The 141,594-nt window shown below is 51.8% G+C and overlaps 2 protein-coding genes and 1 non-coding gene across 3 annotated transcripts; 1 reads left to right on the top strand and 2 right to left on the bottom strand.

The window, feature by feature from the left end:
• Positions 1–31,672: 31,672 nt before the first annotated feature.
• On the bottom strand, positions 31,673–109,034 carry Syne3 (spectrin repeat containing nuclear envelope family member 3). The gene is made up of 20 exons (XM_042692781.1): positions 108,969–109,034; positions 103,365–103,422; positions 73,364–73,512; positions 70,240–70,412; positions 68,765–69,074; positions 61,081–61,242; positions 59,573–59,920; positions 57,815–57,948; positions 55,855–56,029; positions 54,723–54,905; positions 53,222–53,365; positions 49,379–49,513; positions 47,624–47,779; positions 47,327–47,499; positions 46,816–46,939; positions 45,924–46,085; positions 43,151–43,300; positions 42,253–42,291; positions 35,089–35,318; positions 31,673–32,903 (listed from the first exon to the last, which is right to left on the bottom strand). Exons 3-19 carry the CDS (start codon positions 73,505–73,507, stop codon positions 35,106–35,108), a joined length of 2,925 nt encoding a protein of 974 aa, XP_042548715.1. The 5' UTR covers positions 73,508–73,512; positions 103,365–103,422; positions 108,969–109,034; the 3' UTR covers positions 31,673–32,903; positions 35,089–35,105.
• An 18,820-nt stretch (positions 109,035–127,854) lies between these two features.
• Positions 127,855–128,130, bottom strand: LOC122118914. Its single transcript, XR_006149465.1, has one exon.
• A 1,450-nt stretch (positions 128,131–129,580) lies between these two features.
• Positions 129,581–135,719, top strand: Glrx5 (glutaredoxin 5). The gene is made up of 2 exons (XM_042692777.1): positions 129,581–129,946; positions 135,160–135,719. The coding sequence occupies exons 1-2, from the start codon at positions 129,655–129,657 to the stop codon at positions 135,333–135,335; spliced, it is 468 nt and encodes a 155-aa protein (XP_042548711.1). The 5' UTR covers positions 129,581–129,654; the 3' UTR covers positions 135,336–135,719.
• Positions 135,720–141,594: the final 5,875 nt, after the last annotated feature.

The raw sequence follows: 141,594 nt of genomic DNA, 5'->3' as shown, positions 1-141,594 counted from the left end.
AGGGTATATCAGGAAGCACAGCAATAGGGAGGGAGGGCTTCATCCGGGCGGGTGGCACTGGCTGGCGGGTACAGCGGGGGCTTGGTTAGAGCTGGGATGAAGAGGTCTAGTTGTCTGTAGCGAATGGGGTGGGAAGGCCTCGGAGGCAGCTGGAAAGGAACCTGGGAAGGCAGGGAGCCACAGGGCTTGCAGAGCTCAGAGCAGGAGCAGGGTGGAGGCTGGCCGAAGGGGCATTGCCCAGGTATCGATCAGAACTGGCAATCAGTAGGGGCTGCCATCAACTCCCCTTGCTTGAATAATGGGTATTTGCTCGTGTGCCAGGCCCTTTCAGTAGAAAGTGTTAGGTGCAGCTGTTTTGGTTCAGTGTTGGCCATAAGGGAAAGGTTGTACCTGCTGGGAGTGCCTGCCAGACCTCCCCTGGTGGATCACGGAGTTGGGCAGGAAACACAGGCCTTTGTCTGCTGCTGTTCCTCCTCCATAGCAGGACAGTGCAGGAGACCAGGGATTCCTAAGTGAGAAGTTCCTGTGCCCTGCAAGCCCCTCCCCTCCTGCCCGGCCCCCTTCACAGGTAGGGCACAGGGATAGTGCCGTCCTCTCCTCCAGGGCTGGTGAGCAGAGACCTCAGCGTGGGCTGCTGCGTCCTCTTGCTTCAGGGACGCAGTGGGCTGCTCAGACGGACTGCTTCTGCAGGCTGCCATTGTCATCGGCCTCCCTGCATGTGTCAGCTCAAGCCGGCCACAGGGGTCACTGTTCCCTGGCTGTCTGCAATGGCAGATTGCTCAAAAGATGTTCCTCCACTGGCAGGATGGGGGTCTCAGGGTTCTATGCTCTCTAGAATCCAGCAAAGGAAACCTTTCGGAACTCAGTCTGGCTGGGTGAGTGGAGGAAAGTTAAAACTGTCTGGGTGGGTGGAGGAAAGTTAAACCGTCCACAAAGGTCAGGGGCTGTCCTCCTGGTTTTCCAGGCAGAGGTCAGCTGGGTCCGGAGCCACCTGAAGGCCTTTCCACACAGGACATGCAAGGGGGCTCACGTCGTGACCAGGCATGGTGGCCAGCAGCCCAGAACACAGTGCAAGATGTCAGCAGTATTTCCCTCTGGCCTCAGCCTGTGGGGCTTTCCTCTAGCCTAGGGACGAGGTTCAGAGAGAGAGATCACCCCACTAGCAGCCTAAGGAACCAAGTGCACCCTGTGTGGCTGCTTCTGACCTCAATCCTGAAGTCTCAGAGTCTCACTGATGTCATATTCTGTTGATCAAGCAAGACATTAAAGCCAGCCTAGACTCAAGGAGTAGGGAGCAGGGTGGTAGAATTCGATTCTGCATCCTGATGGGGAGGTAGAGACAGCATGGTACAGAAGATCATGTGGGACTGGAAGGTCTGTGGTGGCTTTCTGTCCCACCAGGCTTTCCTTCTAGAACATTCCTTGTGCACCCCTCCACCCCGAGCATACCTCAAATAGGTAGCCCATGTTTGTTGTGTGATCCTGAGTCTCTCCCAGACATGACCCTGGAAATATCGGTCCCCATGAAGCGTTGTCAAGTGTCAGGTGAAACCTCATAGCTTCCAAGTTCCGGGTTCTCATTCCAGTTCCACCCTGAGCCTATGCTACGTGACCTTGGCATCTTGCTTTACCTTTCAGAGTCTCAGTTTCATGACTATTTAGTTGCACCTTCCCTGCTGGACTCCTGAGATGATTGTGGACAACCAACAGAACAATACAAATGAAGGAGCTTTGCAAACTGTGAAGGAGCCCAGGGAGCTGATGGGAAAGACAGCTCCATCTTTGGAGACCCGTGTGCACCAAACATTCTCTGTCGCATAATTCTCCCAACCTTGCTGGGAGGTAGGCAGCATTACAAGGGAGGTGACATGTTCCAACATGCTAAATTTCTTATTCAGGCTGCTTGTGGTAAGTTTCCAATCCAGTTGGACCCTAGTGTCTGAGTGGGCTTCCTTGAACCAAGCCTTTCCTGTTGCTATGGAAACAGAGAGCTCTTGTTGAGCTGAGGGGCGGGACTCTACAATTCTGACTTCCAGCGGTGCTCTCTGAAGGTTGAATGATTGAATGAATGATGAATCAGTGACCAGAGGGATGAATAAATGAATGAGCTGGCATTTTGCTCAAGGGCCTTCCAGACTACAAAAGCTTAATTGCAACTCTTACTCTTGCATTCTTTACCCCCTTCAGTTTACAGGTGGTTGCCTAGGTGAAATCCAAGTTTATTTCAGATTGCCAGGAGCTACACATCTGTTAGGGACTCTGCCTTGCTCCCAGGCCCCGCCCCCTCCTTCCCTCCCTTCCTCTCTCCTTCCCTCCTTCTCTCCCTCCCTGCCTGCCTCCCTCCCTCCCTCATCACAGGCTTCAGAGACCCTTTGGGCACCAGGCTTGCCCTGGGAATGCTGCAGCCCGCCATTTGTGTCATTCCAGTGTCCTTCCGCCTTGAACTGTGCTCAGCCTGCAGACACTGGTGAGTGAATAAACAAATGGAGGAGGGTTCTGCATGCACGATACTTCTGGAAAACACCCAAATCTTGTTCCAGTTCAGTGAAAAGCGAGCATCTGGCTTCAGCTGGGGTTCATTGGGCCCTGGGTCTAGGGTCAGCTCCGTCCAGGGCTCTGTTAAGGAATGCCAGGTTTTTGCCTGGGGGGGGGGGGAGGTGAGGGGGAGGGGTGACTATATAAGAAGTCTGAGCTCAGAGTGCTCAGGGTGCCTTTGTGGTGCAGGGGCAGGAAGGGGCTGGAAGCCTTTGTCTTTGCAGGTCCCCAGGACCCTGGCGCTGAGGCTGCAGCTGAGACAACCGAGTGTGCGCTGAGCACACTCCAACACTACGCACAACCTTGATCATAAGACCCTTAGCTGCACCAGACAATGCACAAAGTCTGGCAAGCCTGGAGCGGGGAGGGCACCCTGGAGGGGGAGGAGCGAGGGGAGGGCTCTGAGGCCTCTTTGTTCACCAGGGGGTGGTTGCTTAGCTGCCTACACAAGTATGCAAAGCCTCCCTGACCCCTGAGATGGAAAAAAACCTGTGGCCTCTGTCCACCAGAGGCAGAATCCAAGTTCAAGGCTGAGGATCTTGGGCCAGGGAGCAGAGCTGGGAGGGTCCTGGGGCCCAGGAGGGCAGCTGCAGGGTCCCATTCCTTACTAGAGGGTCCCTGGACCTTGAACTCTTTTTTTATTGGTCAGTCATGGGGCTTGAACTCTGGGCTTGGGTGCTGTCCCTGCGCTCTTCAACTCAAGGCTAGCGCTCTACCACTTGAGCCAGAGCATCACTTCCGGTTTTCTAGTGGTTTATTGGAGATAAGAGTCTCACAGACTTTCCTGCCTTGGCTGGCTTTGAACCTTGATCCTCAGATCTCAGCCTCCTGAGTAGCTAGGATTATAGGCTTGCCTCCTGAGTAGCTAGGATTATAGGCTTGAGCCACCGGCGCCCGGCTCCAACTCTTATTTGCAGATAAGGAAGTCCAGGCTCAGAGAGTCCAGAGTGCTTTTGTAAAGCTGGTGAACTGGGAACTCTCATAGCCCCTGTCATAGGGTGGCAGGTGACAAGCAGAGAAAGTCCTGGGGATTGTGGAAGGATACTTCTGCTTGTTTTGGAAAGTGAGTTTGCTTGGGTTTTTGTTGGGAACTCTGCAGGAGGCCACCAAGTAATTGAAAGAATGTGGGCCTTGGACCTTCTACACTTGCCTGCTCCAGTTCTAGCTCTGTTTACTTTGAGCAGTCTGTCTGACTTCTCTGTGCTCTCTGCTGGCAAATGTACCTACTTCACAAGTTCATGGAGAGAACAGCAGCACAGCCCACAACCACAGCCAGGCCCCAGCAGCAGGTCTCAATACTGATTTGGTCACAGTTATTGCCCATATCACACCAGGACCTATGTCAGCTTTGACACAGGTAAGCCTGGTGTCTCCCACTCTATAAAATGTCAGGAGGTCCAGGGCTGGGCCCAGAGTGAGCATCTCACCCCCAGCACCCTGGCCACCTGCGGCCAGGATAGTCCTGGTTGGGATGAGCTCTCTCCATTCCCCTCCTCCCCCATCCTGCCTTCCATATCAGTAAAATGGAGCTTACTTACACCTCACACACAGGAGTTCTGTAGAGCTTGACAAGGCCACACGGAGAAACCCCATGGCAGATGCTCTCAGGACCACAGCGGTACTGTACTGCTACAGCCACCCTAAGGGTATCCAAGGACACCCAACCTGCTGGCCAGGCCTGACCTGGGTGGTCTGCAAACAGCCAGACTCCCAGGACTATGTTTCAGAGCCCAGAGCAGTCTGGGAAGTGTCTGGGACAGCCACCCTTCAAGAATAGTATTTTCAGCCAGCCAGCATGGGGGATGAGAGAGCCCCCTACTGGAACGCTGGCCACTTCCAGGGGGCCTGACTACCTTGGCTTCACTTTGCTTGCCAGGGCCTGGTTGGCAGCTCCACTTGCCATTTGGACAGATCCTTCTGGCCTCTGGGCTGCCCTTAATGCGTGTCCCAGAGCTGGCCTCCTCCCTGGTGAATCCTTCTGAACAGCCGAGGAGCCACTCTGCCCATATCCTGCAAGACCTGCCTCTTCGGGTTCAGGCTGTCCATTCTTCCATCTCTCTAACCACCTTCACTCACATCTTCTCTAGAGAACAAAAGCAGAGGGAACCCTGCACAGATCTGCCGTGATTACTGGAGGCTGTTTGTGGAGACAGAGCCGTGGCCTCCACCACTGGTACCCGGTCCTCCTGGGACCTGTGGGAAGGGTCTGCATCTGCGCATGTGCTTCCCTCCCTTCTCCCTTCTTCACACTGCCAGCATCTTCTCTTCAGCCAGTTCTCACTGAGCTCTGCAGGGGGCAGACATGAGCATGGGCACCCAGCATGCAAACGAGGCTGGCGAAAGCAGGTGCAACAGGCCCAGCAGATGACTGCGTTTGCCCCCTGGAATTTGCACAGAGGGTGAGGACGTGGTTGGACTGCTTCTCTGCCCATGCTCATGCGGCTGGCCCCATGGGGAGTGGCCCTGAATCTCTCATGATGCTTCATAAAACAAGGGACTTGCTCTGGATGCTGGACTCACAAACCCAACTGTCTCCTGGGGCCTTTCCTCTTAGGGGAAACGCCCCCCTCCCTCCCATTCTTCTTCCAGGTAGCCATTGTAGGGTCCAGGTGACCATTCCCTGCTCTAAATTTTTCTTATAAAAATATTCCTGGGAGTCTGGTCCCAGGGCCTCACGCCTGTAATCCTAGCTACAGGAAGGCAGAGATTGTAGGGATCACAGTTCAAAGCCAGCTCAAGCCAAAAAACAGTGAGACACTCATCTCAACCAACAAGCTAGGAGTGGTGGTATGCACCTGTGAAGATAGGCTATGCCCCGAGACATGGGCAGGAAGATCACAAAAACTCAAAACCCACCAGGCACCAGGGGCTCACGCCTATCATCCTAGCTGCTCATGAGGTTGAGATCTGAGGATCGTGGTTCAAAGCCAACTCAGGGCAGGAAATTCCGTGAGACTCTTATCTCTAATTAGCCACCAAAAAACCAGAAGTGGTGCTGTGGCTCAGGTGGTAGAGCACTCGCCTTGAGCTGAAGAGCTCAGAGACAGCGCCCAGGCCCAGAGTTCAAGCCCCACAACTGACAAAAAAAAAAAAAAACCCTCAAAACCCTGCCTGAAAAATAAAGCAAAAGGGCTGATGTATGACACAAAGGAAGAGTGCCTGCCTAGCAAGTCTAAGTCTTTGAGTTCAAATCCCAGGACTGCCAAAAAGAAAAAGAAAAAAGAAAAAAAAAGCTCTTGGCTTGAAGATCTACTGGACCAACTACATCTAACCTAACCTCACTTCCAACACCTTTGGAACTTGTCCCAGAACTGGCTGTTTCCTGGCTGCTAGTTGGGACCCATTAAATAGAACATGTGAAGAGGCTAGGAATGTGGCTTAATGGTAGAGTGCTCGCCTAGCGTGCATGAAGCCTTGAGTTCGATTCCTCAGTACCACAGAAAAAGCTGGAAGTGGTGCTGTGGTTTAAGTGGTAGAGTGCTTGCCTTGAGCAAAAGAAGCTCAGGGACAGTGCCCAGGCCTTAAGCTCAAGCCCTAGGACTGGCCAAAAAAAAAACAGTCTCATGGCCCCTAAGTGTGCACACGCACAAGCATACAGCTGCTCCTTGTTATCTGAGGAGCATTGGGCCTAAGATACCCCCATACCAAACCCCATAATGTTCCAGTCCCTGGTTTAGGACCTGTGCCACCCCCTGCCCCATGCCCCATCTGTCATCTGTGGATAATGAGTACCACCTACCACCACATAAGGGTGACATAAATCACTCTTGATGGTAGACTGCATTGGTTAGGGAGGTCTGACAGGAAATCGTCTGGGCATGGTGAGGGCAGATGCTACCATTGTAGGCCTAATTACATTTTTTGGGAGGTTTTTGCCTGCAATGGATGAATCCATGGTTGTGTAAACCCACAGACACAAAGCCAACTGTATACATGCATACAGGCACATATACACATACACATACACCTGCTGTGTGCATACCCTTTCCCCATTCCATCCTCCCCCTCTGTGGCCAGGCACACTTGGGTCCCCAAGGCATCCTGGGAGTTGAGGGCCATGTCAGCTCCTTGAGGCTGTTCCTTTAGGAGGCTGCTGCTTCCTGGAGTTACAGCCCGGGCTGGGGCGGGGGCCCACGTCCCTCCTAGCCAGGGCCTCCCCTTCCCCACGGTGGCAACTCTGTGACTCTCTGGCCTGTGGGCGGCTGGCTGGTGGTGTTCTGGGGAGCAGGCCTCTTCCCGCCCTGCTCCCAGCTGCTCATTGCCCCATATACGGTGTGGCCAGGGCCTCCCCTGCAGGCTGGAGGTTAGGATAGTTTTATTGCTATTTCCATCAAGACGAGGGCCATGAGGGGTCCTTCGGGCCTCCCGGAGTCCCTTTATTGGAAGTGGCCTGCAGACACAGCAGGGGCGGCCATTTCCAGGGGAATCTGGTTTCTCTTGGTGCTCACACCCGGCCTCTTTGTGTTTGACTTGGCACCGCCTCGGCCTGGCCTGTTCTGATCCGCACCTCGTGTTAGGGCTTTTGTGGCCTGTCGGTGGACGAGGTGGCGCAGCGTGGCCATTTTCTTGCAGCCGCAGGGACACAAACAGAGCTTTGTGTCAGGCTGTGGCAGGTGGAAAGGAAAGAGTTCAGGCCCCTCTAGGACTCAGGGGGAAAGCTCTGGAGTTTGAAGACATTAAAATGCAAATAAAACCCCATTCCTCCTCATCTGTACCTCAGGAACCCAAGCTGGCCCACGAGAAGACTCCAGGCTGGGGCTCAATTACTGCTGGCTCCTAGGGGACCCAGAATAGGAAAGAGGCGGGTGGGATTAATTTTCTGCAAGGGGATTTAAAATTTTAAAACCCCAAACGGGGGTTAAATTCACGAGCTCTGAACGACAGATGGCCACAGCGCTGCTGGCAGAAGCGGGCATGCGCAGAGAGCTTACCTGTGTGAAGCTCTTCCCCCTCCCCCCCCCCCCATGCAGGGGAAGGTGCTCCTCCCCAAACTCAATGGGTTATGGCTGAGCAGCTTATTTTAAATGGAAGAGTCAGGGTCGTGCTGCCAGCTGGATTGTTTTTCCCAAATTCCTGTGTTGAAGTCCTGATCTGGTCCCTAGGCCTCTATATATGATTGTATTTGGATATAAAGCCTTCAAAGAAATAGGTAAAGCTGGGTGCTGGTGGCTCATACCTGTGACCCTAGCTACTCAGGAGGCTGAGATCTGAGGATCACAGTCTGAAGCTACTCTGAGCGGGAAAGCCTGTGAGACTCAGCACTGAGCACCAACCTTGAGCTTTTGGGACAGCACCCAGGCCCTAAATTCAAGTCACAGGGCAAAAGGAAAAAAAAATAATAAATTAAAAGAAGGCCATAGAGCCAGGTGCTGGTGGCTCACGCCTGTAATCCTAGCTACTCAGGAGGCTGAGATCTGAGGATCGCAGTTCAAAACCAGCCCGGGCAGGCAAGTCCATGAGACTCTTACCTTCAAGAAACTACTAGAAAACCAGAAGTGGCGCTGTGGCTCAAGTGGTAGAGCACTAGCCTTGAGCTGAAGAGCTGAGGGACAGTGCCCAGGCCCAGAGTTCAAGCCCCATGAACCAAAGAAACAAACAAACAAACAAACGAAAAGAAGGCCAATAGGATGAGCTCTGATGCTCTCTGTCTGTGTCCTTTAAGAGATGTGGACAAAGATACCCGCAGAAAAAGACCGGGTGAGATGCAGAGGGGATGCAAAGGGGACACAGGAGGGACACAGGGAGACAGTGACAAGACAATGCGGAGAAGAGAGGACTCAGGAAACACAGGGCAGCCTGGCCACCCCTGCCCCCTGCATTGCAGGCACCACAGCCTCTGCGGCTGTGCATAAAGGCAGCGTTGTTGTTGAAGAGACTCTGCGGCACTTCATCAGAGCAGCCTTGTAAACACAGCCAGCAAGGAAAGGCCAGGTGTCAGAAACGCATGATGCATTTGAGAGGCGACCCCCCCCCACCGTGTAGGGAGCACTGAGGGCTCATTCCACCATCCCTCCCAGCTGTCCTCTCCCCATCTCCCCATCTCCCCATCTCCTCCCTCTCCCCTCCCCTCCCTCTCTCCTCCCTCCCCCACTCCTCTCTTACCTCCCATCCTTTTCCCTTCCCTCTCCCTCTCCCCCTCCTAACTACCCTCTCTTCCCCTCCTCTTCCCCCTCCCTTCCCTTTCCCCTCTTCCTTCTCTCTCCATCCCCATTCTCTTCCCCTTCCTCCCCTTCCCTTCTTCCCTCCCTCTCCCCCTCTTTTCTCTCCCTTCCCTTCCCTTCCCCTCTCTAATCCTCTTCTCTCTCCCTCCCTCTCCCCTCCTTCCCCTCTTCTCCTCTCCTCCCCTCCTTCTTCCTCTGGAAGCTGAATCATCTCAAAGCTGACACTGACCTTGGGTGCAAATAGCTAATTTGTGAGGTGACCCCAGGAACCCACAAGAGGTTGAGCTGTGAGTGGATTGTGGCAGTAGGGACCCTCACCCTCCACATGTGAGTCTCTGCAGCACCCTTCAGGATTGCCTACCACGTGACAGGAAGATGGCGCTGCCTACAGCCACCCTGTGCATCTGTCACCCCTGGGTACTGACCCCAGGGCACCGCAGGAGAAGGTGGTAGGCGCAGGGACCCCAGAGGTGACTGGGAAGGGGTGGCTGAGGCCAGGGTGGCACTGGTGGCCTCTTCCGTTGGGGACACTTAGCCTCGAATGGCCATCAGTTAGTTCCCTTCAGTAAGACAGCTCGATGGACTAATGACCAGCCCGTGATCACACGAAGCTGTGGCGCCATACATTTGGTATTATTTAATTCTTCAGATGCTATCCCTCAGCATAGTTGTCAAGGCACCATTGCAGTCAATTGCCTCACAGCTAGACGTTTAATCTAATATTCTCTACCACCATAATAAGGTTCTGTGCTGTTATTTACTCACTCTTGAAAGACATATTAAAATTTATTACATAATTCACACCTATAAATAAATGACCATTAAACACAAGTATGCGAGAAGTATCATATTAAATAACTAAACTAGCAATACCCCATCCTAGTTCAAGACTAATTAGTTGCACATTTATTCTTGTCAAACTCCAAAACAAGAAATACAAAGCCAGCAGAAAATTCATGTATATATCATATAAACTAGCTTGCCAATTCAGTGATACTTATATCATTTACCCATTATTAATTAAGCATTCGTATGTGACATAAAGCATTTACATCACACTTTTCTGTAGATATCACTTATGTCATTTAAACTGTAATTAAATTGATACTAAAGTCACCCCACGAACCTCTAAAACATCACATTTTAACTTCAAAATAATTAAAACCATCTATGCTACAGTTTTCTTCCTCACATTTCACTCAACCCCTTTTATCTATTTTCTACAATGAACTTACAGAAACGTTGGCAATCTAGTTCACCTAATTCATAATCCTATTTTCTCCTGTAACAACTTAAATGCCAGTGGAGATGATTGCTTTTCTACTACGTATTCTTCATCCATATTAGTGAAGCTTATATACAAAGCAGAACACTTAATACCTAGAAGAATTTTATTCATTCCATAAACACAAAAGGTTTGGTCCTGGCTTTTCTGTCAGCAAATTTAGAAAAGCGAATATCCTTGGACCAGTTAAGTGCCCTTAAATCCTTAAAGAATACCCAGGCACCAGTGGCTCTTGTCTGTAATCCTAGACTCAGGAGGCTAAAATCTGAGGATTCCAGTTCGAAGTCAGACTACAAAGACAAATCCAAGAGACTTTTATCTCTACATAAGCAGCAAAAACCCAGAAGTGGAAATGTGGCTCACTAGCCTTGAGTGAAAAATTTAAGTGTTTGAGGCCCTGAGTTCAAGCCCCAACACTGGCACACTCACACAATTATTAAAGAATAAAAAGAGTGAAAATCAGTCTCACAACCACACCATACACCTCAGAGCCACACCACTGAGATACAGCAGTGATAAAAGTTAACCAAGTTTGATTAAGTTATTCTGACATAGAAGCTTGGTAAATTTTATGCCAACCAATTCAGTTATACAATTAATCTTAATTCATAAACAAACTACAGCATAAACAGTGTTAGAGATGAAGAATTCATCAAGCTATAAAAAGCTACAGATAAAATATGAATAAACCATAAAGGTAATTTTAATATTCTGATACACAAGAGCTAAGGCCCAGCCTGGGATTATACTCCTCTATGCTCAGCGGTCATCACAAACAATTCACAAACAAAATGATTCGCCAGAGTACTGCTATCCACAGCTCACAGCTCACTCAAGAATTTAGTCCAGCCAGGCACCAGTGGCTCACTCCTGTCATCCTAGCTACTCAGGAGGCTAAGATCTGATGATCCCAGCTTCAAGCCAGCCTGAACAGACAAATCCATGAAACTCCAAAAAGCTGAATGTAGGGGTGTGGCTCAAGTGATAGAGTGCCAGCCTTGAGCAGAAAACCAAGCAAGAACACTAAACCTTGAGTTCAGGCCCCATTATATCAGTATGAGTGCACATGCATGTGCACATATAACACACACACACACACACACACACACACACACACACACAAGATAAACTCAGAGAGCAACCTGTACCACAACCCCTTTGTTTACGAAAAACATCACTTCTAGCATAAGCAGTGTTTAGAGACACCTGCCCACTGCCATAAGTTTAAGTCCCGCTGATGCCAGGGCTGGCCAGCAGGTGCTGGGCCTCCGATCTCCTGGCTCCAAGCTCCTCCTTAGGGACCTGCTTTCCCTCCCTCCACGCTCAACCCTCTTGTCCGCACTGTCAGGGACAGAAAAACGAGTGCTTTTCCTCCTCTCATCACTCAACCAGCACTTCTGACATGAGACCTGTTCCTGCCTACCCTACCACCACCAAGCAAAGCATCCACACACTTACCAGCTGGTTGTCCACGACCCCAGTTCTGACACCTTGTACATAAGGTGAGCGCTCAGGCCCCAGACCACCCTGTTCCAGGTGCCAGGTCTTCCCTGTGCTCCTCACTGGCTAGAAGCTGGGGACTTCCTTCACAGGTCCCGTTCCCTAGAGTGGCTCCCGGAGCCCAGGCAACACTTAGCCAGGTATGGCACTAGCTGTGAGTCTCCAAGTGCAAGGAGAGGGCACAGGGATGCCTGGGCGGGGCTCCCAGGGGTCGCAGAGCAAGCACAGCTTCCCTCAGGAACCCACTGTGTTCAGTTAACTGAGGCTCCAATGCTGCCCTGGGGATTATGGAGGCGTATGCCGGCACAGGTGTTACTGGCTAAGTCATTGGCTGTGAATCCACCTCCAGCTCTTTACCTTTCCTCTGTGCTGGTGTTGGGGGGAAACTCACCTCGCCTGAGCTGGTCCAGAGCTGTCCAGGAGTTCAGCCACCAGCCAGCTCAGCATCCAAGTGACACAGCTTGACAAGGCCCAAAAGCCTCAGAGCTGTGTGCCTGGATCCATGGTAGAGACCAGACACAAATGTCCTACTACGGACCTTTACATCTGCTGCCAGTCACTTCTCTAGCACACCCCCCACCCCCACCCTCTCATGCTTGGACTTTGCTGTTTGGGAGAGTGCGGGGAGGGGGGGGGGGGGAAGGATGGCTCACTCTTCCCCTCCCCCAGGGGCTCTGCTTGGCCCCTGACATCTCCCTGGAGGCCATGAAGTTACCCTAAGACCCGTCTCTCACAAGGGGCCTTGAATTCTCAATTTGTGATTTTTTTTCCAATTTGTTTTAAACAATGAGGAAGCTCTATTTTTCTAGTATTTCTTTGCTTTTGTTTAAAGCATGTGAAGGGCTTTATTGAAGCATAGTTTACATTTCACATAATTTACTTATTTTAAGTTCATATTCATGATAATTTTTAATTTAGGTGTGTGTGTGTGTATGTGTGTGTGTGTGCCAGTACTGGGGCTTAAACTCAAGGTCTTGCCCACTCAGTAGGCTTTTTTTTTCCCCCTCAAGGTTGGTATTCTGCCCCTTGAGCCACAGTTCCAATTTTTTTAATTTTTAAATCAGGAAGTTGTTTTAATGTAAGGAAGTCCTCTTGGTCAAGTTTTCTTTGATGATTAGTACTTTCTGAATACTAAGACTTTTGTTGGGGGAAGAGGAGAGGAGTCAGTCCCAAGGCTTGAACTTAGGGCCTGAGCACTGTCCCTGAGTTCTCTGCTCTAGGCTAGTGCTCTACCACTTGAGATACAGCTCCACTTCCAGCTTTTTTGATGCGTAATTGGAATCTCTCAGACATTTTTGCCCAGGCTGGCTTCCAACTGCAATCCTTAGATCTCAGCTTCTTGAGTAGCTAGGATTATAGGTGTGAGCCACTAGTGCTGGGCCAAGACATTTGTTTTTCTATTTCAAGATCACAAAGATTTTTCTCTGTTTTCTTCTGTGATTCCCTAGTGTTGGCTCTTAGATGTAAGCTAAGTTTGCATGTGTGAGGTAGTGAATCTGGGTTTTCTCAAAAGACAGAGTTAGGATGTCTATAATAGGCATAAATCCTTCTCTAGTTCATAGTGGTGCTTCTAATTCAAATCAGTACTACAGTTGCATTTTTTTTCCTATGACTTCTGCATCTACTTTTTTCCATACTAGGCATCCTGATTTTCAAGGACATAAGAACATTAGGATTCAAATCTCCTATCATTAGTCATTAGGAAGACCTCATCTGATGTAGACAGTAGTATCATGATAGTATTAAGTCTACCATCTCCAATTATGATTACTGAAACTTATAAAAGTGGAGTAAGACAAGGTGAAAATAAATAGTGAGAGTGTCTGCCACACTGATTACAATGGCCATGGTGGGGTCTGAAGTGATGGCTTGACTCACTTATTAGGCAAATACTGGGTGAACATCTGCTCTGGGCCTGGCCTGTGCTAGCTCTTGTGAGCTGAGTGAACAAGACAGGCAGCTCTGGCTCTTAGAAATTCCAGGCCTCTTTCAGAGAACACATTGTGCATACCAGGAAAATAGTCCCAACTTTGCAAAGTGGCAGTATTTCCTGTTGGGGGGACAATGGCTCCAGCAGTGAGAAGTTCCACCTTGTTTGAAAGTAGCATTCTTCACAGGAGAATATTTGCATTTCTTGCTTTGACAATGCTCCCACACAGAGAGAAAACACAAACCAAACAAAATATGGTCTCCATGACTCGGGTTTCTGCTTTTCATTTTCTCCTTTGGGGCCCAAATCAGATTGACATTTCTAAGGAAGTTAATCGGTGGTGGAAATGGAGCTAGCTTTTAAAAGCCAGGAACCCTTCCGTTTGAAGCTCTTGTCTCTTGGCCTGTATCTTCTGTTTTTAAGCAGGTGGTACTGTGACTTCTAGGCTGAGCCAGTCACTGAGCCCCAGCCTTATCAGGAAATGCAATAAGGGGGCTGAAAGGTCACCTTTCTTGTTCCATAGAATGCTAAAACTTCACAAGGAAAACATTCATTATCTGATCACTCGTGGGCAGAATTAATAGCAGTCCAGAAAGAGGAGATGGTCTCTAAGTTCAGCAGCACCATTCCCCCCCTGCAACCAGGGAAGAAAATCTCTAAAAACAAGATTAGGCTGTCAGCTTGTGCTCTCTGCACGGTTTGTCTCCCAATCCATTTAATTCATCCGCATCTATCTGTTCATCACCTGGGTGCCAGGCACCATCTTTTGAAAGCAGCCTGCAAGCCTGGTGCTGGTAGCTGACATCTGTAATGAGGATGCTAAGATCTGAGGATCCTAGTTGAAAGCCAGCCCAGCTAGGAAAGTCCATGAGATTCTTATCTCCAATTAGCCACCAAAAAAATCCAGAAGTGGGACTGTAGCTTAAGTGGTACAACACCAACCTTGAATGAAAAAGGAAAGGATAGCATCTAGGACATGAGTTCAAGTCCTAGTACCAGCACACATACAAAGAGCAGCCTGCAAGGAAGGTCAATCAATACTTCTTGCTTACTCTCCCCATGGGCTGGCATGGAGTGCATCACCTAGTTTTCATAGCAAAGGGAATCATAGGTGAGGAGACTGAAATGAAGAGAACCTGGCCAGGGCAAATGTGAAGAAGCCAGATCTGTCTGAGTCTATGGCTCCTACCTAGAAAAGCCCTGTGGAGAATGAGCAGAAACGCCTCAAGCCTGAGCAGTGACCAGAACAGTATATGTGCACACATACTTGTGTGTATGCACATGCATGCATGTATCTCTATATACATAGTTCTGTATACCACTACACATGTTCTGGTATTTCCTTGCTGAGATAGTAAATAGCCTCTGGGACTTTGAAACTGGTCAGAAAGCAGTAAAGTCACCAGCAATGATGACTTTTTCTGACCCTTCTCTCCATAGACAAAAACAACCATGAGGACCCTCAAGAGCTCATTGAACATACCCTTCCCACAACCTTAGGCACAATCAAAGGGTTGACATGGGGCTGGAGGTAGACCAGTTGACCCAGTCTACTGAGTCTCGAGGTTTTCAATAATATGTGACCTAGTTGGAATCTACCCCCTCTATTTTCAGTCTATGTTCTCCTAACCCTCAGAACAACTAGAACCATCTGCCCAAAATTGGGTGATTCAGCCATTGAAGCCTAATGACGGAGTGTCTCTTGATTAAGCCAGGCAGACTGGATTCTGCTGCTTGCTGCCTACGTGCCCAGCTGGTCACAGGAAGGCATTTCCATAGCTCAGCTCCAGAGAACATGAACCCCAGTTGATCAATTCAGGCCAAGGACACGGGTTACAGGAGGGACAGCTGGGTCCAACGGGATCTGAAAGGGCACATGGCAGTCCTGCTTTACTTTCTGGGAATATTCCAGATAGAGGCTTCCAGGGTCTCTGGGTCACACAGTAGAGTTGGACATGGCAGATAAGCCAACTAACATTTCCAATAAACTAGCTAAAGGGAGCAGACAAATCGCAGCCTGGGTGGGGTGGGAGTCTAGGCAGGATGTGTAGAATGCAGGCTAGAGATCTTTTGTACTGGATGGTTAAACAGATCCAGTCTTTCTGGATAGACTCTACCCTGGAAGCCACTTCAGTGGCAGCCATCCTTTGGGCTGCTCTTGGGCCTGAGGTCATTCTTCCTTCAAGCTCTCCGAACTGCTGGGGTTACCCTATCCAGTGAGGACCGGATTATCCCAAGGTCTACCATCCTAGGTAGACTTTCTCACTGTGGATGATGAAACTTCAACACAAACTGGCTAAAGTGGGGGAAAACTGACTTGTCTGCCTGGAGACTCATGGATAGAGTGGACTTAAAGGCAGAAATAATGTCCAGACTGGTCACAGAAAGTCTTCCACCGCCACCAGAGAGCTATCGGGCTCTGATTGTTGTGGCCTCCCTCTGGCTAGCAGCAACACTAACCCCACAGCATGAAGGACAAGACAGGTTAGGGAGAGGAGATCTGATTTCAAGAAGATAGGAGAAGTAGCATTGCAGCTGAGTCTAAAAGGGTGGTTCAGAGTAGTAAGACAGAGAGGGGAAGGATGCTTCAGGCAACACAAAGAGCTAAAGCCAGCAAAGTGGTGCAGAGAGGCAGTCTGCCTGGCTGGGTGACAAGCCCTTGCCTTCACCTATTGGAACAAGAGGAGCTTGGCTTTGGTTGGGAACCTTAATGAAGGGTCTGTGTGGACTTAGCCTCCAGGTTCCCACTCTGGAGGAAATCCTCTTCTACAGCTACAGTCTCATGTATGGTTGGTGGCATCCAGAAGATGGTGGAAGTCCAAACACAGGACCAGCTAGTCGGGCACACCGCCCTCTGCTCCCAGATCTGAGCCAACTCATACCCCAGCCCAGAATCCAGAAAGCAGAGCCGAGAAGCCCTCTGTCTCCAGGAGGCGGCCTAGATCCATTCTAATCCACCCAATAAAAGGTTCCCAGTGTGTGTCCGGTTGCCATGGGCCTGCTTTCTGCATCAGGCACTCGGCCCATCTGAGCTGACAATTGAATAATATTTGTATTTTTAGGCATGGGCCACATAATCTTTTTTTTTCTTCTGCCAGGTCCGCCTCTGCCCTAGAGCACTAGGATCTGGACTCGTGTATGGCTTGGAAATGAACACTGTCGCCGGAAGCTGGGTGGGTGGTGTCCTGCCAGGCTGGACACTGTGTCCTGGAGTTAGAAGGCCTTGTGTCTCTGGGGGTCGCTTTTGTCTCTTGGCAGAGCGTGGTCACAGTGGTGGGTGTTGGCACAGGCCTGAGCACAGACATTGCCATGTGGAAACATTGGCACTGTGGCAGGGAGGGGGTACAGGCTGGGGGCAGGGGTGGCATGTGATTGGTGCCATGGGATGAGGGTGACAAGGAACAGGTGACCTTCCAGGCAAGTTTCCAGGATCAATCAGAGCCAGGGATGCTCACTGATATGTTACTGGTATGAAGTGGAGGCCCAATAGCCTAAGTGAAGGAGGGGTTCAGGAATATATGTTCATATTAGGGGCACATAGCTGATCAGGTAAGGATACGCTTGGACCCCAGGCTCAGAGCATAGGTCCTTAGCCTGGACACCTGGCATTCACACTGGTGGGTTCTCTTGTTCTGGAGGCAGAAGAACTCTGCAAGTTGGGCAACAGACTCGGTGCTGAGAGTGAAACATGAACCAGTTCACAGGTGATAGTTCTTTTTTTTTTTTTTGTCGGTCATGGGTCTTGAACTCTGGGCCTGGGCGCTGTCCCTCAGCTCAAAGCTAGCGCTCTACCACGTGAGCCACAGCACCACTTCCAGCTTTTTCTGCTTATGTGGTGCTGAGGAATCAAACCCAGGGCCTCATGCATGCAAGGCAAGCACTCTACCACTGAGCCACCTTCCCAGCCCCATGATCCAGTCCACAGAACAAACAGCATCTCCTGAGTTTGCCCCGTGGTATTTGTGTGGGATGTTGTGTGGCACCAAGTGGGGCAATTCTACTCCATGTCAACAAACGATGCACAGAAAGGATGCGGAAGAGGTGGGCGATAGTCCTCAAAAAATGACAGGAAGCCGGAAGATCTGGCTTAGAAATGGCAGATAGCAAGGCAGCCTCCATTTCTCCATTTGTATATTGGGAGTTTAATAACAACGTCTGCCTCAAAGAGTTTGGGGGAACTGAGATCATTTCTGAGCCTGACAGATGGTAAATACCATGTAAGAATGAGCTCACCACTGTTCACAATAGCTAGGATATGGAAACAACCCAGATGCCCCACCACAGATGAATGGATCCAAAAACTGTGGTATCTATACACATGGAATATTATGCAGCCATTAGAAATGACAAAATAATGGCATTTGCAGGGAAATGGATGGAGCTAGAAGGAATCATGTTGAGTGAGGTAAACCAAGAGCAAAGAGACAAACGGTACATGATCTCCCTGATAAGCGGATGCTAAATCCAAAATGTTAAGTGATACGACGAAACTAACAGGACTTAAGAAACAAAGAACTCCCACTCATCTGGCTGAACCACTACTAAATATCCCCATGCTGCTGATCACATGTATGGTGTATATGTGTACACCGTTATATGTTATAGACTGTGATAGACAATTTCCTCCAGGAAAGTTAGAATGAACTTGTGACTTTAAATGAGCATCATTATTCCACAATACTGTGAAAATCGGGAAATTATGTAATCACTTAATCACAATCAAAAAAAAAAAAAAGAACCTTGGGGAAGGTAGGGAGGGAAGGGATGGTAGGGGGAAAACAATGGAGGGGGTAACAATGCTCAATAGGAAGTGTACTCATTACCTTGCTCGTGTAACTGTAGCCCTCTGTATAGTATCTTTACAATAAAAAATAAACAAAATTGATTACGTGCTTAAATAAACAAAGAATCTATGTCACAATTACACACTGTATAAAAATGTTAATTCTCCTCAACAAAGATACACTCAGATGCCAAAAAAAAAAAAAAAGAATGAGCTCACGTAGCTAATATCACTCATGTACCTTGTGCAGTACTGGAGATGAAACCCAGGGGTGTGTGCATACAGACCAACACTCAGTAGACTGAGCACTGCCCCCAGCACCTGCTGTTTTTTGTTGTTTTTTACAACAAAAACAGGATGCAACCTACACACAACACATGGAGATTAGTGTGATACAGGATATTGTGTCGGTCCTGCCTTGAGCATGGATGGGAGAGATGTAGGAAGCAAGTTGTCAGTAAGGAAAAGAAGAGGCGAAAGCTTCTACAAACCTGCAGTTGGGGATCAGCAAATGTCACAGGAAAGTTTGATGCTATGGACAGATACTGGACATCTTTTCCTCTCTGGGAAGTCCTACCCCGGGAGAGGAGATACAAAAGCCTTCTCTCTGGGGAAGACAATAAGAAGCCAGCCTTGGAGGGGAACAGAAGCAGCTGGACCACATCAAAAAGGCAGGAGATTTGTGCACAGGTGTTGTGTTCCTTCGTATTGAATCTAGATAGATATAGAAGTCACTGTGGGAAATGAAATGGTTATGCTCCTATTTAATGGCCATTTCTATTTTATCGACCTGCCAACATTTCTAATCTCTACCTGGAGCAGCTCCAGACTCAAGTAGGCCCAGGATCACATCTCCAAAGTCAGGGCTAACATGCCAGGCTGAAGTAGAGCTGTGTAGAGCCAGCCCTGAGCCATAGGGGGCGCAGTATGACCACTGGCAGAGGAGGAAATGACCTCCCTCCCAGCTACAGGCCTGGGTTGCAAGTTCTGACTCTTCCTCAAGCTAGGAAACCTAATTTCTCTGAGCCTCATTTTCCTCATATGCAAAATTGGCACAAGGAGCTCTGCCTTGTTGGCAGTTGATATAATTATTATTCTAATTATGACAACAAAAATGGTACACAAGCGATTCCAAAATCCAGTGGCTTCAAACAGGAAGCATTAATTAAGGCTGATAAATATGTGGGTCAATAATTCAGATTTGGCTCAGCTAAGCAGTTCTTTTGGTCTTGGGTATAGTCACTCACAAGTTCAATGTCAGCTGAAAGTGGGGCAGGTGGGCTTCATAACCCTGACTAGTATAGGTGTATGCTTGTGGATGCCACGGAGGTGCCAGTATTTGTAGGCCTCCACTAATCCTAGTTTGTTTGGTTTTGTTGTTGTTGTTTTAAGCATTTACAATGTGCCAGAATGGATGGATGCAAAATGCTTTTTGTACGTTAGCTCACATGCTCAGTGAAGCTATTAGGTCATGGGTTAGTTTCTTACTGCTACTATAACAAACTACCACATATCTAGAAGCTTAGAAACAAGACAAATGTATGATCTTACAGTTCTAGGGAATCAGACATCTAAAAATGGAGCTAGGGTTAAGGTGTCAGCAGGACACTTCCCTTCTTGAAGTTCTATGAGACAATTTCTTGTCTTTTATAGCTTCTTGAGGCTATATACATCCCTTGGCCCATGGCTTCCTTGCAATAATGAAATTAAGTGAATTGATGGATGGAAGGATGGACAGATGGGTAGGTGGGTGGACGGATGGATGGATGGATGGATGGATGGATGGATGGATGGATGGATGGATGGAAAGGCTGGAAGAATAGGTTGTTGGCTGGCTGGCTGAAGGATGAATGGGTGGATGGATAGAATGATGCGTGGATGGTTAGCTGAATGGATAGATGGGTAGACAAGTACGTAGATGGATGAATAGATATGTAGATGGATGGGGACAGAGAGATGAATATATACATGGATGGATGGACAGATGGGCGGATGAATAAGTGGATAGACAGATGAATAAGTGGATGGTAAATAGGTGACTGGATGAATAAATGGATAGAAGGACATTTGAGTGTATGGTGAAGGATAGATGATGCATGAATAGATGGATGGATGAATAGATTGACAGGTGGATGGATAAGTGCGTGGATGTGTTGTTGGATGGATGAATGGGTGAGTGGTTGGATGGATGGATGGATGAATGGATGGATGGGTGGGTGGATGGATGAGTGTGTTGGTGAATGAATGGTGTATGTGGGGGGGGTGAATAAATGGATGGCTGGATGGGTAGATGAATAGATGGATGAATGGATGGATGAGTGTGTGTGTGTGTGTGTATGGATGGATGGGTGTAGGGGAGTGGATGGATGGATGAGTGGGTGGGTAGATGGATGGATGGGTAGGTGAGTGGATGGATGGATAGATGGATGGGAGTGTGGGTGGGTAGATAGGTGTGTGTGGATGAATGGATGAATGGGTGTATACATGGGTGGCCAGATAGATGGATGGATGGATGGATGGGTAGATAGGTGGGCACTGAGGAAGACTTTATCTTCTCTAGGTTCTCATTTCTATACCTGAGACTATTTCAAAGCATCTTCCTTCCCATCCCAATCTCTAAACCTGTCTTTTTTTTCCTACCTCCGTCAACATAAAAATGCTTCCCACTCAGCTTTGTGGGAGAGAGCCCGTCCTCTTTCCAAACCTCCCACAGAACTAGTCTGCTATAGTTATGAGAAAATAGGTATGCCGCTTAATCACCAGTGATGTCAGTCAGGGAATGTTAAACAAAGAGATTAGTTCTTCTTTTATGTGTTGGTACAATGGTGATCATGAAATATTTAACAGTACCCTAATAAGGAACAGATGGCAGAGACGGTGGTTTTCAGAGCCCCTGTCTCCCTGTCTCCTACTAACAAGCATAGTAGGAGGCCTTTTAGGACAATTTATGGGCTGGATGGCCACCAGAAGACTGTTGACCCAGGGGCTTCGGCCCAATAATGCATGCTGGACAGCCATTCAGCAGTCTTGGGTTCTCAAGGCTAGAGTTTTCCAACTCTGCTCCTGGAACTGTAAGAAAGGCCTTGTTGCTCCTGGGTACCAGGTGGTCTTGGACTGCAGTCAGAAGAAACAAAAAGTGAGCTTGGCTTGCTGTGGTGGAGAGGTCTTCTACCACTTGTGCCTTGTTCAGTATGACAGAAAACCTTTGACAGTTGTAAGAGCCACTTGCAAAGCAAGGAAGTGCCCCTCGGGTTGTGAATATTGCATTATCGCTTTCTTAAGCCTGCTTGGTATGCATTTCTATAAAAGGCTCCATCCTGGCCTGCCCCCTAATTCCAGGATAGTCGGAGTTTGACACATGTTAAAATGGAGCTTGTGAGAAGTGTAGTAGGTTTAGCCTCCAGGGCCTTTAGTCAGACTGGAACATGCATTCGGCAAAAACACAAGGATAAGAAGATGTTTCGTTCATTAAATTCACTCCTGAATGCCGTGCATAGCCGAGTCTGGTCTGCACGCCAGGGCTCGGCTGTGGTCATGCAAAGGCCACAGTTCCAAACCACCAGGCCTCAGGCTGCCTGCAAAATGCTCATGAGCTCCACAAGCCTCCCTTTCCAACCCAGAGATTAAAAAACAAAAAGGAACACAGTCCATTCCCTTTCACCAGCCATGAGGCATCCTTAAATTATGCACAATATCCCAAATGGAGAAAGAACCCCAATATAATCTTCAAGTTTCTGAAGAGCCAATTTAATCAGACTAAACCCCCAATGTGTTATTCAGACTTTGTGTTGTTTTAACAAAAATACTTACCGTTAAACAAAGAAAGGGGCCTGGGGCGGGGGGGTCACTTATTTTAGCTCACAGTTTGAGAGGCTCAGGTCTCACATGCTATCGCCATCTCATATTGAAAAATGCATTGAGCCCAAGTCTCCAGGGTTCCAACAGTTCCAATGTTGGTCAAAAGCCCAAGTTCAAAGTCTTCTCTGAGTTTTAAGCAACTCCTAGCCATGAGCCTTTGTGAAATTCCAAAACAAGTTACCTACATCCAACAGGCAATGGCACAGAGTACACATTCCCATCCACAAAAGAAATAGGGGAATGGCAAGGAAGGATCAGACTAAGACAACCAGCAGAGCGAATATGAAATCTTAATAGTACCATGAACAGTATCCAGGACACGTGGTAACATCATCTGAGTCCCAAAGGGCTGGGCAGTCCCATCCCTCCTTCCTACCATGTGCAGCCCACATGGCCTCTCCTGACTGGCTCCACTCATGGCCCATGGCTTTCCTTGGCAGATGCATTTCCAACATCCTGGAGTCTCTACAGCATCTTTGGTTTCACCCTCACAGCTCCAAGCATCAACCATTCAGGGGCTTTCTGCAGGTGTCCTCACTTGGCCTCACAAGGCCTCCTTTGGCCACCATGACCTCCAAGACTCTTTAAATTCTGCAAACCCTCAAAACAAGCATCTCATGGATCATGCCCAGATCAGATGCCAAAGTCTGCTGGCAGCTCAAGCACTGTCCAGGCTTCCTTGGACCATAGCTGCTGGGGGCTGGGGCAGCTGAACCCAGGAAATCACCTCCCAAAGACTTTCCACAAAGTCAAGTCTTGCAATGAGTGCAGAGTTTTGCCTCCTGGAACCGTGGTGAGTGGCACCTGGCCAATTCCTGAGCTGCCCTCAAGACATTTTTCCTGTGTCTCAGTGCAAAAGGCTTGGCTTTTTTTAATGGTACATTTAAACCCCTTTGTACAACTCCATATAGATCATAAAAATATAATTCAAAAAGTGATGCATTTACTCTAACAACTCCATATCTACAACTTTCAACTCACTCCTTTTCTGGCCAGACTTTGCATTTTTTTCAAACCCTTATGCTCTGATTTTTGGCCTGAATCGTCACTGTAAATCTAGCCCAAAGTGGCCAGTGATGCCCCTGCTACATACAGCCTTCATGTCAGACCGCCTCATAACTCCTCTGCCAGATTCTATTAGACTGTCATCTGAAATACAGCAAAAGCTCAAGGCTTAGACAAAATGTAGACAAATTCTTTGTCCAAGTGTAACCTGAATGCCCCCTAGTTCTGTTCCCAATAGAGCCCTTTTTCCCACCCAGAACTCCAGGAGTCTGGCCTTCACTGTCTTCATTCCCATTGGCATTCTGAGTTCCCACCAGAACTGCCCATTAAGCTCTGCTGATCCTAGACTTCATCTAGCCCACACTTCCAAACTCTTCCAGATTTCTCCTGAATACCAGATCCAAGAGTGTAAGCATCACTTAGTAGTGAGTCAGGACGATGACTCCCTCATGGGCTGTTGCCAGTTTTCTGTGTGAGTCTGATTTTGCATCTCTGTGACCAAATTACCTGACATAAAAAAACAAGAGTTATCTATTTTATCTCATGGTTTCCAAAGGTTCAGCCCAGCGTTGCTTCCTCCTAAGGGCTTAGGGAGAACATGGTGAGCTCATGGAAGACAGGAAGCAGAGACAGACCAGAAGAGGCCTAGGACAAGACATCCCAGGAGTGGGCCAAGTGATCGCTTTTCCCCGCTGCCAGCACACACACACAAAATTGTGCTATTCATATTATTTTTGACCTACTAGACACTATGTTGAAAATGAACTATACAACTTGAGGGTGGGGATGGGAGGGAAAAACTAGGAGAGAGCGAGGGAAGGAGTGACATTGTCCAAAAAGAAATGTACTCATTCCCTGACTTAGGTAAATAACTCCTCTGTATATCACCTTTATAATAAAAAATTGTAAATGTATTCTCTTCGACAATATTGAGTGTGAACTCAGATCTTATACATGCTACCACTTGAGTCATGTTCCCATTTTTGCTTCTGTAATTTTTTTTTCTTTTTTAAGGTTATCTTTAAATAGTTGTACAAAAGGATTCCAACTCAAAATGTCAATTTTTGAGTAGAATGCATCGTGATCACTCCCCTGTTTTTTTTTTTTTTTTGGTCCGGTTGTGGGGCCTGAACTCTGGGCCTGGGCGCTGTCCCTCAGCTCTTCAGCCCAAGGCTAGCACTCTACCACTTGAGCCACAGTGCCACTTCCAGGTTTTTTCTTTTTGCTTATGTGGTGCTGAGGAATCGAACCCAGGGCCTCATGCATGCAAGGCAAGCGCTCTACCACTGAGCCATCTTCCCAGCCCTCCCCTGTTTTTTGTTGGTGGTGGTCATGGAGCTTGAACTCAGGGACTGGATGCTATCTTTGAGCTTTTTCACTGAAGGATAGTGCTCTACCACTTTAAACCATTGTACCACTTCTGGCTTTCATATGGTTACTTGGAGGTAAGAATCTCACAGACTTTCATGCCCAGGTTAGCTTTGAGCTGCCATCTTTGGGTCTCAACCTCCTGATTAGCTAGGATTACAGGCATGAGCCATGGGCACCTGGCTTGATCACCCTTTTTTGACGGAAGAAACTTTGGACTCATGTTTATGTTTGGGTTGGCCTAGACCATGACCTTTCTATTTATGCTTCCTGGGTAGCTAAGATAATGGGTACATACAATTGCACTTAGCTTTTTATTTGTTGAGGTGGTGTCTCTCAAACTAGTTGCCTAAGCTATAGCTTTGAACCAAGACCCTACCCATCTCTGTATCCTGAGAAACTAGGATTATAGTATAAGCCACCACACTCAACCAAAATAATTGTATTTTAAAAAACTAAAATTTGTGTTTAGAATACTTCTAGAAAAGTTTCAAAACTAGCACAAAGTTCCCTTCACCATTTCCCCTGACACCTTGTACACCCACTGGACATTGGTTAAAACTGACACAATGTGGAATGCTGATGGCTCGTGCCTATAATCCTAGCTGGTCAGGAGGCTGAGACCTGAGGATCACAGTTCAAAGTCAGCTTGGGCAGGTAGGTCCTTGAGATGCTTATCTCTAATGAACCACCAGAAAACCAGAAGTAGAGCTATGGCTCAAAGTGTTACAACACTAGCCTGAAAGAGCTCAGAGACAGCACCCACGCCCTGAGATCAAGTCCCACAGCCAAGTAAAAATAACAAAAATACAAACAAAAAAACTAAGAGATTAGTTGGGCAATTTTAGCTGAGTAATTAGTTGGATAATTTTAGCTACTTAGGAGGCTGAGATCTGATCATTACAGTTCAAAAACCAGTCCAGGAAAGAAAGTCTGAAAGACTTTTGTCTCCCATTAATCACCAAAAAGTGGGAAGTGGAGCTGTGGCTCAAGTGGTAGGGCACCAGCCTTGAGTTCAAGCCCAAGTACTGGCACAAACACCACCAATAAAAAAATAAAGAAGGCAACACCAGCAGTTATGCAAATGAAACTCTAGACCTTGTCTTTGACTGAGTTTTTCTTCTTCTAATGCCCTTCTACTATTTCATGATACAAGCCAGGATGCCAAGCTTCATTTCACATTTTTTTTTAACTTTTTTTTTTTAGCTTTTTTTGGGGGTAGTTTTTTTTTTTTTTTATTGTGAAAATACTGTACAGAGGGGTTACAATTACATGGGCAAGATAATGAGTACATTTCTTATCAAGCATTGTAGCCTCCTCCTTTGTTTCTCCTTCCCATCCCTTCCCAGCCTCCCCCCGCCCCGTTCCCCCACCCAATCCTCCCCCCCAAAAAACTGTAAAGTTCGTTTTCGACATGATAATGTGTACTTCTCATTGTTGCAACGGGTCCACCTGTATCCTTATTTAAATGACTTGTTTTGCCCCTTCCCTTCCACAAATTATACCGACATCAAATACAGTGAAAGGCAGGGGTTATACTGTGGGGGAAGGACATACAACACAACTAAGAAATAATCTTATAAATGCGTTAGAAACAAATGCATGAAAGGAAAAAGAACATTTAAAAATTTTTTTAACTTTTGTCTTAGTTACCCTATCACCTCCTTCCAAGGAAATGAGCCTCAATTATTTGCACATGCTCAAAGCCAGGAAACACACACTTGCCATGTGAGACTGGCTGTGTCTTGGGACAATTTAGAGCAATTTCCCTCCTGGTCTGTTGGTGGCAGAGGAGCCCTGGCATTAGAAAAGGGAGGCAGGAGGCCAACAGGTTAGGGGGCGGGGGAAGAGGGGAAGACATGCCAGAGTGACTGGCAATAGCCTTCCAGCTGTGGAAGCCCCCAGCAAGCCAGGGCCACTGCTCTGGTGCCTAGGGGATGGAAGCAGACTGGGGAAAGCCACCCAAGGCCCAGAGGGAGCCAGGGCAGGTGAGACAGTGCCAGGCCAGGCCAAGGCCAGGTAGTGAGTAGCATTCTCCCTGAGGGGGATTCCATGAGCGGATGATGAATCTCCTCAGTTAAACATGTCACCATGGGGCTTGGAAGCCACAGATGAAAACCGGGGTAATGTAATTACTTCCAGGGGACTCCTGGTTGTGAAAAGAAATCACACTGTCATAAAAATGCATGAATCAGCCAGCCAGGAGTAGGAGCGAGCCCCGTGCAGATTTAGAAAGCGTGCGTGTGTTTAATGTTACTTTTACAGTAAGTTGGGAGCCTAAAAGGCAGTAAATTAAAATGAGAGAGCCGGAATCCAGCGGCCTGAGTGGAACACTTCTGACCCACACTTGGGTGTCTTTGTTGTAGGAGTACACACAAACCCTGGGTGTCACTAACGGAAGTGGCACGTGGCATATTGTTGTTATATGAGCTGAATCTGCTTAAAGGTGACCCGGGCTCACACCTAGATACTCAGAAAGCTGAGATCTGAGGTTTGCAGTTTGAAGCCAGCCTGGCCAGGAAAGTCCCTGAAACTCTTATCTCCCCTGAACTACCAAAAAATCAGAAGTGAAGCTGTGGCTCAAGTGGTGAAGTGTTAGCCTTGAGCAAAAAAGCTCAGAGAGAGCGCCCAAACCATGAGTTCAAGCCCCAGGACTGTCAACAGTAACAACAACAAAAACAGCACGTGTCAGAAGAGAACTTGGGAAGTTCTGCTGGTTTTTGCTATCTTGCCCAGAGTGGCACAGCGTCACCTATGAATGCCTCTGAGAACCTTCTTCCTCCCCTTGTCAGTCTGTTTGGAGCACTGTGGGCTGGAAAAGCAGATCCTGATCCCAAGAAATGATGGTTCAAGCACCATCATAGTCGGCTTTGATCTAGGGGTTGGCAGAAAGGCAGAGAAGAGGCTGCAAAGGCTACCTCACCTTGACAGTACCCAGACTTGTTTGCCCTTGAGTTCCCCCCCCCCCCGCAATGTGCAAGTGTGCATTTGGGAATTTTCAAAGTTCTCTTCCTCCCCCCCATGGGGACAGCGACTGGAATCATCTAGGGATGTTCTGAGGTCACCAGTGTTCACCCCGGCTCCATGAATTCTGCCTCTGCCCAAATGAAGACCCATGCCTGTCTGGAAATGAGAATGTAAAATTAAGTCAGCCATCACTCCAGGTGTGCTCTGTCTGTCTGTCTGTCTCTCTCTCTCCATAGCCTCTCCCCAGGTTTACAAAAAAAAAAAAAAAAAGAATTTCCAAGCTACACAGTATTTCATAGACCAAAATAGATTTTTATTTCAAACATAATTCAGATATGTCTTCATCGAATTATTTCTTAGAACACTGATACTTGCAACTTGAACAGGAGGAGAAAGAAGCCCTGGTGACTTGAACATACATTCGCTGAGAAGCCACGAGGGCCCAGTGCCCTTCCCCATGGCCGGGAGATGGGAGGCTCTCAGTTTCTTTTGCACTTGATATGAACTGAGATAACACACATGTGTTCCAAGACATTCATTTGGCTCCAATACTGCTTGCTTTCCCAGAAAGCTTAATTTATTGCAAATGCATGTTTTTAAAAAATTACAAATATGACAAGAGGGTATGGGGGGGTCCCTCTGTGCTGTTTACATAATTGAACATTTTCAACAATGGAATTCATTTATTTTGGACACCAAAACCCACTACTCAGCATTTATACACACGTGCATACAAATACACACACACACACACACACACATACACACATTCCACATCACCACCTGCTCCATCCTGAATAAACCACACTGCACCAGTTCTACAAATTGGTCCATTATCAGGTTAGTGTGGCCAGGTCTTAAGAAAACAGGGCAAACCTGCCCATGTAGACTGGTTCAGAGCAGTAATGTGGGAACTGGGCTAGTGCCTCTCGGGGGGGGGGGGGGGGGGTGGGAGGGGTGCTTCTGAGAGGCCCAGACTCCCAGGCCTGGCAGCTTTTGTCAAGAGAGAAGGCTGATGACAGTAATCAGTCCAGAAGGGGAGATTGGGGATGAGTGCTGTGGAAGGAGAGGGCTGGCCTTGGCCTTGACATGGAGAGGAAAGCATCCATTCTGGAAGCTTCTACTGCCTGAGGTAGGGGCACAGAGCTGAGTCCTCGTGCTAGTTACTTTTGCACAGCTAGGACCAAAAGATCTGAGGAAGGCACGGGGGAGAGATTGATTGGGGCTCTCACTTCCGGAGCATCAGTCCGTCACAGTGGGAGGACGTGGCAGAGTGGCTTACCTCATGGTGGCCAGGAAGCAGAGAAAAGAAAATAATAAAGGGCCAGGGCCAGATACGGCCCCAGTGATGTTCCCCACCACGGTGGCCTGCTTCCTCCAGTTGGAACCACCTGCTCCCTCTGTATCTCCCAAGTATAAATCTATTGACTCTTAAAATTCGTTAGGTCCGAGCCCCCAGGTTCTAAGCATCCTGGCAAGGGTCTCACCACCCCTCTCCCCCAAGAGGTGTGGAGTTCTAATCTCTAAGGTGTCGCTTGATCCAGGCAAATAGACACACTTTCCTCCATAACCAGGTCATCACTCTCCTGGGAGAGAAGGAACACCATTTCTAAGGCAGCCGGAAGAGTTTCCTCCATAGGATTAAGAGACCTTCCCTGTCACTAGAGAGTGTCAGCCAGGACCAGAAGTTGCTCCTACAAGACCTGTCAAGTACTGGAGCTCAGGGGAATCATCTGGGCCCAGATCTCCCACAGACCAGGCACAGGGGGTATTGCTGTTTTGAGCTGGGACTAGGAGTCCACACTGCCCAGCTGTGCTTCTTGGGGAGAGGTGGGGGAGGGGGCTGTATAGACCCTACATACAACTCACACATATCTTTCTCTGTCCTCCTCCTCCTCCTTCCTCCTCCTCCTCCTTTCTCCTCCTCCTCCTCTCCCTCCTCCTCCTCTCCCTCCTCCTCCATTTCTTCCTCTTTTCCTCCTCCACCTCCCTACTCTGTATCCTGCCTTTCTCCCAAGGAGCTGGGCCCGCTCAATGGGCAGTGAGAAGTAGGCTGCGCCTTCCCCTGGCCCAGTGAGCCCTGGCCTGTGCCTTCTCCAGGTGCAGACAATCATCAGCCCTACCTCTACCCCTTGGCACTTCCAGTTCCTGATGGTGGCAGTGTGAACTAGAGAGTTCCCTAGCAGGCATGGGCCTAGGAAGAAGCCGGGAGCCGTGATCAGGAAAGGCCTTCTCCCCAACAGGCTAATCAGGGGCCTACAGGGGAAAAACTATTGTGACTGGAGTGAAAAGTTCCCTACCATGCGAGAAAGAACATTGGGCCGGGAGCCTATCGTGCCTGGGTTCGACTCCCAAGCTGACCGCTTGCTTACCAGCTGCTTGCTTGTAGGCAGGCAGCTCTCCCTCTCTGTGTCTGGTGTCAGCATCTGAACACAAAGCCAGGACTCCCAGCACAGGTTAGGTGGCAGGCATACTGCAAGTCCTCAATACATGCTCTTACCTGTCTTTTCATCAGAGTGGGGAGAGGAGCTGTAGGCCTTTGTTCCTCACTTCATGGAGTTGCAGGAGGAGACTGGCCAGGTGTCCTTGTTGCTGAGCATGCCAGAAAGACAGCCAAGGATCCTTTGAGGAAACTGAGGCTCCTTTCTGCAACTTATCTTCTGTCTGGATGAATGGTTGGGTACCACTGTGTAAATAGCTTTGATGTTGCCATGACAACCAAAAAGGCAGGCAGGTGCTCTGTGTGTGTGTGTGTGTGTGTGTGTGTGTGTGTGTGCGCGCGCGCACGCGCACGTGATGAGTCTGGCTGAAAAATGTGCTTTTATACCAGAAGCTTTTGTTTTTAAATGTCTTTTTGAAAATAAATTCCAATGTGTATCTTATTTGGAAGACAGAAGATATTCCTCTTGTGAGCTGGAGTTGGAGAAATGCGGGCTGGTCTTAATCCTTTAGTTGTAGCCCTCTGTGGGAGGAGCTTGTGGGCTCCGTCTAGGGGGTGATAGAGGTTTCCTGCTTATCTCACCCAAGTACCAGACTAAGAAAAGGTGATTTCAATTGTTAATGTCCTAATTTTGACATAAAGTGAAAGAAAGAGAAAGACAGGAAGACAGAAAAGGAGGAAGGGAAGGAAGGAGGGAACAGGAAGAGAAAGAAAGGGAAGGGAAGGAAATAAAGAAAGGAAAGAAAAAAGAAAGGAAAAGGAAAAAAAGAGTCCAGAATTAAGAGTCTTCCTTGGGGACAAGAGTTGGAGAGCGGGAGGAGAAAGTCTCAGTGCTCAACTACTTGTGTCTGCCATGGCTGCAGTAGTCGAAGTAGTGGCCTACTTTTCTCCTCCTATGCTGGTCTGGACTGGGGAAAATCAGATTGGGGTGAGGAACAGGGGATCCCTGCTGGACCGAGTAAGTGAAGAGGCTCACTATCAGAGTGTGCCAGTGAGAAGATCTCTGAAAGCTGGCTTCAAGGGAAGGCACTGGTATCCCCAGAGAGGGGCCTTGGCCCAGTGCCTGCTAGGACAGCCTCTCTTGGGCCCTGAGCTACCTTGCTTTGTGGAATAACCAGAGGCAGGAGGTGAGAGGGGGCAACAGACAACCTTAATCTGCAGACAAACGGCTCACCAGAGTGTACACTACCATTCCAAGAAATCCTAGCTTGCCATTTCCAGATACAAGGTTTTCCCTTGGGTATGGACTAATACTGTCTGGGAATAGAAGTAACAATGAATGGGGTAGTGTACTGTAGCCCTCAGCCTTGGACTTCCTGCCACGCCTGTGCTCTGAGATCCAGCAAAGCCCAGGGATCCACCTCTACTCCCTGGCAGGCCCAGCCAATCTGCTTCCTCCTCCTGTTTTGCCAAGTCCTCTCCCTGAGCTGTCCAGTGTCCTGACCTCCTTTATCCATCTCCTCTCTCTACCTGGTAACCATGGGAACCTTCCAGATGTAGGGTACCACCCTCCTGCCTGCCCGGCCCTGCCCCACCATCTCTCCTGCCTCATCTCTGGGAGGGCACACAGCAAAGTCAAAGGCGATGGCCTATGTCTGGTTCAGTATCTTGTGAGGGACTGGGAGCTCCTTGAAGGCAGGACCTCAATCTTAGTTACCCATAATCTTCCAGCACAAAGCCTAGAATAGAGACCCAGAGCATTGCTGCTCAACAGAGGGGGAAAGAGGCAGAGGCACACAAATGGCTGGTGGATATATGTGTATATATATATATATACATGTATAGGTGTATAGATGTATATGGGTATAGATGTATATGGGTATAGATGTGTGTGTATATATATATATATATATATGTATGTATATATATTTTTTCCCTTCTCTAAAGACCACCACTGGTGACCTCTGCCTCTCCCTAGCCCAGAGCCACGAGCCACATTCCCAGGGTACCAATTGTGCCCTCCCTTCTCATGGACTTTCCTGACTGGGCTGGCTTCGAACCATGATTCTCAGACCTCAGCCTCCTGAGTAGCTAGGATTACAGGCGTGAGCCTCTAGCACCAAGCTGAAAATTGGGTTTGATCCGATATTGTCTCCATGCCTCTGTCTCCCTTTCTGTCTCTCTGTCTCTGTGTCTCATTCCCTCCACCTTTCTTAAATAGTGCTAGGTACACATAACACAAAACAGCACCATCATGACTTTTCAATGCAGGGTCAGTAGCACTGAGTTTGTCGCCATCTCTGGCCTCCGATGCCTTCTGTCCTATGTCCCTGTCTGCCCTCTCCAGCTGGGCCGTCTGGGGTATGAAGCAGGTCTACAGAGCCTCACCTTCCCATTAAGCCAGGAGAGGAAGAAGTGCCACCTCCTGTCCCCTCTCACTCCCACACACCCCTGCAACGCAGGCGTCTGCATCTTCACGCCCAAAGGAGCAGCAGAATTCTCCAGATCTAGAGGACTGATCGAGGGCCCAGCTTCCTGCCAGAAGGCTAAGGTGAACAGAGCCCCAGAGACAGAAGTGGATAACACTGCCCAGCTCCCACGTCCTCCACGCCCAGGAGGGTGTTGGTGTCCCAGAAATACCTCTGGCTTTTTAATATAACCCTGTAAACCCTGCTGAAGCTCTTGCCCAAGCTGGGCACACTGGAGATGCACAACTGTGCCACTCATGACCAGAGACCTCGGCCCCTCCACGGGGCGCCTACAGGGGTCTCCTGACCTCACTTGCTGCCTGCTCCACCCTCCGCCCATCCTTACCGCATCAGTACATGCTGGGGGCCGTCATGCTCTGGAGATAGGAAGGAAAGGACAAGGGAGGACCACAAGGGGGTAACCAATGGTTATCTGGTGGGGTCTCCATTCCCCCATTCTCTTGTTCACTACACACACACACACACACACACACACACACACACACACACACACACACACACACACACGTCAGGATACTCTAGGCACCCTCTCTCTCTAGAAGGGGGCGACACACAGGTTTCACGGCACACCCCGTCCGAGGGCTTCTGCGGCCTCTCCATGGCTCCTGCTGGAAGTGTTAGCGACACAGCAGCCGTCTGCTCCTACTCTCAGCAAAAGCGATTACGTTTTAAAAAACGCTTGCAAATGGCCTATCATATCCTATGATAACTATATTGACACAAAGTAATGAAAACACCAGTTCTCTTTAAAATAAAAAAAAGCTATGCAAACAAGCACGTTTTATGGCATCAGTAACAAAGTTTAAAAATATAGAGACGTTCTTACCAACTAGCCCAACTATTGCGATTCTCCCAACCTTCTGTACATGCGACCCCACGACTCAGGTGACACCAGGTGACATATAAACAGCTCTCCCCTCCCCCCTCCAGCACACACTTCCTTCTTTTTTCTCAGCACTGAGGGTGGAACCCAGGGCCTCACACAAATGCTCTGTCTCAGCCTGGCCTTTGCTCTGGGGAAGGGGCTGAGCAGGTCACAGGTTCGGATCTGGCCTAACAGCCTCTTGCTGTGTGCCTATGGGTGAGTCACACCCCTTCTCTGAGCCCCATATTTCTGACCGGTGATGCAGGAGAGTGGAAAAGGAACACCCAGGCCCAGCACTTAGCCTAAGGTCTCAGCCCTGGATCCTTCAGGAAAGTAGCCACGTAAGGTTGGGTTCCCAGCACCCAGAGAGAAGTGCTTTGCCCATCAGTGCCAGGAGCTCCCTGGCACGGCTCTTCTGAGCCATGATGCCAGCTCTTCCTCCTCACTGGGCCAAACATGAGAGCTGTTCCTTGGCCTCACCTGACTGTAGGATTGGAGGGGATTGGTGTGCGTTTGAGAGCCATGGCCTCACTGAGCAGGACCCTCTGAGGGCCCAAGGTTCCCTCTGTTTAAAGTGCCTCTGTCTCTAACACTACATTTCCAGATCTGATACAAGGCCTGAGGACCCAGTACCCCCAGGGCTCGACCCAAAGTTCAACAGACAAAAATCCATGGGCAAAGAGTGAGCATTAAGTATTTGCTTAAAAAAAAAAAAAAAAAAAGACTGTCGGTTTACAAAAAACACCATCCAGTTTTAAAGCTCTTAGGAGCTATCCCAGAATCCTTTGGAGAAGAAGAAACACTTCCCACCAGCTTAGAGGCCTGCCTAACCAGAAGTTACCAGCCCTATGGTCCCACGCAGGGTAGGTATGTATGGGCATGCTTGGCCAGTGGGCCTAAGGGCTGTACAGGAAGGCGGCCTTCCCTTAGACAGGCTCCACCCCCAGGCCCAGGCCTTCCCCTCTGTCTTGGCATCCATCCCTGGTCCCTGACCCGCAGATACCCCTCTCTGCCCTCAGTTCAAGTTCAACATGGATGGAGAAAAAAGCCACCAGCAGGCAAGGGGACACAGATCTCCCAGGGCTCTCCGGGGCCAATGCTGAGTTGGTTTCACCCTTTTGAGTGGAAATAAGAAATCATTCCTTTTTTGCAGGAACACATAGACCCAAATCTAACTACCTTCACTAGCCGGGGTGCGGAAGCTGCTTTTCTGCCAAGGGTCATCTGGATATTTATATCATCATCATTTGTGGCCCAGATAAAATTATCCACACAGGCCAGTGGACACAGAAAGCCCAGGCAAGTTCACGAGAAGCACTGGTGTCTGTCCATGATGGACCAAACCATTTCATAGGCCTTCCACGGCTGGTGGGCTGGGCGGGTCCAGCACTGTGTCGGCCTCTGGTGATGGTCACTTCGGCGTCTGCTCCTGGCATGAAATCTCTTGAGCTTTACAGAACTAGCCTGGCAGGTCTGCACTCACTGTTGGTAAACTGAGTCCCTGGGCTCTGTGTGCTTTGTAGGCTAACAACTCAGAAGACACCTTTCCCTAATATCTGGCTTTGCGCTAAGGTTTCTGGGTAAGAAGTTGCCAAAGAAGAAGTGGATTATGGTCCCTGGGTTCTGGCTGACTGCTGACACAGCACCATGACACCCCCTGGAGAGATACACAGTTGGGAAAATTCTCATCTACAAACAGACATCATACATGAAATGGAACAGGAGCCTCTGCATACAAAGCCGACGAGATCCTGAACACAGAGCCCAGCACACAGAATACATTTAGTATAGACAAAGACGATGAATGCTGTATAAAAAGTTAGTCTGCCCTGGGAACCTGCCGGAGACATCCACGCAGCCGTGGTGGATCTGTGCTCTCTAGCCGGTCCTGTTTCCAGTTTTCCCACCAGGGAGCCCCAAAAGGAGCCTGGGGCGCACTGGAGGCTGCAGAAGGTACCTCACCTGGGCACCCCAGTGGGCTAGGTGGGCGGGGGGCCGTCGTAGCGTAACATGAGCGCAAAGGAGCGGGCGAAGTTGTTGGCCAGGGCACAGCTGCGCCGCTCCTTCCCAGCTGGGAGCAGGAAGAGGAGCAGCAGCAAGAGCAGGAGCAAGAGCTGCAACGGGAGCGCCAGGCGGCACGCCTTCTGCAGGAGGGAGCAGGGGCCCCAACGCCGCCGCCGCCATCGCTGGGCCTGTGGGACCAACACAGGACAGGACGTGAGTGAGGCTGGGGGCTGCCAGGGGGAGGAGGGGCGGTCTGCACCTCCGTTTGCCTAGCTGTGAAATGAGTTTGCCAGAAGCTAACACCTCTGCAGCCCTCTCCAGCCATGCAAGGTGGGGGAGAGAGAAAATATATGGAAAGCAATGTTCTAGGCGTTCACATACAGTGAGACAGGAGGATGCTCTTAGGAGAGGAACGCCTATGTGCATCTGATTATACAAGATAGTATTTATCGAAATGAACTCCGGGAAATGGAAACAAGGGTTTTTCTTTTCTTTTTTGTCTTTATCTGTCTTTGGGAGGGTAAGGGGGGGGGGGGGAACACAGAAATAGGGGGACAAAGGCTAAACAAATTCGGCAGTGGTGCTAACTAGACACTGTTGAAAGTGAACTTGTGGATGGGGATGGGAGGGAAAAACTGGGAGAGAGAAGGGAGGGGTGACATTGTCCAAAAAGAAATGTACTCCTTACCTGACTTATGTACTGTAACCCCTTAGTACATCACCCTTATAGTAACAATCAATTTTTGTTAAGAAGGCACATTCTGCTGCTGATTACAGACAGTCCCCAAGTGATTTTTCAGCTTGACAATGGTATGAAAGCAACACCCATGCATAGAAAGCATCTTGCTGATTGTGTGATAGTTTTGATCTTTTCCTAGGCTAGAGACAGGTAGGGTAGGTGTCCCCTGCTCTCTGGAGATGCCGAGTAGCACCTAGTGAGCCCTAAGACCAGAAGGAAGATGAGTGGGCCAGCCCTGAGCTGGTGGGCGGGGCTGGGTGGGTGCATTGGCCCTGAGCTGGTGGGCGGGGCTGGGTGGGTGCATTGGCCCTGAGCTGGTGGGCGGGGCTGGGTGGGTGCATTCCAGGCTTATTCCACTCGCAGGATTTCCCTCCCCTGGTGGCTTGATCGGGACAAAAAGCCCATTCAACATGAAGGAGCTTCTGCGTGCAGATGCTTGCTGGCGGTCTGCAGGGTAGACACCAGGTTTAAACCCCAGATTCTCATAGGACGATGACGATGGCTCCATACAGACTTGTGATGTCATGAGACAGTGCCTGGAGTGTGGAAGGTCCCCAGGAGCAGGCCTCACCTTCCGTGTGCACCCATCCACTGCCACCACCGCCACCGGCCCTTTCTTCCCATCCTGTCTCCTGCTCCCCTTCCCCCTTCCTGCTCCTCCTCCCCTGTGCTTCCTCTTCATTGATGCCACCCCCCTTGACTGGAATGCCCACAACAGTGCCAAGGGGCCCTGCCTAAGTTCTGTGGGATCCTGTGGATTGTGGCTCCCAGAGTGTTGTGACCGCTAAGGAGCACAGGCCAAGAGCTGGTTGCTCGGGAAATAGAGGCCCTCTTGGCCAAGATATGGCATGGTGCGGGGCAGCGGGGCAGCTTTCGGAACTTGGCCAGGTAGGCTCCAAGCTGGATGCTAGCAAGGTGACCCCGCTGTGTTTCTAGAGGTGAAGGGCCTGAGCCTGCGTGCTGGTGCGGTGAGACTCGAAGGAAGGCAAATCAGTAGTTTGGGTCCTAGCACTCTATTTGTGCTACTAATTCTGTTATTAAAGATAGCCCTAGCCGGGAGCCAGTGGCTCACACCCATAATCCTAGCTACTTAAGAGGCTGAGATCTGAGGATCGTGATTCAAAACCAGCCAGGGTAGGAAAGTCCATGAGACTCTTATCTCCAATTAGCCATCAGAAAACTGAAGGTGGTGCTGTGGATCAAGCGGTAGAGTCCTCATCTTGAGCTGAAGAGCTGAGGTGTAGGGCCCAGGCCCAGAGTTCAAGCCCCACAACCAACAGAAAAAAAAAAAAAAAAGATAGCCCTAATACTGTTATTTTAGAAGTGTCTGCTGGCTCCCTGCAGAGCACACACAGCCACCAATGACAAGGCTAGCAAGGATAATGGTGGTGATGGTGGTGAGGGCGATGGGCGTGGGCGAAGGATGGTACAGGGTGCTGATGGTGATAGTGGAGATGGCACTGAGGGTCACATTGAGGATGCTGTGGTCATGGTGGTGGTGATTATGGTGGCAATGATGGTAACTGAGGATGGTGGTAGTAGTGATTATGGTGATGGCAATGATAACTGAGATAGTACTACAGTGAGGATGTTGGAGGTGATGGTGACAATATGGCAGTGATGATGGTGGTGGTAGCAATGGTGACAGCATGGTGATGGTGGTGGTGATATGGTGGTGGTGATGATGGTGATGATGATGGTGGTGGTGGTGGTGGTAATGATGTTATCATAGTAAGGGTGATGCCAAAGCCACAATACTGGGTAGAAAAGAAGAAGCCAAGATGACAGGCTGGGAAGGTGGCTTAGTGGTAGAGTGCTTGTTTAGCGGGCATGAAGTCCTGGGTTCGATTCCTCAGTACTACATAAACAAAGAAATGCAGAAGTGGCACTGTGGCTCAAGTGGTAGAGTGCTGGCCTTGAGCAAAAGAAGCTCAGGCACAGTGTCCAGGCCCTGAGCATAAGCCCCAGGATACGCAAAAATAAAAACAGATGACAGTTCTTCCTACTACAGTAGAAGTTCTTGATTGTTAAACACCAGGCTTATGAGTGTCCATTACAGCACCTGACACAGTAGGATGTCATAAATGTCATGGCTAGGAAGATCTTGCTATCTAGCCAGAAAGCTCGTGAAATGTGACATTAAACTATTTCCTCTAAGCTAAGACATGGACTGTAAGGAGCATCATTGTTTTATCAGCCAGGAGGGAAGTCACCACCATGGACTGGAGGTTTGATTGACACTCCCATGGAATGCTGGGGCAGCAGGCATAATCCATCCCATGGGGGCGGGCAGAGACAGTCAACATCTTCCCTCTGCTGAGCAGGGAGCAGGGTTCTCTTTCCTGAAAATTTGAGCTCCCTCAAATTTGCAATCTCAAAGGTACACTATCAGTGTGGTCCAAAGATAAAGAAAACCAAACATGGCCTACAAGCAGGTTTGATTTAAAGCAGCTCCAGGTGGGCAGGGTCAGGAAGTGATGACTGGGAGAAGGACTAGATCGGAATTGGATAACTAAACGCCCCAGATGAGAAAATGGGAAGATTTATGAGTCTTGAAACAATCAAGTGAAAGAAAGGCATCCGTGGCTCATGCCTGTAATCCTAGGAGGTTGAGATCTAGGACTGAGGTTCAAAGCCAGCCAGAGCAAGAAAATTCATGAGACTCTTATCTCTAATTAACTACCAAAAAGCCAGAAGTGGAGCTGTGGCTCAAGCGGTAGAGCACCAGCCTTGACCAAAAAAGTTCAGGGACAGTGAAGGCCCTGAGTTTAAACCTCAGGCTGGTGCGTGTGTGCGCGCGCGCGTGCGCAGGCGCACACACACACACAGTGAGCCAAATGCTGCTCTCTGTGGCTGACTACCTGCTGCCTGAATGTCAAGAGCCCACACTGGGCCATGCCCAGAACTCTGTGCCCATCCACCCTGCAGATGACGTTGGTTCAGCCAAGTTATTCCTCAAGCTAAAATAAAATCAATGTGTGTCTCAGGACAGCAGCAGCACCACATCCTGGACCAGTGCAGGGCTTGAGGTGACACACGGCAGCTCAAGGAGCACGTATGCCTTGTGTGTGTGTGTGTGTGCACGTGTGTGTGCACGTGTGCGTGCATGTGCCAGGGATGAGCATCCAGGAGCACTGTGCTGCAGGGACAGGGGCAGTTACAGATTTAATAAATCTTAATTACTCTGTTTATACAAACAAGCAGGCTGAAGCCATGGATGGAGCCGGAGCCTTCGCCAACTTAAGAGCCAGGAGAGTTAAAAAAAAGTATAGAAAACCAGCCATTCAGAAATAATTAGCTTAGGAGCAAGCTTTTTTTCTTTCCCTTGGACTAAAAATATGTGGAATGTTTTTTAAGTTGGCAAGATTACAGCCTTGGCAGACAGCACTTATTTTCGACCTGTCAAGCCTGTATGTGTATATATGCATGTATGTAGAGCTGTACGCACACATACACATACCCTAACTAGCAAAAAAAAATCCCAAAAAACAAAAACCCTCCAACCCCAACTCAAACAAGTGGCGCCCTGGTGCCATGAGGCACTGTTTGGAGGTAGTGGAACCTTAAGAGGTGGGGCCTGGGGAGAGGTTCTGAGGCCATTGGCAGCTTGCAGTTAAAGGGATAGTGGGACCCTAGTCTTTTCCTCTTCTTTCTGCCTCCTGGTTGTGAGGTGAGCAGTTTTGTTCTACCACACAACCCCTGCCATGACATGCTTCCTTATCACAGGCCCAAAACAAGGAGGCCAACTGGCCAGACTAGAACCACATCACCATGGGCCAAAATAAACCTTTTCTCTTTGTAAGTTGATTATCTCAAGTATTTTTATAATAGCAACAGAAATATAACAGCAAGACTAGCAAAAGATAACGTGAGAGCTAGTGGCTCACGACTGTAATCCTAGCTACTCAGGAAGCTGAGATGTGAGGATCGTGGTTCAAAGCCAGCCAAATCCAAGAGAGTCTTATCTCCAATTAACCAGCAAAAAAGCTGGAAGTGGAACAGTGGCTCAAGTGGTAGAGGACTAGCCTTGAGCAAAAAAGCTGAAAGATAGCACTTAGACCCCTAGTTCAAGCCTCAAGACTGGTACGCATGTGCGTTCTCTCTCTCTCTCTCTCTCACACACACACACACACACACACTACTATGAGGATCAAACCAAACTTTTTTTTTCATCAAGAGAAGCACAGTGATGGCTATAATCCCAGACACTCACGGCTGAAATAGGAGGATTGCAAGTGTGAGGCCAGGTTGAACTACACAGTGAGACCCTGTCAGAAGCAGGGAGAGAAAGGGAAGAGGGGGAAAGAAAAGAAAGGTGGGGGGAAGAGATGGGAGGGGAGGGGAGGAGACAGGATCTACCGAAGTGCCAGGCCTTCATGTACAACAAATGAGAGCCTACTGCGTGTCAATGGTTACAGAAGGAACTTTGCCTGCGATTCTCTTGGTGACTGTCACTCATTCATTGGAAGACAATGATTAAGTGACTTGCTAAAGGCCACACACACTAGTGGGAGAGGGGGGACTCAAATCCAGGTTGTCAAGCAATGGTTCGCAAAGTATATTCCCCAGCAGCATCAGTGTCACCTGGGAATTTGCTAGAAATGCAGATTCATGGCCCCTTCCAGGCCTACTAGATTAGATTTCCTAGTTCTGGGGCTGGGGTGTAGCTCAGCAACAGAGCCAAACAAACAACATGAACTCTCTAGAAACAGGCTCAGCAATCTGTCCTGTCCTGCAGCTCCTAATTTTCTTCCTCCTACAGGCTCAAAGCCAGCCAGCACGGAAGCCAAAGTTTCATACATAGCCCAGGAGAGCAGATTTTTGTGCCCCCTTAGATTCTTCTTGCTTATCCATCTCACAAAACTGTGCCCAACACCTACTGGCCATAGCTGAGGCAAATCTTGGGGTCCTGCAGGCCCTGCCCAGCCACTGTCCTTGGGAGCTTTCTGACCCAGAAGCCCACGCTGCAGTCCAGGAGCCCGGGCACCTCTTTCCACCCAGCCAGGAACATGGCCTTGCAGGATCAATTGCTCTCCTGTTCCCTGTCACGTTCCCAGAGCAGAAAACAGAGCTTGGCCCAAGCTCAGTGCTCCATCAGTACTGGCTTCTAGGTAGACTCGGGCATAGGAGCTGCACAAGGAGTTGAAAGCTAGAAGCAGTCTGGTCCTCTGGTCTTAGGGCAGCCATTTTCCACCAGGAGTCACCTGGCTGGGCCATGATGGATGCCTGCTCTTTCCTGCCACTCTCCCCCATTCCGCCAACAGGCTGTCATTATTCTAAACTTGGGAGGAACCGGCCTTCGGCTCTAGGTATCTCTCTACAGAGAACAGTTCATGCAGTCTTCAATGTTGAAACAGGAAGAAAGGCAAGATTGGCATTCCCATTTAACAGACGGGAAAACTGGGCCACAAAGGTTAAGCCACTTGCCCAAGGCCATACAGGGGGTTGGTGCTGGGTGCAGGGTACAGCCTTGGTCTGATAGCCCCGCCCAGTCCATGGCTTACCCACTCCCCCGCCCCCACAGGTGCCAGGCTTGAACTTAGCCAGCAGCCAGGGTGTCAGGGCCCCGTATGGGCCAATTCTTAGCAAGAAAACAAGTGTATTTCCCTTGGAAATGGCCACCTGGGGACATTTGGCAGGAGCTGGACACACTGCAGGCCTCAGGGAGGCCTCCTCCAAGACATTCCCTGGAAGGCTAAAATGTAAGCTTGGGTATCAGAGGCTAGATACCAGCTGAACAAGCCAGTTTCGCTTGCTGCTAAAGCCACTTGGGCATGGCCAGGTGGGTTGGTGAGATGCCATCACCCAGCAGAGCAGGGTAGCTGGTACACAAGAGGCAGCTCAGGTATCCCGTGCTGAGTGCCAAGAACCAGTACCCCTTCCTATCCTTCCGGCTGCTTCCTCTCTTGCTTCAACTACAAACAGCCCGTGCGTGTCTCTGTGGGCACAAGTGGAACCCCGTGCCAGACAGAACAAGGGGATTCCACCACCACCTTCTTAGAGTAGTGCGGAGCCCTGCACACCCCTCTGTCCTGAGGGTGACCCCATGGTCCATTGTCCCCAGAATGGCCCCGGCTCCTGGGACAGTTCCAGCTGACACCTGCTGTCATGGTTATTTATGGATAGCTTCCTTGTCCCTCCCCAGTGTGCCTGATTCTGATGAGGGCCTGGCACCTCTGAGCCTTCTGTACATCCCCACGGGTCGTTCCTGAGCCTGGCCTTTCCAGGACCCAACCCACTACAGCCCAGAACCACTTTGCCATCAACGCGTCTCAGATCTCACAGAACCTACTAGAAAACCCAGGTATCCTGTCCCCCAGGGTCACTGCAAGCTCCCCCTCAGCTCTGTGGAGCAGATGGCAGACATGTACGAACATACGTACCTTCTGGAATCCAGTCGGCTCCCCTGGAGAACTCTGCGTCTGTTATTGCAAGGAAGGAAAGAAGGGGGGAGGGAGGGGAGATGGAGGTGAGTGAAATTTAAATCCCAGCAGAACGTGTAATGGAATATTCATTTTGTCAAGGGAGCGATTCGTGAAAACTTCTGGTCATCTGCACAATGGAGCCAGCAGGAGATTCGATTTAATGAGCTTTTGAACATGCTTCGGGCCCAGGTGGGACTGTGTCTGGGAAGGCCTGGGCCAGGCGCTGGGGGACATGGCCGCCTGGCTTGGTCTGGGCTGACATCTAGTGGCTGACATCTTGGGACCAGATGCCTAGAGTCTGACCTGGGCCTGGGAAGAGAGGCGCCTCCTCCGGGCCTCTCCTGGGCTTCACCCTCATGGTCCACAGGGATGGACAACTAGCCTCTCTATAGATAGGTTAGAGCGCTGCATAAGAGCCACGGTTGGTTACTGGTGTCGCTGTGGCTATTTTGTGTAGGAGGCATGGAGGCTCAAGAGGAGAGAATCCTTAGTCAATGCCAGGCAGGGAGGCCAGTCGGGGAGGGGAGCTGGACCTCAGGCCCCACTCAAGCCCAGTGCAGCACCCCCTTGGAGACCACGTGCGGATTCTGTCAGAGGAAGCCCATGAACTGAACAGAGAAAGGCACCGAGAGCTTTCTGCATGGCAGCCAGCAAGTGAGGCCCAAGGCTCTGCCATGATTATTGTCTGGACGCTGGCCTCACAAGGCAGTAGGTGGCCAAGTGCATCATGGGAAGCAAAAACCTGTCTTCTTCCCCCCCCACCCACACCTCCAAGCTGTCACCTAGGTATACACAGGGCCCACGTGTGTCCCCAGCCCTGTCCTTCCTGGGGCCTGGCTGTCCCCTGAGCACCTACCAGGAGCTGGCCAGAGTCCTTGAGCTTGGACTTATACAGCATCCAGCGGTAGCGCAGATCTTCCAGCTCCTCTGAACGGTCCCCTGCTGGACCCAAGCGAAGAAGGTTCTCAAAGAGATGCTGACCTTCTGGGACTCGAACCTCCAGCTCCTGAGGGAGAAGGCAGAGTCAGACAGAGCTGCTTCTCGTGGCTTGTATAGATGGGCAATCAAGTGTCACTGCATGGAGAGGCGAGCAGAGAGCTGGCAGACAGAACCCATAAGGCAGTAACTTCACTTTATGCCATTTCAAGCCAAGGCCTGTAATCAGTTCTCTGGAATGTTCCAGAATGGCCTTAAGTGTGGTAGGTCAGTTAGAATGCTGACCAATGGGGTCCCATCCAACTCTGACATCATTAATAAAGTGACCACCATTGAATTATGTTTCCAAGGGCATTTTTGAGCCTGACAGACTTTTCTACTCAGGCAGAGTACTGTGGTCTCATAGCATGGCAACCTGAGTTTCTGGGACTACTACGGTATGATATTGGGGTAGTTCAAGGCTTTATAGGCAGGAGCATGGGTTGAAATGTTGTCTTTGGGCCTGCCCCCTCCATCCTTTAGCTGTATGATATGGGTAATTGGCTTAGCTTTTCAGAGCCTACTAGAATGCCAGCTGGAAAACAGGGAGCAGGGGAGCTAAAAGCTATTTCTGCTATAGTGGAGTTGGATACCAGGAAACAAAAGGAAGGAGCAAATCTGAGGCAGGAGAGGTGGGTGGGAAAGGGTCACGGAGGACAAAATATTACCAACAGATCCAGCCATCAAAGGGTTAACAAAGATCAGATGAACCCTCAAGAAGAGGAGGGGAACTGGAGGTGTGGCTCAGTGGTAAAGCACCGGTCTAACATGCATAAGGTACTGGGTTTGATCCCAGCACTGAATAAAGGAAAAAGCAAAAACTCAAGCAAGGATGAGAACCAGGAGGGAATGCCCTGTGTGTCTGGACTTCCGTTTGCCAGTCTGGCAGGTGAATAATTAAGAAATACTGCTTTTGGCAGCCTCACAACGTAAGGAGAGGAAGAGGGGGAGTGCCCTCTTCAGTGGAGACTTTTGTTCACTTCACCCTAAGAGTAAAGGTGTGAGCCTGAAGTGAACCCCAACTTGTGTGTACTTGCAGCCCAGCTCCAGCATCTCAGTGGTCCAGAGGAACTTGGACTCAGCACCCTCAGACTGATAAAGCCCCTACTTCTTAGCAATAATAAAAATAAATAAAAATGAAAAGCCCTCTGTGGAAAGATGACTCTAAATCTCAAATTAGCCATACACATAATTTGTCAAACACAATGCCGAGCACACAATCGAAGCTGCCACATCTAGACACAGGCTATCAAGAAGAAGCAAAAATATATAACCGACACACTGCGAAAATCCTGGGAGATGGGAAATTTCAAACCACACTGTAAAGCAGCCATATTTACTCTGTCTAAAGAATTAGAGCCGGGCGCCGATGGCTCATGCCTGTAATCCTAGCCACTCAGGAGGCTGAGATCTGAGGATCGGGGTTCAAAGCCAGCCCAGGCAGGAAAGACCCTTATCTCCAATAAACCACTCAGAAAACCAGAAGTGGCGCCATGGTTTAAGTGGTAGAGCACTAGCCTTGAGCTGAACAACTGAGGGACAGTGTCCAGGCCCAGAGTTCAAGTCCCACTACCGACAAAAAAAATAAAAATAAAAAATATAGGGGCTGGGAAGGTGGCTCAGTGGTAGAGCACTTGCCTTGCATGCCTGAGGCCCTGGGTTCGATTCCTCAGCACCACATAAGCAAAAAAAAAAAAAGCCAGAAGTGGCGCTGCGGCTCAAGTGGTAGAGAGCTAGCCTTGAGCTGAAGAGCTGAGGGACAGCGCCCAGGCCCAGAGTTCAGGCCCCACGATTGGACCCCCCAAAAAATAAATAAAAAATAAAAAAAATAATTATAAAGCAAGATGGGCACTGGTGGCTCATGTCTGTCATGCCAGCTGTACAGGAGGCTGAGGTCTGAGGATAGACAACATTTTGCCTTCAATTAACCAGCAAAAAACCTAGAAGTGAAGATATGGCTCAAGTGGTAGACTGAAAAAAGCTAAGCAAGACTGAAATCATGAGTTCAAGTCCCAGTACTAACACACACACACACACACACGCACGCACGCACGCACGCACGCACGCACGCACGCACTCTAATAGAGTTTTCTAAAAATACCCTGGACAAAAGATGTAGGAGTTTGAATCATTCTCCAGCAGGATAAATAAATAAATTTCAATCTCTACCACAGTACACTTTTATAAAACCAAAGAGTAGGCCAGGAGGTCCAGGGCCTGGTTAAAGAGTCATCTTAGATGACAAAACAGAGCTCTAAGCCCATCCTGAGCACTGTACTCAGTGTGTAACACTGATTAATCACCAAAAAGACCTGAGTGGAGCTGAGGCTTAAGTGATAGAGCACCAGCCTTGAGTGAAAAAGCTTAGGGACAGTGCCCAAGTCCTGAGCGCAAGCCTCAGTACTGGCGCATGCACACACACACACACACACACACACACACACACACACACACACACACACACACACACACACACACACACACACACACACACACACACACACACACACACACACACACACCAAAAAAATTTAAGATCTGCTATTTTCCACCAGCGAGAGTAGCTCACTGGTGTATCTGCTCCTGGGTGCTCACTGGTATGTCTGCTCCTTTGTTCAGAAGATTCCCCAGACCCCCACGGACAAGGAACCAACCTGCAGTTTTGTCTCTCTGGCCCTCACATCCTGGGCTGTGGTGGTTTTCATCGCGATAATTCGGATCAGCTTGGAATTTTCTGTCTGCAGCCACTGCTCGAAGTTCCCGAACAGCCTGGGGAAATCTTCACGGCCGCCCTCCCCTGCCTCCCGCAGGCCCACCTGAGGAAGTCACAGACCAGGGGGCAGAAGTGAGAAAGGCCCTCTGGGGATTCCACAGAGGGGCAGGTAAGGACTGGGTGCTGAAGGGTGGGGAGAGGCTGGCCAGTCCTGCGGGTTGGCAAGGTTGTAGACTACAGACATACTCCATGGGGAGACGAGGGAATGACTCGGAGCGTGAGTAATTGACATTCTCAGCCTGGCTTTTGAACTCCTGGGCTCAAGTGATCCTCCTGTCTTAGCTTCCCAAGGGCTGAGATTACAGACATATGCAATCACACCTGGCCTGACAGATTGTTTCTGAGCAACAAGCAATACAATTCTTTTCAGCATGGCTCAGGTTTTTCTTTCTTTCTTTTCTGGTCCTGGAGCTTGAACTCTGGGCCTAGAGGCTATAACCCAAGCTGCTTTTACGCTTCAGGATAGTGCTCTCCCACTTGAGCCACAGCTCCACTTCCAGCTTTTTCCCAGTAATTTTTTGGAGATAAGAGTCTCATGGGCTTTGCTGCCTGGGCTGGCTTTGACCAATGATCCTCAGATCTCAGCCTCCTGAGAAGCCAGTGTGACAGGCGTGAGCTGCCGGCACACAGCTTATGGCTCCATTTTGGGGTTTTTCTGTTTGATGCCATGTAGTAAATATTTTTCAGTGGGGGGGGGGGGTCTCTGAGTCCCCTCTGTGACACACAGCAAAAGCAGCCACCTCCTGCCCACCCCCGACACCCGCCAGACTCACCCCACGCCGCCGCCTGGGAATAGGATCCCCGGGGTTGACGAGGAAGCCAGACTTGGGGATGTTGTTGGTGAAAACCAGCTTCCTGTCCGAATCCACTGGGGTCATCCGCAGCTGCCATTTCCTCCTGAGGCCAGAAGACAGGGAGGGGGGATGGTCCATCAGGTGGAAGCTCTGGGGTCCCACGGTTCTGCTGCTGACCACAACCTGGAAGTCATCTCTGAGGGGTGGCAGGGCGCTGCAGGGCCCGTTCCCACCTTGTGCCCAACTTCCACCCACATCACCCCCTCACCCCAGGTCCACGCACAACCCCAGAGATGGAGAGAAGAAAACTGAGGCCCGAGCCAGACAGGATGAAGAGATAGAGCCCTGCTTCTCATGGCCTGATCAGAGTCGCCAACTGGGCCCAAGTGTGAAGACAATGACCTCCACCTGGCCCCCGGCGCCATGCCTGGTACACAGGCTGTCCAGCACCTGCTCTGCAGACAGCAGGAGGCGGGGGGGCACCTCTCACCTCAGCGCTGCCTCCTCCAGCTGCCTCAGGGCCTGCCAGGACTCCTCCAGCTCCCGGAGCTCCTCCCGGACCGCAGCCGCACCCTCTGGAGAAGATTTCTCCATCACCAGCTGGCCCATGGCCTCCATCAGCGGCAACTGGGCCTCCTTGCCCGGGAGCTCCGCCAGCAGCCTCTGAGGGACACAGGGACACAGACAGTGAGGCCCCAGGAGTAGAGAGGGCTCTGCCTCCACATGTGGGAGCATCGGCGGTAGAGGCTTGGGAGGAGGCCGGTAAGGCAATGAATAGCCAGCTCACCTCCACCTCTTGGGGCTCGGTCTCCCCGGAGCCTGCCTCTGCCCGGTATGACGCCAACATCTGTGTGACCACAGCGATCCACTGTCGTAGCTCCAGCAGCCGGTGGCTCCAGGTACAGTGCTCCCTCACGCTCTGCCCACACCTGTCCACCAGGTCCTGCGGCACAGCCCAGAGGGCCAGGGTGCCCTGAGTGTGGGTGGAGGCAGGGACCCGGGCACTGCCCAACCCCTGCAGGACTCTCAGGCTTCCCCCAACTCCTAACGCCATCAGGAACAGCACAGGGCTGGGCCTCCCCTCTGCCCAGGCCAACTCCGGTGAAAACCGTGCTTCTATGGGATGGATGGGGCGTGCCCAGCTCCCATCCACCCCGGGCACGCCAGCCCTTTGCAAACCACTGGGAAGCATCAGGTAAAATGGAATTGGGTATGGTGGTTCGTGCCTGTAATCCTAGCTACGCAAGAGGCTGAGGTCAAGAGGCTCATGGTTTAAGACCAGCTTGGGCAGAAAATGAGATCTTATTCAGAAATAAAAAAGAAGGCAAAAGGACTAGAGGTATGGCTCAACTGGGAAAGTGACTGCCGAGCCGAGCACAAGGCCCTGGAGTTGAGCCCAAGTACAGCCACATAAACACAGGAGTGCCTCCTGACCCAGCCATCCTGCTCCTGATATGGATAAGCACATTCCCCATGGCAGAATGTTCTAAAACAACAAGCGTCACATGCAAAGCCCACAACCGATGCCAGCTGGGTTTCAAATCTGAGGCTAGAGTTGCCCCTGAGGGTCAGGTGTGGTGCCAGGAGGGCATAAAGGACGCTGGTGTTACCCTGGATTTTATCTGACTGCTGTGACTACTTGGGCCCAGTTGGTGACAGATCCGTGTAAGTTTTAAAAATCTGAGTCAGGCACCAACTGGCTTGCTCCTGTAATTCTAGCTACTTCTGAGGCTGCAAATAGGAGGATCGCAGTTTGAGGGCTGCCCAGACAGGAGCAGTCACAAGACTTCTTAATCCCATGGCCGTGTGCCATGGAGAACACCTGTCATCCCAGCTATGGGAGCCGAGCTGAGGGCTGGCCTTGTCCATTCCAGGCCAATGAGCACAGAACCATCAGTGAGACTCCATCGCCACAGGAGGAGGCTGGAGGCGGTGCACGTGCCCCAGATCCCACTGAGGGCACGAGTGGGTGAGGGACCCCTGACTCACACCTGAGTTTTCTTCAGGAAAATGGACAGACCTAAGCCTCTGTCAGAGTCCCCGCGTGCCCAGCCTGGAGAAGCCCTGGGCTCCATTCACTCACTGCACGAACTGGAACGGACCCGGTGAGAACGCCAGCGAGTGCTCAGGTGGCCACTAGAGGGTGCTGCAGACAAGGCTCTGCAGAACCTGGCCTACTGCAGCCTGGCTGTCGTGACCCAGGCAACCTCAGCTCTCTGCCCAGGCAGTGGCCTGGGTTCCTATGCAGAATCATAGCTGCGGGCTAACTGCCACCTACCCGACCCCGGAGAACACAGCCTTGCCTGCCCCGTTCAGGCTGTGTCTCACCCATGGTGCCTAGAGCAGTCCCCAGTGCTGGGTAGTCATCTGCTATCCGAATGGAAAAGGGAAGGAAGGAGTAAGAAAGAGAGGAAGGAGGGAGTGGGGGAAGGAAGGAAGGAAGGAAAGAAGGAGGAAGGAGGGAAGGAACAGACAGGCCCCAGGCATGTAGGCTTCCAGGGCTCGGACCCAGTGGCTTCTGGGCCCTTGGCTGTCCCCCTACCTCCAGGGCCCTCTGCAGGGTGTGGTGATCGGAGCAAAGCTGGTCCAGCTGGTGCTGGTGGTTGGATTTCTCCTGAATGAGGGGCCTCACCGCCTCTATTTGGACTCCCAGCTCCATACTCTCTCCATGCAGTGCCTGCAGGGAGACGGGAAAAGGTCAGCTGTGCATCCTGCTTCTGCCTCAGGGAGAGACTGAGGGGCTCTGAGTGAGAGTCCAGGGAGAAGGGGGAGGGGCTCCAAGTGAGAGTCCAGGGAGAAGGGGGAGGGGCTCTGAGTGAGAGCCCAGGGAGAAGGGGGAGGGGCTCCAAGTGAGAGTCCAGGGAGAAGAGGGAGGGGCTCTGAGTGGGAGTCCAGGGAGAAGGGGGAGGGGCTCCGAGTGGGAGTCCAGGGAGAAGGGGGAGGGGCTCTGAGTGGGAGTCCAGGGAGAAGGGGGAGGGGCTCCGAGTGGGAGTCCAGGGAGAAGGGGGAGGGGCTCCGAGTGAGAGTCCAGGGAGAAGGGGGAGGGGCTCCGAGTGGGAGTCCAGGGAGAAGGGGGAGGGGCTCCGAGTGGGAGTCCAGGGAGAAGGGGGAGGGGCTCCGAGTGGGAGTCCAGGGAGAAGGGGGAGGGGCTCCGAGTGAGAGTCCAGGGAGAAGGGGGAGGGGCTCTGAGTGGGAGTCCAGGGAGAAGGGGGAGGGGCTCCGAGTGAGAGTCCAGGGAGAAGGGGGAGGGGCTCTGAGTGGGAGTCCAGGGAGAAGGGGGAGGGGCTCCGAGTGGGAGTCCAGGGAGAAGGGGGAGGGGCTCCGAGTGAGAGTCCAGGGAGAAGGGGGAGGGGCTCTGAGTGAGAGTCCAGGGAGAAGGGGGAGGGGCTCTGAGTGGGAGTCCAGGGAGAAGGGGGAGGGGCTCTGAGTGAGAGCCCAGGGAGAAGGGGGAGGGGCTCTGAGTGAGAGTCCAGGGAGAAGGGGGAGGGGCTCTGAGTGAGAGTCCAGGGAGAAGGGGGAGGGGCTCTGAGTGAGAGTCCAGGGAGAAGAGGGAGGGGCTCCGAGTGAGAGTCCAGGGAGAAGGGGGAGGGGCTCCGAGTGAGAGTCCAGGGAGAAGGGGGAGGGGCTCTGAGTGAGAGTCCAGGGAGAAGGGGGAGGGGCTCTGAGTGAGAGTCCAGGGAGAAGGGGGAGGGGCTCTGAGTGAGAGTCCAGGGAGAAGAGGGAGGGGCTCCGAGTGAGAGTCCAGGGAGAAGGGGGAGGGGCTCCGAGTGAGAGTCCAGGGAGAAGGGGGAGGGGCTCTGAGTGAGAGTCCAGGGAGAAGGGGGAGGGGCTCTGAGTGAGAGTCCAGGGAGAAGGGAGAGGGGCTCTGAGAGTCCAGGGAGAAGGGGGAGGGGCTCCGAGTGAGAGTCCAGGGAGAAGGGGGAGGGGCTCTGAGTGGGAGTCCAGGGAGAAGGGGGAGGGGCTCTGAGTGGGAGTCCAGGGAGAAGGGGGAGGGGCTCTGAGTGAGAGTCCAGGGAGAAGGAGGAGGGGCTCCGAGTGAGAGTCCAGGGAGAAGGGGGAGGGGCTCCGAGTGAGAGTCCAGGGAGAAGGGGGAGGGGCTCTGAGTGGGAGTCCAGGGAGAAGGGGGAGGGGCTCTGAGTGAGAGCCCAGGGAGAAGGGGGAGGGGCTCCGAGTGAGAGTCCAGGGAGAAGGAGGAGGGGCTCCGAGTGAGAGTCCAGGGAGAAGGGGGAGGGGCTCCGAGTGAGAGCCCAGGGAGAAGGGGGAGGGGCTCCGAGTGAGAGTCCAGGGAGAAGGGAGAGGGGCTCCGAGTGAGAGTCCAGGGAGAAGGGGGAGGGGCTCCGAGTGAGAGCCCAGGGAGAAGGGGGAGGGGCTCTGAGTGGGAGTCCAGGGAGAAGGGGGAGGGGCTCTGAGTGAGAGCCCAGGGAGAAGGGGGAGGGGCTCTGAGTGAGAGTCCAGGGAGAAGGGGGAGGGGCAGTGAGAGTCCAGGGAGAAGGGGGAGGGGCTCTGAGTGAGAGTCCAGGGAGAAGGGGGAGGGGCAGTGAGAGTCCAGGGAGAAGGGGGAGGGGCTCTGAGAGTCCAGGGAGAAGGGGGAGGGGCTCTGAGAGTCCAGGGAGAAGGGGGAGGGGCAGTGAGAGTCCAGGGAGAAGGGGGAGGGGCTCTGAGTGAGAGTCCAGGGAGAAGGGGGAGGGGCAGTGAGTGAGAGTCCAGGGAGAAGGGGGAGGGGCAGTGAGTGAGACTCCAGGGAGAAGGGGGAGGGGCTCCGAGTGGGAGTCCAGGGAGAAGAGGGAGGAGCTCAGAGTGGGAGTCCAGGGAGGGGGGGAGGAGGGGCTCCGAGTGGGAGTCCAGGGAGGGGGAGGGGCTTCCAGGATGGCAGCTCCCCACAGCAGCAGCTACACCATAGGCTATTCTGATAGGCCCCCTCTCAGAGCAGATAAAAATTTCAGACAAAAATATTCTGGAGGAGCCGGGCGCTGGTGGCTCACGCCTGTAATCCTAGGTACTCAGGAGGCTGAGATCTGAGGATCGCGGTTCAAAGCCAGCCCGGGCAGGAGAGACCGTGAGACTCTTATCTCCAATAAACCACCAGAAAACCGGAAGTGGCGCTGTGGCTCAAGTGGTAGAGCGCTCGCCTTGAGCTGAAGAGCTGAGGGACAGCGCCCAGGCCCAGAGTTCAAGCCCCACGACCGACAAAAAAAAAAAAAAAAAAATATTCTGGAGGCATCATGAAAACACAGTGTGGACGAGGCCAGACAGCGTCCGCAGCGCAGACATCAGAACCTCACACGCTGACTGACCCTCACTCCCAATGAAGACTCACCGCTCCTTTGGTAGCATGGTGAGTGAGTCCCAGAGGACACTCATTTTGTGTATGAGCCACAACGGAATTTTAAACGACAACCACCAAACTGGGTGCCAGTGGCTCACGCATTTAATCCTAGCTACTCAGGAGGCTGAGATCTGAGGATTGCAGTTTGAAGCCAGCCTTCACGGGCAAGAAAGCCCGTGAGATTCTCATCTCCAGTTAACCACCAACAAAAAGCCAGAAGTGGAGCTGTGGCTCAGGGACAGCACCCAGGCCCTGTGCTCAAGGACAGGACCCCTCCCCCCTCATACACATATACACACAAAAGACAACATGTACAACATGCATCACATACATCACATGCATTTGGAAAACCAGAAAGCACCTCATCCAGCCAACAGTGGTCAATGAGCAGCCAGTTTGCAGTATACATGGTTTATTCAATGGAAGGCTTCTAGACTCACTAGGAAGTTAGCAAGGAAAAAACAAAACAAAAATAGAGAATCGGGAGGCAGGGTTAAGTGGTAGAATGCCAGCTCAGCAATTACAAGGCCCTCCATTCAAATCCTAGTCCCAGAAGAAGAAAAACATTGCCAGGGGCGGGGGCTTATTCTTGTAAAACTAGCTACTCGGGAGGCTGAGAGATAGAGGATTGCAGTTTGAGGCCAGCCTAGGCAGAAAAGTCCACAAGACCCCCATCTCCCATTAACCAGCTAAAAAAATCAGGCTGGAAGTGTGGCTCAAGTAGTAGAGCTCCAGCTGAGCAAGCGGGTTGCCCTGAGTTTAAGCTCCAGTCATGGAAAGAAAGAAAAAATAAAACAAAAAAATAAATATCAATGTTGGACTTAGAACTCCAGAGTAAATAAAGGATCTGTTTCTCATTTTGCTCCATTCAATAGCCCTGTGGAGGCCAGGAAGCATCAGATAAATAAATAGACAAAAAGTCAGATCAAGTGAAATGGATCACTACCCTGGGCTCCAGCTGCCTGCTGCTCCCCAGTTCCCCTTGTGAGAAGGGAGGGCAGCTTCTGTGCAGAACCAAGCCTCCACATGGGGGTGACCGGGGCCCACAAACCCCCTCACCTGCAACCTTGAATGCTGGGCCTGTTTTCCGGGGATGTCCCTCTGGAGCCCTTTCTCCGCCTCCATCCTGACTTGCAGGTCCAAGAGCTTCCTCTGCAGGGGTTCAAAAGCAGCCCCAAAGTCTTTGTGCTGGACAAGCAAACTCTGCAGAGACAGAACCAGGCTGCTGCAAATTAAGTGCTTACCTCCTGGGTACCTATTCGTATGCGTAGACTTGCAATCCAGTTGCTCCCATGAGTACTGGCGTGGGAGTCTGTCCCTGGGGTCACAGCTGTCTCCCAGTGTCACACTTTGATCACACCATTTTAGAACAGGGGCTGGCAGCCTCCCCCCACCCCATCCTATTAGAGATCTCTTTGTACAAATAAAGTTTTATTAGAACAAAGACGCAGCCATTTGTCTCCACTGTGACAATTTGAATGACAGCTGAGCCAAGGGCCCTGCACACATAGATCCCCTCTGCTCTTGCTCTTCACAGTCTGTGGGTCCTTGTTTAAGATCGACATCGTGATGGGCCCTGGGAAATGCCTGCCCTGCTGTCTCTGCCACTGGCTTGTGTCTGTTCCATGGGGAGACCTCAGCTTCCCCTCTGTGTCCCCCTAATCCTCCAGTTCCTGAAACCCAGCCTAGCTCTGCCAATGAGGGTCAGAGCCCGGGGTGAGATCGCCGCCTTGGAGTCGAACAAACAGCAGTATGTGCAGCCTGAGTCTTAGCCCGCCATTTCTAGACCACAAGCCCCTCGTTTTAGTGCCTCTGAACCAAGACAAACCCTCCTCATGGGGTCCCTGGGGTCATATAGATCACAGGTATGAAGCTCTTGGCAAGTGCCTGACCTGCACCCAGCGCCCCAGAGATTGTAATCATTATGGTCACCATAGTCAGAGACCCAGCAGACATTCATCATACAGAAGAGGCTGCTCACAGAATTTCAAGCTATGTAGGCCAGTGCCAGCAGCTCACATCTGTAATCCCAGCTACTTAGAAGGCTAAGTTCTGAGGAACACAGTGCCAAGCCATCCCTGACAGAAAAGTACACAAGACTCTCATCTCCAGTGGACCAGCAAACATCCAGAAGTGGAACTGTGGATCGGGTGGGAGAGCACCAGCCTCAAATGGAAAAAGGGATCCTGCCAAGGCCCTGAGTTCAAGCCCCTGTACTGGCATCGAGAGAGAACAACAAAAAAAACAAAAACAAAAAAAGCTCTATCTTTGTTTTAGTGTGACAAGAGTGTCTCTCCAGTAACACCCATATTCCTACCATGTGGTTGCTTCATCTTCACAGTTACTTTTTCTCCAAGCTTTCCTGTCTCTGAGGAAGATAGTTCAGTTGGATTGTGGTTGGGAGCTGGCCAGGAAGCCAGTTCAAGGGAGACCAGAATCCTTTTACACATAAAGGGCCTGAGATTGCGGGAGACAAAGAATCACCCCCAGGGTCACAGTGGCAAGGGGTAGAGCTGGGATTAGAACACCCACAGGGCATCCTGAGGGTCCATCCACTCACCTGCAGCTTGCTCCTTCTCTGCAGAAGGCGGTTGTGCAGCAGGTCCCTGTCCCTCACGGCCCCCGCCACCTGCTCCAGCAGGGCCTGCGCTCTCTCCTGGCCAAAGACGCTATCCAGCAGGTCTGCCTTCAGCGGCAGTGCGGCCAGCTGCTCCTTCAGACGAGAACTTTCCACCAGGGCTGCCTAGGGAACCCAAGCCACCTGTGAGCCACCGAGCACACCTGCGCTGGCGCATAGGAGGCCCGGGGAACAGTAAACCCGAATGGAAGACACCTCCTCTGGGAAGACCCTGCACTGGTTCTTCTCTTCGCCCCGCCCCAATCCATCACCTTGGCCACACCCACGATGCAATTCTGCCTCCTACTTGTCTCATAAGTCCTCCCCCCATCCCACCTCCTCTGGCTGCCATTCCACACTCAGCTCCTGTGGGATACCGCAGGACTGCCTTCCCCACGGCGGACCACACCATGCTCGCAAGGTGGGCCTCCGAGGGGGATCTCCATCACTGACAGGGTCTCTGGGGCCCTGCTGGCACCCTCTGGGAGACACAGACTTCTACTGCTTTAAGCCACCTGTAAACGCCTTAGGGTTTCAGGGCAGCCTCAGAAAGGAAGGTGCCACGGCCGGGCACTGGCGGTTCACGCCTGTCATCCTAGCTACTCAGGAGGCTAAGATCTGAGGATCACAGTTCAAAGCCAGCCCAGGCAGGAAAGTCTGTAAGACTCTGATCTCTAATAAAAACCACCAGAAAACTGGAAGTGGCGCTGTGGCTCAAGTGGTAGAGTGCTCATCTTGGGCTGAGCAGCTGAGGGACAGCACCCAGGCCCAGAGTTCAAGCCCCTCAACCAACCAAAGAAAAGAAAAGAAAAAAGGAAGGTGCCAGGCGTGGCCTGCCATTAGGATTCATTCTGGATGATCTTTGAGATCTGTCGCAGAACTCAGAGGAAACGAGGTGTTTGCCCAGGCTGGCTCCTTCCGTTTGCCTGGGCAGACAGGCGCGGGAGGAGCCGGCCCTGAGGCCAACAGTCAGGGTGAAGGTACCGGCCTGGAAGAGAGGCTCACAGGCCACACGCCAGCCTGGCACCTCTCCAGACACATGAGTCAGCCGGCCTGGCCGGAGCAGGGTTCGTACCTCGATCTGGGGCAGGAAGGTGTGAATGGAGGGCAGGTCTGGCAGGCTGGCAGTGACGTCCAGGAGCCGCTGGGCCAGGGCCTCCCACAGCTGCAGATCGTGCAGGGGGCGCTGGAAACGCTGCCACAGCTCTGCCCCCGTGGCATTGCGGAGCCGGGTGCTCAGGGCCTTCATGCTGCAAGGATCAGAGAGGGGCAAATGGAGAGGAGAATGTGCGGTTGGGGACCAGCATGGGTTCCCCGGAGCCCAGTGTGCACTTCTCTTTCCTACTTTTTGGACTACAGGCAGTAACTGCAGTGATGGGTATGGTAGGTAGATGGCAGAGACCTCTGAGCACTGATATGAAAAAGCACTGGGCAAATGCAGCAGCAGTGCTCACTGGCCACTATGTTGAAAATGAACTGTATGGGCTGGGAAGGTGGCTCAGTGTATGGGCTGGGAAGGTGGCTCAGTGTAGGGGCTGGGAAGGTGGCTCAGTGGTAGAGTGCTCACATAGCATGCATGAAGCCCTGGATTCAATTCCTCAGTACCACACAAAGAGAAAAAGCTGGAGGTGGCGCTGTGGCTCAAGTGGTGGCCTTGAGCAAAAGAAGCTCAGGCATAGTGTCCATGTCCTGAGTTCAAGCCCCAGGACTGGCAAGAAAAAAAAAGCATTGGGCATGGCTCAGGTCTTTCTGAGGTCAGACCTGCAGACTCTTTATTAGTATTATCATTAATTATTTCGTGCTGGTATTGAGGATTGAACTTGGGACCTTCTGTTCTCACTTGGCTTTTTCACTCAAGGCTGGTGCTCTAACACATGAGCCATAGCTCTACTTCTGGCTTTTTAGTGGTTAATTAGAAATAAGAGTCTTTCAGATTTGTGTGCCCAGTGTAGCTTTGAACCATGATCCTCAGATCTCAGCCTTCTGAGTAGCTAGGATTACCAATGCAAGCTACTGGTGCCCAGCTTAAACTTATAATTTTTAAAAAGATGAGTAAGCCAGGCACTGGTGGCTCATCCCTGTAACCCTAGCTATTCAGGAGGCTGAGATCTAAGGATCTCGGTTCAACCCCAGACCAGGCAAGAACGTCCATGAGACTCTTATCTCCAATCACCCACCAGCAAAACCTGAAGTGGTACTGTGGCTCAAGTGGTAAAGCACCCATCTTGAGCTGAAGAGCTGAGGGACAGTGCTCAGGCCCAGAGTTCAAGCTCTACAACCCACAAAATAAATAAAAAGATGAGTAAACAACAGAAAGGTGGGTCTAATACCCAAAGCTACTCTGCCCCCTCGGGCCTTTGCCAATCTAGAATCTACAAGACAGAGCAAAGCTCTGCCCCCTCCATCTACCCCTCTGCTGCTTTGTGCTCAGGAACTCCAGCCCCTTACCCACCCTGCCTCAGCATCCCACAGGGGATGCAGGCCCTGTCCCAACTTTACAGATGTGGGCCTAGCACAGCTGTGAATGGAAGCCTCCATTATTCGGAAAGAACCCCGTAGCAGGCAGAGGTATGCGACACACCGAGGCTGCAGGCACCTGAAGCTGTGTTCAGGACACCCTGAATTCACACAGCAGGTACACATTCCCACGCGGGAAGCCTTTATCCTACAGTCTTTGCTGGGCAAGGAAGCTGGGCAACTGGGTCTGGGGGCCCAGGGGTCAGGTCAAGGCTGGGCTGGCATGCACACCAGCCACCCCCACAGATCCATGCACACAGGCTCTGATGGTTTGGTTTTGGTGTAGTCACTGGCAGAGAATGGCTTCTATCAGTGATCTCTCTCCCTTCCGGCCATCACACACTAAACCTCACGCTGAAGTGGCACGGGGAGACCCAACAGAAATGGAATGAGCTGCCTCGAAAGGAAATCACGCTCGACATGGCCTAGGACAACCTCAGTCAGCGAGCAGGGCCACCTCCTGGAGAGGGGCCAGCGGTGTGGGGCATGCCCCTACCCCGGCCTCGGCCCCCACGTACCTCTGATACTCCTGGATGGCAGCCACCACATGATCAGAGAAGGACTGCAGGTCAGGGAAGGCGAGCAGCTCCTTCAGCTGGACCTGTAGCCGGTCCACGCGAGGCTCCTCCAAGGCCAGCGCTGCCCTTGTGGCCTGTAGGACAGGACAGCACCATGGGAGGAGCATGGGCCAGGGAGCGTGGCCCACTAGTTTCTCCAAACTGGTTACCAAGGGCAGGAACCTGAGGCTCCACTATCGAGTTCAGTCCCTGTTCCCCACCTAGAGCGTGGCTTCCCTGCCTCCCTTAAGTCTTGAGCCACACCTCCACTTCCAGCTTTTTTGCTGGTCCACAGAGTCTCACAGAGTCTCACAGATTTGTCCGCCTGAGCTGACTTCAAACCACCAGCCTCAAGACTCAGCTTCCTGAGTAGCTAAGATGACAAGCATGAGCCACCGGTGCTGACTTGATCAGTGACTTTTAAGCAGAGGCTGAGTACTTGGGAGTCTGATCATGGGGGTTCAATGACCATTACCCCTTCTGTGCATATGAGGTGGGGGGGGGGGTCAAAGCTGTCCCATAGCAAGGGGAAGGGGCAGCAGGTCCTGGGTGGAAAGACGGTGCTGTAGGGTGACCTGGTTCACAAGGAGGCTGGATAAGAGACCACAGAGGGCTGGGAATGTGGCTGAGTGGTAGACTGCTTGCCTAGCATGCATGAAGCCCCGGGTTCGATTCCTCAGTACCATAAATAGAAAAGCTGGAAGTGGTGCTGTGGCTCAAGTGGTAGAGTGCTAGTCTTGAGCACAGAGAAGCTCAGGGACAGTGCCCAGGCCCAGAGTTCAAGCCCCAGGACTGGGGAGAGGGAGAGAGAGGAAGAGAGAGGGAGAAAGAAGGAGAGAGAGGGAGAGAGAAAGAGAGACCACAGAGTGAGCACTTACACGCACTCTCTCAACACAGATATTGTGCATAAAGGTGAAGATTCAAAGGAAGAGAGGAAATTCAAGAGTGGTGGAGAGGAAGGGAGATGGGATGATTTTTCTCTAAACCACTTCTTTCATGGAAATAACCAAAGGCGAGGAGTGGAGGAGGGGTGCTGATCCACGAGTCACCCCCTGAGTGTCCCCACAAACACCCACATGCTGGTCTCAGCAGTAGCGCTGTTGGGAGGTCCATGAACTTCTGTCCCCTTAGGGACGTCCCTGGCTCTCTGGGGGTGGGGGTGGGGCTGAAGGGGCCCCTAGGGCCTGAATGTCCCAGGGTTATTCTGCTTCCTGCCTCATGATAGGCCCAAGAAAATGCAAATCCCAGACCAGAGCCTCCAGGACCCTGAGCCAAAACCTTCACTCTTTGTAAGTGAATTGTCTATAGTATTTCATGGTATTTCATAGTATTTCTAGTATTTCATAGTAGGTCATGGTAGATGACCTACCATGAATGTAGGTCATCTCTGGAGTGGACAGGATGGGGTGTCCTCTGACTGGGTGTCTGGGTCCAGGCCTCCCCGGGGCCCCCCTCATCACAGGCATCCTTGGCTCAGCACCCCCACATGCATCTCTCTATGACGCGTTCCTTCTGGCCCAACATTCCAAATCCCTTCCAAGGAAGTCTACCCCTCATCTCGCCACCGGCCAGGGACGGGCTCTGAGGCCCTCGCCTGCAGTCCTGTGCTTCCTCTGGCCTTGCTCTTCTACCCGCCATGAACCTTGTCCCCTCATTGAAAAGTGTGGACAGGCCCCATCTTGACTGTTTCCCCCCGGGCAGGGGCCAACCGCTGCTTACCGAGCAGCGCCTCCAGTGAGCCACCAGCTGGTCCTCCGTGGCCCCGGGCACCACGGGCTCCAGGCCCTGCTGGCCCAGCCGCTCAAGGCTCTGCCTGAACTCCCGGAGCTCGGCTTCCAGCTGCCGGATGCGCTGCTGGCAGGCGCCCTGGGACCGCAGCAGGCCCTGGAGCCGCCCATCCTCCTCCTGCCAGAGCACCTGCAGCTTCTCCAGAACCATCCGCATCTCCTCCAGTTCAGCCGTGAGTCTCTCCGCACCCAGGGGAGAGGTGTTCCCAATGACAGCCGGCACCTGCTCCTCCAGCCTCGCCAGAGCCTCTTCACCCCTGGGGAAATCCTTGGCAATGTCCTGCGGGGGGCGAGAGGGAGTAGGAGGGGAGGGGACATGGGGGGGGGAGAAAAAGCAAATGTGAGCAGGGCACCTGTGGCTCACACCTGTAATCTTAGCTACTCAGGAGGCTGAGATCTGAGGATCATGGTTCAAAGCCAGCCTGAGCAGGAAAGTCTGTGAAACTCTTATCTCCAATAAACTACTCAGAAAAAGCTGGAAGTGGTACTGTGGCTCAAGCGGTAGAGCACTAGTCTTGAGCACAAAGAGGCTCAGGGACAGCACCCAGGCCCTGAGTTCAAGCCCCGGGACTGGCAAAAATAAATTAGTTAAATTAAAAGGAAAAAGCAAATGTGTGTTGCACATTCCGGATCCAGAAGGCAGGTATAGGACTGATTCCCAGATTCCTGAGCCCGGAAGCCTACCAGCTGCCCAAGGCAGGGCCACCGGCTGAGCCACACACGGGCTTCCTTTTCTCGTCAAGCCATTTGATTAAGTCAAGAAGCAAGTCTTCTGTTGTCTTCAGCATTTCCTAGCATTTCTTCTTTTTCTTCCTTTATATTTTTGTGCCAGTACTGAGGCTTAAACCCAGGGCCTCACACTCTTGCTTGGTTTTTTTGTTCAAGGCTGGCACTCAACCGCTTCAGCCCATACCTCTAACTTCCGGCTTTTTGATGGTTCATTGGAAAAAGAGTTTCGTAGACTTTTCTGCCTGGGCTAGCTTCTAAGCCTGGATCCTCAGATCTCAGCCTTCTGTGTAGCTATATTGCCAGTGTGAGCCACCAATCCCTGGCCTCCTGGCAGTTTAAAATTTTTCCTTTTAAACAAACAGGCTTAGAGCCATTGGCAGTCAACACTTAAATAGAAACTAGGGCTAGGCATCTCACACCTATAATCCTAGCTACTTATTAGGCCGAGGATTATGGTTCAAAGCCAGCCCAGGTAAAAAAGCCCATGAGACTCTCATCTCCAATGAGCCACCAAAAAAAGCCACAAGAGGAGCTGTGGCTCAAGTGGTAGAGTTCTAGTCTTGAGGACAAAAGCTCAGAGACAGCACCCTGGCCCTAAATTCAAGCCCCAGGACTGGCACAAAAACTGACTGACTGAAGGAAGGAACTTGAGCCTGGGCGCTGCAGGCTTCGGGCAGTGCTGGGGCTCTGGTTAGGACTAGAAGGACTAACCTGCAGGGCAGCCAGGCGGAGCTCTGTGGTCAGCTGGGAGTTCCGTCCCAGGCAGCTGTGAACCTTCTCCACCACTGCCTTCAGCCACAGCTGGAACTTGTCCACACTGGCCTGGTACTGCTCATGCTCCTGGGCAATGCTGGCCAGTAAGTCCACCCGCTCCTAAGGGCAAGAGACAACTGCCGTGAGCCTTCAGAGCCAGCGGTGCCAGCCTGCTACATCTGTGTGGATGGGGGGGGGGGGGGGGGGAACAGCCCACATTCAGTCCTGGCAGTAGAAACTGAGAGGTGTTCTTTAGTAGCACCATGTCAGGAGATGGGTTTGAAGGCCCAGATGCTGACCCTGGCATCTGCCTTCACTACAGCTGGCATTTTTTCTCGTGTCCAAGGAGTGGCACTCGAATGGGGTGTGAATACAACTACAATGACAACACTGCCCGGAGCACCGGCCTGCAGAGTCTTCACCATGGTAGATTTTCCACACACAACTCCTTGAATCTCCTGACCACCTATGGTAGCTTCCCATTAGGATCCCGGCTTAGCGACACCCAGCCTCCTAGAGGTGACGTGACTGGCCCAAGGCTGCTGGACCAGCACAGGCTGAAATGCAAGGCCAGGTGCACGGGTGCCTCTCGCTCCGTCCACAGCAGCGGCTGCAGGGTTAGCCACAATTGGCAGGCCATTCCATGAACATGGCGATGCTCCCTCCCTGCATAGTGAGAGTCTTCGCCATTCCCAACCAGTCCCACTGCAGGCCAAACCACCCAGGTTGGTGTCTCGAGGGTAGAGGGCATCTGAGGGAGAGACTGTCCCTGCTGTAAGCCTCACTCACTGTTCCTAGAGATTAATTCACAAACCACCCATGCCAGTGCTGCCTCCCTAGAGCCCTACAACTATGGCTCCCCCTGGCACCAAGCCCAAGCGAAAACCTTGAATCTTGGTGTTCAAAACCTTATAGGGTAGACCAGGAATGAGGCTTAGTGGTAGAGTGCTTGCCTAACATGCATGAAACCCTGGGTTCGATTCCTCAGTACCACATACACAGAAAAAGCCTGAAGTGGCGCTGTGACTCAAGTGGTAGAGTGCCAGCCTTGAGCAAAAATGCTCAGGAACAGTGAGTTCAAGCTAGCACTGGCATAAAAACAATCAAGTAACAGGGAGAGAAAAACTGGGAGAGAGCAAGGGAAAGGATGACATTGTTCCCTCTGAAAAAATGTAATCTTTATCTGACTTATGTTACTGTAACCCCTGTATACATCACCATTATAATAACAATAAAAATCTTTTTTTAAAAAAATCAAACAAAAAACAGGGTCAGGTGGCTCATACCTATAATCCCAGCTACTCCAGAGACTGAGATAACTGAAGTCAATGGCCAGTCTGGGCCCTATGAATCTGTTTCCCAGAAACTTTAAAGAAAAGTTGTTTTCGGCAGGTATTTTGCCACAGCAATGGAAGTTGAGTTCAGAGGGGGTTTGTGCTGAGGGAGGGGCCTCGGTGGACAAGTACTTCCACGTGGCTGATGTGGACTGCTACCTCACACTTACAATCCCACAGTCTTTGCCCTGAAGGACGCAGATCCCGGAACGCTGGCCGCACCCACAGGGCTGAGATTCACACAGCAAATGTGAGTCCCCGGCAAGAGTAGACACACAGTCACTGCTCAGGCTGGGGCTTTGCAGACCACGCCCCTAGAGGGCCACAGGGGGACGCTTGGCTCCTCCACGTTCAGATTCTGCAGCAGCAGTTTCCAGAGGGCGCTGTGTGCACCGCAGCTGGCACATTAGGCTCTGTGGACACTGCGCACAGGATGGCCCTGCTCCGTCACCCTTCCCTGGGGACTCTTGGACTTCATGTCACTTTGACATGAGACATGTATTATTCAGCTCTCAGTTTCTGTCCCCTGGCCCCCATTCAGACATGAACTTGACACATGAGCCCTAATGTACTTTTTACCAAGTTCAGAAAGCTGAGATCTGAGGATCAAGGCCCAAAGCCAGCCCAGAGACTCATCTCTTAACTAGCCAGCAAAAAGCCAGAAGCAGAGGAGTAGCTCAAGTGTTAGATCACCAGCTGTGAACAGAAAAACTCAAGCAAGAATGCAAGGCCCTGAGTTCAAACCTTAGTGCTGGCATGTACACACACATGTATATGCACATGCGCACACATATGCACATACTACATACACACATACACACACACACAAGTTCTCTGGAATATAAAGCAGACAGATAAATGATCTTAAAACTTTTCCTAGCTACTTATATATGCTGCCTCTCTTCAAAATCTATTAACAGTCAGGGCTAGGAAGATAGCTCAGTGGTAGAGTGCTTGCCTTGCATGCATGAGGCTCTGGGTTCAATTTCTCAGCACCACATAAGCAGAAAAAAGCCAGAAGTGGCGCTGTGGCTCAAGTGGTAGAGTGCTAGCTACCCAGGCCCAGAGTTCAGCTCCCACAGCTGGGGGAAAAAAAATCTAATAGTAACTCACTTAAACCTCTGCAGCAGCAACAGCAAGTGGGAGAGGAGCTCTCCACCTGACAAGTGGAAGCAAAGAATTAGACCAGGCCCTTCCAGGAAGTGCTCAGAAGTCTCTCTGCAGTACTGCTTGCAGCAGAAGAGGACCCCTGATCAGGGCAATGCCTTTGCATCTCTGCCCAGTGGTCCTCAAATCCATGTTCTAGCCCCTCCCATTCCTGCAGGTCCCCCCCACCCTTCGATCCTGAGGGTCAACCTCCAACAGAACCCTGGGAAACCATGCCCTGCCCCGCCCCACCCCTGGACGGGCTGTGTGGAGCTTGTTGGGTTAGGAGAGGCCTGCGGAGACTGTGTGTGCGTGTGAATGATGAGGTGCTGCCACCCAGGGCAGCAGAGAGTAAACAAACTGTCCGTGATCGGAAGCAGGCGCTTGTGAGGACTGGCGGCGGGCAGCCATCCACAAGAGATGTGTGCCAGGCACGGCCAACAGCGAGTGCCGTCCCAGGAGAGGGTGACAGCGCTGACGGATGGGAGAACGCCCCACCTGCTCATTAAACCAAACAATGAAGCCATCTGTAGTGGGAGCGCTTGTCAGAAATGTCACAACGCAAGCCATTAACAAGGGCAGCCTGGATTTATGTCCCTGCAAAGGATGCATCGACCATGGCGAGAAGCCAAACTCCCCTTCTCTCCGGGCTGGAGCCCAGGACGCTGCTGTTAGCCTGGCGCTTTAGAAAACAGAAGCCGTGGGTTAAATATTAACCAGCTAACAGGGCGCTGGAGGCTCACGCCTGTAATCCTAACTACTCAGGAGGCTGAGATCTGAGGATCTCAGTTCAAAGCCAGCCAGGACAGAAAGTCCTTGTGGCTTTTATCCCCAATAAACTACTCAGAAAAAGCTGGAAGTGGTGCTGTGGCTCAAGTGGTAGAGTAGTAGGCTGTGAGCACAAAGAAGCTCAGGGAAAGCACCCAGGTCCTGAGTTCAAGCCTCAGGATAGGGAAGGGAAGGGGAGGTAGGGGAGGGGAGGGGAGGGGAGGGGAGGGAAGGGGAGGGAGGGGAGGGAAGGGGAAAACTAGCAGACATTCCTGGTACCAGCCTACCTGGGATGCTGGCCTTCCCCTTGTGATGATTTGCATGGCCATACTGCTTACTTCTAGGCTAGGCCTGGAACCCTGGCCAAGAATCGTCCCTATCCCACCCTCTACCCCCACCCCGCCAGGGTTTAGGACAAAGGAATGGGGTAGGGTCCCATCCACACCAATGCCAGAAGCTTTTGCTAATTCACATGCTGGATGTATATGAAAACAGATTTTTCTAGATGGAACAGGGCCTGTTGGACATGACTGTTGGAAACAGACTTGCATGAGTTAAAGATGTCAGCAAATACAGTGTGCTGAATGAACCTCCCTGCCCGGGGCAAGGTCTGGACCCCAGCAAGATTCCCAGCTGCCCACTCCAGGAATGCTTGGTCGCTGGGGTAGCTCTGCCAGGCCAGAGTCTTTTGTGCAAGGAGAGGTCTTCACCCAGGGTGCAGGACAGGTGTCCAAGGGGAATCTGGGCCATAGACGATCTTTGGGGGGGCCACTGAACGGGAACCACTCCCCCTATTTCCTGATGCCTGAGAGGAAGCCAGTGCTTTTCCTCCTCCAGGGTCGAAAGGCTGGCCGTGCCCAAGAGGTTGTTGTCTGGGGCTAAGTCACACTGCACCCACGAGGCCCTGTAGAAGCCCCCATCTCTTGCCACATGGCACACAGTCCACCCTAGTCCAGAAGCTTCTCCACTTTCCCAAGGTCCCGGTGCATGCTGGGAATCTATCAGAGGCTCTGGCTCGGAAAAGCACACGCACACATCCTGTGAGAGACTTCAAAGTGGCTGAGGTCCCTCCGTCTCCCCCTCACCCCTGTGGCCAAAAACAGCCAAGTGGATTCACATCTAGATGCAGGATCTGGATCAACCCACGTGCAACAGCTCTCCATTTCCATGTGGTGGCCGGTAAGGCCGGGTGGAGACCACTTCTGGGTGTCAGGCAGTTCAGGCAAGCAATGATCACCAAAGAGTGCTTCATTATCATTTCACCCTGAAACCCTGAGCTCTGGACACCATAGAAATCACAAGAGCCAGCCTCTACCCCTCCACGCATGCCTCCTGACTGCCACCTTCCTCTGCTCCCTGCACCTGCTCCGGACTGTTAATTGGCACAGGCCCCTGTCTTCCATCAAGTCACCAGGGAGGGGCTGTGGGGCCTCTCCCAGGCCTGAGAGACAGGCCTAGAGAAACCTAGAGCTTCTGCAGCTGTGTGGGCTGGGACATCTCCTGCCTCGGGCCTGGGGTGGGGTGGGGCGGGGCAGATGGCTCCCATCCAGGGGTGAGCCTTCCTTCTTTTGATAAATAGTTCCGAGCACCTGCCGTATGTCAAACACAGACAAATGCAGTTTCTATTTATTCTCATGGCTACTGGAAGGAGAGAACTTCCTCTATGTTGGAAACGCACGCGCAGAACTCCTCCAGCCCCTGGAACCTGGCCATGGCAGGGTGGGACACCCCAAGGCCACACTGGGAGGAAGCAATGGAGCCTGGCTTTGAACCCAGTTCTTTCCTAATTCAGGACCAGAATCTTCTCCTGATGGATTCCTTTCTCTGTTGATTACACAACCGCTTTCCTGTAAGTTGCTGGGAACTAGGAATCCTCCAGTCTAGCCCAAGAGATAGGCCACCACAGGAAGGAAGGGAGAGCGGGTGGGTGCTGTTGGATTGCAACATGCTCACAGCCCATTAAACGTGCACTGTGCCAGCCTCCTGGGAGTTAGAAGCCGGGCTGGGCCACGGGGCTGCAGTGGGAATGGACTGACTTCCACCTTGCAGAGAGGCAGCGCCCTGGAGAGGCTGCCCTGGCCGCTGTCAGCCACAGTATCAAAAGGAAGCCTGGAGCCAGGCGCCAGTGGCTCACATCTGTAATCCTGGCTACTCAGGAGGCTGAGATCCGAGGATCGAGGTTCAAAGCCATTCTGGGCAGTCGAATCTGAGGGAGACTCTTAGCTCCAATTAACCAATAAAAAGCAGGAAGTGGCTCATGGTAAAGTGCTAGCCTTGAGTGAAAAAGCTCAAAAAGAACCTGAGGCCGAGTTCAACCCTGTACTGGCACAAAAACAAACAAACAAAACCAGTCACTTTCCAGCATGTATCACCAAAGGGCTGATACATAGCCTGGCCGGGGGGTTCAGGGTTCAAGCCTAAACAACTTGTTTTGATTCAGGAAACAAAGGAACAGCAATGAAGGCGACAAACATGAGCCCTGCTGAGGGCAGGGTACACGGTGGGCTCACAAAGTCCTCCAAGGAGACACAGCCACCATCAGACAGACCCTAGAGCGCCAGCTCCTCCACAGCTGGCAGAGACTCTAACACGTGTGCTTATAAAGACCGCGCATGCAGTCCGGATCCAGGAAGAATGCAAACATTAAGGCACAAAGACGTTACTTTAAAACAAAAGGGTAGGTCTAGGGATGTGGCCTAGTAGTAGAATGCTTGCCTAGCATGCATGAAGCCCCAAGTTCAATTCCTCAGTACCACAAACACAAAAAAGCCGAGTGGCACTGTGGCTCAAGTGGTAGAGCGGTCGCCTTGAGCAGAATAGCTCAGGGACAGCGCCCAGGTCCAGAGTTCAAGCCCCCTGACTGACAAATAAAGATAGATAGATAGATAAATAAATAAAAGGATAGGTACTCATAGGAAACAATCAAATATTGTTTCTACAAAAACAATAATTGAATCTACTAATTCAACAAACTGCTTCAGACTCGAGGCCAGGATGAGGTGAGGTATGAACACAGAGACTGTCAGAGGGCTGGGGCAGGGCCAAGTGAGGGCAGAGCAGGACAGGTTAGAGGGGCCAGAGGAGAGCCGAAGGAGAAGACCTGGGAAGTGAGGAGGAGGCAGGGAGAGCGACAGAAGGCGTTCGGGAGGGAAGCTGCTGGGTGAAAATGGACATCACAGTCCATGAGCGAGCAGTCAGCACATGTGCAGGAAGTGTGCTAAGCCCGTAGCAACCCTCCATGTGAACAGTAGGAGGCTGTGTGGATGCACAGGTGGGTGGACGGTTAGCAAATAGGTAGGGAGGTGATGGGTTACACAAATGGGTTAGACAGGAAATGGTGAGAGGTGGGTGGGTGACGCAGTACACAGACAGAATGGATGAGCAGATGGGTGGGTAAACAAGTGGGTAAGATGATGGGCAGGTAAATGGATGGGTGGGTAGGTGGTTAAGTGGCTGAATAGCTAAGTAAAAGATTGTTTTTGTGGGGAGGTAGATGAATAAGAAAACAGATGAGTAGAAAAGATAGATTCTCCTATAGAGGACTGAGTAGGCAAGTGGGTGAGGGGAATGTTGGACAGCAATGAGAAGGTAGGCTGATGGCTGGGAGGGTAGGTGGGAGGTGGAGAGTGAGTGGACAGGTAGATGGATGGTGGGGGGGGGGGTAGATGGATGGGTGATTGACAGGTAGATGAATGAATTTATGGGTAGCCAGTAGATAGAAGGGTAAGTGGACAGAGGGATGGCAGATAGGTAGATGGATGGATGGACGACTTAATGGACAGTAGATAATAAAGTAGGTGAGTGGTGAATGGGTGATAGGTAGATGGATGGATGATAAGTAGGTAGGTAGGTAGATGTGTGACAGGTACTAAGGATAGGTGGATGCATGGATGGATGGGTAGATGGATGGATGGATGGTAGGTAGGTAGATGTGTGACAGGTATTGATGGATGGATGGATGAATGGATGCATGGATGGATAGGTAGGTGGATGGATGGATGGGTGGATGCATGGGTAGGTAGATGGATAGATGGATGGGTGGATGGGTGGTGGATGGGTGAGTGGATGGATGCATGCATGCATGCATGGATGTAGGTAGGTAGATGTGTGACAGGGATGGATGAATGGATGCATGGATGGATGGATAGGTAGATGGATAGATGGATGGGTAGATGCATGGATGCATGGATGGATAGGTAGATGGATAGATGGGTGGACGGATGGGTGGTAGACAGATGACAAGTAGATCAGTGTGGTGGGTATGTAGGCAGTGAAGGGCTGAGTGGATGGGGTCACGATGGACAGCAGGCGGGGGTTTGGCGCCGGCACACGGTGGAGGGTTGGGCGAGGCAGGCAGCGGGTAGCTGGGTACAGACCCATCCTCCAGGCCTCACCTGGGCTCTGGCCTTCACGGCGTCGTAGTCGGCCTTCATCCTCTTCTGGGCCTCTCCGTCCACGCTGGGGTCCCCAATCCTGTTGAACAGTGAGGCCGCCTCCTCCAGCAGCCGGTCCAGCAGCACGGCCTGGTTGTCCACGTTGTGCAGCAGCACCTGGGCGTGGCTCAGCTGCCACTGCTTCTCCTTCAGGCCCAGCTGCAGCTCCGCCGGGGGCTCCAGCGTGACTGTCATCTTCTGGAACCAGTGGTAGAACTCATCTCGGGCCAGCAGGTACTCGCTCCAGTGCAGCCACACCCACTCGATGCGGCTGTGGGCGCGGGGACAAAGCCGTCAGGGAGTCAGCCCCGCCGCTGACCCACTCCAGAGCCAGGGGCTGTGTGACAGGGGCAGGATGGTGCTCTCTCTCTGTGACAAGTGCCACTGGGTTCTAGACCCTTCCTGAGCTCTACAGGATGAGACCCCCTGCATCCTGTGTGTAAGCTCCCAGGTGAGGCTGCTCCTCAGCTCACCCTATAATCCAGCAGCTCAGGCAGCCCCAAGCCACCAGGACCAAATTCTAGCCCTGAATCCCCACAGCCGGTGCACAGATTCCTCCAACCACTTCTGCCTAGTGTTAGAACTCTGTACTCAGTAGCCCCAGGCCCTTTGCACATGCTGCCTACAGAAGACCATCCCAGAACCATGCCTACTAATGCACAGAGCACAATGGTATCTGTGGGTTGGTTCGTGCCTGCCAGCTGAGGGCAGAAGATGGAGGGGGGAGCATAAACTCGCAGGATAACTGCCTTGTCGCTTGCCTCAGTTTCCCCATGTACAACATGGACATGGCTTTCTCTCTGACCAACATCAAGCCATCCTGTTTAGAATTTCAGGCAAAAGGGTCTACAGGACAATGAGCTCTGTGCAGCCTGTGCCCGTCCAGGCTCACTCCTGCTTTATGATGGAGAGGAAGCCATTGCTCCAGCTTCCTCAGCACCACCCGTACCACGCACAGCACGGTCCCTGCTGCCATTCCTCTAACGACCTTCAGGGAGCACTGGATTACCCTCCTGGACCAGAGGAAGCAACTGAGGCTCAGAGAGATCAAGCAGCTTCCCCATGGCTGCACAGCAAGTAGCAGAGCAGGAATCAACGCTGGGTGTGTCTGAGTCTCTATCTCTCCCACAGCCTGGCTCTTGGGTCCTGGCAGAGAGAGACCCTGGCTAAAGTGCTCACAGGGGAAACCTTCGTATGCCAAAGCTAGCCTGCCTTGGTGCTGGACCTATTAGGACTTGCTGGCCAGACGCAATGGCTGGAACACTGGAACCATATCTTATGAACATCAATGGTAATTAGAAAGAGTCAGGCTGGGCTCCAGTTCCTGGGGATCCTACGACTGGAGAGCTGTCCCTTGGGCTGAGGTCCCTTGGGAACAGGTTACCCGGCAGGCACTGCAGACACAGGCCTGGCACGGCTTCACGGGGCTGCCCTACCTGTGGCAGTGAGTCATATAGGTGACCGTCTCCTCCCACTGGGCCTTGATGTCCCTCAGCTGGGCCAGGATCTCGGGCTTCTGGTCCTCAAGGCAACATGCCAGGAGGGCTTCGGCCGCCTGCAGCACCAGGTCCACCTTCACGCGGCCCTCGGGCTCCATCCGGCAGATTTTCTGTGTGGACATGAAGGCCAGTTTCCCGAGGTTAGGCAACACCCAAGCAGACATGGCCTGGGGAGGACTAGCCAGGCCTTCTGGGGAGGGGGACCTGGATTCCCTCAGATTACAGCCTGCAGCCCCGCTTCCAGGCCAGGGGGGCAGCCTGCGGAGGGGAAGATGGAGGCCTGGGGGTCAGCCCCACGCAGCCCGGCCTGCCCTGAGAACACAGCCAACCTCCCTGCCAGATCAGACGTCTTCCATGCGCTTCTCATTCATGTCACCGCGGGATTAATACTACCTACCCCTCGGCGAAGGGAGAGAGGAAGGGTGGGCAAAGACAGTCAGAATACTCAACGTGCACATGTGCACCAGGAGACTTGAGGGGATGGGCGGGTGGGAGGCACCAGGGAGGGAGTAGCACTCGCGTCCAGATGCACTGTACTCTAAGCAGACTTGCTGAATTGAAACCTCTTTACACAACTACTCAAAGATAATTAAATTAAGCCAGGCGCCGGGGGCTCACACCTGTCATCCTAGCTACTCAGAAGGCTGAGCCCTGAGGATCATGGTTCAAAGCTAGCCCAAGCAGGAACATCTGTGAGACACTTCCTCCAATAAACCACTAGAAAACCCAAAGTGGCGCTGTGGCTCAAGTGGTAGAGCACTTGACTTGTGCTGAAGAGCTCAGAAACAGTGCCCAGGCCCAGAGTTCAAGCCCCACAACTGACAAAAAAAAAAAAGATAATTAGATGAAAATTAAACAAAGAAAGTGCATCAGTGGACTCAACTCTATGAGTGGATTTGTGCAAAGCTGTTCCCCCGGGGACAGATCCTGGGAGGCTTTGGGGGCCTGTGGTGGATGGCTAGCTCAGGGGACCTCAGAGCCTCACCCAATTCCCTGAGCCTCCAGGAGGCACCTGGCCAGGGCCCTGCCTCTCCTGTGGCTCCCGCTCCCCGCTCCCTTCTCTCGTGAACGTGTCCCCTAACACGCACCTGGCATCTCTCATCTCACCTGGGCTGGGCTCTGTGGAGGACCAAGCTGTCCACTTGACCTGGGGCAGGTGGGGCCCTCTAGCTGCCATTCGCTCTTATTTTAATTTTTAGTGCTGGTCCTGGGGCTTGAACTAGGGCCCAGGCAATGTCCCTTAGCTTTTCTGCTCAAAGCTAGCGCTCTACCACGTTGACCGACAGCGCCACTGCTGGTTTTCTAGTGATTAATTAGAGATAGGAGTCTCACAAACTCCCCTGCCCCGGCTGGCCTCGAACCCAGGCCCTCGGATCTCAGCCTCCTGAGTAGCTAGAATTACTGCTTTCCCACTCCTGGCCAGCAGCTCAGTTGCTCAGTGTCTGCAGTCAAACACAACTAAACAACTCCAGCGCCACTCCCTCGCCCTGCATGACCTTTGTGGCTTGAGAACTCCAGGTCAGTGGAAGGAGGTCGTGGTTCTGGTGACCGGGGGTCAGATGTCAGGAGGCGGCGGGGAGCACAGGCTGGCTGACACTGTGCCTCTGGCTGTCACTAACAGCCCACAGTGACCTTTCACTTACTCGCTTTGTACCCACTGAGCACTCGTGTGCCTGCACCTCCAGCTCAGCTGCCGGCGGTCACATTCCTCACGCTGACGCCGGGGCCTGGTTGTCTGTCTGACCTTTCTCTGCAGATAGGGTGGGAGGCTTCTGACGTGTCAGATGCTGCAACCCAACAGCTGTGACCCCAGGCAGATCAGTCAACCCCGCACCCCCCTTTCCTTCCCTGAGACAGCGGGACCACCCCCACTGTGTCAACCTCACCTCGTAATTTTTTTTCAAGTCATGTTGGAGCCGGGCGCTGGTGGCTCACACCCATAATCCCAGCTATTCAGGAAGCTGAGACCTGAGGATCTGAGACTCTTAGCTCCAATTGGCCACCAAAAAAGCCAGAAGTAGAGGTATGCTCAAGGCTAGAGCCCTAGCTTTGAGCAAAAAAAGCTCAAGCACAGCACCGGGGGCCTGAGTTCAAGCTCCAGAACAGGCACATGCATGCACACATGCACACATGCGTGCGCACACACACACACACACATCCTATTGAAACTAGTTGCCAGTGGCTCACACCTATAATCCTAGCTACTTAGGAGCCTGAGATCTGAAGAGCATGGTTTGAAGCCAGCTGAAGCAGAAAAGCCCCTGAGACTCTTCTCTCTAATTAACCAGCAAAAACCTGGAAGTAGTGTGGCTCAAGTGGTAGAGTACCAGCCTTGAGTAAAAAAGCCAAGCAAGAGTGAGCAGCCCAGTACTGTGCATGTGGGCACGTGTGTGTATGCACGCACACCCACACACCAGCTCCTAGTGCTAGGCGTTGAGTCAGAATCATGGAGTTTCTTACTGGATATGTAAAGCCAATGCTTCACATGCACACAGGAAAGCTGAGGTCCCGAGAGGGACGGAGCCTGAGGTCACCCCACACTCCAGCACTCAAGGAAATGATAGTTCAGGTCTCCGGCTCTATGGTCACCTCCCCCCCTTACCCTCTGGCCTTGGGCAGTCCACCTTCAACCAGGGGCACTATGCTGGCAGGCCAGGCTGGGGCGGGGGGGGGGGGGGCGGGTAGGGGAAGAAGGCACAGGATCCAGATCTGGGGATCCACCTCACTATGGGGTTCAGAGGACAGGCTCCAGTCCTTACCATCAAAGCACAGTATCCAATGGAATTTGCTAGAAATGAAGAGTCTCAGGCCCTGCCCCCAACACACCCAATCAGGTTGTGCACTTCAACAAAATCTCCAGGCATCTGTGCATCGTTCAGAGTTTGAAAAACGCATCTCTCCCTTAGCAGATGGAAAGCGTGGGGCTGAAGGGGCAGCGCCGGGGCCAGGGAGGCCGGGGCCAGGGAGGCCGGAGCCAGGGAGGCCGGGGCCAGGGAGGTCGGGGCCAGGGAGGCCGGGGCTGGGGACACAGGCCCCAGAGGGCCTCGGGACCTCCACTTACCTCTGTCTCCCGCAGCCGGGCCTCCAGCGCAGCGCGGGGCCCCTGGGTGTTGTCATTGATCTGCAGCCGCTCCTGGATGGCCTTCATCCACTCCTGGGCGTCCTCCATGCTCCTGCTGAAGCCCTCCTGGGGCTGCTGCGTCATGGCACCTGCGGGGGTGAGGATGGGCTCGCACGGTCAAGCAGAGAGGCTGCAGAGAGGCCCCAGGCAGCCCACAGCCCGCCCGGCCACCAACTCCCTCCCGCAGCTCCCAGTGGCACCTCTTGCTGTGGCGGGGTCAGAGAGTAAGCCTGCTGTGGGCTGCAGAGACACACACCGCCCCCCCAGCTAAGCTCTCAGGACCCCCAAGTTCCTCCAAAGTTACAGGCGGGGGCTGGCCAGACTAGTGTGCTTCTCACCCATCCCACACACATTGCCCTCCTGGCAGCGCATTGGTCAGTCTTGGGTGATGCTTGCTCTCCTGGCACAGGTCATCCCCCTCCCCCACCGCAGCCCTCCACCCCCACCCACTGGACTGCTAGGTCAGCCTTACCCTAGGCTGTGGAAGCAAAGGCTGACTTTTCTTGTGCAACTTGCTTAAAATCCCACCAATTCCAGGCTAAAACTCTTCTGTCCTCCAGTTCTAGCTGTCCGTTAATAGCAGCTATCACTTGCTCTGGATTAACGTTATTTATATCTGTAATTCATACAAAGGATTGTGTCTGGCTTATCTTCCAGTCTCCCAGGATGCCGTGCACAAAGTAAGCCCTGTGTCATTGAGTAAGGTAGCTCAGAATGGGCATAAGGTCTAGCACACTGAAAAACAAAGCCCCCCAGGCCATTATTTAAACTGACAAAACAACATATACGCCCCATACTGGGAATTGATTCTGTCATTGATGGCTTGTTGTTGAGAATACTATGCAGCCAACAAAAATGTAAGCCTCACATGAATTTGTAAAGACGACTATGGAGGATAGAATCCCAAAAAGTGAGACCCATCTACATATCCAGCAATCACAACTCTACTCCTAAAAAAAGCAAAATAAAACATCAACAAAAGACACGGCTCGCAGCAAAGGTCGGGGAGCCTCGCCATTAGAGGTCCATGTGAATGTTCTTCTTCTCTTAGGAAGTTATGAATTCTCCAGAAGGGACAGCCATTGCTATCCAGTTAAAAAATAAGCCAGGCACCAGTGGCTCATGCCTGTAATCCTAGCTATTCAGGAGGCTGAGATCTGAGGATCATGGTTCAAAGCCAGCCCAGGCAGGAAAGTCCATGAGACTTGTATGTCCAATAAACCACTAGAAAACCAGAAGTGGCGCTGTGGCTCAAATGGTAGAGCACTCGCCTTGAGCCGAAGAGCACAGGGATAGTGCCCAGGCCCAGAGTTCAAGCCCCACAACCAACAAAATAATAATAATAATCAAGTATTTTTTGAACATGGGTTAAGTTGCTAGTTGTCTTTTCTCAGCCTTTGCTTGGTTGCTCAAATAAGCTCTGGCTGGGAATCTGGGCCCTGCCCAGCAGTCCTGGTTGGATGAACTTTAAAGGAGAATTCTTTTGTTTTTGTGTTGTTTTGGCGGGTGGGGGGAGGGAAATACTATGGCTTGAATTTAGGGCCTGAGCACTGTCCCGGAGCTTTTACACTCAAGGCTAATGCTCTGCCACTTTGTATAGCTCCATTTCCTGCTTTTGGTGGAGAGGGGGTAGTTAGTTGGAAATAAGAGACTCAAAGACTTCCCTGCCCAGGCTGTCTTTGAACCACAATCCTTAGATTTCAGTCTCCTGAGTGGCTAGGATCATAGGCGTGAGCCACCAACAGCTGGCTGTCATTTTATTTAATTTTTTATTAGTACCTATTATTTATACAAGGGGTTTTCGTTGTGGTATTTTCACATACACATACAATGCACTCTGATCAAAGCCAACCTCCCCCCACCCCCCGCGACCCCTCTTTATTAAAGCAATTCTGGCAGGTTCCATTCTTCTATTTCCATAATGCATGAAACATAGCATTCTTTGCCTATGTTTGCCTCTTCCACCCTCTCTGTTCACCTTCTCTCCCTCCTGCTGGTACCAGCCCCCCTACAAATCCTGCCTTACATTCTTGTCATCCATTTTACCATTGTACAAAGGGTATATCACACACACACACACATTTACTTTAATCAAGTGGTGCCCCTTCAATTGCTCTCTTCTTCCCATCAAATAGTCCCACAATCGGAGTTATGTTTTATGTGGATAACTATATACAGATACATGTCTATGTGTATAGCTTTTAGGTCTGGAGTCCACCTGCAGACTCCTCTGGATATGCGCCCCTTGTGGCATGGTGGGGTCATAGCAAGATCTATTGAGTGAGTTGAAGAGCTCTGCATCCATTTCCATAGTGGCTGCACTCATTTACATGTCCGTCAACAGCTTGGGAGCATCTCTCCCCACCTCTATCCTCACCTGTATTTGCTCTTGGTTTTCTTGTCTTCTTCAAAGACAAGGAGAACTGGAGAGAGCCCAAAGAGTCCACCGGAGAGTGGACACACTGGACATACGCTAGGGTCCACACCCATTTTCCAGGGCCCAGCCTGTTTGTTTTCAGAGCTGTTTGGATTCTGAATGCCTCTTTTGGAAAGCAGGTTGGAAAGTTCAGGCAAGCGTTTACATTGGTCCTTTGTGTCTCTCAAATGTTGTCTTGTCTGGCTTCCAAAGGTTCTGGTGTATTGTTACAGAGAAGGAATGAAGAGACCAAAGGCATCCCTGGCATGTCAAGTAACAGGGCAGCAGGGAGAGGGGAGAGGTCATGGAGGCAGCGGGGAACTTGCTGGAACCCTCTCTCTGGCCATGCCCGCTCTGGACCTAAGGCCCAATGGGCTGAGAACCTGGCGTTACACTATGAAGCACAGGGGTGGCCGGGCCAGCTCACACTGAGCTCACGTTGGAGCTCACACTGGACTCATATCAAGCTCATGCTAGACTCACACTGAGCTCACACTGTACTAACAAGGTCACACTGGATTCACACTAAACACGCTGGACTCACACTGGGGCTGCAGGCAAAGCTCAGATCTGGCGTCTTTGCCAGAGCTGTCAAACCACTTTGCTTCAATTCAGTGCAGCACCCAGGAATTTAGCACAGTCCACCTAGGCCACAGTCAGCAGCCCCGCCCCTAAGTGGCCTTGAAGAGGCTAGATGGCAGATGAGCCCAAGCTGGGGGACGGAGGGCACATTTAACCTGTGCTGCGAATCCCTTCTCAGAAGAAAGGTTCAAGCCAGGGGCTGGGCTCACCCCTGTAATCCTAGCCACTCAGGAGGCTGAGATCTGAGGATCGCGGTTCAAAGCCAGCCCGGGCAGGAGAGACCATGAGACTCCTATCTCCAATAAACCACCAGAAAACTGGAAGTGGTGCTGTGGCTCAAGTGGTAGAGCGCTCGCCTTGAGCTGAAGAGCTGAGGGACAGCGCCCAGGCCCAGAGTTCAAGCCCCACGACCCACCAAAAAAAAGAAAAAAAGAAGAAGAACAAAGGCTTCAAGCCGGGGGCTGGGCTCACCCCTGTAATCCTAGCTACTCAGGAGGCTGAGAGCTGATGATTACAGCTCAAAGCCAGCCCAGGCAGAAACGTCTGTGAGACTCTTGTTTCCAATTAACTGTCAAAAAACTGAAAGTAGGGGTTGGGAAGGTGGCTCAGTGGTAGAGCGCTTGCCTTGCATGCACGAGGCCCTGATTTTGATTCCTCGGCACCACATACACAGAAAAAGCCAGCTGTGGCTCAAGTGGTAGAGCACTAGCCTTGAGCTGAAGAGCTGAGGGACAGTGCCCAGGCCCAGAGTTCAGACCTCATGACTGGAAAACACACACATACAACTGGAAGTAGCCAGGCACCAGTGGCTCATACCTGTAATCCTAGTTACTCAGAAGACTGAGATCTGAGGATTGCCGTGCAAAGCCAATCTGGGAAGAAAAGTTCTTGAGACTCTTTACCTAACAAGCTGAGGTGAAGCTGTGGCTTAAGCAGGTGAGTGCCAACCTTGAGTAAAAAGGTTAAAGAACAGAGCTCAGACCCTGAGTTCAAGCCCCGGAAGGAAGGGAAGGGAAGGGAAGGATGGAGGGGAAGGAGGGAAGGGAAGGGAGTGCAAGAGAAGGTGAAGGAAAGGAAAGGAAAGGAAAGGAAAGGAAAGGGGGGAGGGAAGGAAGAAAGAAGGAAGGAAGGAAGGAGGAAGGAAGGAAGGAAGGAGAGGGACGCAGGGACGGAGGGAGGGAGGAAGGGATGAGTGAAGGAAGGAGGAAGGACATGCACAAAAGGCCATCAACGCCTGGCCAGAGATCAGGAAGGCATTCTCCCCAGGGTCCTGTGAAAGCTATCCACCCTCGTAGAAGCCAGGGTTGGAGATGGGGGGCTCGGGGGTGGAGGCCCAGGTATTTGCCAGGTGAGTGTGGCAGAGCCAGGAGCCCCTGGCAGGAGCGCGGCCAGCCTGACTTCAGAGAGCAAAGCATCCCTCAGGGAATCTGGACAAGCTCCCGGCCCTCTTCCCATACCCAGTGGCCAGGGCAGCTGCTGATACACAGCCCCTCCAGCCTGGGCTCCCACAGTTCCCCCCACCCCCTCCATCACCCCGGGGTTCCCTCCCCCACAGCCCCTCCAGCCTGGGCTCCCACAGTCCCCCCCACCCCGCTCCCCCTCCACCACCCTGGGGTTCCCTCCCCCACAGCACCGCCAGCCCATCTGGATGGAGCCCCAGCACCCAGGCTGTCCCCACACTTCTCTGTGCGGGTTCACTACGGCACGTCATCCTGCCCTTCTTCAATATACAAGGGTGGACAGATGGCCCCCAGAACTGGGTAGATTGTCCTTACAGTCCAACAAGGACTTCCTAAAAGCCCACATAGGGCGGAGCTGGAGTCTGTTTTTACTCCAAGCAAACGCCCCACCCCCTCCGCCTCGGTTTCCCCATCTGCATGCCAGGGCTGTGGTCTGCCAGTCCCCCAAGGAAACCCATTGAGATTTCATCCCCAGCGTGAGGACGCTGCCAGGGGCTGGCTCTTTAAGAACTAATTAGGTCAGCAGAAGGCATTAGCGCTGCCTTTGTAGGACTCTAATTCTCAGGGGGAGTTAGCCCTGCTCCCCTGTGGCTGGGCTAGCTGGAGATGTGGTTGTTAAAGCTGGATGTACCCCATCTGGGTCTGCCCAGAGCCCAGTAAACCTCTATTCCTTATACATCAGCCTCTCTCAGGCCTGTTCTGTTAGAGTAACAATGTAGTAACAGGGAATGGACTGAGCGAGTCTGCCAGGGGCCTAGACATTGTGGTTGAGTAGGCACCATGTTCTCAGGGCCCCCATGGGGTCAGGCCCAGCCCTAAGCCAAGCCCAGTGATCAGCCTCTGCCTTTTGACTGTCAGGCTGATCCACATCAGCCTCTGCCTCTGCCTGGCAGGCTGGTTCACATCCAGGCTCCCTCCCTCTTGTCCACTGCCCCTACCCTGGCTTTAGTCAGCTTGGGGCATAGTTTCTACATCACCACCTGTCAACCCCTAAACCACCCAAGGCCCACGGGAGAAGGATCCAAGGGACATTCTTTTCTTTTTTTCAGTCGTGGAGCCTGAACTCTGGGCCTGGGCGCTGTCCCTGAGCTCTACCACTTGAGCCACAGTACCACTTCTAGCTTTTTCTGCTTATGTGGTGGTGAGGAATCGAACCCAGGGCCTCATGTATGCAAGACAAGCACTCTACCACTGAGCCACCTTCCCAGCCCCCCACAGGACATTCTTTATGGGCAGGAGGTTGACATTTTGGTTTTGGTGATGGTGGTAGCAGTGGTTTTGTGGTCATAGGGCTTTACACTCAAGGCTTGGGCATTGTCCCTGAGCTCTTTTGCTCAAGGTTAGTGCTCTATCACTTTGAGCTACAATGCCACTCTGGTTTTCTGCTGGCTAATTGGAGATAAAAGTCTCATGAACTTTCCTGCCCAGGCTGGCTTTGAACCATAATCCTCAGATCTCAGCCTCTTGAGTAAGCTAGGATGACAGACGTGAGCCCCCAGCCCCCAGCGAGGCTGACATTTTGTATAAAGGACAAGACAGTAAATACTGTAAACCTCTATGGAACAAGCCTTCTACCATGTTGGGACCCCATGGTTTAAGTTTGTCAGATGCAGAGGGACGGACCTCAAACTGGATTTGGCTTACAGCCAAATATAGTTTGCCAACTCCTGTCCCACACAGCCCAAGGCCTTGGCAGGGTACCACAGCTGCCACCAATACCACAGGCATATGCCTGGGACCAGCAAGGCAGGCCTTGAGGTTAGCTGTGTCACAGAACCTCTCTGAGTATATCTCCTCATCTGGAATAATTATTATGCATTAAGTAAGTAAATTTTAAAGGAATGCCGTTGAAGAATCAGTGGATTCCATTTACTTTAAGTAAACCAACTATGTTGCACTATCTTTTAAAAATCTCATTATATATATATATATATATTACATCTTAATTTAGGGTTCCTTTCAATAGTTTTCTAACGGTTAAGATTCTCATATGGGTTTCGGTTCTTGATATTTTCTTACTGTGCCTTCTATAGTTCAGTATGTTTTATAACAAAGGATATGTCATATAGTCAATCCACGTTCGTGTAGAAAGATTCGTGGCTAGATTATGTTATTTACTTTCTGCTATATTTAAGTATTTACTATTATAATAATGATTTTGTTGTACCTATAAAGAAAGAAAATAGCCAGGTGCTGCTGGTTTATGCAGGTAACCCTACTCAGGAGGCTAAGAACTAGAGAATCACAGTTTGAGGCCAGCGTAGGCAGTGAAGTCAGTGATACTCTCATCTCCAATTAACCAGCAAAATCCAGGGCTGGAGGTACTGTCAAGAGTGCCAACAAGGGGCTGGGAAGGTGGCTCAGTGGTAGAGCGCTTGCTTTGCATACTCAAGGCCCTGGGTTCGATTCCTCAGCACCATATAAGCAAAAAGAAAAAAGCCGGAAGTGGCGCTGTGGCTCAAGTGGTAGAGCGCTAGCCTTGAGCTGAAGAGCTGAGGGACAGTGCCCAGGCCCAGAGTTCAGGCCCCACGACCGGACCCAAAAAAAAAAAAAAGAGTGCCAACAAGGAGAAGGCAAGCCAAGTAAGCACATGGCCCTGAGTTCAAACCCGGTACCAGCAAGAAAAAGAGAAAGACAGACAGACAGAGAGCATCAGAGAGAGACAACAAGCCAAATAAGCACATGGCCTGAGTTCAAACCCTGGTACCAGCAAGGAAAAGAGAGAGAGACAGACAGACAGAGTCAGAGAGACAGAGAGGAAAGGAAACGAAATGAGAGGAAGAGAGAGAAAGAAAAAAGAAAGAAAGAACAGATAGAACAGAAAAGAAGAGAGAGAAGGGGAGAGAGGAAGGAAGGAAAGGGAAGGGAAGGGAGAAGGAAAAGGAAGAAAGAAACGAAGGAAGGCAGGAAGGGAGAAAAAAAAGAAAAAAGATGAAACAGAAACTCTAAATTTTTTAGGCATTTCTAAAAAAAAATGAAAATAAAAAGGAAGGAAGGAAAGAAGGAAGAAAGAGAGAAAAGGAAGGAAGGAAGGAAGGAAAGAGAGAAAGAAGGCAAGAGAAAGCAAGGAACTATGAATGTCTAGGAATTTCCAAACATAGCAAGAAAAAAAACTGCGGGCAGGGATAAAAATAAGCTGAGCGCAGGCTGCTCTGGGGCGGGGCGGTGGTGGCAGCAGGCGGTATGCTCTGGGCCAGTCTGAGCAGTCCAGCCTGGAAGAGCAGGGGGAGGCCCAGAGGACACTGACCTTTCTTACTCAGAGCAGACAGTTCTCAGGGCTCAGAGTTCCAGTGGTTACCAGAAGAGCATCAAGAAAAGTGCTTGTTTTTCTGAATGGCAGGAAAGCCAAGTGGAGCCAATGCCTGCAATCCTAGCTGCTCAGGAGGCTGAGATCTGAGAATGACAGTTCAAGGCCAGCAGTGGAGCAGACTAGAGTCTGCTGGTGAGAAGGTAAAACTTGGATGAAAAGCCATTGGCTGAGACGCTGAGACCACCTGTGGGCTCACCTCTGCAGCCTCCTGGAGATGCGCTGGGAGGGAAAGATCCAGGCCTGAGTCATCGCTTGGAAGAAGAAACAGAGCCACGGGAAAAGTCAGGGGGAATGGAGGAAGCTGAGATGTCATCCTAGCTACACAGGAGGCTGAGATCTGAGGATCACGGTTCAAAGCCAGACCAGTCAGGAACGTCTGTGAGACTCATTTCCAATAAACCATCAGAAAACAGGAAGTGGCACTGTGGCTCAAGTGGTAGAGTGCTCGCCTTGAGCTTAAGAGCTGAGGTACAGCGCCCAGGCCAGGAGTTCAAGCCCCAGGACCGACAAAAAAATATAAGGACTCAGGCTATAAGGACGCTAAGTGGCACAGGCAGAACTTGAACCCAGGACGATGCAAGTGCAAAGCCTTTGCTCTTGGACCTCACAGAGCCCTAGCTTGTCCACCCCCACCTAGACCTGAAAAAATATACCAAGTGCAGGGTAGGAAGGCCAGAGCAGCCCACCCGCTGCGGGTCACCTTCAGAAACACCCAGGGTCTAGAAAATTGACTCCAAGACATAAAGCCAGGCACTGGCTCAAGACTCCGGAACTGAAGACCACACGCTGAGCCCCTAGCTTTAAGGCAGCCCAATCTTCCTGTGCCCAATCACCCGGTGCTGTGCCAGCCCGCCTGCCCACTGACTCTGTCCGGAAGGTGTGGGAATCACGACTCAGGCAAAGCCCACCTCTGAGGTCAGAGCAGGTAGTCTCTGAGGATTCTCCTGGGTCACCCTGGCTGACCAGGGCCACACACCACAAGCGGAGCCAGTGTCCTGGCGGGGGCCTCCCCCAGGGCCATGATTCACCCTGCTTCTGTGACTCAGTCCAGTCTGATCACCCGAGGCTCCACCCTTCCCCCCTCTTCCTACCAGGCCTCCTAAATGTGGATGGAATTTCAGGAACTAAGTGCAGCTGGTGTTAATCTCAGAGCTTATTCCAAGTGCATTGTGGGAACATGTCTCATCCCCCCCCCCCACACACACACACACAATGCTGAAGTCACTGCCCAAAGCACCAACAGGATGTCCCCTCTCCTGTGGCATCCACAGAAGTGACTCTGAGAGCCAAGTGTCAGAGGAGGCTGAGGGGCCCTGCCCAGCACAGCCTGGCATGGGACCCAGTGCCCGCACCTCAATCTTACAACAGCCCTCCAAGGCAGCTGGGTTTGGAGGTAGCAACAATCACTGGGTTACCTGCCACCCTAGGGGTAAACACACAGAGACCTGGATGGGTTAAAGGGCTGCATGGAGCCTACACAGGCATTGGGGTACACCCACCCTGTGTCCACAGCTACATAGTGGCTTTATGTATCTGCATTACACATCTCTAGATCAACTATCCATGGACCACTTTGATCTCAGGTCCTCGTGTTTGCTGGGCCAGCTTATTCAATGGAAAATCTTCTCCCTGCGCCCCTCCTCCCCGCCTCCCGTTTAATTGGAAATAGCATCTTTAGAGCTTTTCTGCCCAGAATGGCTTCAAACTAAAATCTTCTGGATCTCAGCCTCCTGAGTAGATAAGATTACAAACGTAAGCCACTGGCATCCAGCTCCTGACATTTTTTTTTAAAGTGCATTTGGATTAAACACATACACACTTTTTCCTGGTCATCTAGCAGATTTTCACATAACATGTACATGCCTGTAATCCTAGCTATCAGGAGGCTGAGATCTGAAGATCCAGATGTGAAGCCAGCAGAACATACAAGGGAAAGACTCTTATCTCCAATAAACCCGTCAGAAACTTAAAGTGGAGGCATGGCTCAAGTGGTAGAGACTAGCCTGGAAAAAAATAAAAAAACTAAGCAAGAGCTCAAAGCTCTGAGTTCAAGCCCTAGTACTGGCACTAAATAAACACACAAATGCTGGGTATAAGGCTATTGCTTGGTTTATAGATGGGTTGCATATCTATAAATGTCAAACGTATTTCCAAGAATTGTGACCAGACACACACACTGGACAACAATGGGCGAGGCCAGTGTTCCAGCCCTAGAGCTCCTAGAACTACCCGGAAGGTTTGTGGAAGCTGTCACCGGGCCCTGGCCCCAGTGTCTAAAATATGGGCGGGTGGGGACTGAGATCTCACCTAACGAGCTTCCCCGCCACGTGGGCAAGGGGAGCCAGGCTGCGATGGAGGGGCCTGGGACACAGCACCGGCTCCAGCTGGGAGGCCTGGATGTGATTTGCCAAGTTCCAGGGCCAGTGGAGAACAGGCGTTACCAGGTCTGGGGCAACCTGGGCCAAGATTCACAATCTGAAAGCCATCAAAACTGACTTTGTGTCCAAACCAACCTCACCATTCTTCCCTCCATCCAGCAGGCCTTCTCCCTCGTGGTAGAGAAAGACAGTGTCCCTGGGCTCTGCACACCTCCACCCTCCCCTCCCCACCTCCACCCTCCCCGCTCCCGGGGAGCAGTGCCTGGTAGCTGCTGTTTAATGAATGGACCTGAGTGCTCAGCTGATTCCCCACAGTCCTGAGTCACCTAGGGCAGCTGGTGGCTTCCCAGGAGGACAGAATGTCAGTGACCACCAGCTCTGTCACAGGCCTCCCTGTGGCCACCCTGCCCCATAGCCTCCAGGAACTCTGCACGCCCCCCCCCCCCCCCCCGCCTTTCCTCCTCTCCCTCCGGCCCACACCCCCTCCCTCAGGGAACTTGATGGCTGTTCTGAGAGAGGAGGGGAAAGGCTGGTCAGATGGGGAGAGGCTGGGTCCCTCTTCTTCCTGAATCCTGAGTGACCAAGATAGCATGCCCCAATGAAAGCAAAGCTCCTGACCACCCTGGAGCTGACCCTGGGAGGGACAGGTGGGTCTTCATTTGGAAGGAGATGGACAGTGATCACCCAGATGCCGGAGGGACTGAGACTCAACCACAGGGATTTCAAGAGGGGACCCCATGAACCTCTATCAGACTACTGATTTCTGGGCCCCACTTCTTGCCCTCTTCCACTGAGAAGCCCATTCTGTCCTCCTCCTCGTCTGGAAAGCAGGTAGGCAACCTCATGTGGCACACCAACCCGCCAGTAGCCAAGAGGCCATCCGTCCCTTCCCTGGTGCCATACTCCCACTTCCAAGTAAACTGGGCTTCTGCTCCCACCTTCCTGCCTCATAATCCTTTATGTGCTGGAGAAGCCGGCACTCAGAGGGTGCGCTCTGCCCTTCAGCTCCATCCTCATTCCGGAGGGCGTGAGTCCCAAGGAAGAGGAAGCAGTCCAGCCCACTCCACCCCTCCTCATACCTGTGGATAGAATCGCCCAGGTCCTGGAAGGGAGGAGACGTCTCTCTAGCCCGGGGCAGCCAAGTCCAGGTATTACATGAGCCCCAGCGCCCAGCACCCTGGCCAGGCCAGGTGGAGCGAGCCAGAAAGTCGCCTCTGGTGACTGTAGCTGTCCTCGCCTTCCTCACCCCACCCAGTCTCCCAGACCAACAGCCCCCCTGTAGCCCGCCCCACCAACCCTGCCCCTGGTCTAACTGGCCCCAAGAGTCAGCTGTGTGCCAAGCCAGGTCTGCCCATCTCCCCAGATAGAACCTCAGGCAAGAATCTTCCCCTGAACCCACCAGACCGGCCAGGCAGGCTGGCCCCGCCCCCTGGGCATCTCCAAGGAAACCAGCCACCACCTCCCAGTGACCACTGACACAAGGCCACACCCACGGACCCTTTGAAGACACACACCGTGATGTCCTGCAGAACACCAACCTCAGCTTTCAGGTGGCTAAAAATGTCTTTCCATTGAAAACCACAGCATCCCCAATGTATGGTTTACATTTCTTATTTATAGGGTTTGGCTTTTTTTTTCATACTTCAAACTTCCTAGAGAACTCATACATAGTCTCGAAGAGAAATCTTCCCTAAATCACAATTTGAGATACCCAGGTCTGGAGGCCGATGGCAGCTTCCTCCCCTTAGGAACCGACCTCAGGGCTGAGGCTCCCATCGAAACCTGCAACCCTAACTGAACCCCGCAAGCCAGCTAGTTCCTCCTGGGAAGTCCTGCCCATGCCAGCTGCCCTTGCTCGCTCCTTCACGCTAATTTGGTTTTCTTTTTCATCACTATTGGGATTTGAACTCAGGCCATGAAACCTGCTAGGCTTGCTTGCTAGGCAGGTGCTCTACCACTTGAGCCATGCCTCCAGCCCACCTTTTTGCCTGTTATTCTGTTGATGAAGTCTTAGCGGGCTTTTCTACCTAGGTTAGCCTCAAACTTCAATGCTCTACATCTCAGCTTCAGCTAGGATTGCAGATGTGAGTCCCAAGCATCCAGACCCCTCAACAGATCCTTTTCTGTTCAGCTTGCAGTCATGCTGTGGGCAGCCTCTCCAGTTTAATCCCCTGGCAGGAAGAAACTGTCCCCTTCTTGAGTCTCCAGGAGCCCTGGGCTCGTGCCACCGATGGCATCTTTAGCAAGCACTCCTTCAAACACTCCAGGAGGTGGACCCTGACAATGGCGCATTTCAGTGAGAGAGCTGAGGCGGGGGTGTACAGCACAGGGGCAGGGCCCAGCCATTCCACTGAGCTGGTTGGCACCCACAGCAGGAGGTACTGAAGAAAGGAAGGGCCAGCTCATCCTAAAGCGGATGGCTGGAGATCGGAGTTGGCAGTACTTTCCTTGATAAGTAAGAAACTTCCCACTGGGTGCCCCTGGCTCACACCTATAATCCTAGCTACTCAGGAGACAGAGATCTGAGGATCATGGTTCTAAGCCAGCTCAGGTAGGAAAATCTAGGAGACTTTTTTTTTTTTTTGGGTCCGGTCGTGGGGCCTGAACTCTGGGCCTGAGCTCTGTCCCTCAGCTCTTCAGCTCAAGGCTAGCGCTCTACCACTTGAGCCACAGCCCCACTTCCGGCTTTTCTTTTCTGCTTATGTGGTGCTGAGGAATCGAACCCAGGGCCTCATGCATGCAAGGCAAGCGCTCTACCACTGAGCCACCTTCCCAGCCCCTCTAGGAGACTTTTATCTCCAATTAACTACCTAAACACGGGAAGTAGAGCTGTGGCTCAAAGTCGTAGAGTGGCAGTCTTGAGCAGAGAGCTCAGGGACAGTGCTCAGACCCCAAGTCCAAGCTCCAGGACTTTAAAAAAAAAAAAAAAGGAAACCTCATATCTAAACTGCACAATGCAGTCAATTTCCACATGTACGTGTCACCTGCAAAAGCCACACTCAAGATCATGAACTGATCCATCACTCCGCCAACTCCCTGCCCTCTTCATAATCTGCACTCGACTCTACCCCATTCTAGGCAACTGCTACTTTCTCACAGACACTGTTGATTAGTCTTCGTTTCTAAAGTTCTGAACATAAATGGGATAGAGAACACAGCTTGTCTTTCTTCATATACATGTCAGGGGTGGGAATTTGGCTTCTTGCACTATAATCACTATGAGATGAATCACATTGTTGCTGGTTGTGATGATTCATTCCTTTTTATTGCTAAGTAGTATTTCACAGAATCCTTACACCAGAAGTTGTTTAGTCATTCACAAATAGTTTTGGCTAGAACAAATAAAGCTGCTATAAACACTTGTATATCAGCCAGGTATGGGTAGCTTATGCCTATAATCCTAGCTGCTCAGGAGACTGAGATCTGAGGATCGACCTTGGTCAGACAAATCTGAGAGACCTTTATCTCCAATTAACCCAGAAAAAAGAGAAAACTAGAACAGAAGTATGGCTTAAGTGGTAGATTACCAGCCTTGGGTGGGAAAAGCTAACAGAGAATACAAGGTCTTGAGTTCAAGCCCCAATATTCATGTCCATGCTTGTTTGCACACACCTGCGCATGCACACACATACTGCATCACTTTTTTTGCTGTTTCCTGGGATTTGAACTCAGGGCCTCACACTTGTAAATCAGGTACTCTACCACTTGAGCCATGCCCCTGACCCAAAATTTTGCTCTGGTTTTTATTGGGGGCGGGGGTCCAGTCGTGGGGCCTGAACTCTGGGCCTGGGAGCTGTCCCTCAGCTCTTCAGCTCAAGGCTAGCGCTCTACCACTTGAGCCACAGCGCCACTTCTGGCTTTTTTCTTTTTGCTTATGTGGTGCTGAGGAATCAAACCCAGGGCCCCATGCATGCAAGGCAAGTGCTCTACCACTGAGCCACATGCTCTGGTTATTTTTGAGATAGAATCTTTTCATCCTAGCCAGTGTGGATCACAATCCTCATTCCACCATAGCTGGGGTAACCACTGTGTACCACTTTACTCAGTTTTTGGGTTGAGACGGAGTCTCACGGACTTTTTTTTTTTAATCTGAGATGATCTGGACCTATAATCCTCCTGATCTCAGATGCCTGCATAGCTGGGTTGAGATGAGGTCTCACATCCCCTGGGATGGCTTCAAAGTATTATCTCCACCTTTAAAGTAGCTGCACCAGATTCACCTGATTTATATTCGCATGTGTAATCCAGCACCCTCCACTGGCTTCAAGGACTCTGCCAAGCCCTCTGCTCAGAACTCTCCTCCCTGCAGGCTTCTGACAGTGCCCAGCACTCAGCCTTGGCTAAAACCCCAGGGAGTGAGATGCTGAATGACAGACACTCTACAGCCAGCAAGGACCTGATCCAACTCAAAGGTCCCTGCCTGCCAACTCTTTGAATTGGCTGAGGACACAACCAGGCACCTTGAACCAACAGGCAAGAGTGTGTAAAGGCAGAAAAACGAACAGATTCACTCAAACTTCCAGTGTACTGTGGCCGCCCTCCTGTAGGCCCAAGCTGGTACCTGAATTCCAGACACCACACATGGCTGCAGTCTCTGGCCCCAGGGTCCATCAACAACCCCTCAGAGCCCAAAGCCCAAGTTCATGCAGTGCCTGCATCAGTATTAATGGCCAGGCCTTTCCTTGATCTCAATATCCGGAACAGAGGCTGACACACTATAGGCACTTATACTTTGTAAATGGAGAGATGGATCTGGAAAATAGAAATTAGAACTTTCCTCACTGGTGCTTGGTAGGTACTCAAAATCTACTCAGGGAGCTGGGAAGGTGGCTCAGTGGCAGAGTGTTTGCTTTACACGCATGAGGCCCTGGGTTCAACTCCTCAGCACCACATAAGCAGAAAAGGCCAGAGGTGGTGCTGTGGCTCAAGTGGTAGAGCGCTAGCCTTGAGCTGAAAAGCTTAGGGACAGTGCCCTGAATTCAAACCCCAGGACTGGCACACGCATGCACACATTCAACAGCATGAAGTCAGAATCTGGATCTGGAGGACAGCATACACGCTGCCCATTCAGGGAAAGCTAAAAAGGTGGAACCCAGGATCATAAGTAGGCTCGAACACAGGCCACGAACCCCAAACCAAGCCTTGGCAATGCTGTAGAAACAAACATGCCCACCAGGTAGATGTGTTAATCCCACCCTGTCAGGAGCAAGGAAACAGAAGCACACAGATATGGAATGTTCTCACAAACCTACAAAGCCAGAATTGAAGCTCCAGCCACATCTGGAGGCTTCCAGTTGCTAAGTGCCACCTGTAGACATGGGGCCAGAGCCCACTGGGCCAAAGAGCTACGAACCCTCCTGCATAGTGGTTTTGGTTTTTTGCCAGTCCTGGGGCTTGAACTCAGGGCCTGGGCACTGTCCCTGAGCTTCTTTTGCTCAAGCTAGCACTCTAACACTTAAGCTACAGCTTCCAACTTTTTCTGTGTAATTGGTACCAAGGAATCAAACCCAGGGCTTCATGCATGCAAGGGAAGCAAGCACTCTACCACTGAACCCCATTCCCAGCCCATCCATAGCAGTTTTATCACCATGGACTGACCTAACTCTCTCTGAAAAAGGCCTAAGGCCAAGTACTAGCCACCATCAGCTAGCTCATCCATGGCAGGCACTCCACCACCTGAGCCATGCCTCCAGCCCAGCTATTTTGGAAAGAATCTCATAGACTGTTCTGTCTAACTGTTGACTTTAAACTTCAGTCTTCAGTGCTCAGCCTCCTGAGTAGCTAAGATGGAAGGCGTGAGCTGCCATCGCCTAGCTCTAAGGCGCCTCTTTGTGTCACAAACTTGCTCTTAAGAAAGAGTGAAGGGGCTGGGCAGGTGGCTCAGTGGTAGAGCGCTTGCCTTGCATGCATGAGGCCCTGCCGGAAGTGGCGCTGTGGCTCAAGTGGTAGAGCACTAGCCTTGAGCTGAAGAGCTGAGGGACAGTGCCCAGGCCCAGAGGGCCTGTAATCCTAGCTATTCAGGAGGCTGAGATCTGAGGATCGAGGTTCAAAGCCAGCCAGGAAAGTCCGTGAGACACTTATCTCAAATAAACCACTAGGAAACCAGAAGTGGCGCTGTGGCTCAAGTAGTAGAGCGCTCGCCTTGAGCTGAAGCGCGCAGGGACAGCACCCAAGCCCAGAGTTCAAGCCCCACGACTGACAAAAAAAAAAAAAAAGAAAAGGACTGGGCTGGGAAGGTGGCTCAGTGGTAGAGTGCTTGCCTTGCATGCCTGAGGCCCTGGGTTCGATTCCTCAGCACCACATAAGCAAAAAGAAAAAAGCCAGAAGTGGCGCTGTGGCTCAAGTGGTAGAGCACTAGCCTTGAGCTCAAGAGCTGAGAGACAGCGCCCAGGCCCAGAGTTCAGGCCCCACGACCAGACCCAATAAATAAATAAAACAAAACTTAGAAAGAAAGAAAGAAAGAAAAGGAATGAAGCCAGGCACCAGTGGCTCACACTTGTAATCCTAGCTACACAGGAGGCTGAAACTGAGGATCACGGTTCAAAGCCAGACCAGTCAGGAACGTCTGTGAGACTCTTATTTCCAATAAACCACCAGAAAACAGTGGTGCTGTGGCTCAAGTGGCAGAGTGCTTGCCTTGAGTTGAAAAACGTCCCTCAGGAGAATCTTTACCTGAGAACAGAACAAACTGTACCCGTCTGACGCAGTGGTCAGTAGCCTCCATTCCTGCCAAGGGCTAGATCAGAAGTCTGTCTCAAGTACCTCACAGATGACAGGTAACAAGTCTCCTCAACCTCAAGTTCACCTGTGACGTAGGATTGCCCTGGAAGGTCATCTGACAAACAAGGGCCTATGGATTGGATAAAATGTCACCAAATGCCAGTTAGGACAGCAAGAGCCCCCGTGCATAAGGCCAGCATGGTAATGGCCACAGGCCATATTCATTAGGACACTGCTGAGGAAGATGGAGAAACTGAGGCTGCCCAGGACCAACAACTACAGAGTTGGGAAGGAGCTGGGGTCTGTCTGGTCCCATCACAACCAACTGGGGATCCCAGGGCAGACACAACTGTCCAAGCCCCATGGCAGATGGGTCTGGAAAGATGGCACCAGGCACAGTGGGCAGATCATACCCCATGTCCCAGGCAGGCCCACACCAGGCCAGTTTACCACCTCTGCCAGGCGTGAGAGACGCTATCTTCATTTGATGACAAATGTGTTCAACGCCTACACCCTACAGTGATCAGTCAGCGCCCAAGATCACAGAGATGAGCAAGCCAGGGTCCGCCACCCCTGCGGCTCCTGTCTCTCAGACGACCCGGCCTCGGCCTCTTTCCTCTTCCAGAAAATGGGCTCAATATGGTTGAAGGCTCTCAGCATTGCTGAACCCCCTCCCTTCCCCATTCCCCAAACTCCCACACACTAGACTTACTTTTTCTTCCTTTCTTTCCTTCTTCCTTCTTTCCTTTTCTTGCTTGCTTTCTTTTCTCTCTCCTTCTCTTCCTTTTCTACGGTTAGTGAGATTTGAACTCAGGGCCTTCCACTCTCACTTAGCTCTTTCACTCAAAGCTGATGCTCTACCACTTGAGCCACAGCTCTACTTCCTGCTTTTTGCTGGTTAACTGAAGATAACGGTCTCTTGGTCTTGGGCTGGCTTGGAGCTACCATCCTCACATCTCAGCTTCCTGAGTAGCTAGGATGACAGGCGTGAGCCACCAGTGCCTGGCTTAAACTCTTCCAAATGCTGCTGTGGTCCAGGACTGTGGCCTGCCTGCTGGTGTCAGGTTGCCGGAAGAGCTGTGAGCCACGGAGGGAGCCCGGCACCATCAACCCATGTGCGAGCCTCATCCCCTCTCTGCAGCCTCCGCCCAGGGAGACAACAAACCAGCAGCCCCTGCTCTCCACCATTACTGTCTTCCTGGAACTAGTCCAGAATGTTCCATGAAGTTTTCCTAATCTTCCTTTCTGCTGGAAGATCTGACTGATTTTTATTGTATTCGGTGCTGTTTTTTTATTCTTAGTCCAACTGAAGCATGTCTAAGTTTTTCATTTATTTAACAAGCAAGCAAGCCCCCCACCGCGGTTCTGGACCTCGGCGGCATCTGTGTTTTTCGGATCAGGCGCCATTGCCTTCTTAGGGCTCTGCCTTTCTCTCTGGCATCAACAGCCCGCCTTCTTTGAAGAGCCATTCTGAACAAAGCCACAACACTCGTGGTCTTCTGGCCTGGGGCAGCCTGGCTCTCTTGAGGGTCAGAATGGAAGCCAAATCTGGCTGGGTGGGGGCGTGCGCGCGTGAGTCACTACTCTCTCTGATCTTACACAGAAGGCGCCTTCAGCCCCCGCCTGGCCAGCATGCCCCATAGCCGCTCTGAGCCCGGAGCCCGGAGCCAGATGGTCTGGATTCAAAGCAGACCTCATGGCTGAAAACCCACACAGCCTCCACGAAGCCGACTGCACTGCTCTGACAGGCGGGCGGGGTGGCCGTGGTGTGGGACAGCCACAGCATGAGCCTCCTTTGAAGCTGGAGATACTGGCAAGTCTCAGAACAGTGCTGGCGCCCAAGAGCTGTAGCCTAGGTGTTTATTAACTAATAAACCTGCCCATGTGACCATCCGCAGAGAAGGCGGCAGAAATGCCCTGCATCATCCAGCCACAACCACTCCATGGAACATTCTGGACCATTTGTAGTGAAAGATGTGAGCATGAACATCCAGGCATTAAGATGTGCACTCAGGCCGGGCATGGTGGGACAAGCAATAACCCCAGTAGTGAGGCAGGAAGATCATTTGAGTTCTAGGCCTCGTTTTTTGAGACTTTGTCTTAAAAACAAAGCAAAAAGCTGGCACTGGCAGCTTACGCCTCTCATCGAAGCTACTCAGGAGGCTGAGATCTGGAGGATCAAGGTTTGAAACCAGTCTAGGCAGGAAAATTTATGACTCCATCTCAAAATAACCATCAAAAAGCAAGTCTGAAGACATGTTTCCATGATAAACACCAGCCAACCAAAAGTGAAGCCCTGAATTCAACCCAGTATCAATAAACAAACAAACCAATCTGAAACTGAGTCTGGCTTCTCCTTTACTAGCTGTGTGACCTCAGGAAGTTATTCACCTCTGTTCCTCCATTTCCTCATCTGCAAGATGAGGGTGACAATGGCACCTACAAGCACGCAGACAGGCTGGCAGGAGCCGGGGGCCCCCACCTCTGCAGCACAGGCTCCGCTGGAATGGCTCGACAGCAGCTGCATGGACAGGCGGACAGGATGCACAGCTACTTTGCTTTCCAACAGAGAAAAATGTCTTCCAACCTTCCAAGTGGTTTGTCCCAAAGCAAGACAGGGCCAGGCCCAGGTGTGGCTCGTACCTGTAATCCAGGCACTAAAGAGGCTGAGATCTGAGGATCTCTAGTCAAAGCCAGAGTGGGCAGACTAATCCCTGAGACTCTTATTTTCAATTAGCCAGTTTAAACAACAACAATGGTATGTACCAGCTGTGAGAAAAAATAATACTAATATAAGGACCTGAGCAGGGTGCTGGCGGCTCACGCCCGGTCATCCTGTCTACTCAGGAGACTAAAACCTGAGGATCGAGGTTCCAAGCCAGCTGGGCCAGGAAAGTCCATGAGACTCTCATCTCCGATGAACCACCAGAAAACTGTGGCTCAAAGTGGTAGAGTGCTAGCCTTGAGCAAAAAACAGTTCAGGGACAGCACCCAGTGCCCAGTTCAAGCCCCATAACCAACCAAACAAAAAAAGAATACAAGGACCTGAGTTTAAGTCCCAGGACTGACATACACATATAAAAGCAAGCCAGAAGCACCTGAACTTGACTGAATGTAATGCCCACCCCCCCCCAAGTTCAAGGAGGCACAGTTGGGGGAAGCAGAGGTGTCAGCAAGACGGGTTCAGGACCCTTCTGACTTCCCATCTTCACAGCCTCACACCCCACCCAGACAGCCCAGGCTGCTCAGAGGGGCAAAGTCCATCTCCCTCCATCTAGCCTCATCTCCCACTTCCCAGATCTTCCCCCTTCCCCTGCCTTTCCCCCCACCCTGCTAGCTAGCTAGTGCTGACCCCCCCTGCCCCTAGGAAGCCTCCTGGGATTTCTCAGGGGGTAGAGGACTAATGCTGCTAAATACCTACCAGGTTCACAGGCAGAGTGTCAGCAAGGCTACACACAGCTCACAATCCCTACTTACTGCTCATGGTTAAATCAGAATCATTAACTTTTTTTCTTTTTTTAACAGATAATGAAGTTGAGGTTAGGTTCAGAGTGGCTAAGTAAACAGAAAAGGTCACACACCATGTAATCTTGCTGTCTGGTCCTCTCCACAGAGCAGAATGGAAGGGCTTTTAAATTGTAACCGCTCTGTGGAGGTCCAGGGTAACATTGGAGAAGAGCCTGTCACTCCTGCCTGCCTCCGAGCTGAGCCCTTCAGAGCCCTTCTCCCGAGCACCATCCTTCCTCAGTCTCCTGGCGATGGTTAAGAAGCTGTGCAGATTATAATTAGTTCATGCGCGTTCCTGCCAGGGCCTGGTGACGCCCAGTTTATGATGTGTCTGCACAGGCCAAGGGCACCACCTCAGGGCCAACTTTCCTTCCTCCCTTCCTATTCCTATAGCTCAGCATAAAGGGGTTACCTGCCGGAAGGCTCCCCGGAGGCCCCCCAACACCTCAACACACACCCACCCACCCCTAGGCAGTGTCCTTAAAGTTTTATTGGAACACAGCACCCAGCAACATTCACTGGTTTACACATGTGTGCAGCTGTTTCCTGGAACAAAGGAAAGCAAACACAGCCATTGTCTGGTCGTTTCTAGAAGACATTTGCCACCCCTAGCCCCTATAGTAGAAGCTAGAGCTCCTCTCCCACCCCTGCCAGCTCCCGCCCCCCACCCCACACCATGATCTGTTTGGTGCTGGGCCTTCCTCTTCAGTACCGCCTCCCCCCCCCCCCCCCCCCCGCCGGCTGCTATGTGAACCACACCAGCCCAGAGACCCAGGGAACCCCTGTAACCCAAGCCAGTAGCACCAGCCTGTGAACCAAGCACCCCGTGCCCCCACCCTCCACCCTGTGCACAGCAAAAGTGCCAGGTGGGGGGAGGGTGAGCCCATCTGGCTGTGTCCACCTGTGTCCTCACAGACCTAACTTGGGGCAGGGATCCCTCTCCACCTGAGAGGGCACAGGGTGGGCCGTCCTGGCGCGTGGGGCTCCTCAGTCACCCAGGTCCCGTGAGGGAGACCCCAGGGGCCTATCACACTGCCTCCCCCCAATGTCTGCAACTGGGGCTCCAGGAAAGCCAGGCGGTGGGCCTCCCAGGGGCCTCCCAGGCTGCCCTGTGGGCCAGAGAGGTGGGCAGAGGCAGGGGGAGGGGGAGGGCCGCCCAGATGTACAATTGCCCGCCCCCAAGGGCCAGACTGGGAAACCCAACCTGGGCTTGGTGGTCTGGGTGTCAGGTGACCCTGGGCGCCCTCCCTCCCCCCACCCTGACGAGCCTCACCTGGGCCTGCCGGGATGAGGTGCCCATACTCCGTGACCGCAGCCAGCTGTGTGCACGCGCTCTGGCGTCCAACCGGAGCCATGATTGTTTCCCACGAGTCGTTTTTTCATTCCACCCATTTAAACTTCAATTTCATTTTAAAAGGAGACAGAAGGCGGGCGCTGGTGGCTCACACCTGTAATCCTAGCTACTCAGGAGGCTGAGATCTGAGGATCGCGGTTCAAAGCTAGCCCGGGCAGGAGAGACTGTGAGACTCCTATCTCCAATAAACCACCAGAAATCCGGAAGTGGCGCTGTAGCTCAAGTGGTAGAGCGCTCGCCTTGACCTGAAGAGCTGAGGGACAGCGCCCAGGCCCAGAGTTCAAGCCCCACGACCGACAAAAAAAAATAAAAGGAGACAGAAATCTTAGCCAGGTGCCAGTGGCTCATGTCTGTAATCCTAGCTACTCAGGAGGCTGAGATATGAGGATCGCGGTTCAAAGCCAACCTGGGCAGGAAAGTCCAAGAGTCTCTTATCTTCAATTAACCACCTGAAAACCAGAAGTGGTGCTGTAGCTTAAGTGCTAGAGCACTAGCTTTGAGTTGAAGTGCTCAGGGACTGTGCCCAGGCCCAGAGTTCAAGCCCCATGACTGACAAAAAAAGGAAAGAAAAAAAAAAAAAAACAGGGTCAGCAGAGTCAGGTTCTGGTAGCACCTTGCAATCCTAACTACTCAGGAGGTTGAGATCAGAGGATCAGGGTTCAAAGCCAGCTCAAGCAGGGAAATCCATGAGATTCTTATTTCCAATGAACCACCATAAAGCCAAAATAGAGCTGTAACTCAAGTGTAGAGCTAACCTTGAATGGTAAAACTTAAAGGACAGCATCTAGGTCCTGAGTTCAAGCCCCAGGACCAGCACAAAGAAAGTGAGGGGGGGAAGGGCAGGGGAAGGAGGGAAGGAAGGAAGGAAGGAAGGAGGGGAGGGAGGGAGGGAGGGAAAGGGAAGGGAGAAAGGGAGGAAGGAAGGAAGGGAGGAAGGAAGGCAGGAAGGAAGGAGGGAGGGAGGGAGGGAGGGGGGAGGAAAAGGGAAGGGAGGAAGGGAGGGAGGGAAAGGGAAAGGAGGAAGGAAGGAGGGAGGGAGGGAGGGAGGGAAAGGGAAGGGAGGAAGGCAGGCAGGAAGAGAAGGAGGGAGGGAGGGAGGGAGGAAGAGAGAGGGAGGGAGGAAGGAAGGAGAGAGGGAAGGAAAGAGGGAGGGAGGGAAGGAGAGAAAGAGGAAGGGAGGGAGGAAAGAGGAGTAGATTTATCTAATACACTGTGGACACTGTGGCTTGTTTGCTCCGGAAGCCTGGAGACAGAGTGGGAAGAGGAGGAGGAGGGCAAGCAGGGGAGGGGAGGGTAGCAGAGGGCAGGGGAGGGGAGAGGAGAGTTGCAGAGCTGTTCTAGAGATGTTCTCCAAAACTAAATCCAGAGTCTCGGGGTCATTTTCCCCGACATAGGTAGGAGCTGCACTTTGCCAGGTTTCTAATCACGGTGTCCCACAGTGGAGCCCACGCCCATCCAGTCTCCCCACCCCACCCCAGCATCAGAAGGATGAAAGAACAAGCAAAAGGTCAGGTGAGGAGGACAGAGATGTGACTCACGCAGTGCCTGGGCAAGGGCCACGCCTTCACCTCAGCACCCACCGTGTCCCCAGCCCAAAGCCCGGAGACTGAGCCCCAGGCAGCACTGAGGAGCGTGCCCCCAAGGCTTGGGTAGGATGTGAAGATATAACCCCACCCCAGGCTAACTCTCTAAGAAGAAATCGATTGCTCAGGTCCCTTGGCCTGACAGCTCCGGGAAGGACAGCACGGACCCAGCAGCGAGATGGCCCGCATCCATCCCCACCCCCTTTGGGGCAGGGCCTAGCTAAGGAGCCAAGGCTGACCTTGAACTTGTGATCTTCCTGCCACCGCCTCCCTGATGCCACCTTGCACAGCTCCTTATTCTCTTTCACAGAGCCTGGACCACCGCCAAGGGCACCTGAGCCCCAGGCTGACTCAGCAGCCGCTGGCAGATTCAAGAATCTGCCCCGGGTGGAGGGTGGAGGCTGAGCAGCGGCAGCCCAAGTGCTGAACTTTCAGCCAGCTCTAGGGAAATGAGTAGTGTCCCCCGAGCCGGGCTGGGGGGCGTGGCTGCCTCAGGTGAGTTACAAGTTATCCCACAGGTGTCAGAACCAGGGTCCCCACCCCGGCCTATCAGATTGTATCTGTAGCAAGGAGGAAGGCAAAGAGGAAAGCCAACCTGTGCTTTGCATAGGGAGAAACGCAGCCAGACACCTCGCTCTGCGGGGTCAGCTAACAACCCTACTGACCTCTCACAGCCCTTCACGTGAACCAGCCCAGCAGCTAGATTAGGGGATCCCCGCCTCCCACTTCACAGACAAGGGAGTTGATGGTGCCCCCAGAAAAAGACAACAGGTGTGGTATGCCTGTAGTCTCAGCTGCTTGGGAGGCTAAGAGAGGAAGGCTTTCAAGACCAACCCCGACATCTGTTGTGAGACTGGTTTTAAAAAGTAAAAGTTGAGCCAGGCACCAGGGGCTCACGCCTGTAATCCTAGCTACTCAGGAGGCTGAGATCTGAGGATCACGGTTCAAAGCCAGCCTGGGCAGAAAATCTGTGAGACTCTTATCTCCAATTAATCACCAGAAAACTGGAAGTGGTGCTGTGGCTCAAGCGGTAGAGTGCTAACCTTGAGCTGAAGGACAGCTCCCAGGCCCAGAGTTTAAGCTAAGCCCCAGGACCAAAAAAAAAAAAAAAAAAGTAAAAGTTATCTTCTTACTGCTGGTGACTCACACCTGTCATCCTAGTTACTCAGAAGGCTGGGGTCTGAGGATCATTGAAAGCCAGCCCAGGCAGAAAAGTCCAAGTTCGTGAGACTCAACTCCAATTAACCACCAGAAAACCAGAAGTTGAGCTGTGGCTCAAAGTGGTAAAGCACTAGCCTTAAGTAAAAGTTCTTAAAGAGTCTTTCCAGAAACCCCTCCCAGGCCTGAGTTCCCCTTTCTCAAGGCCCCTTTGTGTTATTCACGCTTAAGCTATTTGCTGCTGTATGCAAAGCCCAAACCCTAAGGGGCTTAAGGTTGCAGGGCTTCAATAAACACAATAGGAGGGGCAAGTAGCAAGAGGCTCTAAATCCTGTTTTGTTTTATCAGTTGTGTAGCTTGAATTCAAAGCCAGACGCAGTCCCTAAACTCTTTTGCCCAAGGCTAGCACTCTGCCTCGTAGAGCCACAGATCCACTTCTGGTTTTTGAGCTGTTAATCAGAGATAAGAGTCACACAGACTTTCCAGCCTGGGCTGACTATGAACCATGATCCTCAGATCTCAGCCTCCAGAGTAGCTAGCCCAGCTTAAAAACTATTTTTTGCTAAAAAGCATGGAGTACTCACTCACTTGGGCGCCTATATTAACGCAAAGCAGGATAAAAGCACCTGCGCAAGCCCTCCTCTGCATCCGTGTCCTTTGACCTGAGCATTCTGTCCTCCCATCTCTTTGTAATTACCTGGGGCCTTAGCAAGAACAGGCTTTAGTGTTAAGCATCTTGTGACATAGGCAAACTGACAGACAGCATGAGTCCCCTTATCATCTTACAGCAACAGCAACACTGCCCCCAAAGAAAGAAAACAGACGTGACCCAGGACAGACAGAGCACCTTTCAGGCCACAGGGGCAGGCTTGCTCCTGTTTCCTTCTGGTCATCAAGTGACATCATAGGGTCTCCTCCAGAGACAAAGTTTGAGATAAAGGTCAGCCAGGTACAACCCAGCTGACCCAATTCTTGGTCTAGAAAACACAAAGCTCCTGGCAGCACCCATGTATACATGTTTATAACGTATAAACACATCACATACATTACAGATGCAGTTTCCCCACAGAATAATGCATCCTAACAAGATTTTTGCTTGTTTTTTTCACTGGTGTGTGTGTGTGCATTGTGTGCATGTATACTGGGCCTTGAACTCCAGGTCTTGTTGGTTTTTTTTTTTGTTGTTGTTGTTCTTTTTACCAGTCCCAGAGCTTGAACTCAGAGCCTGGGCGCTGTCCCTGAGCTTCTTTTACTCAAGGCTAGCACTCCACCACTTGAGCCACTTCCGGCTTTTTCTGAGGAATCGAACCCAGGGCTTCGTGCATGCAAGGCAAGCGCTCTACCACGGAGCCACCTTCCCAGCCCCAGGCCTTGCCCTCTTGCCCAGCTTTTTCACTCACAGCTAGCACTCTAGCCATACCTCCAATTCCTGAACAAATCTCCCTCCTCTGGCCTTATGATGTCTCTTTCTTTGGCACATAGGGGCCAGTAGCCAGACCCGACATGTAATCCCTGGAATCTGGGTCTGGGGTCGACACCTCCAGTTTCTATGTCATCCATCAGATTGCCCCCCCCACAGGAGCTGGACAGGGCAGTGCCACGCCCTGCCCTCTGCCACCCAGTGTGCACGGAGCCAAAGTCAGTAGGGAGAAGAATGCAGTGGCACGGCCAGGGGCCAGCGTGGGTTACAGGGCGGAAGGGCCGGGAAGCCAGCCACACACGCTGGCTCTCAGGCAGGCTTGGCTCCCGAGAGCTCCGTGCCTAACCCTGCTTCTTCCTGAGGCAGATACATACAGGAACACACAGGGGCCATCTTCTGCTCCCTTCCCAGCGGAGCCTGTGCCCAGGGTGCCCCGCCCGGGCCTCTCCTTGGCAGCCACGCGGTTTTGCCCAGTGGAAAGCAGTGACCATAGATGCCACAAGGCAGAACTTTTGTTTAAAAAAATACTTTTTTTTGTCTACAGTTACTTCTGAGCAAAGTTGAGCTTGCACTCGCCAAACACACAAATAGGCAAGTTATATAAGCCAGGCTGGCCGGCTGCCTGGACAAATGGCCGTCGACCTTGGCAGCACCCGCCGGCTCACGTGTCACCTGAAACCACCAGCCCGTGCTGGCCACGGCTCAACAGCTAGTGGTAAAGTGGGGGGGGTGGAGAACAGTGTGTGGGCGGAGGAGTGGCAAGTGGGGGCGAGTGGGTGGGCCCTGCCTCCCACAGGCCGTTGGTATGCCAGGGCCCATGTGGCATGAGTCATAGAAGGGATTTCCTCTGCAGAATGGCCCAGCAAGTTGCAGAATGAGAACAAGATGGCTAGCTGGCCTCCCCACGCCTCCCTCTCCCACTCCCACCCCCCTCCCTGGGGTTTGGGCACAAAGCATCACAGATAAAGGAGAAAACACAGAGAAATGAAACATAATATGAAAAGGACCAAACCCAAAAGCTTAAGCAGAGCCAGGAAGTAACAACCACACAAGCGGAGCCACCGCGGTCCTCCTTTACATCCTCAGTTTAAGAACAAGAGACAAAACTTCTTATTTTTTTTGTAGGTCGTGGGGCTTGAACTCTGGGCCTGAGCGGTGTCCCTCAGTTCTTCAGCTTAAGGCTAGGAGATGGGAAGGGATGGGAAGGGGAAACAAAGGAGGAGGCAACAATGTTTGATAAGAAATGTACTCATTACCTTGCCCATGTAATTGCAACCCCTCTGTACGGTATTTTCACAATAAAAAATTAAAAAACAAACAAACAAACAAGAGACAGACAGACAGAGGCTGGTGGCTCACCCCTATAATCCCAGCTACTCAGCAAACTGAGATCCAGCCCTGGCAGGAAAGTATGCGAGACTCTTAATTCCAATTAACCAGCAAAAAGCCAGAAGTGGAGCTGTGTTTCAAGTGGTGGAGCACCAGCCATGAATTAAAAAGCCAAAAGACAGTGCCCAGGCCTTGAGTTCAAGCCCTAGGACTAAAGAAAAAGACAGACAAGACAAAACGAGAGAGAGACAAGACATTTGGGGGGAAAATTGCATCCCTATTGAGGTTCTTTCCCCATTATACTCCCCTAAACAATCTAATACAACTGCGTCCACACATTTACATTAGTTACTGGATGAAATATAGAGCACAGCTTCAAGTATTACAGAAAAGCCAGGCACATTGATGAAAATGAACTAAGCAACTCAAGGGCAGCGATGGGCGGGAGGGAGGGAGCGAGAGGGAAAAAGGGAACAGCTAACCCTAAGCAAAAGAAATGTACTTATCACCTAACAAGGAAGAAATAGTTATACTGTCAAAGCTTGTAGAATTCACAAACCCTATAGAACAGGCAATTTGCCTTGTGAAGGTTAAAATTTGTTTGTGACTTTAAATATCACTATCCTACTACACTGTGAAATTTATGTCATCACTTAATCTCAATTAAAATTATTTTAAAATAAAATAAAAAACAGAAAAGCCCGGCATGGTGGTACATACCTGTAATCCCAGGACTTGGGAGGCTAATGGAGGAGAAGCCGAGCTGGAGAGGCCAGTCTGGGGCTCCACAGCAGAGACCTCATCTCAAAAGGAGGAGGAGGAAAAGAAACCCTTCAAGCATACAGGAGGACTGCGTGGTTCTGTGAGGAGCATTTTATATAAATGCCCTGAGCCCCATGGGTTGCCCTTGGGTTGGGGGGTGTCCTGGAACCAATTTCCCCATGAATGGCAGGGAGACAGCTCTCCCTTCTGTCTAAGTTCGAGGACTCACAACAGCCCTACACAGAATGCTTATCAAGCTGCAGCTGAGTAACTCCCATAATTTCCAAAGGTAAGTGCTAGAGAGACAATCAAAGGAGGAGATAAGATGGCTTAAGGCGGGGAGCGGGGGACGGGAACGGGCCGCCGGCGGCTCTGCTCTGGGATCTGAGTGGATTTTGAGGCCGTGGAATGGCTAGGGAAGGGCAAGGAGAGGCCACCGGCGAGAAGAGCCTGGCCATCAGGGAGAACAAACTCGGCTGTGGGGAGGTCAGGCATCTTCAAGATTCTGGGTGTGGGCCCCACATTGCATTGCTCCCCAAGAGCTGGGCCCCTGGCGAGACCAGTAAAGTACTGCGCCTCACCTTCTCTCCGGACTGGCGCTCACCTCTGTGTTCTGGGAATATGAAGGGGTCTACCCGGGAGGGGGAGAGGAAAGGGGAAGAGGGGGAGAGGAGAAGGCGGGGAGGGAGAGCAGACACTTCCCTCTGGGCTGAGAGACTGAGTATGAATAGGTCACAGACAAGGATTCAGAGTCAATATCAACAGCAACATGCAAGACCAAGGAATCCCTAATCTTATAGAATCTTCTAGAAGGTGCGATCTCCACCAGGTGTCCTTGGGATGTGAGGAGGCAGGGGAAGGACTGCAGGAAGAGGTGACCGCCTTCTCACAGGTGGGCAGGTGAGGAGGGTCCAGGTGCCTGGGTTTGTGAGGCTCAGGGATAGTCCAGGCTGTAGTGTCAGAACAGGACAATGCGCTGGTGGCCTCCGGACTGTGAGCCGCCCTCCTGGGGGAAGGGCACACCGCAGGAGACAAGCTCCAAGGTAAGAAATCGCCTGGACTTCCAGGAGCCCCAGAGATCCATCTCCAACCCTCCATGTTCAGAGCAGGAAATGGAGGCTGGCCAGTGAAGGACAAACGTCTGCCCCTCCCAGCGTAGGGGAGAGGCTGACCCCGTGAGTCAGCCTCCTGTATTATTCAGCAAATGTCACTTGGGAGGGACGCAGCCCTTCCCAGATCTTAAAAAACAACTCTGGGCTTCATTAGGGTCCAACCAGGGCCGGCTCGGTGGTGATATCTTCCCATTTCCATGGCATTGTGACGTCACACCACCAGCCATAAGGACACAGACATTGAGGGAATGGCCTGGGGCCAGGAGGTCTGCCTTGACACCCACAAAGCCACCTCTAGGGGTCCAGCTGATCCAGCACCTCGTCCCCACGGCAGCCACCGTCTCAAAATCCAAGTGAGGTATCCTGAATGAGGAAATCCAACAGGCTCCCCAAATCCAAAGCTTTGTGATCCCCCAAGTGGAAAATTCCACTGCTGACCTCAAGTGATGGGTCAAAATGCAGGCCCACTACAATCCCTGCATGGATGAGCCTCAGAGCAGGTGCACCGGCAGAGAGACAAGAGGAAATTCTCTCGGGTCCCAAGTATCTCATTATGTTTATGTATGTATTCCCAAGTGTGGGAAACTTCTGAGCTGGGAACTGATGGCTCACGCCTGTAATGCTACCTAGCTACTCCAGAGGCTGAGAACTGAAGATCATGGTTCAAAGCCAGCCTTGGACTTGAGCTGTGGCTCAAGAGCACCAAACCTTGATAAAGCTAAGAGAGTGTGCAAGGCCTTGGGTTCAAGTCCCAGTACTAACACACACACCCACAAAACCTGATCCCAAGCATTTTGGATAAAGGACACACAGCCTGCATTTAAAGCCAACCTTCGCAAAGCCAGCTTACCTGTGTGAGCGTCTCTCTCATTAGATCCTCTAGAAACTTCTGCCCTCTGTGTTGTCACCTGTTAGAAGACAAAGGGATCCCTGGGTCTGTGACCAAGCACAGGACACACGGGGTGGGACCTGAGCTGGGGTCCCTATGCCCAGGGAGCAGGTGGAAAACGAAGGCCAGCCGCGTATCAGCAGAAACCCGGGCTGGAGCCTGCAGTCCCGGGACCCCGAACCTCTGAGTCCCATCCAGGCATCTTTGTTTGTTGCAGGCAAGACAACAAACTCAGGACCAAGGGGCGGTGTGGCCAGGTGGGAGCTGTCTCCTGCTGAACCTTCCTGCACCTGACAGATGGAAGGATCCGCCCAAGTATTTTCAGGCCATTTCCCTGAGGCCTGCCCAGGCTAGACTGAGCCCGGTTGGGCAGCCTGTGATTTCAGCTCCAAAGGAGTGAAATTACAGCAGCACCTTAGCCTCGTCCTTTCAGATCGCCCTCTAGGTGAAAGCGCTGCTCCATCCTCAACCAGAAGCAGCACCTGGGCCCAAGTCGCCTCCTTCACCAGCAGCTGAAATGTGTTAGAGCAGATCTAGCCAACAGGTGAGAAAGAACAGCTCTCCTAGGAGCACTCAAAGGAAGGAAGATTCTAGGCACTGCTGTGTTTCCTTTCCAGATATTCTGTTGTTGTTTTGGGGGTCTGGGTCCTGGTTCTGAGCGTTTTCACTCAAGGCTGGTGCTCTAGCACGTGAGCCATATCTTGCTTCCAGCTCTTTGCTGATTAATTGAGGAGTCTCAGCTCTGTCTTTCTGGGCTGGCTTCCATCATTGATCCTCATCAAACCTCTGCCTCCTGAGTACTGGGATTACAGCTATGAGCCAAGGAGGCTGGCCATTTCTGGATGTTTTTGCTCCTAAATTCTCGAAGTGTATCGTGCACACTGCGTGCCATAGCTCTCTTCTGGCTTTGCACCTTGACGATGAAGGAATCAGTTTATCTCAGGTAAGCCGGGTGTCTGTCTCGAAGCCTGCCCTTGAGAGGAGGCTGTGGCCCACAGGAGTGGCAGGCTGCGTCCTCTGGAGAGCGATACACAGGTGTGGCCAACAGGTAGGTGTGCCATCCACAGATTCGCGTTCCTTGTTGACATTAGCTGTGCATGTGTCTCTGGATGGTTGTTAAACCAGCAGAATGGTCCAGGTGGCAAAGGCTCCTCCCAGCTCAAACATGCCAGGATTTTATGATTCAGAAGGACAAGCCATTGGGACTTCAAAACATCCTGCTGATTGCTGAGCCCCTGCATCATGAAAGCCATCATGACACGATTTGGGAAAGGGGGAGAACTCTCAAATAAAGGGAACTCATCTGGAACTCCCACCAGATTAACATTTGAATCCAGTGGAGGGGACGGCTTGCCTGAGAGACCATGCAGACATGATTGATACTCAGGAGAATTTGGTACTCTGCACTGTGTAAGAGTTGATCTAATGGAATGTGTGTATCTCCTATTTGTCAATGAGGAAGCAGAAAGATATTTGCAAGTAACGCCCATTAGCCCTTCTATAAACTGGAGAAACACCGAAGTGTGGATCCTACTGAGAGCAAAACAGGCTTCTCCTCAGTTTTCCCAAAGACAGCCGCTCTGATTTCACATACACATTCCTTGGCCTTTTTTTTATTTTAGGCAGGGTGGGATGGGAGTGCATGCCTGTAACCCTAGCACTGGGGAGGCTGAGGTGGGAGGATTGAGAATTGGAGGCCAGCCTGAGCTACACAGTGAGATTTGTGGGCAGTAAAAACCCCCGGCAACAACAAAAAGTTCTTAACTTTGCAAACTAGTATCTCTTGAGAAGACAGATGCATAGTAAGAAACAATGACAAAGACTTTCCTTGTAAGCGCCCCTCCCTCCCCTTCACTCGCCTTCCTCCCTCCCTCCTCCCCTGTGGTGAACACTGACTTCCACGATTGCTTTCTTACCATCCACCCCTTACTTCTCGGCTGTCCCCCCTGCCCTTCGACTCTGGAGACTCCCTGCCCATCAGCTGCCTGGCTTGCAGCTTCAGGCTCCCTCCCAGAGCCTACGAGCTGAGATTCCAAAGGGAGGGGCAAAAGGACACTTTTCTTACTCCACCCTTTGCCCCTCCAGAGTCCAGTGTCTTAGAGCTGAGAGCTTATAGATATTACAGGAAGGAAATGTTCTGGATCCATTTTTGCTCTTTTTTTCCCCCAGCTGACTCAGTGGGCCTGATCTGTAGTTTTTCCAGTGGTTCACATGTTACATTGTTCTGTGTGTGTGTGCACACACACACCCTTGCGCCAAAACTGGGCTTGTACTCGGGATCTCCTAGTCTTGTTTAGTTCTTGCTGATTGTACCTCTGCTCAAGGTACACTTTCACTTCCTGCTTTTTGATGATTAGTTGGATGGGAGAATGTCTCAGATTTTCCTGCTGACTTTGAATCTCTGAGTAGCTATGATTGACAGGCACCAGTACTCAGCTTGTAACATTCTTGAAACATCCAAAATAGACTGGGTGCTATAATACAGAACATCAAGACAAAGGCCCTGAGTTCAAATCCTGACCCCACTACATGAATTTTCACATGGTTTTTCTCCTTTTCTGCAAACAGGCCAGCAATGGCAGCCTGGTCACCTGTCAGTGTTACAGGTGAGAGATGGCAAGAGATTGCAGTTGCTTCTGAATCCCCCTCCTCCCACCCATCGCCACCCCTGCTCCTCCCCCGTTCTGTCCTCCTGCAGTCAAGGGCTTGGCTTCATTCTGGAAAGACCCTGAGGGAGGTGACGCAGGACCACTCACCACCAGACATGGGGAAAGCAAGGGAAGGGACAGAACTGGGGGAACCCAGATATCCAGACCTGGCCCCCACACCCAAACGGTGGCAACTGCTTTGCTTCCAATGGAACATCTCATTTAATACTTCAGCACCCAGGGGCTGGGAATGTGGCTTCGTGGTAGCATGCTTGCCTAGCATGCACTGGGTTCAATTCCTCAGGACCACATGCACAGAAAAAGCCGGAAGTGGCGCTGTGGCTCAAGTGGTAGAGTGCTAGCCTTGAGCTGAAAGCAGCTCAGGGACAGTGCCCGGGCACCTGAGTTCAAGCCCCAGGACTGGCAAAAAAAAAAAAAAAAAATACTATAGCACCCCATGACACCCTCTTTTCCCAAGGAAGGCTATCAAAGCTCTGGCTGCAGGACTGCACACAGGTAATCTGACTTGGCCACCTCCGTTCCTGACAGCTGGGCAGCCGGAAGGCCCAGATGCCCTTAGCCTCTCAGAGCCTCTCACATCCTTCAAAGACCCAGCTGGTCCTGCCAGCACCTCCCACAGGGGCCAACCCAGCACCCCAGCAGCCCCGGCTCGGGTCTCTGCATCACCCACCAGGCCAAGGGGCCATCCAGGCTGGGCCAGGTGCACAGCCACAGACAGCATGCAAAGCAGGGATCGTTTCCATGGAAACACAGGAGCCCATCACACCCAGAAGGCACCTGCAGGCCAGGTGCCAGCCTATGCCCTCCCTAGATTCCCATCAGCCCCTCCGGGTCCCCGGGCAAGATCCAGGAACCCAGAACTAAGTCTTCCCCCTCCCCCACGCAGCCACCCCTCACCCCTACCTCGGGCCTCTCTGGCTGGGGAGAGGGCGCTGGCTTGGCACAGCTGCGGCTGTCAGCACACCCTGTTGTCCTGCCTGAGGAATGTGCAGACCCACACGTGTTAGAGCGTCCCACTGGGGCACAGTTAACACGAAACTGAGCAAAACAGCCCTTGGCACAAATGTGCCCCTCCTACTCCCAGCTCCTGACCCTGTGGCTTTTGCCCCCCCCCATATGTGTGTGTGAGTGAGTGAGAGAGGAAGACAAAGGAGGAGGGAAGGAAAGAAGGAGGGCGAGTGAGAGAGCGTGCACTAGGTTCTGCTACTAGCTGTGCAACCTTGAACAAAGCACTCCCCCTCTCTGGGCCTGCTTCCTCTCCTCTTGAGAGATGAATGAAGCTCAGAAAATCCATGACTGCCTGATGCCCCCGGCTCATACCTGCAATCCTAGCTACTCAGGAGGCTGACATCCAAGAATCAATTTGAAGCCAGCCCAGGCTGGAAAGTCCATGAGAGTCTTATCTCCTATTGACTAGCAAAGAGCCCAAAGTGGAGGTATGATTCAAGTGGCAGCGTGCCAGCCTTGCGCCAAAAAGCTAAAGAACAGCACCAGGCTCTCAGTTCAAGCTCCAATATGGGCCAAAAAAAGTATGGTGACTTTGTGACATTTCCCCTTGCTGGAGAGGAAAGCCACTGCCCCTCACCGGGTGACCAAGGCACCGCCCCCAGCTCCGGGAGCTGGTCAGCCCCACAGAGGAGAGCGCTAACAGGAGAGAGGAGGAAAGGGTCGGTCCCGGAGCAATGGAACGATGCCTGGTATTCCCACCCCGGTTTTCAGGCTGAGGCTGCGGTGAGCCTGGCCACGGTGTGGGCTGCGGCTCCTGGATTAGGGGTCAGGATTTGAAGATCCTCATGGAAAGTCAACATCCACCCATGTCCCCTCCAGCCCTGCCAGAGGTGGGAAGGAGGCTCAGAGAGGCTGAGCCCCGGCCCGAGCATCGTAAAGAAATTTGGTGGACAGGGTGGGGCTTTCTCCTCACTATGGGCTCTCCAGGGCACTACCCAGCCGGCCTCCTCCCCGGGAGGGGTCGCCATGCCCAGGAGGGGGTTGCGATCTCCAGGAGAGGGGTGCGATGGCCAAGAGGAGGTCACCATGGCCAGGAGGGAGTCATGATGGCCAGGAGGGGTGGCGGTGGCCAGGAGGGGGTGGCGATGGTCAGGAGGGGGTGGCGATGGTCAGGAGGGGTGGCGATGGTCAGGAGGGGGTGGCGGTGGCCAGGAGGGGGTGGCGATGGTCAGGAGGGGGTGGCGATGGTCAGGAGGGGGTGGTGATGGTCAGGAGGGGGTCTCCATGGTCAGGAGGGGGTGGCGATGGTCAGGAGGGGGTGGTGGTGGTCAGGAGGGGGTCTCCATGGTCAGGAGGGGGTGGTGATGGTCAGGAGGGGGTCTCCATGGTCAGGAGGGGGTGGCGATGGTCAGGAGGGGGTCTCCATGGTCAGGAGGGGGTGGTGGTGGTCAGGAGGGGTCTCCATGGTCAGGAGGGGGTGGCGATGGCCAGGAGGGGGTGGTGGTGGTCAGGAGGGTTCGCGATGGACAGGAGGGGGTGGCAATGGTCGGGAGGGGGTCGCCATGGCCAGGAGGGGTCATGACCACCAGGACGGGCGTCTCTCACCCTGCACTCTCCGCCGAGGCCGAGACCCGCGGCGGGCAGCGGCAGCAGGTCGGCCCGCGCCTAGCGAGGAGCGCGGGGAGCCGCGCGCCCCTGGCGCGGGTCGGGGCTCGGCCCACGCCACCCTCCGGCGCAGGGAGGGAAGGCGCCGGGTTTTGCCGCGGGCGGGGCGGCAGGATTTGAACTGAAACCGGGCGGCCCGCCCGCCCGCCGGCGCTGACACGCCGCCCCGCGCCGCCCCGGGGTCCCCGACCGGCCGCGCCGCCGACCCCGGGGCGCGCCGGGGGCCCGGGGACCAGGCCCGGCCCCGTCCCGCCCCATCGGCCCGGTGTCCGCCGTCACTTACCGGCCGCAGCGCAGCGCGGAGCGCCGGGGCGCAGGGCGGGCGGCTGGGCCCGGCCTCCGCGGTCCGAGTCCGAGGCGGGGCGGGGCGGGGACAGGGACCACGGGACACCAGCCGGGACACCGCGCCCCGCCCCGCCCCGCCCGGGCCCCACCCGCCCGCCGCCGCCGCGCGCCCGGGCTGGGCTCCTCGCCTGCGCCGGGGAGCTGCGGTCCCCGAAGGCCACGCTGGGGAGCGGGGTCCGGTCCTCACCGGGCGGGGCGCAGACCCAGGGCGCCCTCCACGCCGTCGGCCACCTGCCGGGTGCTCGGACCGCCCCCGCCCCGAGCCCCAGGGTTTCATCCACACCGCGGACCTGGCACCAACCCCAGCCCCCAAATGTGCGATTCCCCCTCCCAGCCGCGCCTCCTCCCGCACCCCGACTCAGACACGTGCCCTCGGCCCACCAGAGGCTGAAGTCAGGATTACAGGCATGCACCACGATGCCCAACCAATTTAAAACTCGTATCTGCCTCTGGACCTTTGCACTGCAGTCGCCTTTGGACAGGGGCTTGTACGAATCACCTCTTGCCAAACCGATACAAGGTGATGGCGGGAAGTCTTCACACTGGGTCTCTCCTCCCTTCCCCCAGGCCCAGCAGCCATTCAGACACATTTTGAACCATCCAGGGGCTAGAGCCCTGATATATATATATATATATGTATGTATGTATATTTGTTGGTTATGGGTCTTGAACTCTGGGCCTGGGCGCTGTCCCTCAGCTCTTCAGCTCGAGGCTAGCGTTCTACCACTTGAGCCACAGCGCCACTTCTGGCTTTCTGGTGGTTCGTTCCTCCTCAGGATGGTGCTGGCTTTGGGAGGGTCACAACCCTGGCTTCACAGCTTACCTGTGGCCAGCCAGAGGCTTGAAAACAGCTTCAGGTCCACAGCTTCCAACAAGGGTTTTTTTTGTTTTGTTTTTGTTTTTCGTGTGTGTGTGTGTGTGTGTGTGTGTGTGTGTGTGTGTGTGTGTCTGTCAGATTGGAAAAGGGGCGGGAGAATTAGCTTCAACCCAGGATTGACACAGGGCTAGGCCTAGCTTGAATTAGAATGCCAAGAGGTCAGCCACACCTTGCTTGGTGGATCTCCATTATTAAGTCATAATTATGCGGAGCTGCCCTGGGTCCAATCAAAGGGCCTCCCCTGCTTTGCGCGTGACCAGCTCCAGGTGTCTATTCTAAGCCTGTCATGCCGATTGCCTCACCGGCCGTTGCCGCAGGCCCTGGGGTTCTGAGCGCCAGGCAGCAGCTTCACACAGTGACTAGCAATGACTAGAAATCCTGCTCCAGCTTTTCAGGATGCTTTCCCACAGCAATCCCTTTGTGGTCAGATCTCTGCAACCATCTTCCAGGTAGTCAGGACAAGTGTAGTTTTGTTCTTTGAAGGAATCGAAGGCACAAAGAGGTCAGATGATGATTTGCTCAAAGACTGAGCTAGGCCTTGCCATGGCTCTGGGAAATCCAGGCCTCCAGCTCCCCTTTGGCTGCGTTGTGCCCCAAGTTGCAGCTTGAGGCTTGTTACTCATCTCTGATTTCCTCTTCTGAATCAACGGTCTGCTCACAGGAACTTCCGTCCTGTGGGTTTGCCCCCGCCTCCTGCAAGCTGTGGCTTTAAGACTCTAGGTCCGGTATTCTCACTTCAGTCTATGGTGTACTATAACCCTCTTCCACCAAACACACCTGAGGTCTAGACGCTAGACTCCAGCAAGATGGAGGAGAGTGAGGCAGAGACTCCCACGCACAGAAGGTGGAAGTGCAATGAGTCTGTGGCCAATGGAGACCCGGTAGCTCCATCTACAGAGGGGCTTGCCCCACCTGTGGCTAACACAACGCACAGCGCCAATTTCAGAACAGCGGAAAGATTCAAACTCAGGGACAGCTTTAACGGTTGCTGATTGCTTATTTAACTGAGTGAACCTTGGCAAACCAGGTGGGAACAGTGATGGTACTTTATAGGTGAGTATGTATGTGAGGTGCCAACATGCTCCATAACTACAGAATGCTACTAAACATTATTCTTAGAGTTGGCTACCCATTGCTTTTCATAAGTGTGATATAGTCATCAACTAATATTATTAATATTTGAATGTTTGTGTGTGTGTGTGTGTGTGTGTGTGTGTGTGTAAATATTGGTGCTTAAACTCATAGGCCTTGAGCTCTCACTTGGCTTTTTCCTCTCATGGTTGGTGCTCTACCACTTGAACTGTATGTACCTCCACTTCTGGCTTTTGGCTGGTGAATTGGAGATAGAGTCTCTCAGATGGGTCTGCATGGCTTCGCTTTGAATCTTAATCTTCCCACCTCAGCTCCTCAGCAGCTAAGATTATAGGAATAAACCACCAGCACCCAGTTTTATTGTTATTTTGTGGTGCTTTGTGTATGTTAAGCACATGCCATACCACTCCTAGCCCAAGGCCCTAGTTTCCATTCAGTGGTGGTCCTTTTCTACTTTAAAATAGCACATACATACATACACTGTGGCTCATACCAGTAATCTTAGCTATTGAGGAAAACTGAGATCTGAGGATTGTGGTTCAAAGCCAACCTGGGCAGCAAAGTTCATGGGACTCTTATCTCCAACAAACTACCAAAAAAAAAAAAAAAAAAAAAGGCTGAAAGCAGGGCTGTGGCTCAAGTGGCAGAACTTTAGTCTTGAGCAGAGAAGCTCAGGGACAGCTCCCAGGCCCTGAGTTCAGCCCTAGGACAGGCACACATGCACAGAAAAAGAAGCCCAGGGGCTGGGAAGGTGGCTCCAGTGGTAGAGCGCTTGCCTTGCTTGCATGAGGCCCTGGGTATGATTCCTCAGCCCCACATAAGCAGAAAAAGCCAGAAGTGGTGCTGTGGCTCAAATGGTAGAGTGCTAGCCTTGAGCTGAAGAGCTGAGGGACAGTTCCCAGACTCAAAGTTCAGGCCCCACAACCAACCAAAAAAAAGGAAGAAAGAAAAAAAGAAAGAAAAGAAAAGAAAGACAAAGAAGCCCATGCACTCACACCTGTAATCCTAGCTACTTGGGTGGCTGAGATCTGAGCTTCATGGTTGGAAGCCCGCCCAGGCAGTTAAGTCCAGGAGACTCTTATCTCCAATAACCAGCAAAAAGCCAGAAGTGGGGCTAGGATGGTGGCTCAAGTAGAGCGCTTCCCTTGCATGCCTGAGGCCCTGGGTTCGATTCCTCAGCACCACATAAGCAAAAAGAAAAAAGCCAGAAGTGGCGCTGTGGCTCAAGTGGTAGAGTGCTAGCCTTGAGCTGAAGAGCTGAGGGACAGCGCCCAGGCCCAGAGTTCAGGCCCCATGACCAGACTCAAAAAAAAAAAAAAAAAAAAAGCCAGAAGTCAATGTATGGCTCGAGTGGTAGAGCACCCATCTCAAGCAAAAAAAGCTAAGCCAGAGTAGAGTACAAGACCCTGAGTTCAAGCCCCAGTACCAGAACAACAACAACAAGAAAAAGATCCAGCTGACTAATAAAGAAGAAAATGTGGAGCGAGCCAAGTAGCAGCTGAGCTGGTGGAGTCTGAACTCGGAGAGATCCAGGCATGAGCTGCCCTCTTCAGCATTGACTGCTGCTTACAGAAAGGAGAGGGAAGGAAAATGTATCTGAGAATTCTGGCAAAGAACTAGGGGAGAGCCCCTCTGTCATCTCTGGAATTGAGCACAGGAAACTCCGCCCGGGGCCTCCAGAAGCAGCCTGGAGAGCAGCCACCAGAAGGGCACTAAAATTAAGCCTTTTGGAAATTCTGACTCACTGGGCTGTGGGGCTGTGTGCAATGCACCACACGTCTTCCAAAAAGCGAAGTTCTCTGTGCTCTCCCCTCCCCTCCCTTCCCCTGTGGAGGGCATGTGCACATGGCTCCCGGGGAAGCCGCAGCTGGGTTAATTAGCTGGGGGCGGGGGCTGTTATCCAGGGTGGCTTCACACCATAGGTAATTGCACACCATAGCAAACTGCACACTTTATAGAGGTCATTTGTTCGTTGTTGATGTGTTATGTTCACTGAAAGATTAAGAGGAAAGCTAGGATGACTTTTCTGGCTTGTGCAATGCCTCAGTTGTGAGTGGGTAAACTGAGGCCAGAGGGCAGGAAGGAGGAGCCCTGGCTCAGGGTCCCAGGGTGGAAGTTTATGATTCCATCTCCTCTCCCTCTCTCTCCATCTCTAGCTAGCTCGTGGTGGATTGAATGATGGCTGTTGACTAAATATAAATGGACAGCTCATATGGCGGTGTCCATTTCTGGGGCGCTCCATCAGAGAAGTACGGGGCTGGGGTGGAGGGTGGGCCTCCCCCAGTTCAACTATCCGCTTCTCTACTCCCTCCCTCCCTTCTTTTTTCCTTTTCTGTGTATGTGTCAGTACTGGGGCTTGAACTCAAAGCCTTAAGCTCTTGTTTAGCTTTTTCTTTTCTTTTTTTTTTTGGGGGGGGGGGGGTCCGGTCATGGGGCCTGAACTCTGGGCCTGGGCGCTGTCCCTCAGCTCTTCAGCTCAAAGCTAGCTCTCTACCACTTGAGCCACAGCACCACTTCCGGCTTTTTTTTCTGCTTATGTGGTGCTGAGGAATCGAACCCAGGGCCTCATGCATGCAAGGCAAGCGCTCTACCACTGAGCTACCTTCCCAGTCCCTTGTTAGCTTTTTCACTGAAGGCTGGTGCTCTTCCACTTGAGCCAAACCTCTGCTTCCAGATTTCTGCTGGTTAACTGGAGTTAAGAGTCTCTCACATTTGTTTGTCTGGGCTGGCATTGAACCTGGGTCCTCAGAAGCTAGGATTACAGGTGTGAGTCGTCACGCCCGGCTCTCTTCTTTGTTTTCTGTTGCTGGTTCTCCACATTACCCTGATTCTTCCTGCTAGAGTCATTCCCTGAATTTCAGGAAGAGAGCCCCACTGCCCAGCTCCATCAGCTTCTCTGGGGGCCCTGGTTTCTTCGTGAGAAGCTGTTCCCCACCCCCCCCCCCCCATCACCAAGGGGACACCCTTAATGAATGGTAAAGAGGCACTGCAGCCCGAGCACTGGGACTGGAGCAACCTGTGGGGATCTTCTGAAAACACAGAGTTGTGCTGCCTTTATAAAATAAAACTCAGCACAGCAAGAGGACTAGATGTCAGGGTGAGCGGGCTCCAGCAGGTTCACACTGCTGACTGTCACCCCTGCATTTGTCAAGCTGTGACACAAGAGGAATGAAAAGTATCTTCCCAGTTATCCACTCACTAAAACAGCACAGGCCTTGGGTTCTTTGTGTTCGATAGATAGCCTCACAGATCCTGACCCAGCCCGGCTACTACCATACTCCATACTCACAGGCACAGCCATGTACAGAAAAGATCGAGTACAACCTTAAACTCTGTTCCTAAAAGAGATGATCCTTCTAGAACAGGCTTGTCAGGTTCTTCCCACCAGTGACAACCCAGGCCCCTCCCCCTCCTCCTCTTCTCGTGTGTGTGTGTGTGTGTGTGTGTGTGTGTGTGTGTGTGTGTGTGTGTGCGCGCGCGCGCGCGTGTGTAATTCATGTTTTAAGATCATGGAAATTCACATGTGGTTACAAGAAACTACAGAGAGAACCCCTGCACACACCTCCTTCATCATCATGGAAAACAGGGGTAGGGAGTCTCTCTGGGGAGCTGACACAGACACCATTCAGATCCAGAACATTCCCCTGCCCCCAGGGCTGTCCTGTGCTCTCACTTCTGTAATTTCATCATCTCAAGTCTGTTACATTTCCATGTGGCAATGCACACCTGTAGTCCCAGCGCTCAGGTGGCTGAGTCAGAATGGTCCTCAGACTCACGGAATGCCACCTTTGGGACTGGCTTTTTATCCTGCATGGTTCTCTGGACAGTCCTGCAGACAGCTCCTCCTTTGGCTTGCTGAGTTGTATTCCATGGCGACTTGAACCCTGGAGGGCATCTGGGTGGTTTCTGGTTTGGGGCTTATGGGTAAAACTGCTAGAAACTCTGATTCTGAGTGTTTACATGTCAAGTTACTGGTTATCGTCTCCACAGGCACACCAGCCCCGTCCCACACTTCTACTGACCCCATGATGGACTTCTCCAAGGACATGAGTGTCATGATCACCTTGGTCCAGGGCTGTGATGTGGAATTCCAGCGAAAGCTCACTGGGAAATGAGGATGTATCGGAGGTGCCGCATTCAGATGCACAGAACAGGAAATAACAACACAGCACGTCACCAGGTGCTAGACAGGATGGTCAGGAAGTGACTGCTAGGGTCAGCAGAGACAGAAGTAGAACGAGGCTGGGGTGAGGAGAGGGTCTCAGGACCATGGGTTGTGAGCTTGGGCACTGTCACTGAGCTTTTTCACTCAAGGCTGGTGTTACTACCACTTAAAACACATCTCCACTTCTGGCTTACTGGTGGTTAATTAGAGACAAGAGTTTCATGTCCTTTCCTGCCCAGGCTGACTTTGAACTGTGATTCTCATTGATTTTTGAAAGGTAAAGTTTTGTCTTAAACTGGTTTCTTTTCTTTATTTCTTCTTGTCGATTGTGGGCCTGAACTCTGGCCCTGGGCGCTGTCCCTCAGCTCTTCAGCTCAAGGTTAGTGCTCTATCAGTTGAGCCACAGCACCACTTCCGGCTTTTTCTGCTTATGTGGTGCTGAGGAATTGAACCCAATGCCTCACGCATGTAAGGAAAGCACTCTACCACTGAGCCACCTGCCCATCCCCAAGATGGAATTAAGACCCAAGATGGAATTAAGACCCACGGCAGATTGTTCCAGAAGTAGCAGCTGGTGTAAGTGTATTTTGAGATCACTTGTATAGTGTTAATGTTATTTCAAAGTCACCTTATGTAAATAACATCTAACTTTATTCAAACTAGCCAGTGATGAGCAGATTCTGAAGCTCAGCTCAACCAATCTGAGCAGAGGGGTGGGGCCTGCTACATTAGAGATAAACGGGGTGGGGGTGGGGTTCAGCCTACCTGTTCAGTTTGAGATTTTTGGCTGATGGCTTTACCTTCTGTGGAATAAATTTTGCCTTCCCAAGACACTTACTTTGTGTTTATTGTTGTGACTTCAATGGTTCTTGGGGAGCACATTTAAAAATTACAGGTGTAAACCACCAGCACCTATACTCTTAACCATTTGAACTCTCAGTATGGCAGCAATAATGAAGGAACATGTTCCGCTCATAAGTAAAATTCCAATCCATTTCTTAGGCTGTATTTCACATCGAGCTTTCTTGTCTCCCAAATGCTAATGAGATTATTTCATGTCAAGGCATATTGATCATTTAAAATGTTTTGCATAAAGAAACAATACCAGCTTTAGGAACTGCCAACAGAGAAGTCTGTGTGATGTATCTACTGAGACAGACAGACAGACAGACAGTCAGAGAGGTGCCCAGGTGAGGGGACTCATCTGTGCACCCATGTGCATATGTGTGTGTGTGTGTGTGTGTGTGTGTGTGTGTATGGGTGTGTGCACAGTGAAGTCTCTGGTTATGTTGATCGTTTTCAAGCAGCAAGAACACATGGCTTCATGGCACAAACCACTCAGGGCCTCTATAATGTGGTTTTGTTTTCTGGGAATCACTAGTACTAGGAAAGCCCCACCCTGCTCTGCCCAAGAGAGCCGTGTGGCTCCTCCTCCCCGCCACAGCCCGCCACCACCCACCCACCGCCCACTGCTTCGGTTGACACAGCAGCACCCTCAGAGCCTGCCCTGTTTGCTGGTTGGTTTTTGTTTTGAAATCCGAGTGCAGGCCAAGGGTTGCAGCCCCGAGGGACTTGGCAGAGCAAGGGGCCCCCTAGAACAAAGGGGGCCCTCTGGGTGTCTCCCTGGGCTGGGCATCCCAGGGGGCCTAACCCACCACCCAGTCTTGTCCCCTCCGGCCTTCCTGGTGAAAGCTGTCGTGACTGCGAAGAATAAAAGTGACAAACAAGTGCTACTAACTTGAGGATCTGGGCAAATGCCCATTTCCGTGCTTAATTGAATCTCCAAATCAAATTCTGTAACAAAAGCCAATCCAGGGAGAGGCTGGGAATGAGGAAGGCTGCCCAGGGCCGGGAGAGGAATCTTTCTGTTCTTGCTCCCTGGAACCATGCTTCTGGGGGTTGCTGAGGGTTTCCCTCCTAGCTCTGAGCCTGTGGTGATGAGTGACAGGCAGGGGCCTGGGGCGGGGCCAGGCCGCAGCCCAGCCTTGCAGAGGTGTAGTTTTGCTTCAAGTGAAGGAGGCAGAATCCAGGCAGGCATTTGTCCCACCCCCACAGGGCCCCAGAGGAGCAGGCAGCAGGGAGGGCAGCTCCTCCCCCGCCCCCCAACTTAAGTGCTCATAAATGTCAAGTGGGACCACATTTCTATATAAAACCCATTGATCCTGCTGGGTGCTAGTGGCTCTGGCCTGTAATCTGAGCTAACCCAGGCGGATGAGATCTGTGGATGGAGGTTCAAAGTCAGCCTCAGGAAGCAACTTATCTGGCAGTGAAACTCTTAGTGCCAATTAGTCAGCAAAAAACCAACAAACATAAAACAGAAACTGTTGATCTTGATGCCAGTTGCTGACCCTCCAGGCAGGTTCCTGACAACTGAGGCTGTTTCTTAGAATCCCCTATAATCCAAAAACCTGCAGGGTTTTGTAGGTGACTGACATCATTCAAGGAAAAAAATACAAAAACTTGTTAAGATTGCTGCAAATTCTCACCGAGTCTGCCTAAGATTTTAAAAAGGTACAATCCCAATTTTTGTTTGTTTTTTTTTGTATGTGCCAGTACTGAGGTTTGAATTTAGGGCCTCAGTACTGCTCCTCAGCTCTTCAGCTCAAGGCTAGCGCTCTACACTTGAGCCACGGCGCCACTTCCAGCTTTTTTCTTTTTGCTTATGTGGTGCTGAGGAATCGAACCCAGGGCCTCAGGCATGCAAGGCAAGTGCTGTACCACTGAGCCACCTTCCCAGCCCCCCAATTTTTGTTTTTTGTATGTGCCAGTACTGAGGTGTGACTTTAGGGCCTCGGTACTGTTCCTCAGCTACTTCACTCAAGGCTGGAGCTCTACCACTTGAGCCACAACTCTACTTTCAGCTTTTTGGTGGTTAGTTGGAGCTAAGAGTCTCATGGGCTTTTTCTACCCAGGCTGGCTTTGAACACTAATCTTCAGACCTCAGCCTCCTAACTAGCTAGGGTGGCAGGTATGAGCTGCTGTGCCCAGCCTAAATTTCCTTTTTGATGGTGTTGAGTTGGTGCACAGAAGGAAACAGCAAGTGCCACTATGTGAAGTCAGTGAAGAACTGTATTCAGCAGCTAAGGTGGGCAGGAGGGAAGCCAGCACTGAAATCCTGGTGGTGTTGGGTAAACCAAGGGACTGGAGGGGTCGTGCAATGGGGTCAGGTCACCTTTACCCCAGTCTGTGCTATCTGGCTCTTCCACAGGAAATGCTTATCACTGGATCCTCTCTACTCTGGTCATCACTACAGAGACGCCCTAAAAGCTCTCACACAGACAAAATCACAGCCACAAGACACTGGGCAAATCTGCCCTCAAGTCCTGGATGTTGTGAAGTCTCTGAGATGGATCCAGGAATTCTTTTTGCTGCAGCCCAGGGTTTCCAGCAAAATCCAGGAGGCCAGGGGCTGGACCTGGCCTCTGCCTGTGGCTTGGGCATCAGAGCTTTGAGAAAGCACGGACCACAAGCTCCTGTTCCTCTGCCTGCTCTTCTGTCTGCCTCAGGGCTTTCCTTCTTTTTTTTTTTTTTTTTTTTTGGGTCCGGTCGTGGGGCCTGAACTCTGGGCCTGGGCGCTGTCCCTCAGCTCTTCAGCTCAAGGCTAGCACTCTACCACTTGAGCCACAGCGCCACTTCCAGCTTTTTTCTTTTTGCTTATGTGGTGCTGAGGAATCGAACCCAGGGCCTCATGCATGCAAGGCAAGCGCTCTACCACTGAGCCACCTTCCCAGCCCAAGGGCTTTCCTTCTTGTTTCACATATAACCTGATGACTTTGTTCCTCAGGTACCTTGAGAGTCCCCAAGTCCTGTATGTGCTCATTCCCCTTTGGGGTGCTCTGTCCTCTTCTCCCTGCTCCCTGCATCAACACAGAGCCACCAGCCCACAACCAGCCCACCACCAACTGCTGTTCCTCATCCCTTCAGCCTCTGCCAAGACTGCCACCCCAAGGGTTGTATTTCACCACAGTCTCCTGACTGGTCTGTCTCTTCAGCCACCTGTAGTCTATCCACAATGCTCAAGCCAGGTACCACTGGGCTGCCCTGTGCACAGGTCACTGGAACGTTTGTAAGAAGTGCTCCAAAAGGCTAGGAAGGTGGCTCAGTGGTAGAGTGCTTGCCTTGCATATATGAGGCCCTGGGTTCGATTCCTCAGTGTTAGAATTACAGCTGTTAATGAGATAAATAAGCCTATGGATGAGACAGTGTTTCATGTTGTGTAGGCGTCTGGATAGCCTGAGTAACGTCATGGTATACCTGCTAGGCCGAGGAAGTGCTGTGGGAAGAAAGTTGTATTTACTCCAATGAATATAATAGTAAAATGTGTTTTGGTCCATACGTCACTTAGTGTATAGCCAGTAAATAGGGGAAAACAGTGAACGAAACCGCCTATGATGGCAAATACTGCTCCTATAGACAAGACGTAGTGGAAATGGGAGTAGTATGTATCATGGAGTACGATATCAAGTGATGAATTTGATAGGACAAGTTACATAAGCAGAAAAAGCCGGAAGTGGCGCTGTGGCTCAAGTGGTAGAGTGCTAGCCTTGAGCTGAAGAGCTGAGGGACAGCGCCCAGGCCCAGAGTTCAGGCCCCACAAAGTGCTCCAAAGGCTCTCACCTCCCACCCTCCCCTCAGCCAGTCTGTCTCTGCATTACTAGGAGAAACCACTGGCCTCCCTCAAGGAGGCCCTGGCCTCAGGATTCCTCTTGGAAAGCCCCTCCCTTTGATGTAGAAACACTGCACCCTCCTGTCTACGCACATCCCCGCCCCCCCAGGGCTGGGGCAGGGAGGGAGCATGCACTGATGCCACCTCCTCTGGATGTTTGGTGACATTCTTGCATAAGGTCCTTGGGAACTGGGGCCCACTCCCTGCACTCTGCTCTCCTCTCCTTGCGGGGAGCAGCTGTGAATGCCTCCTTCTTTTTCTTGGTGTTGAGGATTGAACCCAGGACCTTGGATGTGGTGAGTAACCAACCCAGTGATATTTCTCTGGTACTGGGGCTTAAAACTCAGGATCTTGCACTCTTGCCTACTTTTTTGCTCAAGGCTGACACTCTACCATCTACCACTCTGAGTCACAGCTCCCCTGCCGGCTCTTTGTTGGCTAATTGGAGATTTGTTTGCTTCTCTGCCTGGGCTGGCTCCAAATCTTAATCCATGGATCTTGGCCTCCTAGCAGCTAGGCCTCCTAGCTAGTACCACTGGTACTCGGCTTGCTTCTTTGCCTTCTAGCACCTGTGGAAATCACCTTATGTCAACCAGGGCCCAGAAATATTACATAGGAAAAACTTCATGTTGAGCTGTGTTCTCAGCAGTGTGAGTACACCCTCACCCCCACCTAGGAGCAAATCTTCTGTGGAGTTTCCACGCTCCCCAGGAGCACTGAGCACTATCCTCGCTATCAGATCTCTAACTGTGGCATCCCAATGATCATGCTCACACCACCCCAATTTTAATAAAAGCCCCGAGATGCAAGAGAACCAAGGCTGTGGCTCAGATATGTCAGAGAAGCAACAAATGGCTTTTTATTATAACTGACGAAGATACAGGAACATTTTTTTTGGGGGGGGGTCAGTTGTAGGGCTTGAACTCTGGCCTAGGTGCTGTCCCTGAGCTCTTCAGCTCAAGGCTAGCACTTTACCACTTGAGCCACAGCACCACTTCAGGTTTTCTGGTGGTTATTTGGAGATAAGAGAGTCTCATGGACTTTTCCTGCCTGGTCTGGGGTTGAACCATGATCCTCAGATCTCAGCCTCCTGAGCAGCTAGGATTATATATGTGAGCTACTGGCACCTGGCCACAGTGAGCTATTTTAAGAAACTATTCACGTGACTTTTATTACACTGCCCTAATTGTTTTGCTGTGTATTACTCATTAGGGGGAGGGAAAAAACCCCAGCTAATGTAACGGTCTATACTCTGTGATTCCAGACACCCACCAGGGGTCTGGAGTTACATCCCTAGTGGAAAAGGGGGGACCAATGTATTATGAGTGCACAGTTGGGAACTTTTCCTGTGGGTTCTGTTTCATGTTCTTTGAGGATGATGTACTGAGCACACACCACACTGCGGGGCCAGGATGGTGCTGTATAAATGACACAGGTGGTCCGGGAAACGATGGTCTAGTAGGGGGCAAGATAAATAACCTTCGCTCCAGAGGGGTGCTGGTCCCCAATAGCAGTCAAGTGGGGAAGGGGTCATGTGCTCTGTGTGGATGGCACAGTCCATGGCATTCATGAACACCTTTTGCAGGCAGTGTTCGCCAAGGCTCAGGGTGGCCGGGCCCGTCACCCAATTCCTCCCAACTAGACAACATGGGATTTCTCCTTAATACTGTGCAATATCCTGGCGTGTGGAACAGTGGAAATGCAGCTCGGCTTATCTCGCATAATGAGGGGGAAAGCGTTCCTCTGGTTTGCTTACTGATCTAGGTTTTTTCAGATGAGGTCTTCATTTATAGCCTGGGCTGGCATTCAACTCTTGATCTCCTGCCTGTTTCCTGAGACTGCAATTATGCCTGCCTTGCTAGCTTGCTTCAAGTTTAAGCTCTGTGTATGTGTGCGTGTGTGTATGCGTGTGTATGTATGTGTGCGTGCTTCTGTTGGCAATTTTAAATGTTGCTCATTCTTTTAACTTGTTTACAGAATGTGGGATACAATTTGCTTTCATCTTTTCAGACTGTTTCACTATGTACCCACGGCTGGCTTTGAACTTTCAATCCTGCTTCAACCTGAATGCTGGGATTATAGAAGCATGTCACGGTGCCTGGCTTATACTTTTTTTTTTTTTTCTTTTCTTTTCTTTTGTCAGTAGTGGGGCTTGAACTCTGGGCCTGAGCGCTTTCCCTCAGCTCTTTAGCTCAAGGCTAGCACTCTACCACTTGAGCTACACCGCCACTTCTGGTTTTCTGGTAGTTTATTGGATAAGAGTTTCACAGACTTTCTTGCCCGGGCTGGCTTTGAACCATGATCCTCAGATCTCAGCCTCCTGAGTAGCTAGGATTATAGGCGTGAGCCACCAGCGCCCGGCTATAGTTTGTTTTTCTAGGTGACTTGCAAGTGTTATGCAAACCTCTGATGACAGGTAGTGACATGTGAAGGCCTCTCTTCCATCATGATTCTAGGATACTGAAATTTGTCAGAATGTGTTGTTTTTTAGAAGTCTATTGACCTGTCAGTTTTTCCTCCTTCTTTCAGACAGCCTTTTCAGTTCTCAGTTTCTAACCTGCCATGGCTCCTAGAGCTGCAGAGTCAGAGACCCATAGCCCTTCCTCACAGCCCCAGCCAGTCACCCAGCGCCCTCTGCTGGCCCTGCAGGGTAAGGCTGACTCACCATAAAAATCCCTTCTCAAAAAGCAAAGGACTCTGAAAGATGACGTGTGTTATTTTTGAACTCAAGTAGAATACCCTCCAAGAGATTATTGGCTCTGTCCCCAGCCAGCCAACCACGCGTGTGAACTATCACAGCGTTTCAGCTGTGCTGGATGAGAGGAACCCATGGGGTATCAGAACAGGCCGGCCCTGCACAGCTAGCACTGCAGTGACACTCTAGAAAAACGCAGGGTCCAGGTCAGGAGAGCCAGCCTTCTCCACACTCGGTACAAGATTCTGTGGGTCACTTAATTTTCCAAGTAAGACTACTTTCTGTCATTCTTAGCAGAATATAACTGACTTAGTTTTTGTGATTTTTGTCACAACCCTTTGTATGTTTTGCCTGGGGCCTGAACTCAGGGCCTGGGCGCTGTCCCTGAGCTTCTTTTGCTCAAGTCTAGTGCTCTACCACTTGAGCCACAGCTTTTTCTGCTTATGTGGTACTGAGGAATTGAACCCAGGGCTTCATGCATGCTAGGCAAGCATTCTATCACTGAGCCACAGTCCCAGCCCCTGTCACAACTCTTTGAAAGCCTTTCATTTGCTATCACTAGGCTCTACTTCTGGTCAGTCTCTCCATATCTGACCCAAACCACCTTTCTTGGCAAAACTGGGCTGTTTTTACTACATGAATCATTGACCTTTGAGGTGATGAGTCCCACGATAGCGAGATTTTTTTTTTTTAGCTTTTTCATTGTATTATAAAGGTAATATGCAAAGGGGTTACAGTTACATGTCAGGTACAATCTTTTTTAATGACTGAATTTATTTTGGCAGCACTCGAGTGTGAACTCAAGGCCTCATGCTTGCCGGGATGGCGCTCCACTTAAGTCACACCTCCATCTAGCATTTTGTTGTTAATTGGAGATGGAACTTTGTGGACTTTTCTACCCAGGCTGTCACTGAACCTCGATCTTTGGATCGTAACCTCTCAAGGAGCTAGGATTACAGGCACAAGCCACTGACACCTGGCCGTTGAGATTTGAAGGCAGGGAATTACTAAGGCTCAGAGGTTTCATAAGTTCAGAGTGAAATTCCAACTAATCGCAAAGGGTATTTAAAAGCAGGGCAATGTAGAGATGGATGGTTCCAAAGCAAGCAAATAGAGCTTCCAAGACAGCCAGACCTAGGCTTTCAGGCTCCAGGCACTTTGTCAGAAGTCGCTGTAATGTAATAGTAGTCACAGAAACTATCTGTTGATAAAAGCAACACCCAGTGCAAAACTAACATCTTTTGTGAACTGCGCAGTGGAGGAAAAGCCAACATGTCCTAGAATCAAAATGCTGAACAAATCACGTTTAACACTCAATGTACACCCCTGATCAGGCTTTGTTCCTTGGAATAAAAATAAAGTTCCCAGAAGAATCCAGTCCAGCAGATGCACAATGTTAAAGGCGTACAGTGAAGGATTCTGGGCCTCGGTGGGAGAACGGAGCACGAGGGCAATGAGAGGCTCCAAGGTGAAAACTATGGATTCCACGACTTCACTGGATCTCTGGACTACAGTTGTCATCATAATTTTACAAAGCCTAACAATCTATATCTGTATCTATACACACATATGCACAGAGCCACTATTCAGATATTTAACTTTCTGGTAATAGTGATTCCTTGCAGTGGTTAAAACTGCCTGTGAGGGGCTGGGAAGGTGGCTCAGTGGTAGAGCGCTTGCCTTGCATGCTCGAGGCCCTGGGTTCAATTCCTCAGCACCACATAAGATAAAAGTCGGAAGTGGTGCTGTGGCTCAAGTGGTAGAGTGCTAGCCTTGAGCTGAAGAGCTGAGGGACAGCGCCCAGGCCCAGAGTTCAGGCCCCACGACCAGACCCCCCCCCCAAAAAAAAAAACTGCCTGTGAGGAGAGCACTATGTTTAAAGGAAGCTGTGCATAGTAACTTATACCTGTAATCTGAGTTACTCAAGGAGGCTAACATGAGAAACAAAGTCAGCTAAGGCAAAAAAAAAAAAAAATCCAGGACTCAATCTCCAACTGACTGGTAAAAAGCAGGGCTGGAGGGGTGGCTCAAAGGGCAGCGTGCCACCTGAGCTAGTGAAAAGAGAATGAGGACCTGAATTCAAACTCTGGTACTGGTCAGACATCAACAACAGAAATATAAAAAGGCAACCAAGCATTAAAACCTATTGAGAATTATGAATATTAGAAAGCGAATACAGTTTCAAAGTGTCAGAAAACCATTACCTAGAGACCTTCCTTCCCTTCTTCACTCTCTCAAGACAGGATCTTGCTACATGGTAAGACCTGCCCTGAACTCACCTCCCCCTCCTGGAAGGAAGGGCCACTGCTGCTGCCCACATGGGGAGGCCCGCCTAGGTGTGGGAAGGCAGGCCTAGCCAGGCCACCTTCCCTGACTCTGACGTTCAGGCCTTCCTAGCCTGTTCCCTGTGCATGATGGGGTGGTGGTGGTACAGAAGGGCCAGGCAGTCTAGACCTAAGAGAATACAAATATACAAATCTCCCAACGAGCACCCTGCCGCTTCCCCCCCCCCCCCCCCCCAAAAAAAAAGCAGCTTTATGAGGGAGAGGCAGGCAAAGTCAAAATCATACTTCTGGTTCTAGGCTGGGCCTTGGCTGGTTTCTCCCACAGTGCATTATTTCTGGTGGAGTCTGTGAATCAAGTCAATCCCATGGTTGGTGGTGACACTCTAAAGGACCCAAGGAGAAAGGTTTCAGGTTCCAGCTTGAGACCTTGGAACTCTGGGTCTTCAACATTATTTTAGCTCAGGAATGCCTGGCAGCTCAGCGACTGTGTGATCTAAGCAGCCACTTTTCTCTTAGGACACTTGCAGAAATCTGGCCAGCAGGGAAAGACACTGAATCCCAGGAAGGCTCTTCCATCTCAATACTGGTCCTTGTTGAGGAAAAGATAGGGAAGGGCAACCTGTCCTCCTCCGGCATGGGAAGAGGCAGGCTCACATTTATCAGGTTGTTGTACTGCAGCTTCCCTGATGAATTTGCTTTTGGAAACGAGGGTGGGAACGAGGATTTTAACCGAAGCCTTTTCTGTACATATGCACAGGCAGGAAAAACATTTTTAGGATGCTGGGGTCATTGTATAGTTACATGGTGTGATTGGGTTGGGTTAATTATATTTTGTGACCTAAATTCTAGGATTCTTACAAATTCCTATGATCCTTCCCCTACAGCCCCGATAAATATCTACAGGGAAAGATCACAAATTGCTATACACTTTTATTAATAAATTCAAAATGATGAGAGCCTGTGGCTCAAGCCTGTAATTCTAGCTACTCAGAAAGATGAGATCCATTAGATAGGAGCTCAAAGCCAGCCCACAAAGAAAAAGTTTGCTAGACTTCATCTCCAAAATAACAACAAAAAATCTGGGCTGGAGATGTGGATTAAATGGTCAAGTGCCAGACAAGCAAGTGTGAGGTCCCAAGTTCACACCCTCTCTACTGCAAAAACCCCCAAACTAGAGGCTATGGGAAGATTTCTCACCACTTATCAAGGGTATTTTTGTCCTGTAAAGATTTTTTTTTTTGGTCAGTCGTGGGGCTTGAACTCTGGGCTTGGGCGCTGTCCTTGAGCTCTTCAGCACAAGGCGAGCGCTCTACCACTTGAGCCACAGCTCCACTTCCAGTTTCCTACTGGTTTATTGGAGATAGAGTTCCATGGGCTTTCCTGCCCAGGCTGGCTTTGAACCATGATCCTCAGATCTCAGCCTCCTGAGAAGCTAGGATTACAGGCATGAGCCACTGGCACCCTGCTGTCCTATAAGGATTTCTAAAGAGGGCTGGGAAGGTGGCTCAGTGGTAGAGTGCTTGCCTTGCATGCCTGAGGCCCTGGGCTCGATTCTCCAGCACCACATAAGCAAAAAGAAGAAAAAGCCGAAGTGGCGCTGTGGCTCAAGTGGTAGAGTGCTGGCCTTGAGCTGAAGAGCTGAGGGACAGCGCCCAGGCCCAGAGTTCAAGTCCCACAACTGACCAAAAAAAAAAAAAAAAAGATTTTTAAAGAAAAACTTTATCATATGCAAAATTTAGATGTTTTTGAAGAAATAAGTTTAAATGTTTTCTTTATTCTCTTAGAACCTCTGCTAGGGCTGGGGACAGGCTTAGTGACAAAGCATTTGCCTGGTAAGTACAAGGCCCTGGGTACTGTCCCTGGCACAGGAAAATACTGTTTTTATTTTTTGCCAGTCCCAGGGCTTGAACTCAGGGCCTGGCTGTTGTCCCTGAATATTTTTTTTGCTCAAGACTAGCACTCCACCATTTGAACCACAGCTCTACTTCCAGCCTTTTGGTGGTTAACTGGAGATAAGTTTCATGGACTTTCATGCCTGGGCTGGCTTTGAACCTTGACCTTCAGACCTTAGCCTCCTGAGTAGCTACTAGGATCATAGGAAGAGCCACTAGTGCCCAGCTGTTTCTGATTTTTAATGACAGCTATAATCTCAACTAAATAAAACATTTCCCAACGCTAGGAAATATGATACCACCATTATTACTCTATATTCCTTGCAAGTTCTTTCCCCCCTCCTTGGCATTACAGGAAAAGAACTCATTTCAAATAGACAAGAGACCAGGTAGCTTTTCAGAAACAAATCACCAATATTTATTTTGTGTGAAAAAAGTATCCCGTAATCCTAGCTATTAGGGTTTGAAGCCAGCATGGGTAGGAAAGTCAGGTAAGAAAGACTCTTATCTCCAATTAACCAACAAAAGGCCAGAAGCAGAAGTGTAGTTCAAGTGGTAGAGCATTAGCCTTGAACAAAATAGCTAAGGGACACTGTCCAGGCCCTGAATTCAAGCCCCAATACTGGAAAAAAGGAGAAGGAAGGAAGGAGGGAGGGAGGGAGGGAAGGAGGGAGGGAGGGAGGGAGGGAGGGAGGGAGGGAGGGAGGGAGGGAGGAAGGAAGGAAGGAAGGGAGTCTTTCTATACTGTAAGGATGGACAGAAGCTGGGTGACTTGGGAAGGAACTGAGGGTTTTCTTTACGGTGCAGGGTACCAGATTCCACGTTCACCTTCTGCAACAGTGCCTGCTATATTGTAGAGATGTCATCTCAGATTTGTACTCCTCTCATTTAACTGGAATCACTGGGTCTGCAGAGCAAACAGATTCTAACTGTGGGTCCACATTAGAAATAATTAGCAAGTATCAATCATTAACACTCAAGAGACCCTCTGGGTTGATTTTCAGTTTACTTGGCTCAAATGATTTCTTTAAAGGCTCGCTTGCTGACCTGTTGATTTTTCTGACTTTAAATGCGAGCACCTCCCCACCACAGCCCAAACATAAAGGTCACCTTTGCAGTATTTCATAAATGACTCAAGGTTTTACAAAAGCAGTTTGTAGCAGTACTTAAGTGTCCAACAGAAACCACTCGGTCTGCTAAACAATATCTCAACTGCACAGCTTCCTCTCACTGTTGGTGGATAGATAATGACACAGACAGTCACTATCACCGTGGCAACAGTACCCAGAACTATCAGAGGAAAATTGCACGTGTCACTGCAGGCTCTCCAGTGGCCACGCCTCAGCTTCCTCTGGTGCATGCTTTTTCTGCAAGTCTGGGGTGCTCTGGGATACAGCCAACCCAGCGCAGGCTCCAAAACTACAGACGACTAGGCATGGTCCACCAATGCGAGCACCTACCCTCTCCCAAGCTAGACAGCACGTCAAGCAGTGGGGTATACGATGGACAGGCCTAATGGGCCTAAGGAAGCCTTCTTTCCGTCCTCTACCCCACAGCGCTTCTATCTCCTTCCCATTGTCAGCATTGAACAACAGCTTTGGAACTGGGTCTCCTTGTAGATCCCCTGCTAGCGCTGAGGGAGCAGGGCCGCTCAGGAAACCAACCCATCCATTTCTTTGTCTCTTTTTGAGTGCTGAGGATCGGACTCAAGAATCTGAGGCTTGTAGGGTAACCGTAAGCACCCTCCAGGCCTCCTTTTCTTTTTGCGGTGGTATCAATGCAAAGCCTCCAGCGAGCTCTGACTGGTGCTCTACCACCCGAGCCAACACCTCCGCCCGGCCTGACTTCTGGCTAGTAATCCTGGAGATGAGGTCCGGCAGATTTTTTCTGCCAGGGCTGGACTCACACCACGGTCCTGCGGATCTCGGGGTTCAGAGCGGCTCGGATCACAGCTGGGTGCCAGCGGGCCCATTTCCCTTTTTATTGCTGAGGCGGCGTGTGGGCGTCCCGCTGCGTCCCCCAGGCTGGCCCTGAACCCTCGTCCCAGGCTGGGACCATCATCTGGCCTCAACTTCCCGGAGTGCTGGGGCTGCGGACACGCGCCGCCGCTCTACGGAGGCCAGGCGGGCTGGAAGGCCGGCGAGCGCGCCGGCGACAGCACTGCACACGGGCGGGCGCGCGCGCGCACGCACGCACGCACGTTGAACGTCCCGGCGGCGGGAGCCAAGGCTGGACGGGGTCCCGGGTGCGCGTGCGCGCGAGGCCTCGGAGGTCCGGGACCAGGAGGCTCGGCGCGGAGGCAGGACCGCGGGACCCCCGGCCCGGCCCGGCTCCCTGCCGCCCCGATGGAGTACGTGGGCCCGCGGCCCTCCGGAGCCCCCGGGCGCTCACCTCGGCTGGGGTGACCGGCGCCGGCGGGCCCCGCCCTCCGTCACGACCCATCGCTCCTCGCACCACCGCCGAGCTGCTGAGGCACCAGCAGAACCGACACCGGAAGCGGAAGCTCCTCGTGGAAGTGATCCCTTCCCAGAATTCGTCGGAACGGGAGAAGCCCCGCCCACCGCCGCTCCCCGAGGTCTCCGGGTCTCCCAGCAGGCCCTGTCGGCTCTGGGAAGGAAGTTTAGCTTCTCGTTGCCACGCAGCGTGACTCTGATGGACATCCACGCTCTCCAATCAACTGACAAAGCGGTGGCCCGCCGTCCCTGGGAAGACTGCGGGAGGCGGCGCCCCCCTCCCCCCCCCCGCGCGTTTAAGGCCGATTCCACCTACTGGGCGGGGTCAGCTATCTGATTGGATAAAACCAGTGACTATGGGTCAGGATCGCCCAATCAGGGGAGCAGCCGGGAGCCGGTCCAATGAGGTCCCGGGCGGACGGGCCTGGCCGCCGTGGGCCGGGAGAGGACCCCGGGAGGCCACCGAGGTTCCGTCCCGGGCGCTGGCGAACGAGCGGCGATGAACGGGTCGCTGGGCCGGGCGGCAGCGGCCGTGCTCCGCTGGGGCCGCGGCGCGGGCGGCGGCGTCCCGCTGGCTCCCGGCGTGCGGGCGGCGGGCTCGGGCGCGGGCGGCGGCCAGGCGGAGCGGCTGGACGGGCTGGTGAAGAAGGACAAGGTGGTGGTCTTCCTCAAGGGGACGCCGGAGCGGCCCCAGTGCGGCTTCAGCAACGCCGTGGTGCAGATCCTGCGGCTGCACGGCGTCCGCGACTACGCGGCCTACAACGTGCTGGACGACCCCGAGCTGCGGCAAGGTCAGCCCGCCGCGGGGAGGCCGACGGCCGACGGCTGAGGGCGCCGCGTGAGGCCGGGCCCGGGGGCCGGGGGCCGGTGGGCCGGACTTGGGGTTTCGGGGCCTGCGGGCCGGGGCCCTGTGAGCCCCTGCCCGTCTGGGGTGCCAGCGGTGGAGGATCTTAACGGACTGCAGCATCTTGGCGGGGAGGGACCCACGGGGCCCTGTTCCCATGGCCAGCTCGGGCCGAGGCGTCCCTCGACCCTCACTTTGTGGCGCGTTTGTCTCTGACAGCGTCCGAGAAACGTGATCCGTAGCATGAGTCCCCCGCCTTGTGCGCTGCCCAAGTGTGGCAGAGAGGGTGCCCCAAGACTTGGAGGGCTTCTGCGGATGGGGGACCGGGCTGCGGAGGGGCGCTGCCCTGGTCCGAGGCACTGAGGTCTGAGGCTGGCCGGGGGATCCCGGGCTCCGAGGACCTGGGGCCCATTCAGCTTACAGACACTCGGCAGGGGTCGACGCTGATTCCCAGCGGGACTTATTTGGGGTCAGGCTGGAGGAGCAGGGGGACGGGAAGGACGTTGTTTAGTTTGGGATCCTCAAGCGCTGGGAGCCACGAGACCGGGGCCTGGGGCTTGGGCTGGAGAGAGGAAGCTACAAGGATTTCTGCCCCACCAGCTAACAAACTGCCATCTAGTTCAGATCTCCAGGAGTAGCTGGCCCCTGTGTCCTTCCACTGTCCTGGGGGAAGTAGAGAGGGCCCTGGCAGCAAATTAGCAACTTTCCTGCAATGTGTGAAGCATTGCAATGTGTCAAAGGCACTGGGACCCACCAGGCTTCTTGGTCTGGGTTGTTTGGGGATAGGTGGAGAAGTGGGGAGACTGCACCCTTTCCTCCTGCATTGGCCTGGGGTGGGGGAACTGGCCCGCACATATCCCTGGTGACAAGTGCTCCTGTTGGGTCACAGTGTGCTGGAGAGAAAGACTTGAGTGTCGAGATTTACTGTTCTCCATGTCTGACCATAGTGCATATCGCTGGCATTGTTGAGGCAAGCTCCTGTTAATAAGGAAAGCAAATTTGAGTGAGAATCCCCTGTGGCCAGCCCCTGACACACCCTTGGACAAGTCTCCTAACTGCATTTTTCTTAACAGTAAAGTCAAAATGATGAAAAACAACTTGGAGAAGAGACAGTAAGAGTCATAGAGAGCTTAGCAATCTCTTGGCAATGGTGGCTCCCACCTTTGTGGTAGTTTTGGTGGGTGGAATCCAAGAGGCAAGTGTGGCAGAGTGAAAGCCACTCAGACTGCTTGTAGGTTTTACCGTATTACCATGTGTTATGCTCATGGTCCTGGGTCTCCCTGATCAACCAGAAGTCCGCTGTTTGCTAGGCGCAGGCTTATCGCCCACAGGGGTCCTGCCCTTCAGAGGCAGCTTTTGGTTTCAGAGATAAGCGTCTGCTTGTGTAGCCCTCACCAGAAAGTTGTGTCATTGATACCTTGCCTAATATGATGTTTTGAGAGTCTTTGGCTTGTGAATTTACATTCTCCTGTTTAGTATAAGTGGAAATGAGCTATATTAAAATATGGCTAATAAACTGAAAATGAATGGAAGTAAGTACTGATAGCAAGAATCTTCCTGTTCTCTCTCTTACATATTTGAGTTTTGATCTCAAAACCTAAGTGTTCACATAACAGTGGAAAGAACCTGTTTCTTAACTTGAAGATTTCACTGGATTGTCATTTTGGTTAATAAATGTGTTGAATAAATAATTAGATATGTCAGACATAGTGACTCACACCTGTGATCCTAGCTACCCAGAAGGCTAAGATCTGAGCATCAGTTTGAAAAGTCTATGAAACTTTTATCTACAATCAATCACCAGAAGGTTGGAAGTGGAGCTCTGGCCCAATTGGTAAAGTACCAACCTTGAACAAAAAAGCTAAGGACAGCACCCAGGCTCTGAATTCAAGTCCCCCGTACACACACACACACACACACACACACACACACACACACACACACACACACACACACACACACACACACACACCCAGGCTCTGAATTCAAGTCCCCCGTACACACACACACACACACACACACACACACACACACACACAGTTAGTGGCATGTGCACACACACACACACACACACACACAGTTAGTGGCATGTGCTAAGTCAGCCTGGAGCGAGGTGAAGTAAGCCTTTCCCACTTGGGGGCCTCCCTTGTTGGGACAGGTGAGGACCTGACCGCACTCCCGTGAACCGCACTCTTGCTGAGAGAGGCTGCCAGCCTGCGAGGCTGCTCCAGCTGCGTGGCTATCTCGCCTTCCCCTCCTGCAGGGTCACTGGGACCCGCAGCCAGGCTCCTGCAGAGACAGCCTGACGGGGCAGAGGGCCCAGCCCCTGGGACCGCGCTGTCTCCTGGGGTCTGGGAAACGTGAAGCGGCCTTGTCTGTTCAGAGCTCAGTGCCGCCTCACAGCCACCTTTGTTTCTGGGCTGCAGTCTCCAGACCTGTTAGTGCACACTTAGCCTTTGCCCTACAGAGAACCAGGAATGTGTCTTACGCAACCAGCCCACTGAAGTCTGCTTCTGCAAAGCAGGCCTTCAGTGGCTGTAGCAGCAGGGACAGTTTACTGTGTGTGCACTGGCTGCACCTTATGTGGCCCCTTACCTCAGCCTTTGCTAGGAGCTTGCGGAAACCCTCTACTAGCTGCTGATCATTGTTATCTTTCCAATTGTAGAGTATTGGAAGCTGTTCCTCATAGCCAGCTCTTCCCTGTACCTGCCCACTGGCCTCTTCATATTCAAAGCACCATTCACATATTCTTTTGTGTCTGTCTGTCTGGCTCTCTCTCCCCTCTCCTCCCCGCCTCTCATATTTCAGTACATGGCCTTGTGCTCTCCCTTAGCCTATTTATTCCGGGCTGGCTGGTGCTCCACCACTTGAGCCAGCCTCCATTTTTAGCTTTTTTGCTGAATAATGGGAGATAAGGGTCTGACAGACTGCTGCCTGAGCTGGTTTTGAACTATGATCTCAGGTCTCAGCCTCCCGAGTAGTTAGGGTTTTAGGTGTGAGTCACCGTCACCAGTGCTGGGCGAATATTAAGATTTGGAAATAAGCTGAGCCTCCTGAGCATCAGGAGCGTTCATGTAGTATAGCCTGCTGCGAGCGCTGAAGGCGGCCGAGCCTCTGTGCCTGCCTGGTGGATCGCCATGCTGTCTGTGAGAATGAAATGGCACCTGTACTTGATCAGGGCCGAGGCTGCTGTTGCCCTCTTTCCTGGAACTTGGCTGAGAGCGGAGCAGGCAGGCTTCCTCTGGAGGGCAGGGAGGAAATCCCTCAGCCTGGGTGGGCTCTGAGACCCCCTCCCTCGAGTCCGTTCTCCTGTCGGGTAAAGGCACTCTTAGATGTCTGAGCATGCTAAGAACCAATAAAATTTTGTTTACAAAAGTAGGAAGAGGAAGTGGAGCTGTGGCTCAAGTGGTAGAACACTAACCCTGAGTGAAAAAACTCAGGGACCGCACCCAGGTCCTGAGTTCAAGCCCCAGGACAAGCACATCAAAAAACACAAGACTGAGAAGGTGGCTCAGTGGCAGAGTGCTTACCTCACGAGCATGAGGCCTTGGGTTTGATTCCTCAGTACCCCATAAGCAGAAAAAGCCGGAAGTGGCGCTGTGACTCAAGTGGTGGAGCGCTAGCCTTGAGCTAAAGAGCTGAGTTCAGGCCCCACAACTGACAAAACAAAAACAAAAACAAACCACCCTGTGTGAAAGCCTGAGCTCCCCCGGTGGTGTCCCATGATCGCACCCTAGCCCGAGCTGCCCTGCGCTCTGTCCCCACGCTTCACCTGTTCCTCCACAAAGCTCCTCTGTGGAGTCAGGTAGAGATGTTAGCACTGAGAGAGCGGCCACCTGGCCCTAGCCCTGTGCTGGCAGCTTTCGGGGAGCAGTAACTCTGTGACAGGATGCTAGTCGCCTTTTGCCAACAAGAAGACTGAGGCTCGTGGTTTGGCTGGCCTGCAGGGGGCAGTTTATTTTGAGGTTCAGTGTGTTTCACGAATGTAGACCCTCATCAAAAGCAACGGGTAAAAATCTGTTGGGAAAGATTGAAAAGGCTGCTTTTACATCACACACATGAATGGTTTCTCTGTGTAAAAAGGTGTGTCAGGAAGCTTAGGAGAATTAAGGGCGCTCCTGATAACTTAGACGCTTAATCATCCCAGGAGAGAGCCTTGCTGCCCGCATTGTCGTAAAGGAAGTTCCCACGGGCTGCATTTGAGCGCAGAGTTAAAAATGAGGACAAACCCAAGCCAGACAGCTCCTGTGCTGGCCTGCTTTTACTAGGATGACAGACTTGACTCTGGGTGCCTACATACTTAGTCCTGTAAATACACCCTCAGGGATTAGAAGTTCTTGAATATCTAGCTGATTGATGATTGATTTTTGGTAGACATGCGCGTGACTGAGAAGCGGGCTTTTCCAAAGCCCATTGGGGATCTTTTTTATTTTTTGCTGCACAGAGCTCTGTGCAGCCGAGGCTGCCCAAGAACTCACAGTTCCCCTGCTTGCTAGAGGACTACAGGTGTGAGCTACCACGCCCAGCTCGTGGCCACTTGGTTCTGGCTGGGTTGTGATGTCAGGGGAAGTTAAAGCCTGTGACTCCTGGCTTTCTCTAGCTCTGTTATTTAAGCAAAGTGCACATTCACATAAAGTGGTTGTTCAAGGAGGGGTTCATTGTGTATTTCCATTCATCATCTATTCCCCTTCTCTCCCCCAGCCCCCTTTCTTTTTCCCAGTGCCAGTATTGGGGCTTGAACTCAGGGCCTGGGTGCGGCCCTGAACTTTTTCACTCAAGGCTGGTGTTCTACCACTTGAGCCACAGCTCCACGTCTGGCTTTTTACTTGTTAATTGGAGATAGGGGTCTCATGGACTTTCTTGCCTGGGCTGGCTTTGAACCTTGGTCTTCAGGTCTCAGCCTTCTGAGCAGCTAGGATCCCAGGTGTGAGCCACCGGCGCCCAACCCTGCACCACGTCTCCTAAAAAGCCTCCGGAGGTGGAAGTGGGTGGGCTTGGAGAGAGGGTGGCCTGTCCAGGGCTTCCCGTGTGGTCCCTTGATAGTGAGATGCACCTGTGGTGGGGTTGGAGCCAAGGGGGAGGCTGGGGCTTCTTCTGGGTGTGGGCAGGGGTGAGCACCATGGCTGGTCATTTGCGTAACGCTCCACTGTCCCTCCACAGGCATTAAAGATTACTCCAACTGGCCCACCATCCCACAAGTGTACCTCAACGGCGAGTTTGTGGGGGGCTGCGACATTCTTCTGCAGATGCACCAGAACGGGGACCTGGTGGAAGAGCTGAAAAAGCTGGGGATCCGCTCCGCCCTCCTTGACGAGAAGGACCAGGACTCCAAGTGAGACACCGCGGGCTGCGGGGCAGAGACCCACTGCCTTTGGAAGAGCCTTACCACGCCGTGTGCCACAGCCGCCCGCCCGCCTGCCTGCCTGGCCGCTGCCCGCCACGAGCAGGCCAACTCAGCGTGTGCTCTTTGCGTGAGATTGTCCCGTTGTGACCTTCACAACCCCACGCTGTAACAATTCATGTGTGGACACAATTCTTTCTGGCGTTGTCTTCTTCGTGGCCCGTCTGAAGTGTGTTAGTCACTTGGCAAAGATGCTATAGCCTCTCCCCGCCTCCCCCAATTGTTTTTGTAACTTCTTCTATGCAGAAAAATGATGGACAAAGAAGAGAATGTGGTAGCTGGGGTGTCCTTTTTAAAAATAAACTGCCAGCTCAGCGAATGGCGTGTGAATGGTTGATCTGCTTGGGGGTGACTAGCATTGGCTCTCCTACCCGACCACTAAAATTGCCATGAGAATTGCAGGAGGCTGCACTCCACTTCTCCGGGAGACAGGTGTGAGGGCGTGGCACAGGGTGTGTCTTCAGGCCAGGTGGAGGTGGGCAAGGCCAGAGGAGGATGCCCAGCTGCTGACTCAGGTGGATGAAGGCTTGGCCTGGTCACTGAGGTGTGGTATTTTTGGTATTGTTTCTCTGACGGTATTGGGATTGAGCCCAGGGTCTTGCACATGCAAGGCGAGTTCTACACTGAGATGCATCCCCAGCAGAGTTCACACTGGGTTTTTCTTTGTTTCCTGTCAGTTGAACTCAGGGCCTGTGCACTGTCCCTGAACTCTTTTGCTCAGGACTAGCACGCTATCACTTTGAGCCACAGCTCCACTTCTGGTTTTCTGGTGATTAATTGAAGATAAGAGTCTCATGGACTTTCGTGCCTAGGTTTTGATCTGTGATCCTCAGATCTCAGCCTCCTGAGTACCTAGGATTACAGGGATGAGCCACCAGCATCCAACTGCACTGTTTTTTGAGTCAGGGTCTCACTTTTTATTCCAGGATGGCTAGGAAATCCCTGTTTAGCCCAGGCTTGCCTTGGACTTAAGCCTTAGCTTCCCAAGCTCAGCTACTACGGTGCCTTGTAAGACTTCTACAGGGCTTCTCCCTCCCAGTGTGAAGAGCCAGTGGGAGGGCTTCGCAGTGACCCACGGGAAGGAAGTCCCTCCTGTCCCAGATGTATCCCTCTGAAGGTAGCTCTCTGTCATCCATAGGGGCCAGATAGCATGCTTAGACGTGTATCCCTAGCTGAGCACCAGTGGCTCATGCCTGTAATCCTAGCTACTCAAGAGGCTGAGATCCACAGATCATGGTTTGGAGCCAGTCAAAGAGACTCATCTGAAGTAAACCAGCAAAATGCAGAAGCTAAAATGTGACTCAAATGATAGAGTTCCAGCTTTGAGCGAAAAAGCTAAGCAAGTGTGTGAGGCCATGAGTTCAAGCCCTAGTACTGCCACAAGAAAAGGAAATGCCTCCTTAGGGCTGCAGAGGCAGGAGGAAGGCCACCTTCACATGATGACCACTTCCTTGAAGCCTTCTTGAGCTCCATTTCCTTCCCAAGAGGCCCAGGACTGCTCCCTCGGCTGTCACCCTCCTCCAGAGGTAGGATTCAAAAGGAAGGAAGTAGAGCTGCACTGTACAGAGACCAAGGGCTGGCTGTCACTGGCTGCAGCTTATAGCTGCGTGGAGAGCAGCTCCTGCCAAGGTAAAGGTTTTCAGCGCATGAACTGCACTCCCGGCCCGCTTGTGCCTGCTGTAGGCCAAGCCTGCATAGGCTCCTGTAGGAAGGAGGCTGTGCTGTCAGCCGAGGGGTCCTGTGTGTCCAGCACAGGGTCTAGGAGCTGGGCGGGCATCTGGCAGTGTGGCAGAAGGGGAGACATTTTCTGGGCGGTTCTGTGAGTCAAGTGTAGTAGAACTGAGGTCAGGTCATGCGTGGGTGTGACCAGCTGGCTTGGAAGCCCCTTCCCTAGCTTCGGTGGAAGAACCCCCCCAGTTTCCTCCACCTGTCCTCCCCCATCCACCCCTGTGATGCCTGGTGCATAGCCAACCCCTCTCTCCCTCCAAAGCCATGCAAACTGATTTGCCTCCTGCTCTTTCTCTGATCATCCGGCAGGGGGCGCGGCTGTGGTGGCCAGCATGCAGGGCGGCCTTCCTGCCTAGGGGTTGGTCGGGAGGTGCTAGGTGCTCACAGCAGAGAGCAGTTCTCAGCCGTGCTCGGCGTCCCAGCCCCTCCTGTGCTTGGGCACAATAGCCGTGCTATCCAGGCTAGAGCTGGACGACAGGTACCTGGCAAGAACAAGGCCATCGCGAGCCACCCATTTTTGCTGCATGGGGCAGTCAATCATCCTACTGCCTGCAGTATTCACCTCCAGGGTTTGCTTTTATGTGCTAGTCCTGGGGCTTGAACTCAGGGCCTGGGTGCTGTCCTTTGGATAGTTTTGCTCAAGGCTAAAGCCATACACAGCTCCAATTCCAGCTTTTTGGTGGCTAACTGGAGATTATAGTCTCATGAACTTCCTGCCCAGCTTTGAACTGTGACCTTTACACCTCAGCCTTCTGAGTAGTAAGGATCACCGGTGTGAGTCAGCAGCAGTTGGTTGTTTTTCTTTCCTGTCATTACTGGGGCTTGAACTCAGGCTCTTGTTTCTCCAGTGGCCTTTTAGGTTTTGCTTAAGACTAGCACTCTGTCGCTTGAGCCACAGTTCCACGTCTGGCTTTTTAATGGTTAATTGAAGATTCATGAACTCTCCTTCCTGGGCTATCTTTGAACCAGGATCGTCAGATCTCAGCCTCCTTTGTAGCTAGGATTACAGGCATGAGCCACCAGTGCTCAGCACTTCCAGGGTTTAAAGAGAACCCAAATACGTCTACCTCTGTTAGCTGGGAATTTGTCTCTGACACTAAATGACCACATGCAGTGCATTTGACAATCATCGAAGTGGAGTATCTCAGTTGCTTTAGGGGACAAGAGGGTGTTCAGCCAGAAACATTACTGTAAATGATTTTCCTAAGGTTACAGTTTGACTTACTGCCAGTAACTGACTCCCTCCCCCCACTTTGGGATTGAACATGAGGCTTCATGCTTGCAAGGCAAGCACCCTACCACTTCAGCTTTACCCTAGGCTTTTGTTTTTGTTTTTTGCCAGTCCTGGGGCTTGAACTCAGGCCTGGGCACTGTCCCTGAGCTTCTTTTGCTCAATGCAAGCATTCTACCACAAGCCTCATTCCCAGCCCCCTAGGTTTGTTTTGCAAATACAGTTGCATGTCAGACTGTGTGTGATCCTCCTACTTCTGCCTCCTAAGTAGCTGGGATTACAGGTATGTAACACTAAGCGTGGCCCTTTCTTCCACTATTACTAGTTTTTGACTATGCTATTTCGTACTGTAAAGTGTCTTCTAACTATGATAGGGTTTTATCATGTGGAGGTACACTTGAAAGAGCACAGGTTAAGCTTGTGTTAATTTGAATTTATCAGTAGCAAGGATTATGATATTATGTTGATAATAATTAGCAGGGATGCTTTTTGCCAGATAAAGGAGGGAGAAGTGTCATAAGAAATTTGCTGATGAAATACAGGATCATTCATATGTGCTCCATCACTATCCTGAGAAAGTGACCAGCTGTGTGTGTGTGTGTGTGTGTGTGTGTGTGTGTGTGTGTGTGTGTGTGTGTGTGTGCTCATGCACTACTATTGGAGCTCGAAATCAAGGCCTTCTGGTCTCTTGGTGCCACCGGGCGCTCATGACCCAGGGGAAGCCATGCAGGCCTGCGTGCAGACTGGAGCGGACTGCGTGCAGACTGTGTTCAGAACTGCAGACAGCGGAAGTCACCGGGGCTACAGAGGAGCCCCAGCCCCACGAGGCTGCACCTGCACTTCCGGTCCCTCCTCAGCCACTGCCTGGCCTGCTGTCCTGAGTGCTGACCCTTGCTCCCTGCCAGGGCTCATCCACAGTCCTTAGCCCTTTCCTTTGTCACAATTCATCCTCTGTCCCCTTCTGGCTATTGGCAATGTAGCCAAAGTGACATTTTTATAGCTTCTCCCCCTTTGAATTTTAAGCTAGTTTATTTTTCCCATAACACCTACACGTGATTGGTCACGTGGTGCTTATAAACGAATCTTGGAAATCAGCAGTCTCCTGGTTTTCTCCTTTCTACCCAGGCCCACCCCACAGCGGCTGCCCATGTCTGTTTCTAAGCTGCTGCTTCTGATGTTTACTTCGGTGGGTTTTGTTTTATACTGGTACGTGGGCTTGAACTCAGGGCCTCTTGAGTTCGCTTGGCTTTTTTCACTCAAGGCCAGCCCTTGACCACTTGAGCCATGCCCCCACTTCTGCTTTTTTCTGGTTTGTTGGAAATAAAAGTTCTTGGCTTTGTCTTCCAAGGCTGGTTTTGAACTTTGAATAGCTAAGATTACAGGAATGAGCTACCAGTACTGGGCTTCATTCTCCCTTTTTTTTTGTTGTTGGTCGTGGGGCTTGAACTCTGGGCCTAGGCACTATCCCTCAGCTCTTCAGCTCAGATCAAGCGCTCTACCACTTCAGCCACAGTGCCACTTCTGGCTTTTATGGTGGTTTATTAGAGATAGGAGTCTCATGGACTTTCCTGCCCAGGCTGGCTTTGAACCACAATGCTCAGATCTCAGCCTCCTGAGTAGCTGAGCTTACAGGCCTGAGCCACCGGTGCCCGGCTGGGCTTCATTCTCTCTATCTTTAAATGCACAATTCTGCAGCACTGAGTGAGTTTTCACTGTAGTGCAGCCATACTAGCTGTCTCAATTATTTTGACTCATTCCATCCTAAGGACCTTTGTGCCAAAGATTTAATTTAACATTGCAAACTGACACAAGCACCTTAATCTGCCATGATCAAGAACAAGGCAATGAGGGAAACCGGACCGTGAAACTGGTTTGGGGGCACCAGGGGGCCTGTGCCTCGCCAGCAACAGATGCCCCCACATCCCATCAACAGGGTCCTTACTGATTTTGGGACAGGGGAGTTGGTGCAGAAAGTAAGGTAGCAAACTCTGAAGTCACAGACACCAGCATGTGAAACAGTCCTAGGATGAGTGATTTCCTTATCTGAGGAAGCGGAGGCAAGCAGCAAACACCGCAATTCGTACAAGCCTTTCTCTAACTCCAAGGTCCACGCCAGTGTGGGTTCTGATGAGCTCACATTTAGGGCGGAATCTTGGGTCTCTGTAATGCTAGAAGCAATGGCTCTTTCTCAGGGCACTCCCATCTTTCTGAGAGTCAGAGAAGGGCATTACAGTTCTCTTGATCAGCTCAGCATTAATAGATTCCCACAGTTAACTTTCTTTTTTAGTCAGTCGTGGAGCTTGAACTCTGGGCCTGGGTGCTGTCCCTCAGCTCTTCAGCTCAAGGCGAGTGCGCTACTACTTGAACCATAGCGCCACTGCTGGTTTTCTGGTAGTTAATTGGAGATAAAGTCTCATGGACTTTCCTGCCTAGGCTGGCTTTGAACCGTGATCCTCTGATCTCAGCCTCCTGAGTAGCTAGGATTACAGGCATGAGCCACCAGCACTGGCTTAGTTAATTTTTTTTGGGGGGTGGGGGGGTCCGGTCGTGGGGCCTGAACTCTGGGCCTGGGCGCTGTCCCTCAGCTCTTCAGCTCAAGGCTAGCGCTCTACCACTTGAGCCACAGCGCCACTTCTGGCTTTTTTCTTTTTGCTTATGTGGTGCTGAGGAATCGAACACAGGGCCTCACGCATGCAAGGCAAGCGCTCTACCACTGAGCCACCTTCCTAGCCCCTTAGTTAATATTTTTTAACCACAGTGTATCATGGAACTGCCTCTGCTTGACGCGTTGACAGTGACGTCAGATGCTCCTCCAATCACACTCGGATAAAATGCTTTTGGCCAACCTCCCTCCAGTGTTGCGTTAGGCTAAGAAAACTTCCAGAGAAAAAAGTTATTTAAAGTAATTGAAAGAGTGCTGTGCGGGGTGAAGTTTCAATCTTTGCAAAGATTCAGTTGAGATGGCTTTGGGAAGGAATGAATGTTGCTTCCACCTTAGATCTTTTGCTTGAGGACATCAGCCTCAGTGGCAGTCCGGGCTTCTGACCCTGAGGCCTAGAAGTCAGGCCGCTTTAGCTCTGGTTAGGGGACGTGGGATTCGAATAGTGAACCCGCTGGGGTTTCAGTCTGGCCCGTGGGGCTCCGTGTAGGAATCTACCTGGGAGCAGGGCCTCCTGTGACTTTTCCTGGTGGCACGTGTGTGTGTATGTGTGTTGTCTTACACGTGATGGCCCAT

This window comes from Dipodomys spectabilis, unplaced genomic scaffold (genome assembly GCF_019054845.1).
Source record: "Dipodomys spectabilis isolate Male_0828 unplaced genomic scaffold, ASM1905484v1 ptg000157l, whole genome shotgun sequence".
In the NCBI taxonomy this organism is placed as follows: Eukaryota; Metazoa; Chordata; class Mammalia; order Rodentia; family Heteromyidae; genus Dipodomys; species Dipodomys spectabilis.
Note: the sequence above shows the minus strand (reverse complement) of the source record. Positions and strands in the feature narration are given on the sequence as shown.

Coding starts and splice junctions, on each gene's coding strand:
- Glrx5 (XM_042692777.1), top strand. CDS start 129,655: ATGAACGGGTCGCTGGGCCGGGCGGCAGCGGCCGTGCTCCGCTGGGGC. Junction 129,947..135,159: donor CGACCCCGAGCTGCGGCAAG/GTCAGCCCGCCG, acceptor GTCCCTCCACAG/GCATTAAAGATTACTCCAAC.
- Syne3 (XM_042692781.1), bottom strand. CDS start 73,507: ATGACGCAGCAGCCCCAGGAGGGCTTCAGCAGGAGCATGGAGGACGCC. Junction 59,921..61,080: donor TCCGCCTGGCTGCCCTGCAG/GTTAGTCCTTCT, acceptor CGCCCCCCGCAG/GACATTGCCAAGGATTTCCC. Junction 54,906..55,854: donor CCTTCCTGCCCCAGATCGAG/GTACGAACCCTG, acceptor TGGGTTCCCTAG/GCAGCCCTGGTGGAAAGTTC.